General features: G+C 46.6%; 1 pseudogene across 1 annotated transcript; it reads right to left on the bottom strand.

The window, feature by feature from the left end:
- Nucleotides 1-5,578: 5,578 nt before the first annotated feature.
- Nucleotides 5,579-119,457, bottom strand: LOC147690225 (tumor necrosis factor alpha-induced protein 2-like; annotated as a pseudogene). Its single transcript, XR_015300139.1, has 12 exons — nt 119,151-119,457; nt 87,026-87,211; nt 79,374-80,025; nt 77,352-77,466; nt 73,832-73,954; nt 72,610-72,710; nt 70,759-70,857; nt 60,533-60,660; nt 51,493-51,615; nt 50,773-50,928; nt 31,749-31,870; nt 5,579-8,657 (listed from the first exon to the last, which is right to left on the bottom strand). The product of XR_015300139.1 is annotated as a tumor necrosis factor alpha-induced protein 2-like (transcript).
- Nucleotides 119,458-144,179: the final 24,722 nt, after the last annotated feature.

Below are 144,179 nucleotides of genomic sequence, written 5' to 3' on the forward strand. Positions count from 1 at the left end.
ATGCCGCAAAAATGCGAAACACGAATGCAAAAAAAGTTGTGATAAGCCCAATTGCGATACTAAAATCATCGAAAACCAGTGACAGGCCTGGAATTCACAAACCCCATGCTGGAAAAATCTCTGTAAAACAAGAATAAAACCAAACAACAGCGAAGCACAATGGATGTTGCCGGAGCAAGTACGGAGGACAACCAGAAATCCACAAGCCCCCCAGATGACCAGCCAGGGACCTCTGGGTCAGGGAAGGGCAAGGAGAAGAGGAGGAAGAAGCAGTTCAGTCCGCTGGAAAACAGGATCCTGATCATGGAGGTGGTTGAACACCATCAACAACTGTTTGTTACCTCCACTGTGTCATTGGCAACAACAAATGGACTAGGGCAGTCCATCGTGGACAAGGTGAATGCAGTCGGAGCGCTGAAGAGGACAATGGAAGAGGTCAAGAGGCGCTGGAATGATGTCAAGTGCAAAACCAAGATGAAACCCGCCAACAACCGGAACGCAGTAATGCAGACTGGAGGTGGGAGTACTGCGCCACAGGAGCTGGACAATATGGAGGAAATTGTGTCCACAGTCATCAGTGGGGAGACAGTGACAGGAGTTGGGGGACCGGACACTGCTCAACATGACCGGACACAACAGCACCAGGGTGAGTAACGACCAGGGTCTGGGGGGACAGGGGGAGATGGGCACAATGGCACACATGTACTATTAAGTAGAGCACATCTGCGAATAAATCATGCCCCAGCCCCCAACTCCCACAAAGAGACCAATGTACCCAAGTATGCAGCATCTCAGCACTGTATAAGCACAGAAGGCAAATGCACACCGCATGAAAGGGATAAGGGGCACCACAATATACACATAACATGCAGAGCAATTCAACATTGACAATAATGTGGTACAAACCGCAACACATCAACAACAGAGCACAGGACACAACTGGTGCCGCTTGTGTGTAGAAACTGGCCAATTACATTTGGCATTGCAGGGAAATGTGAGTTGATAATGTACAAGTACAAACACACACCTTTCATAATGCCAAAATGTCCACTGTCCCCCATCAAAGAGGCAGCTCCTCCCAAACAGCCACAATGTACACAGGCATGCGCTCTTCATGAAAATATGTACAATGCAATAACATACATGTGAACACATTGTTAAACTGCATCTCCCCTTTACATTGCAGAGGGAGAATTAACATCTCCTGCAGAGCAGCCCGATGCTCTCTTCTCTGATGAGAGGACCACCGCAGTTCTACTCCGACACACTTCAACAGCTCGTGGAGAGCCTCCACACTCCACCTCCAGGAGCAGGGCAGCCCAGCTGCCAGGAGGAGACCCCACCCCTGTACAGACCACACAGCAGGCAGCATACACCACCACAGCTGCCTCCCAGGACCCCCACTAGGAACACATGGTCTTCCAATGCCATGTGTTGGGATGCCAGGAGAATCTGGCTGAACAGGTGCGGGTGGGCTACAACAGCATGGCAGCCAAAGTAGATGACATACGTGGGTGTCCAAGTCCCATCAGGTATCACTCATGGTGCCTAATGGACACCTACAGTCCGCTCCATGCTCTCCAACGGACCATGGCTGACATCGCTGGAGCCCTGACTCAGAGAATAGAACAACTGTCCAGGCGGAGTGTCACTAGCGATGTTACACATGTGTTGGAACAAATGCGGAGTTAATGGAGACCATGGAGTGGATGCTGGCGGAAAGAGCGGCTGCCACTGCTGCACTCCAGCGAGAGCTAGCTGGGTTCCTCAATGACCCCAGGACCAGCCTTACGGCATTGCTGCCACAAGGCCTGGCGCTGATGCATGCTGCTGCTACCACTACATCCACCTCTCCATGCCCCGAAGTGTCAGTGCCACACAGTGCGGCAGACATTCCACTTCCAGCCACTGATGTGTTACTGCCTCACAGTGCTGGAGACAGAACACCACCACCCACATGTGAGGCACATGAAGCAGCAGAGGACGGAATTGCGGATGAAACCGCCTTACTGGTAAGAAGAAAACTGTAGCATCCATCTCCACCATAGGGCCTGTTTCTGCATCATTTTCCACTGCCCCCCGATGCACTCTGCAACACTCACCTTGGACCTCGACATGTACTGCCATATTCTGTTTGATCGCCAATGACACAGCAATCAGACTGCGGACTGTACTCTTCCTCGTCCTTTGGACTTGCCATTCCCTGAAAGACTCCGGCTGGCCCTCCACACGCCAACATTGTAATGTGGGGTTTGCATGGTCCTGTACTGCTCCAGATTCAACACTCCACTGAATGTGCATTAAACATTCATAATCACACAGATGTGTCATGTCTATGGTCTTTCAAGTTTGAAAGTATGAATGAATGTAGGGTCATCGATTCCTCCTTACGTCCATGTAGCTCAGGTTGTTGAACTTGGGTCACAGGGTGACATTTCTGAATGAGGTTCGGGTGGCACAGGCACTACAACAGGGACACACACATTAGTTACATCCTTGTCCAGCTCAGTACGTAACCATGCCCAGAGCTCCTGGTCATTGTTCAGACCCTTACACTGGACTGCCACATGTTAGGCCAGCCCACTCTTCTTACGTTCACAGGGGGGGTGGGGGGGAACAACAACGCTACATGTCCCAGGTCTTCCCTGTAGTGATCTGCTGGTCACAGGTCTAGTTGTCAGCATGCCACAGCCACTTCCTCATGGCCAGTGTACACCCACGCCACACCCGTCTCCCACACGCGTCACAGGACGTGACCCTGACAATAAAGAGGGCCGGGTGCACGTGCTCAATGCCATTTCCACTCTCCATCTGGGTGTATCCGTGTGTTCATGTAGGCATGAGGGCCTAGGGCCCTGCAACATTATATTCCCCTGGCCCGGAGGTGACATGCTGTCGTCCACACCACGATCATCATACAGGGTCCATGACATGCGGGCACAGACTTGGTGGCACCGAATACACTGCGGTCGGCACAGGCACACCGCCGTGACTTCCGGTGCACTGAGGTGGGGCACCGTAAGTGCTGAGCGGGTGTGCAGCCTAGGATGATGCCCCATCCTGGCAGTCTGGACTGCTCAGGATTTGTGTTGCCTGCTGGACCGCAGTGTAGGCCAGAGCCAGTGGGCAGCGCAGGCCTACTGCCATGTGGCGTCGCCTCCAAGATCACAGAGTTGGTGGCACCTAAAGGGCTGAGCGGGTGTGCAACCTGCGATGATGCCCTGTGCAGGGATATGGCCCCTGCCATAGCGAAATCAAGACCCAGAATCAAATATGAGACCTGGTGGCCCACAGAGCGGGGCGGCATGATGTGAAGGGTGCCATGTTCGCGGGCCACAGGCTTGGGGCTTGAACCGGCATGTGGTGGGCCTTCTTTGTGACATGCCGGTGGTGGAAGGTGAGCAGTGAGGCCTGGGGGTGCGCAGGGGCGGGCATGCACCATTGGGTGGTGGGAGGGGCTGGGGTGCAGCTGCCCGGGTGCGCAGGGATGGGCATGCACCGCTGGGTGGCAGGAGGGGCTGTGGTGCAGCTGCCTGGGTGCGCAGGGATGGGCATGCACCATTGGGTTGTAGGAGGGGCTGGGGTGCAGCTGCCTGGGTCCGCAGGTGCGGGCATGCACCACTGGGCGGCGTGAGTTGCTGGGGTGCAGCTACCTGGGTGGGCAGTGGCGAGCATGCACCTCTGGGTGGTGGGAGGGGCTGGGGTGTAGCTGCCTGGGTGCGCAGGGGCAGGCATGCACCGCTGGGTGGTAGGAGGGGCTGTGGTGCAGCTTCCTGGGTGCGCAGGGATGGGCATGCACCATTGGGTTGTAGGAGGGGCTGGGGTGCAGCTACCTGGGTGGGCAGTGGCGAGCATGCACCTCTGGGTAGTGGGAGGGGCTGGGGTGTAGTGGCCTGGGTGCACAGGAGCGGGCATGCACTGCTGGGTTGCAGGAGGGTCTGGGATGCAGCTGCCCGAGTGCGCAGGGGCGGACAAGCAATGAATGGCGTGTGCAATTGTATGTACTCTGCCATTCATGCATCTGGACTCTGTTTCAGATTAAAGACCTGCTGAATTGCAGTACATACCGGCACGTGGTTTGAGACATACTAGTGGCAGTAGGTGGGCAGTGCCAGCACTCTCGCTGTCCCTCTCTTTTCTCTGTCCCTCTCTTTTCTCTGTCTCTCTCTCTTTGTCTTCCTCTCGCTTTCCGTCTTCCTCTCTCTCTGCCTCAGTCTTCCTCTCTCCCTCCCTGTTTCTCTCTCTCTCTCTCCTTCACTCGCTCTCTGTGCTTTGATGGCCGCATGACACCTTCTCATCTGGATTTTTGTCTTTCAGGCTGTGACCTACCGATTCTCCCGAGGAGAGCCACCATGCGTCTTTATTGATGTTCTTCTGAGTTATTTTGAATACATTTTCTTATAGTAATTCGAAGATGAATGTGTGATGCTCATTTTTGTGACAACACTTGCATGTTAAATGCAATTGTGTGACATCAGGCGAATGTTTTTATACATGATTTCGTGAAGTTGATGTGACATGTCTTTGCCTGGATGAGGTGGTGCCCGGGGGGAGGATCCTGGGTCTGGTGGCAGTGGGTGTTGTGGCCCTGTTGGGACTCTGAGCTGCATGATCAGTGGCTCCATGGCATCTGTTTCCCTTCAGGTGTGGCCCTGGCCTGGGCTCCCTTTTGTGGTGCAGGATGTCATCCGACTTCACACCATGTAAGAGCAGGTGTTAATTTCCTGCTGCTAACGCACCTTATCGCATGTTTTGTGAGCTTATCACAGATCTGGCTGGTTGTTGAGAGTGTTGCAGAGTGGTGTTGTCGCTGCTTTTTGCATGGGATTGCCTACTCTGCATTTCATTAGAGATAGTTGTAGGGGTCATCTGTGGCGATGTGTTTTGTGGCTGCTATCACAGGTAAACTGGTGATATGGGCTGTTAGCACCAGCTTGTAAATGGGGCGCTAAATTTATCGCCGCTTTGGCTGCGATAAAGTGCCATTAACTCTGCTATAGTTCCTTGAGAATATGCCCCACTATCTTTCTCACCTACCGCACAACTGAAACCAAATTCAACTGACATTAGTCTAGTACAGACAAGTCCTAGGCTGGGATCACAATTAGGGCAAAGGAGAATAAGGTATTTTACTAGACCCGGTAAACCCCATTACTGCTGATAAATACTGCTGCAATGAACACAGGATTTGGAATTGATGGATATTGAATCAACCTCTGAAATGGGAATATCATGCAGAATTCAGTGCTTTCCGCAGCAAATTCCTCATGCTCTGGTAATTCACAGACACGATTTTCCCGGTACTTTTCAGCAAGTTTGATCTGCGGAAATTGAAGTGGGGAAAACTGCAGGCATGCAGAGTTTATCGTGCCCAGTACCGGGTGCAGTAAACTTTGTATTACTTGGAATTACGATCTCTATGCAAACTGGGGTTTGTGCAGGATCAGATCATTGTGAACCACTTTTGATAAGGCCCCTTCTATTAGATTATTTAATCATTTGATTATCTTGACTTTTTGTAATGGTCCCATGTTTCCATCAACTGTGAATGACACACAGAGAATAAAGATGCCTCGAGTTCAAGATGACAACACTTTAATACTGATCAACAGTGCAAAATAGGTAATAAGAAATAGTGGCATACAAATAAATACATCAATTCTTTGGAAATTATAATACATTTTAAATACATGTGTTACAAAAACAAATAAAATGTTCAGCTACCCCGAACCTTGAGTAGATAAAAGCCGTCCTTTCAATATTCTAGTAAACATATTCACACTTTCTATAAGAAAGGATTTTTTGGCACAAACTAATTAGTCTTAAAATTCTGAAATACTTGCACACTTCTCACCTATATAAATACATATGTGAAATGGTTTGACCTTTTCATAATGCTTTCTTGATGCCATGTTTTTATGTGTGCCTGTAGAGTTTAATAAGCTGCTTAATTGCCATTTGACTGGTCAACAGCATATAACCTCTCAGTGCACAACAGCATATAACCTTAAGTGCAGACTGGGCTCCATAGAGAACAGCAAATAATCCCATGTGCAGACTGGGCTCCATTGATAACTGCATTTAATCCTATGTGCGGACTAGGCTCCATGCACAACGGCATTTAATCTCACGTGGGCTCCATAGACAACATCATATAATCCTATGTGTGTACTAGGCTTCAAAGATAACATCATATAATCCTATGTGTGGGGTGGGCTCCATAGGCAACAGCATATAATCCTATGTGTGTACTAGGCTTCAAAGATAACATCATATAATCCTATGTGTGGGGTGGGCTCCATAGGCAACAGCATATAATCCTATGTGTGGGGTGGGCTCCATAGGCAACAGCATATAATCCTATGTGTGTATTAGGCTTCAAAGATAACATCATATAATCCTATGTGTGGGGTGGGCTCCATAGGCAACAGCATATAATCCTATGTGTGTACTAGGCTTCAAAGATAACATCATATAATCCTATGTGTGGGGTGGGCTCCATAGGCAACAGCATATAATCCTATGTGTGTACTAGGCTTCAAAGATAACATCATATAATCCTATGTGTGGGGTGGGCTCCATAGGCAACAGCATATAATCCTATGTGTGTACTAGGCTTCAAAGATAACATCATATAATCCTATGTGTGGGGTGGGCTCCATAGGCAACAGCATATAATCCTATGTGTGTACTAGGCTTCAAAGATAACAGAATATAATCCTATGTGTGGACGGGCCTTCATTGCACACAGATCTCTCCTCCGGCAGTCAAACTAAGTAAATTCCAACAGACAGAGAGCAATTGGCAGAAGGAAGATGTTCCTCGAAAGAAAGCAAAGGAATCTTAAGGTCCACCGTTCAGGTTCCGTGTGTATATTAATTCATCTTCTTTGTTTCTTTATTTATTTACAGCACTGAGACACTTCTAATCTAATGCAGGCAGCAAGTTACAACTCTAACAAAGGTGGGATGTTTTGATGTCAATTCCAAATGCCAGGCAGCTCTGAATTTCTCTAGTTTTAATTGTAAAGTATTCCAGAGTCTGGCTGCCAGATACAGGAATGACCAGCCTTCTATTGGTTCTCTTTTGTTTCCAGATATGCAGAACAGAAGAAAGAAGTGGAACGCAAAGAGTGGAATGACAACTAATGGCCTGATATAGAGTTGGGTGGAAAATGTGAAGACAGAAATATTAAATCTATACCTGCCTATGAATGCCTACATTGACAGTATGTTGGTAGTCAATATTCTGGAGTCAATGCGAGTGCAGGTTGATATTATGGACCTTGTCATTTTGATATACAATCATCAGGAGAAAGTCTGAAATTTGGAATATCATTCACTAGCAGAAATTCTTCCACAAGGCTATCCCTGTTACAGCCCATCTTTAAATCAGACTCTTAATGTAAAGCTTTTGGCAGACAGTGTAATCCTTTTTATTTATAAAGGGCAGCCAGTAATGATGGCTCCCTTCTGGTCCCCACAATGGAGGACACCATGCCTACAGAAAACCCCTCCATCAATGAGCACAGAGGAGAGTGAGTCTGTACTCTGCAGTGTAGGGAAGGTGCCATCTCACCGTGGAAACGAAGCCTGTCCTTGCGAAGCCCATAAGACTCATTCAATGATAACTAGGTTATTGGAACAAATTCGGGAACAAAAACATGATCCCAAAAATGAAAAAGGAAATATTCAGTTAGCACTTTCTTTACCTTCATCAACAATTAGAAAAAAAATGTTTGGGACTTTGGAAAAAAAGTCTCCAGAAAATAGTTTTAGGCCCTCACCTGGGTCAGATTCCCTGTTTCTATAGACGAGATTTTCGATTGGGAAAATCTGATTTTTAACATGTATTGCACACAATAGCATTTATGCTTTTACACTCCAAAAGGAAATTGTCTCTGCAGGTCATTTGATCAACAAGTACTGTCCCTAACAGACTCACTCATACGCTTGCTCTCAAAGCATCGTGACTGAACGTACCAGACATTGCCATCCGTTTGAGTAAGTGAATACCTAAAATCATGTTTGAGGCGCAAATGGTCACATTAGGCAGTTTAGCCATGTACCGAACAGCATCATCACCCAGAATTATCCAGTGTACCTGATTTGGTCTAAAGACATTGTAACGGGTGGCAACAATCTCCAGTATCCCCTCTGCTTGAGGAGCCTCATTACAGGGGTCTTGATACTTTATTTCTTGATGTTCAAGGGGTGTTGCTAGCCTTGGAGGCGTTGAAGGTGTATTCCAAGGCAGCAATCAAAGGGATCCTGGAGCGATAAGTCTATTCCTGCTTCTTCCTTGTAAAACCCCCTAAACACATTTCCCCCCAATTTCACGTAAAAGCGACTCTTACACAAATCCATGTTCAAGTTCCCCAGGCCTCCAATGTTGTGAAACACTGCGTGATAGGTTATGTGGAACAGCACCATGTTCAGAGGTCGCTGCAGAGTTCAACACAGCATTCCTCGTTTATTTATAACAAAATTCAATGTTCCTATCTGGTAAAACCTCGAGAAACTGCTATATGAGAAAACAACTTGGGCGAGTCCTCTTCCTTGCTTTCTCCAATGTCGGCCAGGATTTTCATGATATATTTCAATTCACTTTTTCTGAGATTCCCTTTGATGTACAATATCGCTCAGACTTGACGTTTGCTGTGAAAGGATGTAGAACAAAGTTAGGTTTGGTCACAGGTTACAAGCCTTTTCCATCAGATATGACTGTGATTGAGCCAGCACTTCACTACTTTTCATCAACAGACTTTGATCCAGAGGAAAAGAGAGAAAAACAGAAAGGAATGTAAGATGAAGTAGGAGAAAGGTAGGACAACAGTGACAAAGGAATAATCTAGGGATTAGAAAGAACATCGAAGAAATGACGTAGAGACTAGAAGTGTAGACTTTTGGAAGAAAGTGGCATGAGGTGGTAACAGGATTGGTATCAGTCTTGACAACTCCAGCATTTAGCAGCACACTGTGGGGACCTCTATTTATGTATTTCATTGATTTATTTACAAACTAAGCAATCGATCTGGCACATTTGTAGATTACTAGAATGCCCACAATGACAGAGGGAAAAAGTGGAATAGTTTCTTCCACGATCGATGATTCAACAGTGAATGACAGTTATGTACTCAAACCCAATGTCTTTGCCACTCTCTGTTGCATTATCATGTTTTTTAGATTTAGCATCTCTCAAATGGTAGTCTAGGTTTGTGGGTGGTTGAATGTTCTAACGAGGCATATGCATTTGTAACATGATTTTTAATGGTCTCCTCAAATTACCATGAAAACGTACGTTGCGTGTATCTGCATGTTGAAACTTTCATACAAATTACTGAGATGTATTTTTTAAAATACTCATAAAAATATGCAAACAAGATGAAATAAGACAATTTCACTCTCTTCTTTTACAGCTGCGTTTTCGTCCTGTGCAAGGTCAGGCATTGTATGTAAAGACAGTAACTTGAACTCAATTGAGGCATTTCAGATCGAGGCAGACAGCATAAGCTAGTGCAGAAGCATGCTCCTGCATGGTCCCACTGTAACTAATATGAAGAGATAGTATAAGCTGTCTCCCTGTAACTAACATGAAGAGATAGCATAACCTGACTCACTGTAACTAACATGAAAAGATAGCAAAAGCTGTCAAAAAAGGTCCCTACCTAGTCATACTGTGTTTCACATATAAGAGTCTTTCACTTTAAATTCGGCATTTCATATCAAGCGGGGGAGGGCAGTGGGGTGGTGGTTGTGGTTCACATCAACACAGTATTTCAAACGACTTTAATATTAACACGTTTGTGAATCTTATCAATCTGTTTTGCAGTTTTTCTTTCTGAAAATGACTTGTCCAAGGAAAGGAGTAATTTTATTTTCGGCCTTGGAATGGAAAAGTAACATCCACAAATTAAATGAGTAGAGATATATGGGTAAGAAAAAGTATGGGTAAGGGTAAAGAAAGAAGCAAATATAAAATGCGACAGAGCGTGAGAGGTAGAGAGTTTGTGTGTCAGCTGCTAGAACTTACAGGAAGCTGCAATGGGGAAGGTATGATCTAATATTTACCCATTACAAAATATCATGCCCCCATCAGAAAATGTGCACTGAATTAAAACACTGAGGGGCATATGTACAAGGAATGCTAGAGCATGGCGTTAAGCACAAAATGCTAACCCCTCGCTTCACCATGCTGAATACGCAAGGCACTGTATTCACATAGATGTGGCACATCCCTGCGATTTCCCTAGCACTGGAGCTAAAGTAAACTGCCTAGCGCCAATGCAGGCACCCTTGCATCATAGAGCATGGGTGCCTGCATTGCAGGAATTATTGACTATGTGCAGGAATGAGTCTCTTCCTGCACATAAACAGTCACAAAAGGTGATTGCTAACTTCTATGTGTGCTGCATTGTGCAGTACACATATAAACTGCAAATCGTCATTTTTGTAATGATTGTCTATGTGCAGGAAGGGACAAACAATCCTTCATAGTGTTTTGCTGTTTCTGCAGCACACATAGAAAGTTACACCATGTTAGGACCAGGTTTTTCCTGGTCTTAATTTAGGTGCTGCCTCCTACTTATGCCACCCTTGTAAATAGCTTCAAAATCAATGGGTGTTGAGGCAGAACGCCCAACCCAACACCCATAGCCACCCCTTTCACGCTAAGTATAGCGTGAAAAGGTGTTTTATTTACAAGGCAGAGCTAAGCCACATTAAGTGGCTTAACACTGCCTTGTAAATAAGGCGAATCCAGTTTCGCCACAGGTATGTTGTTAAAGAAAACAAGTTACTTACCTGTAACTTTGGTTCCCCAGTATTGGTAACTTTCATAGATTCCTATGCTTTGTATCATTCCCCATCGTCGGAATGGGAGCCTCTGTAAATAAAAAATATCCTAACCATAGAAACAAAAGAGAAAAATAGGCCTAGGCCTCATCTCAGTTTTGTATATTCTTGAATATTCGTCTGAAATGTTGTGTTTCTTTTTTTTTTTGGGTTTGTATCAATTTTATGTATATCTTTTATGGCAATTGCCGAAATAAAGAGGCGGTCAAGAATTAGCCTCGCAAAAAGTTTTTGCGAAACATCAATGAGGCTGATAGGCCTGTAGTTGGCTGGGAGCAGAGGAGAGCCCTTCTTGAAGATGGGTACAATCTCTGCTCCCAGCCAAGTACTGGGGACCGCCGTTCCCGCGAGGACTGCGTTGAACAATAGCAGCAAATAGGGAGCCCAAACTCCAGGTTGGTGCTTAAATAGGTCACCCGGGATTTTATCTAATCCCGGGGCTTTTCCTACTGGAAATTTGGAAATTGCCCTAGAAACCTCCTCCAAGGAGAAATGCAAAAGGTCAGCACCCTCATTGGGCAGAGATTGAGCTGTTAGCTCAACCCTGGGAGACGAATATTCAAGCGAAGAGCCGGCTCGGGGCTTCAACAAGCCCTGGTCAGCCTCTTCGTACAGGCAGCGAAAATTGTGTTCCCACACTGAGGCCGCTATGCTGACCTCAACAGCTTGAGTCGGCTCAGCAGATCCTGATCTCACAATCTGCCAAAATTTGCGAGCGTCTCTAACCTGTAATGAGGCCAGCATATTTTCCCAATTGGAGTGATCCCAATCCACCTTTGCATGATTAATGGCTTGCTTCAGCTCCGCCCTCCCAGTTTTAATTGCCTCTATATTTCTGGGGTGCTTCAGTGAGGCGAGCAGTTTGGCCTTTGCCCTCCTACAGACTGGGTTAAACCATGAAGGTCTTTGGGCTCTGCGGGACCCTTTCCTAACAACTGGGTTCACATTGTGGAACAGGAGCCCATATTAGTATCGATGCCCAGGCTGCTGGCGCAAGTCGCCTCTTAGTTCCCATTCTGAATAGTTACCAAATAAAGAGACGGGCGCTGGGAGCAGGAATCACAAGAACAGAGTTTATTTCTCATGAGGAGAGCCTGTCATTTCAGACACGAAGCAAGATGTCATCGGGAGGTGCTCTAACAAGTGAGCTGAGACTCCGTCTTTTATACTTTACAAAACACTTGGCATTACAATCACGATATTGTGAAACAAGGAAAAGACATCCCCATAATCCTCGTGTCAATCCTACCCCACATGTGCTCACAATAGGGACCCTTGACCTGCTAAGAGGGGAGGGCAATCACGCAGCTGAGTGTTCCGTCAACTGTTTAGGATGTGTGCGCCTGATCATAGCCCAGGGGGTGGGGTGGCCAGGATCAATAGTGGGTCCTTTGAAGAGGAGTGACTTCATACAATAAGGGCAGTAAATGGTATCTCCTGGCTCGGGCGATGGCCTCGGACATGTGTGGTCAGCCGGACTCGGGGGAAGGGGTCATCAAAGGAGTGGTATTCATGCCGCGTGGACAATTGAGCGCGGAGGGAAGGCTTGTCAACAGAGGGGCATTCATGGAAGGAAAGGAGGTGTTGGTCAGGCGCGGCCGTGGCTCCCAAGGACAGGGTCTTGCAGAAGAAGAAGGTTTATGACTTGCCCATGTGAGGAGAAGGGAGGGGGGAGCCAGGGTGGACACAGGGACAGAGTCACAGAGAGAGAGAGAGAGAGAGAGATCTTATGACCCGTACATGAGAGAGCGGGGGCAGTCAGGTGCAGCTGGGGAGGGCTATGTCAGCTAAGGCGAAGGATGCCTCTTCAAGAGGGAAGGGGGGGTTTGTGCGGGTCTAGCAGAAGGGTTGCCTTTCACGGCAGGGTCGCGCAGAGGGAGAGGGTTTCATGGTCTATGCATGAGATACGCGCAGGAGGGAAGCCGGGGATTCCAATGGGTAAAAGGCCATGGTGCCTAGAATGGCTGTACATATGCATATGGGTACGGGCTCTTACTGGCAGAGTGATACGGTCAATAATTTACGGTATTCATGGTGCTCACGGGGAGAGGAGTGGGAGAAGAAGGGAAATGAATGCTGTTTATGTACATCAATTTCTTCAATTTCCACAGTCGCCCCTTTTTACATTACAGCGTTCATTTTTGCAATTGATGGGGTTACAGATAGACAGGCATCGTTGAAGAATTAGCATTCGTTGATACTAACATTTGGCGTACAATCATAGACAGTTGAGGTGATGGGCAGAATGCAGCACATAGGAAATTGCATTTCGTTGAGTTCCTAACAATTAAGCGCACTACATAGCATAAATCTTTCTGACTTAAAAAATGTGACCAATGAACAGTTTTGACCAAGTAGTTGAGAGCGGAATTCAGTTCAATACACAAGATTTCTTCGTCACAGTGTCTTTTTATCAGTGAGCCATCACTGGTAGGCTCTAGTCCGTGTACTTTCGTTGGCGCTGTTGAGCACCGGCGGTGGAGCTATAGGTCCAGCTCGGTTCTATCCTCACGCGTTGCAGGGTGCGGTCAGTCCTCTGCTGTTAGACCACAGTCCTGTTCCCTAAACAATCCGTTTGGCGGCGCCTTATGCTCGGCACCTATATTTCCGTGGCAACACCCTATTCCCACTTGAATGCAGTTCTTCCCTTTGGCAAAAAGTCACGTGGAAAAGAGGGTGAGTGTGGTTCAAATAGTCGATAGGAGAGAGAGCGGAGTTGGGTCAGAGTTCCTGGGACACACAAAAGGGACCAAGGGAGCAAAGGATAACAAGCAGGCAGGCCCATCAATCGGGCCCAAAGAAAGGGGACAGAGACTCCAGGCACACGTGGGTTAGCAGACGAAGGGCTTCAAGGCGGCCCGTCATTTTTCATTTTCCACGTTGAAATTGCGGTCTCGTCCCGTATCTTGTTGCTCTGCAGCGCCACCTTTGGTCGAGGTCACAAGTGTCTCAAGATCCGCAGCCAGGCTGTACGTCATGTCCGACCCTTCTCCTTCGGTGAGCGTGAATCTTTGAATAGGTACAAAACAAGTTTTTAGAGAACTGGCAGAAGAAGACATCTACGCATGTGAATTCCTCCCTCAATCCTACGCATTTGGGAGATACGCTCATTGGTCACAGTCAGAGGTCTATTACCAGGCAGTGCAAATGTCGGTATTCCTGCTGAATTCATGCTAGGTTTATTCATTGTCCTATCTATAACTCAAGTGAGGATAAATGAGTTTCCCAACAACTGTGCATTTCATCATTATTCAACATTTCGGAGCATTTCCCTTCAAGGCTGGCTAACCTTTTCAAACAGGGCGGGGGTGCCATCATCGATAGTCAGGTAAAACAAGTTTCTCTCGAGGGACGACAGTTACCCATGGTCATCATGTTTATATCCGGGACAGCAACTGGGGTCTATCAAAATAGGGCGGGGATGCTTCGGGCGCTCGCGCTTGGGTGAAGAAGGGGGTGGGGCAATCTGGGCGTTTTGGGGGTCAATCTAGACGTTGGCGTTCGTCTCTTGAAGAACAGAAATGAGGTGCCATTGACATACAGTTCCCCTATAAATGGCCAGATCTGGGGGACCTTAGTCGTCTTACCTGTCCTTTCCTTCTCAGCCAATTCAAGTTCATTCATTTTGCAGAAAGGAGAGGTAGTAGTATGGCGAGATACAATCATTTTAGTTTCGGTCAATTTCGCTGAACACCTTCGCGTTCAATAAGTATCCAATCAAAACTGGTGCCGGTGGGGCACAATTTTACCACAAAGAGGGAGAGAAAATAGGGAGACTCTCATAGAGAGTGAGAGTCGTCCGCAACCTAAACGAGCCATTCGGTACACGTATGACATGTAGAGAGAGAGAGAGAGAGAGAGAGAGAGATAAGGGGGCGGTGAGAGAGAGAGAGAGAGTGAGAGAGGGACGTGTACGAAAATAGGTCATTTAGTGCGCTCACAATCACAGAACAGTAGAGGTCAGGTAACACGCAAATACAGACAGAGGGAAGACATAAATCCGTACATCACATACACACAAACTCAGACAAGGAAGACAGCACATGTATTTACATATATATAAGACATTCACGACAAAACAGAAAACAACAGGTGGCCAACAAAATCCATATTATATCCTACGTATCTTTACTATCCTATTTATCTACGTGCTTAGCTCTTTCTACCCTTCCCTCCTTTTCCTTCTCGCTTGTTATCTCTGCGAGCGTTCTCAATTGCCAATACTTACACCTCGGTTAGTCGATCAGAAATTAACCTGGTCGCGCTATTTACCCATGGTTGGATCTTAAACCATTCTTCAGTTCCTTCCCTTGGTGGGAAGTTCTCCAGGCTGAGGCAACGGCAAGTATTGATCGGGAGAACAGTCGGACAGCTTGGCTATATTTATAAGAGTGTGAGAAAAGGGGGCAGTGCATTGAACATCAGCAACATTTCTAACTTCCCAGACGGGTGGTGCCGTGGTAACCCTTACCCACACACTTTTCCTTGTCCTTTCCCTACCTAGTCAAACGTCTAGTTACATTGTCTAACGTGTTATTTCTAGTCAATTTTCGTCATACAGTACCCGTCAAGTTTCTATGTCAGTCCATCCTCCCAGTCGCTATGTTCGAAGGAGGAACAGTCATGTTTAAGTCTACGTCTTTTAAAAACTTATCGTCATAAGGACTATGCACATATTCCCTCCTTCCCTTTTCGTCGGTGGTTCGACCATCGCTCTCCCACACTTCAGCCGACGTTCTGACGTGACCTGCAGAAGGGAGGAGAAAGAAGGGGGGGGGGTGCAGCCTTCAAAACACATCAGCATGCAGTAATCCGAAAATGTTTTTACCTACCACATACTCGACCTATCTCCACGTAGTGCATTTCTTTACCATCTCGGCGTTTTAAACCCAGAGGGACCAATAATGTCAGATATATATATAACCATTAATGATCTGCGTATCTACAGGAGTTACTTGGTCGCAACCCCTTTTGTTCGGTGCAAGGGTAGCGGTCAGGTGGCATTTCTGTGGTGTCGATTTAAGTGCGTCTAAAGCATTTTTTCCAGCTGCCTGTGACACATAATGCGGTTGCTAAATATCTGGTCCTTTTTAACCTTCATCTTTCATCATACTTATTCTTCGCTCACAGTAGCAAAACATTCAGAACTCATTAATGCAACCGCTACAACCATGCTTTCTTTTTCAAAATACTTTTAATAAAAAGTGTTGATGTATAAATACAGGCCTACAACCCAGTGGACCGGCCACGGAGCAGGTCGAAAACTGTACATAAGAAGAACGAAGTTGGTGGCAGTTCATTGCATAAAGTGCAGCAGTGCAATAAAATCGTATTAAGCTTTCCTACAGAGCAAGCATGATGCGTGTCAAGAATTCAGTTTTAATTAATTCATAAATTCATTATCCAATGCTCATTCATTACCTAAATTACACCAATTCATTTTCCAAATCATAATCAGTACCCACCCTAAGTCAGTTCTTTGTCCGAGCACATACTCAATATCCTTCATATCTACTTTCATTATCCAAAAAACTGCATACATATCTTGGGACAGAAAGCTGTGCGGTCAGGATGCAACAAAGTTTATTCAAAAAGTCTCATTTTGTGTCGGCGCCATTTTGGGCGAGGTCAGGCTGGTTCCAGCATAGTCAGAATGTCTCCAATGACTCGTGGTTGGGCCAGAATCTTCCGTTGGTAGTTCAAAAAGTTTTTTTTTTTTTTTCGCACAATGTGGTAACAGTCTAACAATAGTCAAAGAGTGGGGAGGGCGGCAACAATGTTTCCTACCGGGTCATTCTGGTGTTCCACCGGAACTGAACAAGTCTGTGCCGTGGCTGCATTTTAGCCATTTCCAAACCAAGGCTGGCGTCGGCAGGAGTGCACCGATGTCACGGTTCCCAGTGAGGGGGGCGGGGGCACCCATGCGGAGGGATCGGGGTGCCCCCCGGCTCTCATACAATCTTCAAAGTTGAGGAGAGAAGGCATGGGGCGTGTGCCCGTCCTGGGCAAAAGACCGCTTTTCGATGTTGACCCTCTTTAAACAAGAGCATTGGGGTGTCGCTGGAAGCCTCCACCTGGAGGGAGGTGGGGGAGGCTCGTTCGCGCCGCCTCCCCCTTCCAGCGACCCCGCGCCGTTCTCCGGCTCCAGGGTTTCGGTAAGGCCGTGCCAGGCGATGAAGATGGGGGGGGGGTCGGTGGCTGAGGCAAGACATCTCCCCCCCCCTTTTTGACATGTGGCGGGACTATCTGTAATTGTCCAGGCGCTGACATGTGGCGGGACTACCTACAATTGTCCAGGCGTCGACATGTGGCGGGACTATCTGCAACTGTCAGGCGTTGGGTGTAGTTGCAGCCATTATAGCTCAAAGAACTGCCGCCATCCTCGCTTTGGCTTCGGCCTTCGACGAAAGCCGGATCAGGTGAGAGAGAGAGGGGTGGTCGGTGGCCGAGGCAAGACAGCCCCCTCTCTCCCCGTGGCCTGCAGGGCGGCAGAAGAGGGAAAGGGGAGACCTCCATGATTCCTCGGGCCGTCCGCCCAGCAGCCTCCCCTTCCGACTGCGGCCAGGCGAGCCCCGCATGCCTCGAGGCCTCGCCTTCCGGATGGGCGTAACCGCGGACCTGTTGCACTTCGGGAGCTTCTGGAATGGGGGTAGGTACCTATTGAATTGTTTCTATTTCATGTGACCGTTATTTGGGCGTGGTGGGCAATGAGGCAGACATGTTTGGAGCAGGAATAGGCAATGGAGCCTAGCTACCTCGTGGCTGCCTTGGTGTCAAGGTTGTCTTCCCTCGCCATTTTTATGTTTCTTATTGCGAGTTATTTCTAACATTTCTTATTTTATTTTTAGCGAAGTTGATAACTCATCAGTGGCCTACTGATTTCGCTCAACTCTTTTTCTTGTATTTTTATGCCATAACCTATTATAAGCTATAGCGACTAGTCCACACTTAATGAACATGTCCTTATTAGGTGTGCCCTCCAGTGGAGCTGGATGGTTCATCTCTAATAAGCGGTCCGGGCTAAACAGGCTACCAACCAGTGGGGAGAAGATAGGCATGACGGGTTACAACGGGGACAAAGGTCTGCACTACCTATCTTATCACGGCGGGCAAAGACTAGACAGAATATTTCTATTCTCCGTTGTTTGCAGGCGGTGAATACCTCAAAAGAACCAATACCGAACACTTAATGTACGGTCAATCAAACAATCAGTGGGGAGAATAAGTGGGTGCGAAAAGGTTTGCGTTACCCACTCTTTCTCTACCTGCAAAGAGAGACCTTGTTCTTCCCTGTTTGTAGACAAAGAATCTCCAGACAATAATCCACGAACGACAGTTCGGGAAACAGTGGGGGAGGAAGATAGGCACGACGGATTACAACGGGGACAAAAGTCTGCGTTACCTATCCTTCACTGCTTGCAAAGGGAGAGCCTGTTGTTTTCTCCGTTTGCAGACGGTGAATCTCCAGAGGTTTCAACAAAGCGTAATACTAGTATTATCCAAAACAATAATTTCACAATTTGTCGCATTTACGCGACCTTACCCGGACCGGACCGTGTGGGCAGTTCTTCGCCTTCCTCCTTCCAGCGCCCGATCGTTCTCTCACTCCATGATTTTACCGCAGCAGTCCCGTGGGATTCCAGTCAGGACAGTAGGTCACTCGAGAGAGGTCCGTTCAGAATCGGTGAAGTTCATTCAATCGGCAGCCGGGCGAGGGCCCTCTCAAGGCAGGTATACTCCGATCATTTAGATGTTCACCTCATCGTCTGGATCTCTCTTACTGGACCTTATGTCACTGATGGACCCCGCGTTGGGACGCCAATTGTGGAACAGGAGCCCATATTAGTATCGATGCCCAGGCTGCTGGTGCAAGTCGCCTCTTAGTTCCCATTCTGAATAGTTACCAAATAAAGAGACGGGCGCTGGGAGCAGGAATCACAAGAACAGAGTTTATTTCTCATGAGGAGAGCCTGTCATTTCAGACACGAAGCAAGATGTCATCGGGAGGTGCTCTAACAAGTGAGCTGAGACTCCGTCTTTTATACTTTACAAAACACTTGGCATTACAATCACGATATTGTGAAACAAGGAAAAGACATCCCCATAATCCTCGTGTCAATCCTACCCCACATGTGCTCACAATAGGGACCCTTGACCTGCTAAGAGGGGAGGGCAATCACGCAGCTGAGTGTTCCGTCAACTGTTTAGGATGTGTGCGCCTGATCATAGCCCAGGGGGTGGGGTGGCCAGGATCAATAGTGGGTCCTTTGAAGAGGAGTGACTTCATACAATAAGGGCAGTAAATGGTATCTCCTGGCTCGGGCGATGGCCTCGGACATGTGTGGTCAGCCGGACTCGGGGGAAGGGGTCATCAAAGGAGTGGTATTCATGCCGCGTGGACAATTGAGCGCGGAGGGAAGGCTTGTCAACAGAGGGGCATTCATGGAAGGAAAGGAGGTGTTGGTCAGGCGCGGCCGTGGCTCCCAAGGACAGGGTCTTGCAGAAGAAGAAGGTTTATGACTTGCCCATGTGAGGAGAAGGGAGGGGGGAGCCAGGGTGGACACAGGGACAGAGTCACAGAGAGAGAGAGAGAGAGAGAGAGAGATCTTATGACCCGTACATGAGAGAGCGGGGGCAGTCAGGTGCAGCTGGGGAGGGCTATGTCAGCTAAGGCGAAGGATGCCTCTTCAAGAGGGAAGGGGGGGTTTGTGCGGGTCTAGCAGAAGGGTTGCCTTTCACGGCAGGGTCGCGGAGAGGGTTTCATGGTCTATGCATGAGATACGCGCAGGAGGGAAGCCGGGGATTCCAATGGGTAAAAGGCCATGGTGCCTAGAATGGCTGTACATATGCATATGGGTACGGGCTCTTACTGGCAGAGTGATACGGTCAATAATTTACGGTATTCATGGTGCTCACGGGGAGAGGAGTGGGAGAAGAAGGGAAATGAATGCTGTTTATGTACATCAATTTCTTCAATTTCCACAACAAGTTCCACCAGAGTGACCACCAAGTCAATATGGAGATTGGCCAGCTTAGTAGAAGGATCTTCCAGGGCAGTTTGACCAATAATCACCCCTACGGATTCTAATATGGGGAGAATCCGGGCATAAAGTTTAGAGATTGAGGCAGGATTATCCAGGAGCTTGGTCCATCGGACTCTGCGCCTATCGTTGGTTAAAATTAAGTTATGATCTGGGGCAACCTCATCCAGCTGGTCATCATTGGAGCCACAAAGTGGAACCAGCGATAGAATCAGCGCATTATGATCGCTGTCGCTTCTATGAACTACCTCAAACTCCAGGACCTTAGTCCAGTCCACAGTCTGGACCAAGATGTAATCCAGGTGGGACTCCTGCCCTGGTTTGTTGAACGTAGATTTTGGGGGGATATCGCTCCCAAATCTACCATTACAGGCCCTCAGAGAATTGTTAAGGGTAAGAGCCAAGATTTGTGTTGCGAGGGGAGTCCATGGCTTGGGAGGAGGGCCAACTAGTTGCAGTATTCCCCACTGTTCATCCTCCTCCATCAGTGCTCCCTCCAGTGTCAGAGATAACGGCTCGAACTGACAATTAAAGTCCCCACCCAGCACGATCACAGCACCCTTGGGTATTTTAGGAAAAAATTTAGAAAGCTCCTTAATGGTGGGTGATGGCCTGGTTGTGCCCACTGGTCGCGAGTATACATTTATCAGGATGAGTTGTGAATGGTTAGGCCAGTCCAAACTTACGTTCTGGACATCCCATGAGTTGGTGTTAAGGGCCCTGGCCTTGCAACCCAAATGTGCTGCCACCCAAGTACAAAGGCCCCCCGAAGGCAGTCCTCTCCCCTCCCATTTGGCTGGAATTGAGAAGCTCGCATAGCCTGAGCGCCATTTATCCTCCCGTGCCCAAGTCTCCTGAAACATACAAACATCTTGAGTATCTATAAATGACCCCCAGTCAGGGCAGGCTAATTTGCTCTGGAGGCCGGCTAAGTTCCATGAGAGAATAGACAGCTAAGATGTGCGCTTGCTGTTGCGCATCACAATAGGATCAGCTGTCGGGGGCACAATGTTAGCTAATGTCTCAGAAAGGGGTTCAATGGCTTGAGCCTCCCTATAGGTCGAATTCACACCCATTTCAATTGTTTGACCATCCTTACTGTGGTCCAGCAGTAATCTTCAGTCGCAGTTATCCAGACCAGAGAAGACATCAAACCTATTTGCTGTCTCCAAGGGTGTGAAGGGCCTCAAATGTTCCATCCTCTTATTAGGATTTAAACTGGACCTAAAAGGTACCGTATTCCACCCAAAGGGTTCAGCAACGTGGTGGAAATGTGGAGGTTGTGGTGGATACCCAGTGTTGTAGGACAGTAAGGGAGCAATATGGTTTGGGATTTGACCACCGGTGTAAGTAGGAGGAAACACCAGAGATCTGGGGTAGAAGTAAGTCAGTGAGTGCAGGACTATAGAGTTACTGCCTCCACCCTGAGGCCAATTTAATATGTAAGTGACTGCTCGGGGGTCTCTGAAATTTATGACTACTAAATCCCCCTCAATGTCCTTGGGCCTACTACCCAACCAAGGGAGTCTTCTGACATGCACTATCTCGCCATTGATGTTATGTGCAAGAGGTCTAAATTGGGCGAGCCAATGCATGATTTTATTTTTAAGCTGAAAAATCCCCTCCCTCCTATTTACTGGCAAGGTAGGAACGCCCGAGAGAACAACCACATACGGGCGGCTTCAGGAGGCAATTCTGCCTGGGGACTTTTTTGAACGGGTGACCTAACATGTCTGGCAGGACCTTTTGAGGTGTGCTGTGAAATCCCAGCAGAGGGTTTTCCCGGCCCTATAGCGGCTACAGTAGATGGAATGGGGAGTATGTTGGTACGCTTTTTAGGGGGAGAACCCTTCTTTTGCTTGGGGATCGTTAAATTGGTAGATTGGGGGATACTTTTCAGAGTGGCCGGAGTGCTCGAAGCCACCGCAGCTGAAGGCGCTTCAAGTGAGACCCCACTCCCCACTGCCTTAGATGATCCCAGGTGGTTATTACCTGCAGCTTCGATCGCTTCAAGCTTTTTCTCCACCCTCCTCAGCCTCTCAATAATTGGTAGAATGAAGGACCTGATTATATGTTCCATATTATCCAATGAGGCCACAGTAGAACCCTCTATTTGAGGGTGGGCATCCAAAATTATACAGGAGTCATTAGTTTTCACGGTTTCTACAGCTGGAGCGGGAGGTATCAGGGTAGCCAGAGGTAACATGTTATCTTGAGCGGACACTAAGGCCTGAGCAGGCAGCTCTGGTAGTAGTTTAGTGATTTCCCAAAGTCCGAATGACTAATCTTTGGTTTATGAAGAGCCCCCCCCTTCCGTCTTCTTTTTGCAGGCGGTGGGCCGTGACTCATTGGCTGCACGGATTTTTTCAATTTATGGTGAGCAGGTTTGGCCTTTAGCAGGGTCCGGATAGATGGATCTGCGTCGGACGTAATCACACTGGAATGAGGGGCGTCATTGGGAGGCTGGACAGTGTTGCCCAGAGGTGTTGGAGTGCAATCACGCAAAAGAAGTGGAAAGCTTTCCAAAGATAAAGGATCTTCATAAGTGGAAGTAGGTCCGAGAGTAAGAGGAAGGGCATTGAGTGGGGGGGATCAGCAAGAGCCTTGTTCTTCAGGCTCTCGACAGAGCGACGACGGTCTGCCCAGCGCTCAGCCAAGGTTTTCTCCCTTTCTGGATCGATCAGGGCCTTCATAAAATAATTATCCAAGGGACCGTTGAAGCTACACCCAGCCTTCTCTGAAAGTGATTGGCCCGGACTTTGAGCCATCAGAGCCTAGTGGCTATATGCGTTAGAAGATGAAAGAGAGTAGGCCCAGCCCGGCCTCAATCGGTCTCTGAGGGCCTCAGAGGGCCCGCCCTTTAGCCGGGCTTCGCCCCGTGCCGCGTCCGCGCGAATGGGTAGGATTAAGTAAGGGGAGGTGGAGGGGCGGGAAGAGTCACAGGTGCGCTGTTGGCTCAAGCGCTGCTCCTGCTGGGACTCGCAGTCCCGCGCCCACGAACCGGACAAACCTCGGTCTCTCCCCGGTGATCCTGGCAAAGGTCAAGGCTCCACTAGATTTCCTGGAACAGCAAAGTCCAAAGTTACACACAGCGGCTACGAGCGGCACCCCCGAAGGGAGTGCCGCGAGCCGTTTTCAAGCAGCAGGGGGAGGAGAGGGGCGGGAAGAGTCATAGGTGCGCTGTTGGCTCAAGCGCTGCTCCTGCTGGGACTCGCAGTCCCGCACCCACAAACCTGACAAACCTCGGTCTCTCCCCGGTGATCCTGGCAAAGGTCAAGGCTCCACTAGATTTCCTGGAACAGCAAAGTCCAAAGTTACACACAGCGGCTACGAGCGGCACCCCCGAAGGGAGTGCCGCGAGCCGTTTTCAAGCAGCAGGGGGAGGAGAGGGGCGGGAAGAGTCATAGGTGCGCTGTTGGCTCAAGCGCAGCTCCTGCTGGGACTCGCAGTCCCGCACCCACAAACCTGACAAACCTCGGTCTCTCCCCGGTGATCCTGGCAAAGGTCAAGGCTCCACTAGATTTCCTGGAACAGCAAAGTCCAAAGTTACACACAGCGGCTACGAGCGGCACCCCCGAAGGGAGTGCCGCGAGCCGTTTTCAAGCAGCAGGGGGAGGAGAGGGGCGGGAAGAGTCATAGGTGCGCTGTTGGCTCAAGCGCTGCTCCTGCTGGGACTCGCAGTCCCGCACCCACAAACCGGACAACCTCGGTCTCTCCCCGGTGATCCTGGCAAGGGTCAAGGCTCCACTAGATTTCCTGGAACAGCAAAGTCCAAAGTTACACACAGCGGCTACGAGCGGCACCCACTGAGCGGGGGCCGCGAGCCGTTTTTAAGCAGCAGGGGGAGGAGAGGGGCGGGAAGAGTCACAGGTGCGCGGTTGGCTCAAGTGGTGCTCCTGCTGGGACTCGCAGTCCCGTGCCCACAAACCTGACAAACCTCGGTCTCTCCCCGGTGATCCTGGCAAGGGTCAAGGCTCCACTAGATTTCCAATTCAACTGTGAAAGCTCTCCTGAATGTTGAAAAGCGTTAAGCAGGATACAATGATTCCTTGTTGTACTCAGAGTCCCATGATGCAACTGACTTCGATAAACAAAATCTTTGAAAGGATCCAGGTGAAAAAACTTTTAGAATCAGAGAAAAACCCCTCCCAGAATGGGTACACGATATATTTAAACCCACTTTCTTCTGTTATAGTGGCCAGTATAGTAAAATCAGAAGAAGCCCAGGAAAAACGCGATAAAAACAAAGCTACTCGCGTTATGACCCGAACTCCACATAACGATGTGGAGCAGCTACAAAAATACAGGAAGAAGCACAGGACTCGTGTTTTACCAGCCGGTAAAACAGACTAAATACTGCAAACAACCGCTTCGAAACACAAGCGGTTCAAGAGGCAAGGTCCTGGGGCTCTATTTCATGCCATAAATGCCCTAACAGATGTCAGTAGAAAATATCACAAAACAAGATCCCGGAAAGGCGCTAATATCCCAAGGAGAGCAGAGCTCCCAACAGCAATCCAACCAGTGTAGCTTCCAACGTGGCTGCGCTGGCGTCTCAGCAGGATCTGAGTTAATCTCGGAACTAGTTGCAGGCGGATTGGACGATCCTGCGGAGTAGAAGAAGTTCTGTGTACCAGAACTGCCGGGGCCACACTGGTGCAATGAGAATCATCCTGCACGGCTCAGCTTTGAGTTTCCGGAGCACTCGTGGACTGAGAGGAATTGGTGGAAAAGCGTAAAAGAATGCGCCGAACCAAGCCATGGAAAGCGCATGCCCCAAGGATCCCTGATGGTGTTCCTTGCTTGCGTAGAACTGGCATTTGGCGTTCTCCGGAGACGCAAAGAGGTCTATGGACGGTCTTCCCCAGACTGAGAACACTGTCTCCAGAACTGACTGGTTCAATTCCCATTCGTGATTCGCTTGTTTCCGGCGACTTAGTGCATCTGCTGTAACATTGAGAGAGCCTGGCAGGTGTTCCGCTTGTAGAGTGACTTTGTGAAGAATAGCCCAATCCCAAAGTCCTTGGGCTTCCTTGGATAGAGTTTGCGATCTCGTCCCCCCTTGCTTGTTGAAATAGTACATGGCCGTCGTATTGTCCGTCCGGACCAGCACTGTGCGATTGCAAGCTTTCCTCCTAAAAGTTCGCAAAGACAACCGAACGGCTGTCAGTTCCAAAAGATTGATGTGGCACTGGCGCTGTTCTGGACTCCAGTGTCCACTGATTTGAAGTTCCTGGAGAACTGCTCCCCAGCCTGCTAATGAGACATCCGTTGTTAGGACCATAGGAGATGGTGGAATTCTGAATGTTGGTCCCTTGGCGATGTTCTCTTTCACCAACCACCACTCGCATGCTTTTTCCATCTGCGATGTAACCAAAACGTTGTCATTGAACGAGCCCTCTGCCTGGCACGATTGTTTGTCTAGTTCCTCTTGCAGAGGACGCATCCGCAGTCTGCAATGCGGTACTAATGGTATGCAAGATGAAATCGATCCGAGCAGGGACTTGTAGCACCGAACTGAAAGGGATTTCCTTCTCTGCACCTGGCGAGCTGAAAGCATCAGTTTTTGCTGACGTTGGTCTGAAGGACTGTAAATGTGCTTGATTTGTAAAGCGCACTGCTGCCCGTAAGCGTCCTGGCGCTGAAGACTGCTGGGGAACCCCTCCTGGCTTTTCCTGTGAAATTATCCCTTCTGGGTATCTCCAAGGTGGAACCAGGCATCCCCGGCGTCTGTGGGGGGCTGTTGTGGAGATGAGGCAAGCTTAATGCCCAGAGTTGCAGAGTGTGGTCCCTGGTTAGAGTAGGCACCGAGGCGAGAATTATCGAGTCCGTTGACCCTGGTCCACGACCCTGCCGGGTCGAGAATTGAACCCTGGTCCCAGGCCGTTCACTGCTTCCGGGTCTGCTGCCTCTAACCAGTGAGCCACACCACACCACTCCACAGAAGGCCGAGCCTTGCACTCTTCCGTGTCTAAAACAGCCCTTAGAAATCTTGCGGACCTGGAAGGTCAAAGAACTGACTTCTTCTTGTTGAACTGAAGGCCCAGGTGATTGAACAATTGGATGCAGGTTGAAATGGCCCTGGAAGCTTCTTGGAAGGATGGAGCCTTGACTAGCAAGTCGTTCAAGTAGGGGAAAACTTCTAGGGATTGCTTTCGGAGCAAAGCCGCCACTGGTGCCAGCACCTTTGTGAAAATTGGTGGTGCCGATCGAAGGCCAAACGGAAGAACTCTGAATTGGAAATGGCTCTTGCCTACTGTGAAGCACAAATATTGCCTGTGAGCTGGGTGGATCGGTACGTGGAAGTACGCATCCTCTAAACCCAGAGACGCCATAGTCTCCGGGGTTCAGAAGACGAAGAATATCCTGGAGAGTGACCATCCTGAAAGACAGTTTGATGAGATAAGTGTTGAGCTCTCGAAGATCTAAAATGGGGCGCCAAGTATCTGCCGTCTTTCGAACCAGGAAGAACCTGGAATAAAAACCTCTGCTCCTCAGAGAGAGGTACCGGCTCTATAGCCCCCTTGGTGAAAAGCTGGTGGGCTTCGAGGCGTAGCAGACCCAGATGTCTTGATTGATTGGCGCCCGGAGCTCTGGTTGGAGGAAGATCTTGGAATTCCAACGTATGGCCACTCTGAACAATATTCAGGACCCACTGGTCTGATGTTATTTTTCTCCAGTTGTCCAGACAAAAATATATCCTGCCCCCTACCGATGTCACTGTCAGGGGAGGAACAGTAGAAAGAGCCAGGAGGCCACTATTGCCTCTTGGCATTGTCACGACACTGGCGATTCCGACGCCTTCTGAGGTTGGCGAGAGTAAGACGCCAATTGGCCTTGGAGTGGATTTGAATATTGAGTCTTGAAAGACTGCAAAGTCTGTGTTGAATATCTTTGCTGGTTGCTGCCTCTATAAGCAGAGAAACCCCTGCCTCTCGCTCCTTTGAATGGGACCTTCCGAAAGTTCAACAATCCCAAGGACTTAGCCGTGTCCATGTCTTTTTTGATATTTTGAAGGGCATCATCAACATGCTTGCCGAACAGCATTTCACCATCAAATGGGAGGTTCAGGATCCTATTTTGGACCTCCTGACAAAACCAGGTAGCTCGCAGCCAGCCTTGACGACGCAATACCGCCAAACCGGATAAAGCTCGAAAGGCAGTGGAAGCGATGTCCATCGCACAATCAATCACTTCCGAAGATGATCTCTCTCCCTCCATCAGAACTCTCTTGGCCTCCTCCTTCGCTATGTCCGGCAGTTGTTCCACAATTGGCTCCAAGTCGCAACACATCTGGCGACCGTACCTGCCTAGAATGGCCAGAGCATTCGCTGCCTGGACAAGAAAGCTGGCCATGGAGGAAAATCTTTTACCCACGTTATCCAAACGCCTCCCTTCCTTGTCTGGAGGTGTTGATGGGCTTTTGGATTTGCTCTGTGCCGCCTGCGAGATCACAGAATTAGGCTTAGGCTGTCCAAGAAGACACGCTGGACTGCCCTCCGGGGCTTTATATTTCTTCTCCAGCCGGGGAAGAACAGGGATGACTGCGGCCGGATTCTGCATGATCTGGATTCCTTCATCCCACACATGCTCAATTATGGGAATGGACCTAACTGACTTCCTGTATTCCTCCTTAAAGTCGTAAAGGAAACAGTCAGACTGTTCCTTTGTAATTGGCAGTTCAAACCTCTTCGGTGCCCTTTCCATGAGGTTATGGAACCCCCCCAATATCAGTCGGTGGAGACACCGCCGTGTCCCGTCCCACAAATTCCGGATTTTGCAACCCACTTTCGTCAAGATCCAATTTTGGGTATTGCAAAGGATCAGTTAATGGATCACCCTGATCGTCATCATCATCATCGTCCCTGACATCCTCATGGATGTCTCTCCGAGGTTCAGGGCCTGTTGTCCGTGAGACCACCACTAGTATGACAGCTGGTGGCGTCAGAGGTACCACCGGAGTAGCAGGTCGTTCTGGCTGCACTGTAGACTGTGGTGGAAACCTGTTCCTGTAATCCTGCAGCATCAATTGTAGATCAGAAACAAGAGAAGCCGGCATGGCCACCATGTCTTGACCCATGCCCGAGGGATGCTGCAGTAGAGAAGCATAATGTTGTAACCCTGGGTCATCGTGATGTTCATAGTATTCTTCAGTGTCAGTCTCTTGACACTTGACAATTAAATCTGAAGGACTGTAGGCATCTCCATATTGACCCCCGTCCTCCTCTTCCTCCGACTAATCATCCAGCAGCTTTGTTGGAGGCAAGGATGAAACACGTCGAGGAGATGTCATCTCCGGTGTTAGGCGAAGTTTCTGTATTGGAAACTGCATTGACCGAGTCGTCGTCGGAGCAATTGTCGACGGAGTCTTCGTCGACGAAGGGACGACGGCCCACCGGACCTCGTTGGCGAAATTGTCCTGGTCTACGACGGAATGATTGTCGACGGCCTCGTCGACGAACTCGTCACCAGCGTGCTAGTCTTCGTCGACGTCGTCGTCGTAGTCGTAGTCTTAGTCGCCGAAGCAGCCGTCGACAGTATCTTCGATGACATCACTAACGACGACGAGGCAGAAACTATCGTCGACGAACATGAAGGTACCTTAAACGTCAACGAAGTCAAAGGCGTCGACGCCACCACTGTCGACGGCGCCAATGGAGCACTCTAAGCTTTAGAAGAAGTAATCGTCGTCGACGTACCAGTCATTTTAGTAGTCGACGGACGCTGTTTTTTCTCAGATTTCGTCTCTGGAGTGACTGCTGAGGGTTTTTTGCCATCTTTCTCCTTATGGGACTTCTGAGAAGTGACAGGAACTTCCTTGTTCTCCTTTTTGGCTGTGTTCATCTCAGCAGCCTGTCCCAGCCTCTCCTTTTCAGCTCAGTGAGGAGATTTAATGGGACTGACCATCTCAGACCTATCAGAGATCTTATGAGAGGTCTTAACAGGAGGCTCATTAGAAGTAGAGGGAGAAGACCTACCCCTCTTTTTAGATCTCCTAGAGGTCGAGACAGATGCAGAATCCTCCTCATCAGAAGAGAGAACTTCCTTCCAAGTCTTCATCTTCTGAAGCCAGGTCAACAGCTGGCCCTCTCTGTCTCGCAAAGTCTTTGTAGAAAAAGTTCTACATATTTTGCAATCTGTGGCCTTGGTCAGGATATAAGCAGTAAATACAGCTGTCATGCTTATCTTCCACAAAAAGTCTCTTTTTCCCACAGGATGCACAGGACCTGAATAAAGCTTTCTTCTCCATGTCAGACATTGTTAGTTGAAGTAATAAGCTGAATAGAATGAAAAACTGAGTAGAGCTCGGTGGAAACTCCCTAGCACAACGTGCAGTAGAAAAATCTGAGGCTCAGAGCTCCCTCAGGAAAGTTCTATGGGGTGAGGCTGTTCTGATTGGTCCGGAGGAAAGTTTGGTCTCTTTTACACAAAGAGGGTGATAGGATACAAAATGAGATGAGGCCTAGGCCTATTTTTCTCTTTTGTTTCTATGGTTAGGATATTTTTTATTTACTGAGGCTCCCATTCCGACGACGGGGAATGATACAAAAGCATGGGAATCTATGAAAGTTCCAATACTGGGGTAAAGTGACGTTCCTGTGGCAATAGGGATGTGTAACTATGCCCCCGATTATACAGAGCCATTAAAGGGTATATCAGTGAAACAAAGTGGTATGCTCAGCATTACACCCACCTTTGGACATGGGCAGGACTAGGCTTGCTTAACACACTGTCAAAGTATAATTGTTTTTATGAGTGTACTTTCAGAACTTCACGTGGAGCATAATGCTTTATACACACTTATTTTAAACTTGTGATGTGAAATGCAAATTTGGTGAAATTGTTTACAGGCTTCTTTAGGAGGAGTACTCCTACCCACTCCCCAAATCTTCATAGAATAAGTCAGGCTCGCTCACTTGCTGCAGCGGTTACTTAGCCCTGCAGATATGACCCCAGCTGCTGATGTTTCTACAGACATGACACAAGTGTACCATTAACCAAACTATAAGCAATCGCCTGCCTGGTGCTCTCCTAGAATTTCATATCTATGAAAAGGCACATGCATGCCTTGAAAAAGTGTCAAAAACAATGTCCTACAGTGAGGAGACTGAGCGCTGTCATCATTCATTGAGTGGACCTTGTCACAGACCTGTTACTATGCTCTGTCACTAATACCTGGAGAATGGTCTCATCTCATTCAGCTAGTCTTTAACCTTGAGCCAACTGTACTTTGCATAATAGGATTTTTCGTTGCATACTTACAATGTGAAGAAGAACTACAAACCCCAGTGCACAACACTGTTGGCTAAAATGAGGACAGGCTAAACATTTACACATGCAATAAGAACAATTGATGGACAGAATGCTGAACAATGTCTGGCATTCAACACAGGGAAAGAGATCTAGACTAAATCCATCGTATTTTTGCTCCTCATGCCATTGCAGTTTAGACACAGCCATATGAAAATCAGTCTTCACCCTGTTCCCCATGGGAACAGTCCAGCCCAAACTGCCAGGTCAGGTCCTTCCTAGACTGGAAACAAGGATCCTAGACCGGCACCTACGTGTATGGAGAATTCCGCTCAGCCTGTGGAGTGTGCATAGTTTTGCCTACTCCGCGTTCCTTGGAGAACGCGGAGTAGGCAAAACTCCACACACTCTGCAGCAGAATGGAGTTGGCCCGCCACCCACCTCCGATTAATATATACCTTAACACTAATAACTTAAAACAATAAAACAACACTTGCCTTTTAACCGCAGCATCCCCGGGGATACTGCAGTTAAAAGGTAAGTGCCTTAAAAGGCTAAGCTGCCCTCTTTCTCTTCTTCGCCATTAGAAATACTACTTTAAAAACTGCGCATGCACGCATGCCCGTTCATGCACATTTTTTACAAGAAATGGCGAAGAAGAGGAGGGCAGCCTGGGGATGCCACGGTTAAAAGGTAAGTGGTTTTTAATTGTTTTAAGTTAGTGTTAAGGTATATCTTAAGGGGGTGAAGGCGGGCGGCGTAGCGGAGATAGGTGGAGTTCCATAGAGTCTGTTGCCAACTCCGTGGCGCGGCGTGTAGCCCCGCTTTGCCCACTATGCCCAGGGTTAGTCTCACCCCTCATCAATCAAGCTAGCTTGACTCCAGTGTCATGGAGCACACAGGACCCACGTCTGGCCATACCCGTCCCACTCGGGGTGACAAATGCAAAAATAACAATTGATGGACAGAATTCTGAACAATGTCAGGCATTCATCCCAGTACAGAGATCCGAGCCTAAATCCATTGTTTTTTGCTCCGCAAGCCATTTCAATTTAGAACAAGCCATATGCAAATCAGTCTTGACCCTGTTCCCCATGGGAATAGTCCATTTACACAGGGCATGGGCAACCTTGTGTTACTCCGTTCCCAAATGAACAACAGCTAAAGGGGTGATAAGATCACTTCCCCAATGCAAAACAATTACCTCCTCCTTTGCAGTGTCAGCAACTGGTCAATGCAACTTTCAATTAATTCAAATGTGGAATGGATCGCCTTTTTGCTGAGTCGGCAATGGTTTTCTAAATCGCAAAATGGATTTCGGACTTTGAACCAAACACATGTAATCGCAATCCCTGGGACTTTCAAATTCCATGGTTTGTGAATGCAATAGTGTTTAATACATCGGATTTAATGTCTTTCAATTGAGAGCACTGAGCAACCACTCAAAATGTGCATATTTTACAAATAACTGAAACTGAAACCTTTAGGATTTGGGAAAATTGAAAGAAGTATATCATAGGAAGATAAACACCATTGGAATACATAGGCATTGCTTTGACATTGATAATTCGGTAGCTTTATTAGAAATTATCATAAATCTCACCGTATATCTGGGTACTGGCTTGCAAGTGAAGCAACCTCGGTCCTTATAGCATCTATGTCATGAAGTTTGATGATTTCAGCTATTTTTGGGATTGCATCATTCAACCATTCTGCCTTTGAACCCTGAAACACAACATTTCCTATTGTATTATATTTTCTTTACAGTTTATATTTTCAATTTCCTGTTGTAAATAGTAGTTGTACTGTATAGCCGAATAATAAAACAAATACATGAACGCTGTCTAGTATTGAAGAATAATCCGGTTAATCTCAGTTTCCCAAAGTTGACCCATCGCACTTATATGTCTGAAGCCTTAAGTTAATATCCAATAGCCAGTTCTTTTTTATTAGTAAATTTAAAGGAAAAAGATTTTTCAAAATGCTGTGAATTACAGGCCATTATGCAAAATTTCAGAAAAATCATGCAAAATGAAATGTCAATGCAAATTGGTGATTTAGCACTATATTTAAGTACAAAATGAGTCTCCGTGTCAACTTTTGATATGAGAATTCATTTCACAAAAAAATAGGTTTCAAAAGTCCGCCCAAAACTGCTTCTCATGTTCTGGTTGTTTGTGTTATTCTCGCGCTTCCGCTCCAGAATTTTGACATAAACGGTGGCGTAGATACAGAACATAGTGTAATGGTGTAATTTCACCTAACAAGCATAACACAAAATTCCCCAAATTATGTTTGAATGATTTAAACGCCTTCCTTCCTCAAAAAGCTCCGGAAAATTACACCTCAAATATTGCTCTTAATATTGTGTATAGTTAGCCAGGAATTCAGAATTCCCCACTGAACACCGGTGCCTTCATTTGTTTCTCATAGGAAGTTCTCCTTTAGTCCAAAATTTGAAAGAAGTGCTTTAAAGGAATTTGTCCTTTTCCTCTTGAGGACCCAGATATCAACTTTGTTAACTGCATAAGGTCTACCATAGTTTCAATATCAATATAAGCATTTTTTTATGTCTACTGCAAAAACCTTTTGGTTGTGAAGTAAGGTGGCAAACACAATGGATATGATCAGAAACTAGAAATAAAACTTTCCCACAGACAGTTCAATTTTTGATCAGCCTCAGATCATGTTATGTGAAGTCACATAAATTCAAAGTCAAGTAAACTCAGTCAACCTCCTAACAGCACGCCATTATCCAACAAGTAGTATATGCTTGGAAAGTAACAGGACAATGTGACTCTAAAGTGAAAAGTATAGGACAAGGTCCTCAATTTACCTATTTATTCATAAATGGTGAATAAAAAGAACATTTGTGATTAAATATAGATTGTCAAACTTTTAAAAAAAAAAATACCAGAGCACTGGCCATGTAACAGCCCTACTTGCCTGCAAATGGCACTGCTCATGAATCATGATGTGGTATACCCTGTCTTTGCTCAGAAACTGGGAGTGTTTGCTTGGGACACAGGGTTACCTTGTGCCAGGGATAATTCCCATTGAGAACAGATGTTATTAATATGCCAGAGTGCTGGCCCCACTCGTGGGCCAGGGTGGTGCCAATGTTTTGCAATCCCTGTGCATATGTTGCTGTGCTGAGCCTTGTGCCCTGAACTTTAATATCTGTTTTTGCAGAGGTTCCGCTGGTCATATGTAACATCTACCATGTACAGAGATGCAAGATGTATGAAGTTTTGTGAGTTTGTATGGTTTTTAATGGATATAGTATGTGTGTATTTATTGAAGTCAGTCCAGGGGTGTTCGGTTTTTCTATTGTACAGATTTGTTTAAAGAATATTGATCGTAATGATTGTGCTTGTTTTTGTATTTGTTAAAGGAAATATTTTTTTTAAACTTTTTCTACTTTTATTGAACAAAGAAAAAAATATATAAAATAAGAATATGGAAAAATTGAAGATATAACATTGTTATGCAAAAAATAAAGATAATGGAAAATCTTCCTGTCTAATGTCACTGATGTGAACAAATACATATGATTAATTGAGAAGAACCAGGTTTTGATGTAAAGCATTGATAGAGTATGAGGGAGGATATTTAGCTGTGCACATGTTGAAAACACTCCAGCCTGCGATCCACATTAGGCATTACAATGTGCATCTATTTCAAGTTTTTGGTGACTTGTTAATGGAAATCGTAAATGAATGAACACACCAATTTCACTTCCTTAAACTTAAAACACCCATGGCTTTAGTCAAAGAATGATTTGTGACGATAGATTCTTGTCAACTCGTTGATGCGGTTAGGAAGATCGTGAGGGCACTGTTGTGCAATAGTGCTGTTTTTTCCCATATTCTTTCTTAATTTAGTGTTTTTCCCAGTGGTATGGCAATTCAAAAGGGTGTTCGGATAAAATAGAGTCAAAAATGTCAAGTTGCACAAATACTGATTGTTTTAAATTGTGTCACAGAAATATCGTTGACAAAAATATAAATCTTTTAAGGTAAGAAATATTTTTTAAGTTTCCTTTTTGTCTTTAATAATATTTTAATTTTATGTTATTTGTGTAATTGTTGTTGATGTTTTTAATATAGTGTCATTTTAAGTAATTTAGATTTTTAATATAAATGTAAAATAGTAATTTATAGTTTTGTGGCGGGTTTTGAGCTTTGTAGAGGTACAGGCGGAGAAGTTAATTAAGTCAGTGCATCCAAGAAAGGTTTTGTTGCCCCTGCACCCATCACCATAATATGTTGCAGTCACAGAGGCAAAGTATTTTCCCTCATTAACACAGGGCTAGGCCTCATGCTAATGAGGCAATGGCCCTCATAACAGGGCTGGCTTTCTCCGTACACTAGCACTATCTGTATTACAGAAGCATCAGGTGTCCCTTGTGTAATACTGCAGTGCCCCAAGGGCTCAGAAAATGGGCACCCATGCTCTTTGCACCCCTAGGGGGCTGAATACCCATTCTATGGAAAAGTGGGCAGTGCTGACAGTCTGAAGAGGAACACGCTTTCTTGGACTTAGACTACACTTTTAGAAGTGCTCCCACTAGAGCATCTTTTTACTTATTTCATATTGGTAGGTGAAACCACTTTCTCAGGGTGTCTTTCTTTGACAAGTAGTGTGGTTTAGCGCAGGTCTCCTATGTTTCTTAATATTTTGTCAGAGGTATTTCTGTGATAATTGTACAGTTTAGACATATTTGAATTCGTCACAGTCTATCTAGGTCATTTAATAACATTCATGATGGGGTCCTAAAGTCAGTTCATGGGGACATGTCTTCTGAAGAATTGTTTAAATGGTCAGGACAAAGAACACTTCTCTCTTAGAGCAAATGGTGAATGGTGACTCTTAAGTCTCCAAGGCCATATAGGAACCAGGCATGCCCAAAGAGTTCAGAATCTTTTCCCCCAACAGCAGAGATGCATGTCAGTATGGCAGACCAGCAACTTTGCTGATCTAGCCTGAGTAGCAAATGCTAATTCCAGGAGAGTGTACAAGTGAGGGAGAACAGTTATTCTCTTCCACACAGCAGGGATCCCTATGTTGATGCTTCAATAGTCAATTCTACAATAGAGCACTACTCATCTTTCCCTCAGCTGATGTCCACCTACTTCTATAAATACAGACATCATCAAATCTTCATAGACTTGTTCTGCTGCTGCCCACTAATTGTACAGTTGAAGAAAATATAGATTGCCATTATCTGATGCAATGTTGGCGATTGAAGGATGCAGAAACGACACACAAAACTAAAACAAATGAGGAATCTGCAATGTGTTTTGAACCGGTTATGTTATGTCTATTTATAAAGCGTGCTAATCACCCAAGAGGGTATCCAGGAACTTGAGGAGGAGTGAAGGAGTATGGTACCCACAAGGTTAATTGAATAGCCATATCTTCAGCTACTTGCAGAACTCAAGAAGTGAGGAGGAGGGTCTGATGTGCTGTGGGACTTCGTTCATTGGTGTGATGTAGGAGAATTAACACCCGCCTTCTCTGTTTTCGTGAATGCAGGAGGTATGTGAGAGTGAGGGTGAGACTGAACATGGTTTATGGATTGCTGGTGAAAGTGAATTCCACAATTCAGTTAGGCTGATCCAGTGATGTGCAAGGCTTTGTATGCGAGCATGAGAAGTCTGCATTGGCTGTGTTTGTTGATGGGGAGCCAGTGGAGGGCTCTGAGGTGAGATGTTGGTATAGTGTTGTAGTTTGAGTATACATCTTGTGGCAGCATTCTGCATGGTCTGTAGTCTGTGTGTGAGCTGCTTGGAGATCCCGGGTAGAGTGTTGCTGTAGTGGAGTCTGCTTGTGATGAGTGCATGCTTGATGATTTGTCTGACATTCTATGGCAGCCATTTGAAGATCTTTCGTAGCTTGAGTAGGATGTGGAAACAGGCAGCACTCACTGCGTTGACTTGTGCGGTCATGTTCATCTGGTCGTTCAGGGTTATCCTAGGGTCGGTGGGTGTGGTGTTGGTCAAGGCTCAGTTGGCCACCAGGTGGCATCCGAAGGAGAGGTCTTATTTTTGAAGACCAGTACTTTCGTCTTGTCACAGTTGAGCTTCAAACAGTTGATTCTCATCCATTCTGCTACCATGGTCATGCAGTCGGTTAAGTTGTTTCTGGTGGTGTTAGTTTTGTCTGTCTTGGAGAGGATAAGTTGGGTGCTGTCAGCGTAGGAGATGATGTTAAGTGTGCGAGGTCATGTAGATATTGAACAGGGTAGGACTGAGGGACAATCCCTGGGGAACTCCACTGATCAAGTTCTTGGTCTCCGATAGGAAGAGTGGCAGTCGGACTCTTTGGGTTCTTCTTGTGATGAAGGAGAAGATCCATTTGAATGTGGGTCTCTGGCTGCCGATGTCATCAAATCTTCTGTTGGGGGAGACTATGTTGAATGCCGCAGAGAGGTTAAGCAAGATGAGGGCCACTGTCTCTTCAGTCCATGATGGTCTGTATGTAGTCGGTGGCTGCAATGAGAGCTTTTTCTGAGCTGTGACTTTTCTGAATCCTGATTGAGTATTGTCCAGTGTTGTAGTTTGAGGTTGATTGTCAGTTGCTTGTTCATGGCTTTCACCATCACTTTGGCTTGGTAGGGGAGCATAGATATCAGGCAGAAGTTGCTTAGTTGGTTCAAGTTAACCGACAGTTTCTTGAGAAGGCCATTATCCAAAATGGGGTGCCCCAAAAAGTCAAAGACCTGGGTGTTTTACACGATTGAAATACAATGGTCTTCAACCATTATTTTCACTTAAATTGAATTGATCAATACATATTCAATATTTTCACTTAGTTACGGGATATGTTTCACAGATCAATCCTGCACATTCAATGTATTACAACATTTACGAAAAAGACAAGGAAATGCAACAGCAATAATTACAAAATCAGGGGCAATTATTGCATTTGTGACTATCTCTATATAAAACACTTTTAGGTTGCCCAAAGAGAGCGTGCATGAGATAAGGAAATGTCAGGTGCTTAGTAGAAAAAAGGAGTAGATAAAGACAGAGGTATTTACAATGTTATATTCACAATAGATCGGTTGACACAGTTCACCGTTTTATAATAACCTGGCCTGTGATATGAATTCTATATACATTTTTCATTAAATGGAGACATTGCTTCCAAGAACCTATTGCATCAGAAAAATGCTTGATAATCCTGGAAGACCACAAGGAAGGACCGGATCCTGTCCTTCTGAACCTTGACAAAGCAGCCAAATGGACCTTAATTGATGAATGGGCTAGTCCCGACTTAGCCAAGGACAGCAGATAAGGTAGGATCTGATGAGGCTTGGAATTGAAAGGATCAATGCCTTCTTTCTTACACCAGCAACAAAATCTTTTTCACTTAAGGCGTAAGTCCTGTTCGTTGATGGGGCCCTTGCCTGGGACAGAACCTCCTTAATCTCGCTTGATAAGGGCAGGTTCATAAACTCTCGCTGCTCAGGAGCCATGCAGTCCGGATTAACGACTGTGGATCTGGGTGCCAAATTTGTCCGGCGGACACTGAGAAGATCCGGCAGAATCCTCAACGGAAGGGGAGGAGCTATCGACAACAGATGGAGCTCGGTGTACCAGAACTGCCTCGGCCAAGCTGGGGCTATCAGTATCATCCTGCACGACTCCACCTTGATTTTCCTGATAAGTCGTGGGATCAGAGGAATGGGAGGAAAAGCGTATACAAATGTCCTCGACCATGCTATCGAAAGCGCACTCCCCAGTGAACCTTCATGGTGAAGCCTGCTTGCGTAAGTCTGGCATTTCTTGTTGGTCGGAGTGGCAAAGAAATCGATCTCCGGTCTGCCCCACCGGCTGAAGATCTCTTCCAAAACGGTCTGATTCAATTCCCACTCGTGGCTGACTGATGATGACCTGCTTAGCCTGTCGCCATTTTAGTTTAGGATCCCTGGTAAGTGTTCTGCCTTCAGTGATATTCTCTGAAGGATCGCCCATTCCCAGATCTGTGGAGCTTCTTGCAACAAAGGTCGAGATCTGGTTCCTCCTTCCTAGTTCACATAATGCATGGCCGTTGTGTTGTCCGTCCTGATAAGCACTTGTGAACCTTCTAGGCGAGGAAGAAAAGCTTGCAGAGCCAGTCTTATCGCCCTTAGTTCTAAAAGGTTGATGTGGAGACCTTTCTCCTGGGGCGACCAATGCCCGCTGACATGTAGGTCTTGCATCACTGCTCCCCAACCCTCCAACGACGCGTCCGTTGTCACTAAACGTGGGGATGGGTCGCTTACGAAGGATAGACCTTGGGACAAGTTGTTTTGATCTGTCCACCACAAGGTTGCATCTTTCATCCTCGGAGTGACTGTCACCATGTCCTCGAATGAACCGTGGACCTGTTGCCACTGGTTGTCCAGTTCCTCCTGCAGAGGACGCATTCTGAGTCTGCAATGGGGAATCAGTGGAATACACGATGAAATCACCCCCAGTAGGGATTTGTATCGGCGTACAGAAAGACACCTTCTTGCCCGTACGTCCCGAGCCAAGGTCTGTAACTTTTCCCTCCTTTCCAGAGTAGGGAAGGCTCTTGAGAGGTTTGAATCCAAGAGGGCCCCCAGGAAGCAAGCCTTTTTGACGGGACCAGAGAGAACAGCCTCTAGCGCCGCCTCCCTGGACGGAGCTTTCAGCAACCAGTCGTCCAGGTAGGGGAAGACTTGGAAATGGTTTCTTCGCAGGAAAGCTGCAACTGGCGCCAGCACCTTTGTAAAAATTCTCGGGCTGAGCGGAGTCCAAAGGGTAAAACTCTGAATTGAAAATGGCTCTTGGCTACTGTGAATCGCAGAAACCTTCTGTGTGCTGGGTGGATCGGAACATGGAAATACGCATCCTCGAGATCGAGCGTGGCCATGAAATCTCCCGGATTGATGAGCTTCAAGATGTACTGGAGAGAGACCATCCGGAAAGATAGGGAGATGAGATCGGTGTTTAGCTCCCTGAGGTCTAAAATGGGGCGCCATTTTTCTAGCGTTTTCCTCACCAGGAAGAACCTGGAATAAAATCCTTGTCCCTTTTGATTTGAGGGAACCGGCTCTATCGCTCCCTTCCTGGAGCATCTGTTGGACCTCGAGCCACAGTAGACGCTGGTGTTTTGACGGAATGGCTGCCGCGGGCTTGGGTGGAGGGACTTGCGTGAATTCCAAAGTATGCCCTTTCCGAATGATGTTGAGCATCAAACGGTCCGATGTTATTTTGGACCAGTTTTGAAGGTATTTGGTGACCCTGCCTCCAACTGATGATTTCTTGAAGTAGGGTCCAGTAGGAAGAGCCAGAAGGCTGCTATTGGCGCTTTGACTAATCCCGTCCTCGTCCAGCCTGTTTTCCCTTATTGTAAGGCCTGGAGTAGTTTGTCGACTGGCCCTGGCGCTGTTGATAGGGCTGACGATATTGCTGGGAACCTGAGCCTGTGGAGGAGTAGCACTGTTGTTGGAAGGACCCTCTATAGGTACCACCTCTGCCTCTGGCTCCCTTAAAAGGAGACTTGCGGTATTGAAGGGTCCCCAAGGACCTGGCAGTCTCCGTAGCCTTCTTTATTTCTTGAAGGGTATCATCGATGAGTTTCCCAGAACAAGCCACACCATCAAAAGGAAGATAAAAGGACTTTGTTCTGAATCTCAGGCCGGAACCAAGTCGCTTTGAGCCATCCTTGGCGACGGAGGACTGCCGCCCCAGCCAGGGATCGAAACGCTGTGGTTGCAATGTCCATTGCACAGTCAATGATTTCCATTGAAGTCGCTTCCCCCTCCTGCAGGATCTTTTTTGCTTCAGATGTAGACTCTGGAGGCAGCTGGTCAATGTACGGGGCGATATCGCACCAAAGCTGGCGGTCATATCTCCCCAAGATCGCCAGGGCATTAGCGGCCCGTACTAGTAAACTTGTTGAAGAGAACCTCTTCCCGCATTGTCCAATCTCCGCCCTTCTTTGTCCGGTGGAGCTGTTAAGGGAGCAGAGGGGTTATGGAATTTTCTCTGCGCTGCCTGCAAGATAACTGATTCTGGTCTTGGATGACCCGTCAAGGCTGCGGGACCGTCATTGGGTGCCTTGTATTTCTTGTCCAGACGCGGTGGCACACCGTCGCCTGGTTCTTCATGGCCTTAAGGCCCTCCTTCCACAAATGATCCACAATAGGGATGGATCTTGTCGATTTCCTAAAAGGCTCCTTGAAATCGTATAGAAAACAATCAGTAGTAACCTTAGGCATGGCCAATTTGAATCTGCCCTCTGCTCTCTCTATCAACTGATGAAAACCCCCGATGTCCGCTGGCGGGGAATCCGCCGGATCTGGGACTGGTGAAGCGGGATCCGCAATGATATTCATCATATTCATTGGAGAAGTGTGGCTCAGGGGTTAGAGGCGGCAGACCCGGAAGCTGAGATCGGCCCTGGACCAGGGTTTAATTTCCCGCCTCAGCGGGTCTTGGGCTAAAAATTCCACGGACTCGATAATTCTCGCTCCGGTGCCTTCTCGACTCACGGGTTCACACTCTGCGACTCTGGGCAAAAGCTTGCTTAATCTCCACAACGGCCCCTCGCGGCGGGATGCCTGGCTTTCACCTTGTGGATACCCTGCCGGGGTTATCTCACAGGGGAATACCAGGACGGGTTCCCTAAGCAAGCGCCGGGAAACCCACTGCGGGTAGCTGTGCGCTATATAAGCTCAAATACATTTACATTTACATATTCAGTATTCGGAATAGAGTCATGATCCGACTGCTGGTCCCCATCCGAGGAATCATCATGGACCTCTTGCAGCCTGGAGGAATCTTGTTGGAAGGATGTCTGAGGCCGAGGGGAAAATTGAGCCTGTAAAGTTGGCGTCATTGGTGAAAGTACTGCAGGTGTAGCAGATGCTGCCGGGACATGAAGTGGCCTATTCGCCCTAGACTTTTAGTTCTGCAGCATATTATGCAGATCTTGGAGAAAAGAAGATGGCACCGTCACCATATCTTGGCCCGAATGATGTCGCGACTGGGCCGTTTGATGATGACCACTCTCCTCCTGGACGTATTCACCCTCAGAGTCCGTTTCCTGGCACTTGACCAGAAGTTGGGAGGGACTATTGGCATAGCTGTAAGCGTCCTGGTCCTCATCCTCTGACTCCCCTTCTTGAAACAGCATAGTTGGTGGTAGGGGGACACACTCCTCGGAGAAGTCATCTCCAGTGCGATTCTCGTCACAGAAATGGTAATCCTTTTCTCAGAGGATAATATCGTCGACGGTTCAGTCGTCGACGGCTGTACATGCGTCGACGAGATCGGGGTCGTCGAAGTCGTCGACGAGGAAACTGGGCACACCAGCCGTCGTCATCGTCCGAGTCGTCGATGCCCTCGTCGACGAGACAGTCGTCGTCAACATTACCGTCGACGTCGTCACCATAGTCTGTGACACTAACCTTAGTCGTCGGCGCCATCTTAGTCGTCGGCGCCATCTTCGTCGGCACAGACGTACCTGCCATCGACAGTACCTTAGTCGACAAAACTCCTGTCGACGATATCAACTTCGAAGCAGATTTTTCGTCGACGGAACCTCCGCCGTCGACGTCTTCGTCGTCGAGGACTTAGAGCTCCTCTCAGAAGATTGTGATGAAGGTTTTTTGAAGGCTGAGTCAGTCTTCTCACCTTTTGAAGGCGTAACAGGTCCTACTTTCTCCTTGTAACTTCTGTGAGATTTGCTGGGACCTAGGCTCTCAGACTCACCGGGGGTCTTTTTAGAGGCCTTAGAAGGTCTTTCCACAGAAGGGGAAGGCGAACCCCTACCCCTCTTCACTGACCTTCTTGAGGAAGACATCAACACTGCATCCTCACCGTCACTAGACACAGTATCCTTCCTGGACTTCAGCTTCTGGAGCCATGTCAAGAGTCTACCCTCACGGTCCCGGAGGGTCTTGGTTGAAAAGGTGCGACAGATCTTGCAGTCAGCAGCCTGGTGGTCAGGATAGAGGCAATAGATGCAGTCTTTCTGCTTATCCTCCACAAAAAGCCTTTTCTTGCCACAGGTGGAACAAGGCTTGAAAATGGCTTTTTTCTACTCCATTTCACTCATCCTGGAAGGCAGTCAGTAATCCTGAAGAGAATCTAAAAGATTCTGAAGAAAATATCCAAAATAATTCCTTAGAAAAGTAGAAGTTGAGCAGAGCTCACAGGAGACTCCCTAAGCACAACGTGCAGTAGAAAATCTGAGGCTCTGAGGTTCCTTCAGGAAGGTTCTAAGGGGTGAGGCACTTCAGATTGGCTGATGCCTAAGTTTGGTCTCTTTTACACAAAGAGGGTGATATGCTACAAAAGGGAATGAGGCCTAGGCCTTTTCCTTTGTCTTTTGTACCTACAGCTATGGCATTTTTGTTACAGAGGCTCCCATTCCGACGACGGGGAATGATACAAAGCATGGGAATCTATGAAAGTTCCAATACTGGGGTTAGCATAGTGACATTGAATTCAAGTTGTGCATAAGGAAACCCTTCATGCTCTTTCCTGGCGGCAGGAGGCCTCAGATCTACAGCAGGAATTGCAAATACTGAAGCGCTTACAATAGACACACGTTAAGTGTGCAAGGCACAATGGGCATATCAGACCCCAGACAGCCACGCATTACCTTTGAAAATAAGAGAATAAGCAAAAAACCGCCTGAGGTAAATGAGGAACGATTGGAGGGAAGGCCAGACACAGTGACGTCACCACCTGATCTGGATCTGCGCACTATTCTCACAGAGATGCGACAAGGGATTGCCACGATTGGAGAAAAGGTGGACACGCTCCAAACTCGCATGGATAATATAGAGCATACATTGGATGGACATGAGGGTAGATTGAAAGAGGCGGAACAACGAATTTCTGACACCGAGGATGTCACTGAACAACTAAAAAAGGCGGTCACCCAAATGGATGAACTGATGCGCATAATAGATGCGAAGAATGAGGACATGGAAGCTCGCAGCAGAAGAAATAACATTCGCATTCTGAATATTCCGGAAAGCACCAACACAGGCCGCTTAGAGACCTATGTTGAGAAGATTTTGACGGCGATTACTGCGGAGGGAGATCTGTCAGCGCAATTTATAGTTGAGAGAGCACACCAGACTCTGGGACCCCGACCAAAGCCTGGAATGACGCAGAGACCTATTGTGGCTAAACTGCTCAATTACCGGGACTGAGATGCCGTCGTTAAGATGGCGAGAAAGAAAAAACAGCTTAGCTATGATGGGCTATCCGTTCAGATCTTCTCGGACTTCACTGCCAAAGTACAGGAAGAACGTCGCAAATTTATCCAGGTGAAACAAAAGCTACGGACTGCACAGATAGATTATGCATTTTTATACCCAGCCAAGTTGCGAATAACATATCAAGGGAAACAATCGTTTCACACTACACCGCAGTCAGTAGACAAATTCTTACAGTATCTGAAAACCCAAAATAAGGACCAGAATGGAGAGAAGGATTTGGACGAAGGGGCAATGTCTGGTGTGGAATGACATGAGGATGTGGAGATGTGTAATTTCCTCTTGCTATTCAGGCCGATATATCCAGAGGTCTTCTTACAGGCGGAGGCATATCCAAGACGCACCAGGAATGTAATGTATACATGAACATTTGCTTAAAATGACAAGGAGGGATGTTAGTGGGTCTACATACTGAGTACCAGGTGATGGAGGGATGACGTGGTTACTTTGTTATTTTTATGTCGGACAACCCTGCTTTAGACTGTTATGGGACTTGGTTCATAGCAGGGTTAGAGTGAGCCATCTAGCAGAATACCCCTATGGGCATACCCCATTGAATTGTTGAGTTGATTAGGGGGGGGGAAAGGGAGGGATGGAGGGATTTTCTGCAGGCATGATTGGGATGCTACAGTGGGGGGGGGGGGAGGGAAGGGACAGTTGCATGGTTTTTGTTTAAAGAGATGGGAGGGTGGAGATGTGATCCAGATGGGTTGTTATGTTGCAATTTATGTGCACCACTTCGGGTGCAGGTGCCTACCACTGTGATGACTCAGATTCAAGGGAAAAGAGAGAAGCTCAGGGAGATATTGCTTGGGTGGCATGAAATTTTGAATTGTGATGACAGCTAATCAACGAAATTCGAAAATATCTGTTGACCTGGAATATAAGGGGCTTAAATGATGCCAGAAAAGGTAGGAATGTACTGGCATACTTGGAACAGCACCATATACAAATTGCGATATTGCAGGAGACACATTGAGCCCACGTCCCACTTATACATTTGCTAGTAAATGGGCAACAGTTATATGTTTTTCTTCATATTCCGCATACGCCAGGGGTGCTGCTATATGGATTAAAAAAATCGGTTCAGTTTGTGAAGCTTGGTGATATAGCAGACCCAGATGGACAATATGTCTTACTGTGGGGCAGACTTGGCATTGGAACAGTGACAATAGTGAATTGCTATGCTCCTAATATAGATACGCCTGAATTTTTCACAACTTTTTGGGATAAAATAATTGGCATAGGCTCCATGCATATTATATGGGGGGAGATTTCAATGTGGCAATGGTTCCGGGACTGGACAGATCTGATGGATGTCCCCAATATAACAGACATGCCAGGGATGCACTACAAGGCATAATTGAGGAAGGGAGATGGATAGATAGCTGGCGCTTTGTTCATGCTGAGCTTCGTGAAGGAACACATTTCACGGCACATGCTAACACTTGGGCTAGACTAGATTATTGCCTACTGTCTCGAGGGTTGAGTGTTGATTTGGGAATGGTTGCCCACTTACAGAGGTCTTATTCGGACCACTGTCCAGTGTCGGTGCAAATAAGATTACCAGGATACGACAGGGCAAAGTCCACATGGCGTATGCAACCAGCGGCACTACTAGATGACTTCTTCAAAACGGAGTTGGGTGAGGAAATTGTAGATTTGTTTCCTAGAAATAAGGGATCGGTAGACAGCGTAGAAACCATCTGGGAAACATTTTTATTTAATGGTAAGAGGATATTACATTTCCAAAAGCTTTGGACTACTTAGGGACATCAAAGGCACCATTAAAAAGCTGGAAGGAGAATTGAAAGAACTGGAGGCACGGATGGTACAGGGACCGACAGGGCACATACACAACAAATTTAGGGACAAGCTCACGCAATACGAAGTGGAAGCGGCCAGGGAGGCTAAATTCAGGGGCAAACACTGGCGGGCACGGCAATACTGTGAGGGAGAGAGGCCTGGAAAAGCACTGACAGATGACAAGACACCCGCGCCATAATACACACATACTGGAGATAAAAGCTCCGGAGGGAAGGACATGCCAGGATAAAACGGGAATTCTAGACTTGTTCCACACAGACTATAGTGGCTTATATTCTACACAACAGGAGGGTGAGGTACGGTTTGAAGAATTCTTGGACGATGTGGCGCTATGTTGGCTCACTGATACCGATAGGCAATTTCTTAGTGCCCCTTTCGAATTAGACTAAATGCGGGAGGCAATTATGTCCTTAGCTAACGGCAAAGTGACTGGGCTGGATGGCTTACCAGCTGAATTTTATGAATGTTATATTGACACAATGGCTCCTGTGTTGAAGGAGGTTTTCGAGGAATAGTTGGAGATCGGTATACTACCCGGTTCAATGAGGGAGGTGGTAATTACTTCTCTTTTAAAGCCAGGAAAGGTACCTACAGAATGCGATGCGTACAGACCATTTTCGCTCATAAATTGCGATGCAAAGATCTTGGCTAAAGTACTAGCGACCAGGCTATCATTGCTCATGACCAGGATAGTGCTTCCGGAACAGGCAGGATTTGTCCCTGGCAGGTCCACTAATTACAACCTACGCACCTTGTTTTCACCGATTCAAACAATAGCACCAGATTTTCATGTAGCTGCTGTGTTCCTTGATGCTACAAAAGCATTTGATTCAGTAGAGTGGAGCTACCTATTTGCAGTGTTAAACAGAATGGGTTTCCCTAAACTAGTTGTGGCATGGATCAAGTTGCTCTACACTGAGCCCACGGCGAGGGTACTTATTAATGGTGAGCTGTTGGCTCCAATCTCAATCACAAGAGGTACCAGACAGGGGTGCCCATTATCCCCGTTACTATTCGCAATTGCGATTGAGCCCCTGGCATGTCGTACACGGCAGCTGCACAAACGGAGCGCATTTAAATGCTTTCAGCGGCAGATTGATGGGTCGCTATATGCCGATTACTTGACGCTATATGTCACAGATCCTCAAGATAACCTTAATCCATTGTTGCGAGAATTCCTAGTATTTGTTCGACTGTCTGGCATACAAATAAATTGGAAGAAATCAGTTTTTCCCCTTGACTCCGGCCGTGCCCAAATTTCAGCTAGATTACCCACTGGAATGGTGTAGCTCTGATCTCCGATATTTGGGAATTCGGGTGTCTACTGTAAAGGAAGAGACGCTACGATTAATTGTGGCACTGCCATCACTAAATTGACTGATGACGTTACGCGCAAGATACCATTGCCCTTATCCATGGTGGAGAGGGCCTCGCTTATAAAAATGGTGATCCGGCCACGTTTCTTATACCCCTTTCAAAATGTCCCATACTACCCGGGTGCTTTTTTTTTCAAAACTTTACGCTCGGAATTGTTGACTGTTTTGGGGTGGCAAGCAGCCGCGACTAGCATGGTCTGTCATCACTCAACCATATTCCAATGGGGGGTTTGATGTCCCTGATTTTATGGTATATTACCGAAGCACTCAGGCACAGTATGCTTACCATTGGTTTGCACCCACGCCATTTATGCCACAGTTAGCGGTAGAGGATTGGATAGCGCATCCACTCCCACTGAAAGGTATCATTCATGGTCCAGCTAATGCTATAGATACACCGGCTACTACGGTGACGTGCACAGTAGATGCATGGAAACAAATCTTGCATATGCTACCCGTTGCCCGGTTATACGCACCTGATATGCCGCTTGTTTACCATCCCAGACTTTCGTTATTGCAGGAAGGAGGGTTTCGTACACGGTGTCGAAGATTGCACATAAACAATTGGGGAGACCTTTTTCTCAATGGACAGTTAAAAAATCGTGAACAGATGTTCCAAGGTACTCATCCTACACCTTTAGAACTATTATGTTAGACTACGATAGGGTCTAAGGAGTGTCTTACCGCAGTTTCTGGATGAGCGGGACAAAGTAATGCCATTGCATAGTATGCTTACATCTGCGGATGGGCGACATATGGTCTCCCACTTTCATCAAAGCATTCGGATGCAATGCGTGAGTAGGGAAAGTACAGCTCTCAAGAATTGGAGGGTTGATATCGGCATGGAGATCGCTGAATCACAATGGGCATATTGCTGTGGTATCACTGCCAATATCTCCTCTAGCTGTAGACTCAAAATTATTCACTATAAAGTTTCTGCAAAGGTTGTATTATACGCCGGCAAAAAAGAGGAGATTCCAATTAACAGACAATGACAGATGTAAGCGGTGTAATGCGAAAGGGGCGGGATTTCTACACTTAGTGTGGGGCTGCCCAGTGATATATGACTACTGGACCCAGATTCACACGGCTATTCAAGAGATGCTTAGCGACACAATTGATAGAAATCCACTCATTATGCTGTTGGGATAAACAAAGCAGACGCCTAAGTCCGCTAGAAAGTTTGTTGACATAGCATTCTTGCTGGTGAAACAAAGGGTTGCATGTCGATGGGGGAGGTGGGGAAGAGCCCCGAAATTCAAGGATTGGCTGAATGATCTTATTTATTGCCAAGACCAGAATACTGTATATGCAGAAACACAGCCGCTACGCAATAGGGCTCAGGACATATGGGATCCTTTGAGGGGGTATCTAACGGCTATCGTAGATCCATCAGATGACGAGAGTCGAGAGGATACGGAAACTAACATGAGAGAGAAGGTTGGGGGTCACTGATCCATTGCTCACGGATAACGAATTCTGGTGAGGTACAGTGTTACTCTTTACAGGGCATGGGAAAGTGTGGGATTACCGGCCTGTGGACCCTTGTAAATGATGATTGAACGGGGGACATCCTATGAGCAATGTGTAGAACTTTGATTGAGGTTTGATAAAATGAATAATAAAGGATGTTGCTGTAGAATGGATTACTATGACAATGTAAGATGACGTAGACATTGCCATTGTTAAATGCTATTGATTGATGGTGCATAAATTCCTTCATATTCTTTTACATTTTCAGTATATTGTGAAGCTGTCAAAATGTGTAGAGCTGTAATCTCAATGTCCTTGATACCTTGAACAAAGCATCTGAACTAAGGTTTGAAAATTTACAAATAAAGGTTTAAAAAAAAAAAGTAATGGTTGAAGACCATTGTATTTCAATAGAGTTTCTTGAGAAGGGCATGGACTGCTGCATGCTTCCAATCTTCAGAGAATGTGGCGGATGTGATGAAAGGCACAGATCTGTTAGGGCCCCAGGAAGATGGACTTCATGATCTTCGTTGAGTCTTCTCTGGTGAGAGTTTCCCATTTGTTAATGTGGTCATCTTGGTAGGTGATGGACAGGCTGGTGATAAGAACTCTAGGGCATGGCTGATGTACAAATTGCTGCTGTAGATGCTTGCAGTTTTATTGTGGAAAAAATGTGATAGGTCGTCGGAGTACTTGGGAGGGGGTGATGCTGTTAACAGAGGCAGGGGATGTGCTGAAGTCCTTAACTATCAAGAAGATCTCTATGCAGCTATTGGTGCTCCCTTTGATGCGTTCAGCTAACCCTCTTTTCTTGGTGTTGGTGTCTCTCGGTTGTTGGTGGTAGTACCTGAGGGCAGACTTGTAGATGGTTCTGTTGGAGGCTTTTGTGACTGGCTCTCCATTTTCTTTCTAGTTATTTGAAATGCTGTTTGGAATCTCAAAGGTCCTATGTGTACCAGCTGGCTTGATTGTTGGTTCTTCTTTGCTTGTTGTGCTTGATGGGTGTGAAGAGAATCTGCACAGTTCTTGGTCCACTTGTTGAAGTTGGTGATGTCTTTATTGAGGTTGGGTGTGGGGTTAGGTTGATCCGTGCCGAGGATGTGGAGCCAATCAGCTACTGCATTTTTGCCCCAGTTAAGGCAGGGTAGGCTGGCATTGGTGGGTGTGTTGAATTGTGCTGTGTTGATTTGGAAGTGGATGATGGAGTGGTCAGTCCATGTGAGCGATAACGTGGAGCTGTACTTGAGGCTGTTAGTGGTGAAGATGGGGTCTAGTGTGTGTCCAGCGATGTGTGTTGGTTCTCTGACGAGCTGGGCTAGTCCAATGAGGCTCAGGTTTTCAAGTAGTGCTGTGTAGCAATGGTCGGTTCTGTGTTATAAGTGGAAGTTAACGTCACTGAGGAGGATGGAGGCTCTGGAGTTGAGGTGAGGGGGCGATGAAATCAGTGATTGTTGAAAGTGGCTCGTGGTCCTGGTGGCTGGTAGACGAGGGTTCCATTTGGGGTGAGGTTTTCAGAGTTGCAGCTTGAAGTACAGGTGTTCCATTAAGGGGGTGGCGCCTACCGTGGACTTTGAGTGCTTAATGGAGATTTTGTAGATTTGAGTTCTCCTACTGGCTTGGGAGAGCGTTCCGGTTGTGCGATCTTGTAGCCCGCTGGAATCGCTGTGGCGATGGCAGATGCCAACGTGGAATTGAGCCAGGTTTCCATGAGGAAAAGGATGCCCAGTGGGTTACTGCTCCGCAGGTCCCAGATTTCAGTTGCATGTCTGAGAGATCATGTGTTGAGTAGATTGCATGCAAGTGAGTGATGGGGTGTAGGTTTGCTGAAGCGTGTAGTGTTGGGTGGGGTGTTGTTGGTGTCACTGGTGCTTGTGTGGGATGTGGGTGTAGACTGCCAAAGGGGAACTGGCAGTGGGTGCAGGTGAAGGCCCTTACTTTGGTGTGGGCCACAGCAGCAATGGTGGTAGAGGCATTCCATTTGAGAGACCGGTTGAGCGCTGCAGAGTATCGCTGGGAGGTGATCCAACCAGAGTTCCTGGCACTGCGTGCGGTACAGGCACATACAGATTGCAGATTGGCTTACGTTCGGCACGCCGGTGACATGCCCGCTGCGTGAAGCCACACAGCGGCCACCATTAAATAGGTCCTGGAAGAATGAGGACTGAAGGGACGCGGCTGCGGAGCCACAGATATAAGGAGTGAGAGAACATTACAGGAAGAGCGAGTAAGGAGCGGGGAAGGTGAGAGAAATGCATGGGGTTGGGGTGGCTGTGGGGAGCCCGACAGAGGGGGAAAAAGTTCAGAAACCATGTTAAAAGTCCTCAAATGACTGCACACAGCACAATGAACAAGGGTTGAAAAGAGAACCGGAGCAAAAGCACAAAGACAAATGAAAGCTCACTACAGAGGAATAAGAGAGCATAAAAATCAAAGGAAAGGGCATTAAAGAGTGAGAAAGCACAAAAACGAATGAAACAAACTTCCAGAGTACACCCATATCTACGCATAAAGTACGTCACTGCTTACTCTTCCCTGCATTAACAGACCCTTAGGTGGCTTCCCTTCTGGAGCTCGATAAAATCCCTCACATTTGCAACTCTACTACTCTGGGACAAAATTCCTGTCCCAATCAATTGCATATTACACTTCCTTGGTTTCAGTTGCGTCTAAAAGACTCCACATATCCATATTATACTTACATTTCTTATGCAACAGTCTTTTATAAGAGATGCACTTTCAATAATGTGATTTGCTATGATTTTCTGCTGCTCTGCACTCTTCTGGCTCACTTTCTTCTTCATTATTCGCCTGATGTATTCTTTAACCAAATAAAGGTGGATATTCTCCATAATTTCCTGGGCATAAGCAAAAAGCAATACAAGTTTTGAGTTCAATTTGTCATTAATGCATACTTATTTTTGTAGAATAATAGATTAGCAAAAATGATTTATGTGCAGATGGTCTATTGAATAAATATTTTAGATGTCTGAAATTATTTACTTGGCCTCCTCTGCAGTAAATATTCTAATAAGACATATTGACACATTTGTGGATGTAAGCCATCTCAGTGTATCCTATTAAGCATTTTTTCAGTAATGCCGATCTAAAAAGGTCTGGCTCTCCCTGCTGGCGGAACTGTCTGAGATAATTCCACTGAAATGAATAGGGTATTTAAATGTGTTTAAATCCTCTTTTCCCTTCTCAGCGTTCTTATTAATACATTTAAGCAATTGCACCTATAGTGTTTACTGTTGCATCTCAGCATGTATTCACTGAACAAGCAAAGCATGGTTTAAGGACGTTCAGTTTTATTGTTTCACATCTTTGCTACATTTTCACATTACTTTCAAAGCCAGTAATGTATAAAACCCATCCAATATGTGAATAGTTATCATACCACAAATTCATCATTCATTTACCTGGTGGTAGCAGACTTTAAGAGTCTTGAATTTAAGCATGTAGGTTTCTGATATCTCAATAATTTGGACCATAGTTCCATGGCTGCATAGCCCATTCTTCTGTGACAGCTTTCTGAAATTAGGCTGGGGATAAAAGACAAACTATAAACATCAAATTAAAATGTACAATAAATACAAACAAGACAATGAACTTTACACCTACTACGATGGAACGCATATCTTTTAAAGAAAACATGAGCCCTCTTTTTGTTCAGCACTCATAATGGTTGCCCTTTTAGACATCGATTTACTTTGATGCAGTAGCTATTACTTGTGCTCTCTCTCATAACTCTACAACCACCATGAAGTTTATTTGATATGTCCTAGACCACTGTAGTTAATTTGTTCAGTCTATGTCTGTTATCTCACCCTACATTGAGAACGTCAGGCAGATGGTGTCAATTTAGGATTTCAAAATGCGGACTGAAGATTAAATTCTTCTGCAAAAGTATTTATTGACTTGTTTTAGCACTAGATCCTTTTTGACTGGTGGATGGCCTAAGCCACAATCTTGGGCTCAATCTCCTTCCTTCATGTGTCTTCCCTTGTTTCTCTATTTCAAGCTGATCACTATAGGGACCGGTTTCTTACTCAATGTAAAATTAAGGTTCCTGTTAGGACCTCCTCTTTCTGGCCAGAGATAGTCTCTAGGGGAATCCTTATGCTTATTTCAGTTTTTTGGTTGTGCTCTTACGAACAAGACCTCACATACTTCTTCTGGGGACTGGCTTGCAGCTCAGGCCTACCTTCCAAAGCTGAGCCAAGGACCCCTTATTGACATCTGATTACCTCTGAGGACTGGAGTGCGCAACATTGCTGAAGACATCAATCCTTCACAGTGAGGAAGTGGGCGGGCTGATAAGCAAGGGGGTGTGTTCGCGAAAGATGATTTGAAGGAATTACTGAAATAGAAATTGAGTGGGTCAGAAAGAATAACAGTTATATTTGGCCTCGTGCCTTAATATGGCATCAGGGTGCTCTGCACCATAGCTAAATTCAAAAGAGGCTGCTGATGACAATTCTGGAGCTCAGAGAGTAGAAAACAACATGTCTAGAATGAGATCATTTTTAATACTGAGGTCTTCAATTTGTTATAGAAGGTTGGTAATCAACTTATTCACAAAATGATGGGTAAGAGATTGCTAGGATTGTGTCTTCATCATTGCAAAGGCGGTACTATCCGATGCCACCTTCCAGAAAGATGGAGTGTTTAGTAATAGCAGTATGAACCTAGTTTAATAACCACATTCACTCTGAAGACAAAGTGGTTGTAAAAAGCTTTGATTTTCTCAAAGTTGACAAATCCGATTCACTACAGAGTTGCTTAAATGAACATTTATATCCCGTGTTAACTTCATCTATATTTAATTATCAAAAATGCTTGTCTTAAGGAAATTTGACTCCTGTGATGTGAAGACTAAATAAAAAATGTAATTCAGGAACCTCGCTGACAATTTACTTGCCCAGCACTTATGGAGTCCCCAAAATAATTTTTGCTTCCTGCATTTGTATTTAAAAAAATGCACACGGGGGGCGTGGCTAGCAGCCAATGATGGCGGCAGCAACCTAGAGAGGCTCCCGTAGCAAGGCGGCTTCCCGCAACAATCCGCATGCCTATCCGTTCACTGATCGCTCCAGAAGGGGTGTCCTGGGTGCGGCGACCGAACGGCGCTCGCAGGAGAAAATTGGGAGCACTCAGACCTCGGAAACAGGACGAAACTTCATCTTAGTCCTTCACTGGCGAGGGGCCTAGTGACACGAGGGCAGCCGCGGTGTCGAGTGGAGCCCTTGGCCGAGCGGAAGTCAACCCTCCTCGGCACGATCGACCGGAAGTACCCGCTGAAGACAGCACTCGACACCAGCGAATCGCCGGACCAGCGGTCCCCCCCTACAAACACTTATTCCTCAACGTGGCCTACCCAGTGGCGCTGCAAAGTAGTGCCTCATCACGACACTCGGCCAAGACCCGTAACTTGCTACGCAACAACCGCCATCTTGCCCTGACTTGCCGAGGCTGCATCGGATCCACGGCTGCCGGCCGCACCTTAACATCGACAGCGACCACTGGCCTTCTCCCGAACTGAACCTCCTGAACAGACGCCTCGGCACGATCGGCTGCGGGCGATCGGCCCACTTCACCATAGATAGTTTCTCGCCGCAGAGCCAAAATGGCGGGGAGAGGGCCGCGACAGACCGCCGCTCAGGCGAAACTCGGCAAATTCGCCTACGATAACCAGACGCTCTCTCAGCCTGAGCAGCGCACATCCCTTGGCAAGGGCGCGGACAACGATGGGACGAAAAAGGCCACACTGGATGATGTCCTACGTGCTCTGGAACAGGTTCAGGGCACAGTGGGCTCGACTGCTACCGAGGTGACCCTCATAAGAGCCGACCTCCAGAAGATGGGCGAAAGGGTGAAACAGGTGGAAGTGGTGACTAAATCACTGATAGAGGATGTCTCCGACCTGCAGGTGGCTGTGGAAAGACTACAAGCAGACAAACTTTTAAAAAGCAAGTTGGATGACCATGAGGGACGCTCCAGACGCAACAACGTCCGCATTTTGGGGGTCCCGGAATCGGAAACGAAAGGGGCCATGGACTTGTACGTTGAGGAGCTCATAAAGACCCGCCTGGCCCCGAAGGGGCTCTCCAATTTCTTTACGGTGGAGCGTGCCCACCGGGTACCCGGCGGGACACCTACGCCGGGGGCTGCCCCACGTCCCATCCTGGCGAGACTTTTCAACTTTAGAGACCGCGACACTATTCTCCAAGCGGCCAGAGTGGCACCACCTATCCACATCCAAAACTCTCGGATATCCTTCTTCCCGGACTACACGGCGGAGGTCACCCGCAGAAGGAGAACTTTCCTGGAGGTAAAGAAAACGCTTCGCGAACAGGAATTGCCATACTCCATGCTGTTCCCGGCCCGTTTGAGAGTGGTGGCCGACAAGAAGGTCTGGTTCTTCGACTCGGCTGAGTCGGCAAGAGAATGGCTGGAGGGATGGCGCACGGTGGAACGCAATTCTAATCGTCGACGCAACAGACCAGACGACGACGGCCGACCGGGCTCACAATCTTCAGCCAGGGGAAGCGTGAGCGGATCGCCGTCACAGGAACACGCTGGGGCCACTGGGGGTGAATGAAACCCGCACGTGATGGACTGAATGGACTCTGATTTACTCCCATGAGGATTGCTTTTCACGTCGTTCTTGGACGCTGGCCTGGACATCCCGAGGGCGGCAGAGGGACCGCCTGCTTTGGGGGACACTCTCCCCTGACGTGCAAGTACTCTGTTTTTGGCATGGGATAAGCGCTCTGCTGAGTTGGGGTGGCGGGCAGTTCTAAGTCCGTTTGGCAGGGAGGCAGGGTGGGGCGGGTTGGGGGGGGGTTGGTTCTTCTCTATGGGAAATTCACAGAGTCGATCTCGAATTGTACAATGTACTTTGACTGCTATTGTAATGTTGCTGGTGCGATGGAGTCTATACTGGTTGTATTTGTTGCTAATCTCTACTGATGGCGGGTGAGCAGCTAAATACAGCGAGGGCGGATGAGACGCAAGTAAGCGGCTCCAATCTCCGACTTCACGCCTGGAATGTGCGAGGCCTGGGTGATAAGGTGAAACGCGGCCTCGTTCTGTCCGAGGTGAAACGCTACAAACCAGACCCGATACTCCTGCAAGAGACCCACTTGGTGGGTAGTGCTACCAAGGCCTTGGACAGAAGGGGATATAGAATGTTAGTCCACTCCGAATTTTCTACTGGTTCACGGGGCACGGGCATACTGATCAGAAAATCCTCCCACTTCATTACCCTTAGCACTAGAACCGACACACAGGGTTGCTTTGCAGCGGTGGCGGGACAGTGGGACGGACGCCCCTTAACAGTATTTTCAGTATACATCCCGCCTTCGTTACACTCGGTGATGCTACCGGCCCTGGGTGATTTCTTACTGTCCCTCCCGGAGGGGGACATGCTCATAGGTGGGGACTTCAACGCAGCTGCAGATCCGCAGCTCGACAAGTTCCCGGCGACCGCCATTCCGGGGGGTCCCTCCCGGTTTCGGCGATTTCTAGAGGCACTGGGGCTGGTGGATGTTTGGCGCCATGTTCACCCGATGGTTCGACAATACACGTTCCACTCCACCGTTCACAATAGTCTATCCCGCATTGACTACTTCCTGGCTTTAGGGGATGGACTACAGCGCGTAGATGAAGTGGTTATACACCCTCGGGCATCTCAGACCATTCGCCACTAACTCTCACTGTCACCTCACAGACACGATCTCGCCGCCGCATATACCCCATTCATGCCTCCTATCTCAAAGTCCCGAAGGTCAGAAAGGCCCTGCAGAAGGCCACGGAACACTATTTCACTGAAAATGAACCAACCGCGGCCTCGGCTGAGGTTCTCTGGGAGGCCTATAAAACGGTGTTGCGGGGGCAGGCGATAGGCTCTATACCGGCACATAGAAGGGAACAGACAGCTGAACACTCTGCCCTCGAGCTCCGACTACGCGCAGCCACTACTGCCCATGAAGCCGATCCCACGGAAGATACAGCACATACCCTCGCACTTGAACAGCGACTGTACGCAGACCACGCACGACTCATACCACAGGGACATATCACCGACACACAGAACCGGGTGTACGATGTGGGGGACAAGGCAGGGAAGATGTTGGCCTGGCTCGACAAAAGAGGGGGTAGCTCCAGAGGGATTCAGCAGGTGCGGGATGACGAGGGCAGGATTCTGACCGACCCCGATCGAGTGGTAGAGGCGTTGGCGTCCGACTTTGAAAAAGTATACACCCCTGAACGGGAAGTTACCACGATTGCGGCCCAATGCGCACTAAGCAGTATAGACATCCCAACGCTGCAGCCGGAGGCCATAGCTGATCTGGAGGCACCGTTTACCACAGATGAACTACGGGTGGCCATCGGAGCCCTCCGAACCGGCAAGGCACTGGGGCCAAATGGCATTCCAGTCGAGTGGTTCCAAGCACGTACTGACGCTCTTTGCCCGCACTTGCTTAAAATGTATATGGAATGTCGAGATAAGGGGATGCTCCCGTTGGACCAACGGACGGCCGCAATTGTGGCTATCCCTAAGCCCGGTAAACCCCCCGAGGAATGCTCATCCTACCGCCCTATCTCTCTGCTTAATGCGGAGAGTAAAATCCTAGCAAAACTCCTGGCTAACCGTCTAACGCCTCACCTGCCCGACCTTATCCACCCGGACCAGTCTGGATTCATGCCCCACAGAAACACCACGCTCAATCTCAGAAGGGTGCACGGGGTGCTGGCGAGGGCGGACTGCGTTGGCGAGACTGCGGCTATACTGGCGCTAGACGCGAAAATGGCCTTTGATCTGGTGGAGTTGGCCTACCTCTTTGAAGTCCTTTTGTGCATGGGTTTTGGCCCAAACTTCATCTCATGGATAAAATTACTTTACACAGCACCGGTGGCGCACGTAGTGGCGAACGGCCACATATCACGCACTTTCCCGCTTGGACGTGGCACCCGGCAGGGCTGCCCCCTTTCCCCCCTTCTCTTTGCACTCTCCCTAGAACCTCTGGCTATCCGCACCAGAACTACCCCCTGACTCAAGGGGATTAAATGGAGGGAGGGGTGGGAGGACCGCATATCTCTGTATGCAGACGACATGCTGGTGTACCTAACGGATCCCGAGCATGGCGTACCAGCTCTATTGCACCTCTGTAACGACCACGGCGAAGTTTCAGGCTACACCATCAACTGGAACAAGTCAGAGTTGTATGTCCTGACAGGGGACCACCCAACGCTTGGCCCGGACTGCCCTCTACGGCTGGCCGGTTCCTCATTCAAATACCTAGGCATCCACATTACGAGTGACCCTACCGAACACGAGAGGCTGAACCTCTTGCCACCACTGGATCGTCTCAAACAAGACGCAGGCTTCTGGGCAGGATTGCCGTTGTCGATGCTGGGGAGAGCTGCCTTGTTTAAAATGAAGTCCTTACCCCGTTTCCTATACATCCTAGACAACACTCCATTCCCAGTGTCAACGGGATACTTCAGGAAAATTGCAGCAGTAGTCTCCGGATTGTTGTGGGGCAACCGCCCTGCGCGTATAGCCCAAGCCAAACTCTGCAGGGGCTGGTACGAGGGCGGCATTGCACTCCCGAACTTGCATCTATATTATTGGGCTGCACAACTCAGGCCCATTAACCAGTGGCTGCATGCATCGCAATCTGACCCGGCGTTCCAAGCGGAGAGGGCTCAGTTAGGCGCTAGTAACATGCTGGCACCGCTTTATGATCGGAGGAAACTTAGACCACTGGTGGGCCCCACTAGGCTCACGGTGTCCACTTGGCATGCAGCCACCGCTGCGCTAGGGTGGAAAGACACGCTCACTAAACTCACTCCGCTCTGGGACACGCGTGCCTTGGGCAATCTTCGGGTCAGTAAGGGGTTCTCCCGATGGGATGACATCGGAATCTCCACGGTGGGGGATATGTGGGAGCGAGGGGATGTCATCACCTTCGCCCGTTTGAAAGAGATTTATGATCTGGGACCACACGAAACATACCGGTATGTACAAATCCGCCATGCACTACTATCGGCCATCCCGGCTGGTACGACTCTTCCTGAGTCCTCCCCGCTGGAGGATCGCCTCCTGATGGACTAAATGGTAGAGAAGGCGACCTCCCTCACATACCGGAAACTCCTTAACTCTCCGGATCCACTGATATCCCTTAAGGGGAAATGGGAGCAAGAGTTGGCGCGCTTGACTAACATGAGTGGAATGAGGCATTGGCTTCCCCCAAGGAAGCAGGCATATCGGCCAGGATGAGGCTAATCCAGCTCAAAGTCCTCCATAGAACATATTACACTAGAACACTACTACACCGCATACAACGGACCCCTGATCCCTTTTGCTTGCGAGGCTGCGGGGAGGAGGGCACCTTCTTCCATACGTTCTGGGATTGTCCACGCATACACAACTACTGGCGTCAGGTCCTACGCACCGTATCACAGGTGCTGGAAGTCTCGGTACTACCGGAGCCACGACGGTGCCTCCTCAATGTATGGGAACCAACAGATTTGTCCCGGCACGGCCGCCTTTGGGTGACACTGGGTATGATGGTAGCAAAGCGAGACATTGCGCAGCGTTGGGGGGTGGCGGACCTCCCGACAACATCACAGTGGTGCATTAACATGGACAGAACGATGGTTACAGAAAGGGCGGTATACTTAAACCGAGCTTGTCCCGGCAAGTGGAACAAAGTATGGTCCCCGTGGAACACTTACCGGGGTGACATCTGCGACCCACTGCCAGAAGATGACCCAATGGACTCGGATGAGGATGACGGGTTGGAGTGAGGGTGGTTAGCTGTGGGGTGGGGTCCTTCAGGAGGGATTGGGGGGGGCGATGCTTCCTTTACACCCTATGTTAACTCGTGGACGCAAATGACATAGTTTTAATCCAGGTGTACTCTCACATCTATCTAGCAATATACATAGTCAATGATCGCACTGTGATTTCCCGATGTTCGACTGTTCTTTTAGTTAGTTTCAGAAAATAGAAAATGAGAACCTCATTCACCCTGCATGGAACATTTGCTTTTGTCCTTCTCTACTTTCGCCGACGGCCTTTACTGATGTGATTTTTGCAACAACCTGCATTGTCGGTATTTATGACTGTCGTTCCAATGTGACACTCCAGATTAGCGGCCGGCCCCCTCTGGTTGTAGGCGACATGCTGTGTAAAGATGTGAAGGTATAATAAAGGTTTTCGAAAAAAAAAAAAAATGCAGACATGCAACCAAAACTATTCAGATTTCGTATGAGATTGGCGCAGTGAACATATGTTTTAATCTTTATCCATTTTCAAAATCATTTTGATCTTAATTGAGTGTTTTGCAGCCGATTGTAATGGTATTCCAGGTTCTGTTGAAGCTGAACGCTCCTATTGATCTAAATAAGAAAATAAATATAAATTAACTAAAGGTATTCCATATGTATTTGGAAGACATATGTGGATTTCAGCATGTATGTTTGTTCTCTCTTTCACACTCAGGAGTAGCCTTGCTGTGGGACTTTGTATCTATTGTAAGGTGTTCAAGGTAAGTCTTTGCAGGTTGAGGTAGATCTGTTCAATCTTTTCACGGTGAAGATGGACACCAAAGTAGCGCACTATCATTATCAAGGGGCAGGAACTTGAAGAAACAGAGGAGGAGCGGATGGAGAACCAATTGGTAACAGCACTATTAGACAGCAATCAGGTGCTGGGAGTCAAAGCCGCAAAACAGTAGTATAATGGGCAATAGGTAAGAAGAATAGCTGCAATTTGTTACCGGTGCTCATGGCAGGGACATACAAAGCCTTAATTTAGCTTTCTTAGTTTCGAATATCAGATCTAATCATTCAAAATATTTGCAAGAGAACTGTGCATACTGGATACCATTAAACAACCCAGTTCCATCAGCAACTTATCAATCACAATGCAAATCATCGTTCTGACAGCTCAGCAGAATTTTTTTTTTATCAATTCATATTTTTGTTATTCAAGTAAAGGCATGAGTGAAAGGTGCATATATGTGCATATTATGCACTATACTTAATGTCGTAAAGTTGTGCTACTTTGGTTCTATTTCTATTAGAGTAATCAGCACTATTTTGTGGTTAAAGTAAACAATGATGCCTGTTTTTCTGAGTGTGTGTGTGTGTGAAGTATGGTGTGTGAGATGGTGTGTGTGTGTGTGTGTATGTGTATGTGTGTGTCACGAGCATTGTTATACACTGTGGTTGTGAGGAAACTGGTCCAGAACACGTAGACAGAAGGTAGTCAGTGAAAAAGCTAAGCCTGGTGAATGTCATGTTTGTGACATGCTAACCGTGGAGTTCACACCTGTAACCAGCCATTCGTTTGCCAAACATATGTCCTAAATATACACATCATACAATAGCATAAACTGATGCAGTGGCGACTGTTGAGTAGGTTGCATCAAACATTATACGCACCTTCAACTCTTGAAACAAGTCTTCAAGCTGTGTCAAATCCAGTCGTCTCAATTTCGCGCAATGTATCATGCAATTTAGTTTTAACTTCGTCTTCAAAATGGTGGTTTTCAAGATTTCTGATATACTCTCTGGAACGTGATGCAAAAGGTAGTTTCATCATTACAGGTATAAACTACATATTGCTAAATCAACAGCAACAGGAAAACTGCATGAAAAAGAATTTATGTTTGGTAGCAATAAGGTAAATTATTGGTTCTAAAGACGTTAGTCTATGTAGGCAACATTATAAAAAAACACATGTACTTCACAATTATGGAGTTCACCCCGCAATTCATAATTTCATACAAATAATTGTAAATAAAAAATGAATTCAACCGCCTTAAGAATCTGACTTGACGCATTATTAAAAGATGTAACATTTTTTAAGTGAAAGTTGCAAGTGCAAAGAAAACGTTCTGTATCTGAAATGATTTAGTAAAGATGCGTGCTAACACATTTCTAACGTTAGTGCAAATGAGATTTTGAAGTGACACTTCATAAAAAGGTATTCTTGGAGAGCTGTCTGGACACGTCTCACAAATCCACAACCATCTGTGAGCATTGGACTTTGGTGCATATAGAACGAGCCTTTGGGCTTCGTCCATGCTACAACGATGCATCTCTCGACAGGTCACATTAATTTGTGCTACCTCTAGATTGGGGCAAGTAAATGAAAGTACACCGCTGACGAGCGATCCCTACACTACAAGTGCTGATTAACGTACTGCTTATGTTTACGAATGGGGATCTAATGCAGCTGTTTTCACCTCTTTCACAAGTGTGAAAATAGGTGTTAGTGACAGTCCAAAATGATAATTTCAACTGCAATACCTATTGTCTGTCTCCAGGGAGCCGTCGCCTCCCTTACCAAAGTAGAATGGAGCAGTCTACAAGAGCACAATTATACACATGCATTTTGGACACCTATGTTCAGCTTAGGAGTGTTAAGGGTATGATCTCCGAGTGCAAACTCACTTTCGCAACTCGCAAAATGTAAGTTTGCACATGTAAATTAATTTACTGATATGCAATATTACACCACTAAGTACATCTGCTCTGGGTGGCAGGGAGAGTGTCTTCCGTAGTGGGAATGCCATTGAACTTTGGGCAACACTCTCACATCTGTTACTTTGAAGGGTATTCGCGTTTCCAAAAGCACATGCTCACCCCGAATACACTTGGGCATTTATCCTCGACAAGGACCCCAACAGGGGTGTAGCTATAAGTAGTGCAGTAGGTGCATTGGCACCAGAGCCCAGATGTTTGAAGGCCCAGTTATGTCTGTCTCTTACTTTGTAACTGCAAAGGAGCGGCTTTTAGCTTTCTCGTTTTAAAGTTCATAGCACCCTTGCAATGCCTCTGAAGTAACTCCAAGTCCAGGGTGAGAGTGGTAAGGGCGTAACCACAAAATTGGTCAGGGTATTGGGAAACAGAGTTCGCCCAAAGGGAAAAATATTTTTCTTGTGGAGTAAAAAAGTTAGCTTGGCCGAATGTGCCATGGTTAAGTATCTACACATGCGTAATTGTATATCTTGCGCAGTTTGTTGTGTAAACACTAACCCACCTGGAATTATTTCAAAATTTCCAAAATATGTAAATGTGTAAAAATGAGTCAATCTACTTCACACATAGGTGTCAGGCTCAAACTGTGTCTAGACAGGATAGGGTTGGCGCGCACTGACGCAGCACAAGGCTTCTTCAGAATGGACTTCTCTTCTCAATGAATCAGGTACTTAGGAATTATGTCCATCTCTGAAGAACTACATAGAGAGTGGAGATTATGCTCCTATGCCTTCACTCTGCTTTTGTTCCTCTGTGGGTTATTACTAAAGTAACTTCTGTTAGGATATGAAACTTCACCGGATCAAACCGGAAAGGAATTTGGTAGAGAAAACACTGAATATCACTGTTATTTTAAAGAATGGCTGAAGGTCCGTCTAGATGTCATACTGAGTTAATGGTGGATGGCCTGGGGGACATTCCAGTTGACCAGCAACAAATGGTTTGGGCTTGATCCTGTTGCTGGAATATGAGTTATTGCACATCTGCTGGATAGAGGAAATGTCAGTTGATTCAGTTTCCATTTTGGAAATGCCTATTGGTATTTATTTGTGCCACTAGGTTTTAGTTCACTGCTCATATACCCATGAGGGCATCTGCAGAAACCATTTGCACCTTCTCATATTAGGGTCACCACCTCAATGCAGGTCAACAAGCACAGAGTGTCCAGTCAGGAACTTTAAAATAATTGTTCTCAGATGTGTGTGCATTTCCATGGAAGCAACACAAGGCTGCAACATCCTGAATGAATTTAGTTATCAAATGAAAATTCAGGAATGAAAGCAGTATATGTAATGACCTGGAGATAGGTGGTCTCCCTTACGCAAATGGAATTTCAGACAACCATACAGCCCTAAGGGTAGATGTAAAGAAATTGTTGGTAATATTTTCATTTATTTGCAGACATTTTTCTAGCTTTGGTACATACGAATTTTTGGCTGGAAAGCACACTTACAACATCAAATAACCATTACATGATTTTCTGCACCTAATGAATTCAACAGAGCTTGCTTTTCACATGCAAATGGAGATACTCTAAAAATTACAGAAAGCAACGTTTGCGGTGATATTTTTCCTTCTATGCAGGCATTCCGCGCTCTCACATTCGATCCTGTGCTATGCGTAATATGCTTTTGAATGTCAATTTAACAATCTGGTACAGCTATTAAGAACGCTAATCTCTCACGAATATGTGTAGATTGCTGCTTGCTATTTGAACAATAACCTGCCAGTTAACCGTGGTATGGACAGATTTTTGATCTCTTATCTTACAATTTAGGTATGAAGAAGATATAAAGAAAACAGGCAAGTGAAAGTAAGTGATTGTGGAAAAGTACTATTTTGGGGTACAGCGAAAGAAATGCGTTACTTACCTGTAACTGCAGTTATCCAGTATTGGTGTCTTTCATAGATTCACATGCCTGAATCATTCCCTGTCGCCGAGACCGGAGTCTCCGGTACATAGAAAAGCAATGTCCTATAGACATATATAGAGAAAAATAGGTCTAAGGGCCTCGCCTTAGTAGCCCATCTATGTCCTTTTGTAAAAAGGACCAAACTCCAGAAGGTAGCCAATCAGCTACCACCTCCCTCTAGAACCTTCCTGTCAGGAGCCTCAGTCTCAGATTTTCGTACGCACCAAGCTAGGTAGGCGTAATACTGTTAGAGAAATAAGTGAGTCCTACCAGGGGAGGCGAGAGGGTTGCATGTGAATCTATGAAAGACACCAATACTGGAAAACTGCAGTTACAGGTAAGTAACGCATTTCTTATCCAGTATTATGGGTGTCTTTCATAGATTCACAGGCCTTAATCAGAGTAGACAGCAATACATTATGCACATTTCTGATGGAAAAGCACATACCAGTCAGTAGATAATACATATCATGCGACTATGAGCCATCAATAAATAACAAGAAATAAGTAAATAAATGTGCATACCAGCAAAGGATGGCGGGAAGGAGGAAGGCTCACCTCATTGGAATAGATGGCGAAGCACAGCCTGGCCCACTGCTGCATCCTGCATCAGTTCCGTATCCAGGCAGTAGTGCCTGGCGAAGGTATGCGACGACTTTCATGTCGCTGCTCTGCAAATGTCCAGTATTGGCACCCAAGCGAACAGTGCAGCCAATGTGGACACAGCTCTTGTAGAATGAGCTCTTACTGTGGAGTGCAATGGCTGTCCGGCTTCATCGTGGCAAAAGGCAATTGCCGAAGATATTCATCTTGAAATACTTTGTTTGGAAAGCGGCATGCCTTTCCTACTCTACTAAAAGGGATTAATAGCGGATTTGTTTTCCTGAACCGTTTTGTCTTGTCAAGGTAAAATTTAAGACACCTTTTCAGGTCCAAAGAGTGCAGAGTTCTTTCAGCTGCAGTGCTGGGATTTGGGAAGAATGATCGGAGGACTACAGGCTCATTTAAATGGAAGTCCGACGGGACTTTAGGAATAAACCGAGGATTAGTTCTTAAAACCACTCTGTCTTCCTTAAACTGCATGAAGGGATTTTGTATGGAAAGAGACTGTAGTTCACTGACCCTTCTTGCTGAGGTCAGTGCCAGTAGGAGGGCTGTTTTCCAGGAGATGTATTTGACATCTGCCCTGTGAATGGGTTCGAAAGGGTGTTTCATCAATTGGTTGAGGACCACATTGAGATGCCATGTTGGTGGAACCCTCCGTGGCCGAGGATAGGATCTGTAGAGTCCTTTAAGGAACTGTTTTATTAACCTGTGTGACCAGAGAGAGAGGGCCCTTTTGAAGTTCTTGTATAACGTGAAATCGCCGCCAAATGAACTCTGATGGAGGCGTGCGCAAGGCCCGACTGTGCTAGGTGTAGCAGGTATGGTAGTAGCTGCTCCGGAGTAGCCTGAAAGGGATGTAGGCCTTTGTCCTTACACCAGATGCAAAAGCGTTTCCACTTTAAGGAATAGGTTTTGTTTGTGCTCTCCGCTCTTGCCTTCGCGAGGACCTCTTTGCACTCCTGCGGGATGTCTAGCCGGCAGAACTCTCAGTACTCAGGAGCCAAGCCGATAACCTGAGTGATTTCAGATTCGGGTGCTGTACTTGGCTGTTGGACATCGTGAGCAGGGATGGATGTTGAACGACGGATTGGCGGGTAAAGTGAGAGGCGATGGAGGTCCGTGAACCAATGTTGCCTCGGCCAGAACGGGGCAATCAGAGTGTAGTGCTCTGTCTTCATCTTTCTGAGGACTATTGGTATCAGAGGGAATGGCGGAAAGGTGTACGCAAACACGTTGCGCCAGGCGATGGAAAATGCATTTCCGAGGGACCCTAACTGGGGATGCCAACTTGCGAAGACGGCTGAAGATGGCTGGAATGCCAGAAACCGGTCCTCTGAAGCTTGTTTCCGGTCCAGGGAAGGCATGGCTTGGCAGTTCGGGCTGGACTGTTCCCATGAGGCACAGGGTCAGAATGATTTGCATATGGCCATGTCTGAACTGGGGTGGTGTGGAGTACAAAAAAACGATGGATTTGGGCCCAGATCTCTGTACTGGGGTGAATGTATGACATTGTTCTGCATTCCGTCGATCAACTGTGGTTTTTGCATTTGTCACCCTGAGTGGGATGGGTATGCTCAGACGTGAGTCCCATGCTCTCCACACCACTGGATTCAAGCAAGCCGGGCTGAAGAAGGCTGGAATGCCAGAAACCAGTCCTCAGAAGCTTGTTTCCAGTCCAGGGAAGGCATGGCTTGGCAGTTCGGGCTGGACTGTTCCCATGAGGCACAGGGCCAGAATGATTTGCATATGGCCATGTCTGAACTGGGGTGGTGTGGAGTGAAAAAAAAAACTATGGATTTGGGCCCAGATCTCTGTACTGGGGTGAATGTATGACATTGTTCTGCATTCTGTCCATCAACTGGGGTTTTTGAACTTGCGATGTTGCGGCATTTGGCGTTCTCCCTGGTGGAAAAAAGGTCGATCTGTGGTGTCCCCCATTCCGAAAAGATGTGATCTAGCACCTCTTGGTCGAGCTCCCATTTGTGGGACATAGATCTCTGTCTGCTTAGAGCATCTGCTATGACGTTGTCCTTGCCTGGGACATACTCCGCTTTTAACGTGATACTGGGGAGCACAAGCCAGTTCCAGATTATCTGCGATTCGCGAGATAGTGTGAGTGAACGCGTTCCTTCCTGCTTGTTCAAGTAGTGCATCGTCGTAGAGTTGTCGGTCCCGACGAGCACTGGGGAGTTCTTGATGCACGGGAGGAAAGCCTGCAGAGCTAGAAAAACTGCCCTCCGCTCTAGGAGGTTGATATGGAGCTGCGGTTCCTGGACCGTCCACTTGCTGCTGATCTGTAATTCCTGGAGGACAGCTCCCCATTGCTCTAGAGAGGCGTCCGTTGTTACCACATGTGGGGCTGCAGGAAGCAGGAATGGTAGCCCTTGTGAGAGGTTCTTGAGCGACCTCCACCAGAGTAAGGCCTTGGTCATTTGTTGAGTTATCAAAATGCGATCCTCGAAAGAACCAGTGCTTTGAGTCCATTGCCTGGTCAAGGCCTCCTGCAGTGGGCGCATTCTGAGCAGACAGTGGGGAATAAGCAGGATACACGAGGACATCATTCCCAAGAGGGACTTGAAAGTTCGGACCAGTAAAGTTTTCTTCGAGGCTACTGCGGTGGCCAGAGTGATAAGCTTGTGCTTTCTCTCTTGAGATGGGAATGCTTTTGAACATTCCGTATCCAATGTCGCTCCGAGAGAGGTAAAAACTCAGGAGGACTGTAGAGTAGACTTCTCGTGATTGAGCGTAAGGCCCAGGTGCTGGAAAATATTGAGACAGGCGCTGGAGGACTTGGCTGTGCCTTTCATAGATGGTGCTTTCACCAGCCAGTCGTCCAGATATGGGAAGACCTGGTGTCCATGCGGTCGTAGTAAAGCCGCCACTTGAGAGAGGCACTTGGTGAATATCCAAGGTGCTGACTTAATGCCAATTGGGAGGACACAGAATTGATAGTGTTGACCCGCCACTGCGAATCTGAGGAATTTCCTGTGACCTTTGTGAATAGGGATGTGGTAATATGCGTCTTGCAGGTCTAAAGACATCATAAAGTTCCCTTCCTCCAGTAACCCCAAAATCTCCTGGATCGTAACCATGCGGAACGATTGACTCTTCAAGAATGTGTTGAGTGCCCTGAAATCTAAGATGGGCCTCCATTTCTTCCCTTTCTTTTGTATCAGAAAGAAGCAGGAATAAAATCCCTTTTCTCTGTGAGCTGATGGTACTCGCTCTATTGCTCCTTTCTTCAACATGGAAGAGACCTCTTTAAGGAGGAATCGTCTGTAGCTCCGCCAGATACGGAGCAATATCCTCCCACAATTGCCTGTTGTAGCAGCCCAGTAGCTCAATGGAATTAGCTACTTTCACAGTCATGGCCGACGTGGTGGAAAAGCGTTTGCCAATATTGTCTAGTATCCTGCTCTCCTTGTCCGGTGGAGCTGACAATGGAGATGACTGATTCCTAGAATTTTTCTGTGCCGCCTGGGTAACCACAGAATCTGGCTTGGGATGACCAGTATGGCAGGCCGGCGCTGTTGTTGCTGCCTTATACTTTTTGTCCAGCCATGGTACCACTGCTGAGACTGAAGCTGGTGTCTGCATCAGCTGTTTTCCCTGCTCCCATATGTGGTCAATGATAGGAACTAATCTGGTTGTTTTCTTAACCGGGTCTTTAAAATCATACAGGAAACAGTCTGTTTCATGAGATTCCATCGTCATATGGAATCTTTTGGCCGCTCTCTCCACTAAGTTGTGAAATCCGCCAATGTCCACTGGCGGTGAGTCTGAGGTAGTGGGCTCAGGTGTGGCAGGAGGAGCGATGTAGTCCTCATCGTCTCTATGGTCAGACTGGTCATCTAGGACCTCTCCATCCTCTGGTTCTTCAACTTCCTCGTCAGAAGACGGGATATCCTGCCCTGGCTCTCTTCCCTGACGGATCACTAATGGTGATGGTCTAGGCCATGAAGATGGTGTTGGTCGAGATGTAGCTGGATTTGTCCCCGTTGATGGAGCAGAGCTCTATCAGGAAATCGCTGCTTGTAGTCTTGAATCAAGAACTGCAAGTCGAAACTATAGACACTGGAAGGCATACCATTGGCGTGACTTGCGTCTGGACTTGTGAATGCTCAGTCTCTTCTGTAAATTCCACTTGATCCCTCTCATCATCAGTGCTTTGGCACTTCACTATTAGGTGTGAAGGACTGGTGGTCTGTCCGTACAGATCTTCGTCTGAGTCCTCGTCCTGCAGTAGGCAAGTTGGGGGCAACCTTTGCACCCTACTGGGAGACGTTAAGTCTGGTGTTATTGTTTTTTTGTGCCCTTTTTTCCTGCTGGTGTTAATGGCCCAGTCTTTGATGGTGGGATTGTAGACGGCTGAATAGCAGCTGACGACGGAGAAATCAGCTCCGATTGCTTCCATAGTATCGACGATGACGTCGTTGACTGTCGTCGTCCACAGAATATCAATAGTCGTCGTTGGCGCCTTAGTCGAGGATACCTTAGTCGACGGAACCTTCGTCGACAGCACCTTCGTCGACTGTGCCCTCATCGATGGTGTCTTCATCGTCGTCGATGTCTTAGTCGACGGCACGCTCGTCGACGAGAGTGTCCTAGTCGACGGCGTAGACGGTTTTGGCTTAGTCGTCGACACTGATGTCGTCGTTGACGAAATCTTTATCGTCGTTGATAGCTTTTTAATGAGAATAATAGACGACACAGGCTTTCCCGCCGTCAACGATGGAGTAGCCGTCGTCATCGATGAGAAGGCTGACGACGCCGATGTCGAAACAGACTGGAGACACAGTCTTCTTCTGCGCTGAGGAAAGCGTCGACGAAGTAGTCGTCGACGACGGCGCAGGCTTCCTGAAGGCAGGAACCTCCTTGTCAGACGTTGTGGATTTTGCCTCTGAAGACTTTTTGACAGTCTTTTTAGGAGGAACGTCTGTAGGGCTAGGGGAAGCAACCCTTGGCCTCTTCAAGGGCAATTTAGAGGAAACAGAAGCTATCTCACCGTCCTCTGAAGACTCCAGGTTGTCTCTGGTTTTCAGCGTGTTCAACCAGAGTAATAGTCGTCCTTCTCTGTCTTTAAGAGTTTTTGTAGAGAATGTTCTACAAATTCTACATTCCTTTGGTGTATGGTCCGGATAAAGACAGTATAAGCAGGTTTCATGCTTATCAATATGGAGCCTCTTCTTACCACAAGAAGAGCAAGCTCTGAAGAGACCCTTCTTCTGTTGATCAGCCATGGAAAACTATGAAGAAAAAATCCAATTTCTGTGAAAAGAGTTTAAACAAGGAAACCTGAGGAGAACTCAGGTGGCGACTCCCTAGCACAACGTGCAGAAGAAAATCTGAGAGACTGAGGCTCCTGACAGGAAGGTTCTAGAGGGAGGTGGTAGCTGATTGGCTACCTTCTGGAGTTTGGTCCTTTTTACAAAAGGACATAGATAGGCTACTAAGGAGAGGTCCTTAGGCCTATTTTTCTCTATGTCTATAGGACATTACTTTTCTATGTACCGGAGACTCCCGTCTCGACGACTGGGAATGATTCAGGCATGTGAATCTATGAAAGACACCCATAATACTGGATAAAAAAATGTTATGGGCCAGTTTTGAAATACTGGATTCTTTGTTGAGAAAAAAAAGGCAACACTTTGAACTAATCCTAGGAAGACGGTTCGAAGGTCTATGCCCAAATTCGTTTTTTAAATAATGAAAAGATCTAAAAATATAAATGTAAAAGATACGTTTATGGTCGAAATACTTTGGCTGTCATATCTCTCCTGCGACCATTAACCAAAGTAAAAAAGTGCAATTTCACAACAGGAGGAAAGGCAGCGGGTATAAGAAAAAAAGGTAAGAAAAAAGGTAGGATGGATTGGCAAAGAGAGGGGAAATGGAAGCAAGGTAAGGGGTAATAAGGTACAATGAGCTGATTATTTTTTAAAATACCCGAGTTGTGAACAGCATTTGAGATGAGAGTTGTGATGGGAGGGGTATGAGAACATGGATTTTATAGTGGTGACAGACATGGGCAGTGGGGCACAGACGGTGGCGAATACAAAGATGGAAAAGGTAGAGATTTTTCCAAAATTCCCGCTAAACAAGGCAATACCAGAGGGGGAATAAAGCGGGATTCTGTCCAGGAAAGATTTAAAACTAAGGAAGCACCTTCCTACAAGGGATATCACAGCGGGGGGAAATGAAAAAAAGACAAGGAAGCATGGAAGACTCCCAGTAGATTTATGGTACATATGGAGAGTTGTTTCACTCATTCTTCAACCCTGCTAAGCCCTATCTGTCACAATTTTTAGGTCACCTAAAATATATATATATATATATATATATATATATATATATATATATATAATGATTATTTTTTCAGTGACAATTTAGTTCACCCCAAGTTTTAGTTATCGGGTAATTGGATGAAAAATAAGAATGCAGACACCGACCTGAACATCAGCAGTCAAAGGTCCTGGCTAGTAAAGCGAGTGAATAGTTTAGCATTTAGCCGTGTACTACCCATAAACTCGTATACAAAAGTGTTCCTTTTCAGCTTAGTCTCCCTATACCATGCAATCAAAAATGGATTTATGCAGTGAAACTTACCTATAGTTGTCACAGCTATTGATATTGGCAATCACAATTGGCAGAAAATATGTGTGCTTCTTGTTCGCCTCTATAAATTCTTCAAACTTTGCCTTATATCTGGTAAAGGAATTGAACATATGTATTAACATTTGGTCCATTAAATTAAGATTTACTGTTCTTAAGGAGTATTTCGCAAAATCACACATTGCATGATTAATTCTGGTGTATGAGGACATTTACTTTCAGAAGGAAAACAGCTTAGATGTGGTGAAATGTTGAAATATAGACAGCAACGGGGATGTAGAATTTATCCTGTATTATTTATATAGATGGACATAGGCCTTCAGGATATACAAGACAAAGAGCGAGTGAATGAGTGAGTGAGTATTGTCCAAAACTAAAGGTCGAGTAATCAATATCAAGTTGATGTGAAATGCTTTCCTCAACATTCAAATCGGTTTTATTTTAGGACTCAATAGGGGCCTGATGTATCAAAGGTTTTACCTTTCTGTGTCTATGTGGAAATGTGTTTATACATAAAGGCATAGCTGAGATTTTTCTGCAACTCAAAGCAATAGAACACAGTAGTTTTTTTTATTGTGGCCAAACACTAGTAGATGATTGGACATTTTCTTAGAAAGGCAGACAACAGCAGGATAATAGGAGTAGTAGTGTACTCCCAGGGCTTGTCTCCTCAAAAGAAAGGTAGCCAATGTCTTCGTTGCTAGGAAAGAGGAATGAGAGGTCAGCACTTTTAGCATTTACATTTATCAACTAACTCCCTTTCAGAAAACATTCATGTGAAGAAAAATACGGTACATTCTAAAAATTAGTGTCTACCAGGAGCTCATTGTGATTTTTCTAAATGATCACCGGGCACCAACCATGATCCCTTTTCTGGTCTACAAGCATGTTTATAATAGAAACTCACTGTGGAGGAAAAGAAACTCTGGCGAGTGCTACTTGGTGAGACAAAGTAGACAACTGCACCCCTAGGGCCAGAGTTTCAGAAGGTTCATATACAACTCTCTTAAAGAGAAACCTAAAAGAGAAAACACAAACAATTTGTATCAGTTTTATCACCAGAGGATTTCTGGAGGTGCAGAATCTGTTGTGCTGTGTGAGCCTTGTGACCATCCAGAATAAAACTTTTTGGCTACAGTAGAGAGACCAGAAGGAAGCATCTGTGAAGTAGACATTGTGGTAGGCCTAGCGTCTGTCATTCCAGACATGATGATGGGCTGTGAGGTGGCAGGAATGTTGGTACCTGTTCTGAAAGTGCATCTTTTGGCCATTTTGCTTCTGTGATAGGCTTTATGGAAGTTGGATCTGAAAGTGTTCCTTGAAAAACCTGCTTTGATATTGGGCATTCTAAAAACTGTCTTGCCCAGAGACACGGATCCTATTGCTATCCCTAAGAAAAGTCTGCTCCTCTGGCAACCTGCAGAAATATGTTTGTCATTTCCAACACATATGTAGTGAGAGCATTGAGTGTAGAATTTAGGATAGAGGGACACAAAGGTGAAAACTAGCACGACCTGCTACCATTCCAGGAACAACACTTGGGTTGTGAGATGACGACATATATTTGGAATGTTTCATGGTGTTCTATGCCTCTCCAGAATCTTCAATGGGAGTATCCTGTGAAGCTTTCCCTAGTTTGTTTTGTGCTATTGGGTATCCTAAAAATGTGACCTGCCTACAGGTATGGCCCAACTGCTGTGTGATGAAAAACCTACCTTCCGATTACTTTCTATTTACAGGACATTTTCACTCCTCCTTAACATCCAGGACCTGTAGGCATGGGTGTGCAAAGTCCTACCTCAATAAAGGGAACAAATTACATTTGTCTACATTAAGTGGTCATACCTTTCTAGAAATGTGGCAAGTTGTTGTATCAGTAGAGGCAAGAGCTGTTTAGCAAGCTGAAGAGACACTTTATTAGCTCCTTCCATTTGTCCATAGAGCATCTACAAGAAAATGGAATCACATTCACATTTAACTGTTAAGATGTTGGCTCAGATGAAATCCATAAGCATTTCTTAAAATACTGTGTAACAAGCGATCAGCAGCACAATGGACCGGTTGAGGCATTGTGGTAAATTCAATTCGACCAGGAGGTGCTTGACCAAAGGGAAAAGCTAATACAACTTTGTCCAAGTTCCGGCGCATCACAAGAGAATGCTGAAAGTTGTCTTATTGCAATACACGTTATAGAAAACAGCCCTCCTAAAAATCAAACTTGCTGATTGTTCACTATGCAAATGCCAATTAACAATCAAATATTTAAATATATTATGTTCACTATGCAAATGCCAATTAACAATAAAACATTTAAATATATTAGAAATCAATAAAAAAAAAACTGAACAGCTTTCCCTACACATTTGATTACAGTCCAACATTTAGAAACAGACTATATGTTTATATAAGAATTTATCATTTAACTATCTTTAGCGACTATTAGGAATATTTGGTTACGGCTCTCCTCTGTGTGGTTCTCGTGAGCTAGCCATGTTTTGATTGATGTGCCTCACTTGGACAATATTAGAGGCAACAGGGAGGCCAAACGTGAGCTCCACATCACTACTCCTTGCAAATAAAGAAATCCAAACAATTGTACTCATACATGGCTGAAATTCTAAAAATCACCTTCGAAGGTCGGAGAACTTCACACTGTTCACTTGATCCCATTTACATTTTGTGGGAGAATGTTTCTCAATAAATGATAGCGTTGGTGAGAGAACTTAATCCTAATAGACATTTTACAAAGTTTTGCTTCCACCAATCTCATTTTAATTGATGTCTTCTCACAATTTGTTTTCTCAAAAGCTTTGCCAACTTTGTGAAGTTCAGAAGGATTCCAAACTTTAACAAAAATCTAATTTGTGGAGGAAAATATTTTCGCCACCGCACACTCCATCAAGGGTCACAGGATCATAATCATTAAGCTTAATTTTATTGCAGTTAATTCACATACCCCAGACTACAAAAAGTTAAATTCACAGCGTTTTTAGCAAAAAAGTTGTTTCAGTTACGGTTAAATATTTTTTCAAGTAATTAATTTCACATTGGGAACTTCTAATATTACCTGAATTATATTGAAGGGCAGTTCACTGTGATACACAATATTCAATATTGTTGGTAGTTTCTCTTCTGTCCAAAATTTAGCTTCAATGTCTAAGCTTTTTTTCATTAGATCTTCGACTAATGACTTTATGGATGTAAACAAAATAAAATTTCAGGTTAGCATGTGTTAGCACAATAAAAGACACAACCGGTCATATAGAAACTCTCACTGTAATCTTTCTTACAATGGTAAGACACTTATCATGACTTACCAAACACACTTCACACTAGTCTTGAAAAAAATTACACTAAAATACACATATAGTCACTAGTTTGTTATTGTGTCATGCAGGTTAATAGTAGCACAAGCTCCCGAATTTGACTTTTGGCAAATAATGAACATGAGATGGCGGAGTTGATCAAGTGCCTGCTGCAGAAATCTTAATGTTCAAATCTCCATTTTATGATCCAATTGTTAATAAAGGAACGGCCTTTGAGTGGGTCATGGTAAGATCTATTATTAAGAGCGTGGACACAATCCATTCAATACTTTATTTTATATACCAAGTCCGTGATGAGTCAGGCAGGGCGGAATTACGATATGGAAACCTGCTGTGCCTGATCATGAGTAAGTCAGTCTTCCCGCACCTAGTTTTCCTGGGTGTTGGAACACGAACCGATTTTACTGGGTGGTAATTCCCCTAGTAAAATGACGTGAAGCTTTGACACCAGCAACAGCCAACATTCTGTATCCTGATTTCACCCTTTATATTGACTACATTACCTCTATTCAAATTTAAACATGAACTCTTATTCGCAAATCATAATTTGGCCTATTTTCCAGTCAATAATTGAATGCAAAATTAGTCCTTAACAGACTCTTGTATTCAACTTCCTCATTTATTTCATGTATAAAGGGATAAGAATAATAATCAAGGCCAAGTACTATTTTCAATCCTGCACTTCATATTTTAGTTCTCATAAGTAGAACTGTAATAGCACTGTGTCAACCTAATTATTAAATTACATGTCAGACAGAAGTGAGTTCAGTTTCCAAATTGTAAGGCTGTGTCTTTCTTCTAGTCCTTTCATCCACAAACATATGGTGGAATCCATTGAGGGAAGTCCTGGAGGAAGGGGTGGGATGTCATTTGACCCTGGAACAACATGGCATCTGACAGACAGCGACTTTTCGATATAAATGTATTAACAGTGTTATGTATATTGGCAACCATGATCCCTTGTGGCCAGGCTTCTTTATAAAACTTGGACACATACAGTGTATACCTGTGACAGTGGAAAGCAAAAGAAAAGACCGAGGAAGATTCCATTGATGATTTGGTTGACGCATGGTCAGTCCAAGATGGGATAATATGTTGTTGGATGATGGCTTGGCATTGTGGAAAGGGCCAGCAAGTAACATGCTGTTATATGACAGACGATTGGATCTAGCCAAGGCATAAGGGAGTCCACACATTCTTTAGGTTTACATGGCATGGATTTTAAGGGCCTTCTTATGTCTACACACTGGGGCCTTCTTAGATCTACACACTGGAGGTAATAGGAACTGCAGAGGGGCCAGGGTTAATGCAGATTATAGGTGGAATCCTGAGGTTTTCCTGTGAAATGAGCAATTTCCAAACTACATTAGTAACATCTGGTCCGCTTATCTGGGTAACTCTTAATTTTGTCCCAGACTTTAATCTGGAGTTTTTGGCCTCTACTGTCTGCATGGATTAAAAGCAGCCAGTCATAATGGCAGCCAAAGTGTTTCTCTCACTTAGTCCTTTACACAGCCTGGATATAATGGGGTAACAATAGTGTTCAATTTTGGGGAATATGACTTTTGTTGAAAAATTGTATGGTAAATGTCAGTGCACCAGCAATATCTGGTATCTAATTATATTACTAATTCAAAAAATGATGCTTGCATACCCAGGACAGCAGTACATCATTGTTAGAGCAAATGAATTGTGTTTCCGAATTCTGGAAGTAATAGTGACAAACTCAAAATAAGTGATTACTCTGAGCTGAATCTGAGTGCCTGTTTTTAACGCAAAACCCAGTGGTCTACATTCTTAAGGCACAGAACGGTATGCCTAATCAGTAATTTGGCATCTAGGTCAGCAGTTCTTAACCTGTGGTCCAGGGGCGGCTCTAGGCTCATGGCGGCCCTGGGCAGGGAGCGTAGGTAGGGGGCCCCGGAAGAGGGGGTCCGGGCGGGGTGGATCGCGGAGGCCAGTGAATAGGGGGGGGGGGGGGGGCGGGGTTCAGGGTGTTTGAAAGTGGAACAGAGCCGGAGGCCACCAAATTCCTGCCAGGGGCCACCACGCAAATATGTATCCATCCTCAGAGGATTATTATATTAAGGATATATATTGGCGTGGTGGCCCCTGGGGTTTGGTGGCCCTGTGCAGGTGCACAGCTTGCACATGCCTAAGGCCGGCCCTGTGTGGTCAAATGGCCTCTAGGAGTCTGTGTGGCCTACTCTGGGGATCCCGAACTGTGTTAAAAAACTAAATAATATTACAATTAATTCATTTATATAAAGAACCTAAATTGAAAATGTGAAAACATTTTCTATATTTCATTGTGGATTAAACCAAATATTTCAAGATTTTAACATGTGTTTGATAGGCTTGTTTTTGTATTTAAGTTCAAATCATAGAAATTGCTTAGTTCAGGGGTCCCCAGTTTCCAATGAGAACACAATGGGGGCCCTCAGATTCCAGTAATGATTCAGTGAGGGCCACAAAAGTCAAAAGGTTCAGAACCACTGCTCCTATTACAAAGATGCCTGAAAGCATCAACAGTAATATTTATAAGCAGGTCAATTGTTCTCAATTCCATCTTGCTGAAGCCTTCCTATTGATGTAGGGAGTTTGATGCTTTTTCAGAATGCAGTCTGGCTCAGATACTGAGGACATGCTGCTCATGTCCTGCACCCCAGTGGCCTCACCAGCAGCGGCCGGTAGTGGGAGTATCGGCCGGGCGGTGACGTGGGGAGGGGGAGGGGCAGGGTGGGGGGGTAGTAATGTATGGATTACGGCCCGTAACACGTAAGTAAACATAAATAAAGAAAACTAATTTCGTTGTGCGCACTGCATTACCAAATGCGATGCAGTGCGCACAACGAAATTCATTTTATTTATTTATATGTTTACTTACCTGTTAAGGTCCGTAATCCATACATTACCACCCCCCACCCTGCCCCTCCCCCTCCCCACATCATCGCCCGTCCGGTACTCCCACTACCGGCCACGGCTGGCCTCCACTCATTCATCTGGCTCTCCTGCTCTTTTTGACGGCACACTATCTTTTGCATATAAGAATGCTTGGTATTTTACTATAAACCCCATAAGAATGATATTTAATTAATGTCACATATTCATCTCAGGAGTCACTAGACACAAGGCTCCCTGGTTTCATGAGCATTGTGAACAAATCACGTTTCATAAACAATATTCCAAAAAAGAACAAAAAAATAACACCAGTGTGTCATGTAAACATTCACTGCATAAGTATAAAATGAATAGACTCACCACAACATTTAAAGTATACTGTATTTCAAGATCTAAAATCTTTTCTAGTGGTAGAAGGGGTCCTATTTTCTCCCAGCATACATTGTGAACTAAATCAGGGTGCTTCATTATTTCACTGGAAAGGAAACAATCATAGTTGCATATTTAATTAAGTGAAATACATAGCATATGAAGCAGTATGCATTAGAACAGAGTATGCCACTCACTAGAGTATGTCTGCAATGCGAACGGCCTATATTTCTTTCAAATTCAAACAATTAAAGTATAGATTTTGAGTGTAAGCTCTTCTGTATAGAAGGATACATGTTAGCTCAATGTAAAAATTCCAAAGTGTTTAACTTATGCCAACAAAGTAGATCTATTCCAAGACTTCCCAAAATGGCACTGTAGCTATAAATCTGTTGTTCCTGGCACTAGTCTCACTCCTGATATTATTTAGTGTCAGCGCTTGACAAAAAACACATTTATTGTTGCCCTGCTACCTGGCATACTGATCATTAAGTCTTCTGATTGACAGGCAATTTAAGTGATCCTAGTCAATTACTATATGAAAGCCTCTTGGTTCTTCATACAACCCATCTGGTGGAGATGATTGGCATTCTTTAGGGGCTCAGCATTCTTTAGGGGCTCAGCACCCAGAACTTTAGAATTCCATGAACTCGACCAACTTGGAGAAGGTCAGATGACATTTGACAAAGGAACGGCTCATTGCGTGGAGCTATGTGTTAATCGGGAGCCTAAAGTGGAACATGATAGTGGAGGTGGGCAGATGGTCTGAAAAATTCTTGGTGTTTTTGGGGTGCTATTGATTTTCACAAGTTTGTCCTTGGAGATGGGGGGACTTTGACATCCCTAACTTCAGATTGGGATAGAAAATATAAGGCTGGTTGTCCAATGGATTAGTTTTAGATATGATCAGCGAGGTGTTTTTCATTTGAGAAGTAAAAAAATGTTGTTTTGTTTCGGAGGTTGCTTCAGCAGTATGATTGGTAATGTGATTGGTGAACTGATGCCGTCTTCATCAGCTTTAAATAAGATCCTGAATTTGGGCAATGCCAATGGTGTACATTTGCATTGCCAAATATATCTGGAATATGGGCTGATTGTTTAGGACTTGCGTTCGATTTTTTTCTTAGGCTTCTCCTTGCTTTTTTGATCTATCAACCATATATTAGTTGAGCTCACTTGCACTGAATATGATGAACAGGCAGAAATAACAAGTTTTCAGTGAAGGTTTGAAGTCTAAAAGGCTTTGTTTTTGCAATTTTCCAAGTAGCCTTTGATGTGGTCAAGAAATATAATATTGAGAAATGGTGTTAAACTTTCAGCAAAATATAATTTAGGGTAGCTGGTGAAATCCATTTTCCTTTCATAGATCATGGAAGACATAGATGTAAGATATAATAGATTCAGTTGTTTTCGGGGCTGTTTGGGGATTTTGAAAGTGGAGAAAGCTGTAGATGTGTTTTGTTTTTTGCATAAAATATTTTTGTAAATGATAGGTAGGCCTCCTGTTGATTTTTGCCTAGCCATGCTTTCTTTTTGTCAGCCCATGCTGGTGTGAAGGGAGTAGTAATTTAACAAAGAATCTTTGAATCACATGAGGTCAAGATCACTGTGGTGGGCATCAGCTGATCTGCTGTTGTGACTCATGTATTCGGGGCTGGACTTGTGACTTATTTATTCTCAGGTTGTGTGTCTTGATAGGAGCTATTCTTCTAACATTTGTGCTTGGGAGGAGTTCTTTTGGGAGAGGTTCTTGAAATCGTTAGAAGCGGCTTCTTTCTCTGATTCACTATTAGTATTATAGGTTTCGGCTACTTGCAGGCAGGGAGTGTCTTATTATTTATTACTGGATTAAAAGGAACAGAGGAGAGCAGGAGCTACCAGTAACACATAAAGGTGTTACAAGAGAAAGTAGGGATTGCAGATGGTTGACATGACATTTTGAAAAGACACCTAAACCCCACAGACCCTCAACAGTGTATTTATCCCCAATTAAACCAAACTGTAAAATCTTACTTAGGATAGATGTAGTGCACCCAAACCAGCAGGTGAGTGGTATCCGGTTCATCCAATCCGCATTCTGTGATGGTGTTAAGTTGCGAAGAGAAATGCTGGATATAGAATTTTGCATAGATGGTACACACATCAAAGTTCTCTGGGTAAAGCGGTTTAATTTGTTTTGCCACAATATATAAATCTGATTTTATTGCCTTGCCCATGTGTTTTAACTCATCGGAAACCGATGACGTGGTTTTGTCACTCGTGGTCTGTGGTAATTGACACATTCTTTCTTTAACTGACTGCTTTACTACTTCTTCCCATTTTGCCATCCATTCCCTGGACTCTGGAGTAAGTTCTGCTGTCTCAGAATCACTTTTCTTTTCTTCATTGACTTGCTCTACAAGTGCATTCACCGCCTCTTTGAGCTCCGCAGTCGCTACAGGTTCATCTATATTCTGGCTGGACAGTGCACTCACAGATTTGTGGAATATCTTTGACATTTGTTCCCACAGATGAGTATAAAGTCGTGTTACTTTTTCCTGTTGGTTCTGTAATTCCTCTTGGCTGTTACTGATTGTATGTCTTAATGCTTTGTGCTGCAGATCAATTAGTTCTTGGATAGCACTGTGGAATCTTCCCGAATTAATGGATTCCTCAACGTGTTCAACTGCAAAAATGAAAAGGCAAATATTTGAATCTGTAATGTAGTTCCTTTACATTAGATTGAGAATAAAAATACCAGAATTAAGTTGTCCTATTTAACATAAGTAATGATGATTACTTTTTAGAATTTCAGCCTCATTATATAACATCAGTGAAATCACCAGACAGAACACCATATCCCAGTGAATTTACGGAAGAGACTCTGAAATCCCATTTTAATATCAAACTGCAACCCCAGCAGGGCAAAATATATATAAAGGTTCATTTAGTCTGAGGCTACAGTGTGTGTGTGCGCATTTGAAGTATTTACTTGGCCCACATGATGACGTATTTACTGTTTATGACTCTTTTGCTAAGGAAGAATGCCCTTTTTTGTCTTTATGACAGGCTGAGTATTCACTAATCACCATTACACGTTTATTTGTATTATTTTGTTGTCATAATAACATTATTGGATGTATAGCTTCATTTGATGCACAGAAAAATAGCCCATTGTCAGAAATATATACCATCAATATTTTTTCCTTGTATGTCTTTCACCATCACCATTTAGAATGCAAGCTGTAGCCCCAACTCCATTTTATAGCACCTATCTTTAGTGCAGTGTTTTCAACTAAAAGCCATACTCCCAGCTTCCATATTGTAGACCAAGATGTTGCTTCAATAATGTATTTTCTTTTTAGCAACAGCTGGTAACACACACAGAGTCACCCAACAATTATCAACCATTTCTCTAACAAAAAGCTGGACTTTTAACTTTGGCAATGCTTTTTGTTATTGGTGGGAGAGAATGTACCAGCCAAATTTCACATGCACAGCCAGACTTCACTGCAGGGCAACTGCACTAGTTTGGGAGATACCCTGCCACCTGGACCTCATGCAACATATCAATGTCTGAGGTGAAATGGGGACACATGTGCCTAGCTTTAGGGTGTGCAAAGCTGAAGACTTTGCTGCCATAAACTTTGACAAATCTACTTACAAATGATACAAAGTTTGCAAAATAAAAGTGTGATGTTCTTTCCTTCCCCTGTTATCCCTTCCTTCCCCTTTAAGTTGTGTCATCCTCCTTTGCATTCTAAGTTCTCAGAATGTACCTGTTTACTTGATTCTCTGCTTGTCAGTTACCTGTGGCTGTTTATGGATGAGGTTTTATTAAACCCACTCTGCTTTACTGAATCGACTTCATATTCATTTTATTACATAATTGCACCATATTATACTGGCGACGATCGGAAACGAAACAACCTCAACATAACACATCAAGGTTCCTGACCTGCCTTCTCCTCCAGCGGCTGATTTTCAAGATTAAAAGAGAAGCGAAGACTTCCCAGCGGCAGCTTTGAAAGTGTCATAATGGTGAGGAGAGCGGGAGGTTTCGTTTACAATATATGGGACTTGAGGATTTAAGACTAAAAGACTTTGCGCGTAATATAAAAAAAAAAAACGTTTGGTGCTCGCGCTTCGCTCTTCAATTTTGTGACGTTGGCTTGCGTTTCAAACGCATGCGTTCCAGACGCGCTGACGATCTAAAAAAGAAAAAAGCCAATGCACACGCTGCGCTTCAGGAGAGCCGCGCTGCGTTTCAATAGAACGCGCTGACGATCTGACAACGTTTAAGGAGAGCTGCGTTAAAATAGAATGAACATTGTTCCACATGCTGCGCTTAAGGAGAAATGCGTTCCAATAGAACGTACATTGTTTGTGTCTAACGCTGCGCCTCAAGAGGACTACGCTGCATTCCTGTAGATTGTCCTTTGTTGTAACACGTTCTATTCCTTTAAACAAGCATTGGAAAGTGGAACATTCAATCTTACTACCTTCTTTCTCCTGTTGTCCTGCAAAAAGCACAATACTTTGAACAATTGACACTTGATTTCTTATTTATTTTACTAAAATATTTTGGCACAAAGGAAGTAGTTCTATAAATAAGTAAATTACTCATAATTAAGGAAAATTAACCTTAATAACAGGATATAAACTTATTTAAAAACATTTTTTAACAGATATATAAAAAAAAAAGAAAAATGCAAAATGTAACAAAACCTGCATTCTTCCTTACAAGTCCAGGGGAGCCTAATGTAAAATGGAAAAAATGGAAAAAAATATTCACAAATTATGCTAGGGTCTGCGGAACCAACTTGAGTGCTGAAAGAAAACACTCACTTCTTCTTCATTGTCTAGGAGGTGAAGGACAGGATGTTCTTGAACATTTACCAGACTTATCAGCTGCAGAACAAAGAAACTTAAATGAATACGAAATAGCCATTCTACAACTTGATAGGCATTATCTACCTAGACTTAGCACCATCATGGAAAGGTACCATTTTGGTTTACGTGAACAAAAAAAAGATGAAACTGTAGAAGAATACGTATCTTCTTTGAGAAAACTTGCTTCTTCTTGCAACTTTGGTCAGACACTTGATGAACGCATACGTGATCAGTTTGTTTTGAGATGCGCACATGACGACATAAGAAAAGAACTGTGGCTGAAGGATGAGCCTCCTTTAGAAGAAGTTTTGACTATTGCTAAACAAGTAGAACATATGACAAGATGTGTCGGAGAACTAAAAAAAGAAAAAGAAAAGCCATCCACTTCTGAGTCTAAAGACGAAGTAAAAATTGATGAGACTGTCTATCAAGTAAAGAAAGTAGAAAATGTCACAAATGATGAGAAGCATGTTAGGTCAACTAATCCTTCTTTTTCTTTGTCCGGTAACAGATTTTCTTGTTTTAGGTGTGGTCAAATTGGTCATTTGGCTAATTCACCTATGTGTCCAGCGTTAAAGGTGACATGTAATTTATGTAATAAGAAGGGTCATTTTGCAAAATTGTGCAGGAGCAAAACAAATTATAGTGACAACTCACGGAAAAGATGGTCTCAACCTCATGTAAGATCGATTTGTTTTGAGGTTAAAGATGACAAATCTGATCATCCCTCTCATTTGGTTAGTGTGGAAGGCTCTATGATTAATTTAAAATTTGATTCCTGCTCAAAAATAACTATAATTGATGAAAAGTTGTATAATGAACTATTTAAAGGCAAAGTAAAACTGTTCAAATGTGACATTTTTCCCTTAGGGTATAGCGAGAAACCTATTGGGATGGTGGGTTACTTCATGGCTGAGATAGAACTTGGTTCAAGGATCACTGTTGGTAAAGTTTACGTGTCAAAGAAAGGTGATGCACTATTAGGTTGGTTGCACCAACGCTATTTAGGTGTGACACTTGATCCTAATGCCTCTCCTCAAGCCCAAATTCACGAAGTATCTAATCCAATACGTGACAACATGAGTGATGAAAGCCTGTCTTTGTCTTTAGCAAAACAATTTCCTGATGTTTTTAAAGAAGAATTAGGGTGTTTGCGTGGTTACAAACACCATATCAAATTAAAAGTCAATGCTCTTCCTGTTGTGGCAAAAGTAAGGAGGATTCCTCTTGTAGAACAAGCGAAAGTTCAAGAAGAACTTGACAAACTTGTGAGAAATGATATTATTGAACCCGTGGAGGCAACTGAGTGGCTTGCTCCTGTGGTTATCGCAAAGAAGCCTACTGGTGAAATTCGTCTTTGCATTGACTTAAGGGCACTAAATAAGGAGGTGGTTGTTGACAGGTTTCCCCTTCCTAATATAGATGAGATAGTCAGCACTTTAGAAGGTGCAAAGTATTTTACCATTCTCGATTTAGCTTCCGCATACCATCAGGTAGAGCTTGACTCTTATTCACAAGACTTGACTGCCTTTATTACACCAATGGGTACGTTTAAATTTAAGAGGATGCCTTTTGGCCTCGTCTCTGCCGCCTCTGTCTTCCAACGTATCATGTCAAAGATCTTAAGAGGCTTGTCAGGTGTTAAGTGCTATCAGGATGATTTGTTAATTTATGGAGGTAGTGTTCTTGAGCATGATTGTCGTGTGTCTGAGGTATTAAAAAGATTGGATGGTGCAGGTATGACCTTAAAAAGATCCAAATGCAAGTTTAGGGTTCAAGAAGTTAACTACTTAGGTCATTGTATTACTGGTGATGGGGTCTTTCCAAAGAAAGAACTTGTCGATTCTATAGACAAAGTTAAGGATCCAACTTGTAAAGAAGAACTTCTCTCATTTCTAGGCATGGTGGAATTTTATGGAAAATTCATTCCCAATTTCGCTGATAAAACCCATAATTTGAGAAAACTAACTTCAAAAAATCTTGTGTTTGATTGGTCTAGTGAATGTAAGGCTGAATTTGAGTGTATCAAGAAAGAGTTGAATAAGGCCCCTTCTCTTCATGCGTTTGTTCCTGGACTACCCACTATCTTGTTTACTGACGCTAGTGATAAAGGGCTGGGTGCCGTTTTAGTCCAGAAGAGAAATGGTAAGGATTTTCTTATTTGTTGTTCCTCTCGTTGCCTTAGAGGTTCAGAGTTTAATTACTCTGTAATAGAGAAGGAATCCCTCGCAATTTTCTGGGCCTTGAGAAAGTTTAGGAATCTTGTTTGGGGAACGAAAGTGTGTGTATTATCTGATCATAAGCCTTTGAGAGAGGTCTTTTCAAAGAAGGGTCTTGATGCCATTTCCTCAAGAATCAGGAAGTGGATTGTTTCTCTGCAGGAATTTGAGTTTGATGTAGAATATATTCCTGGGATTGCTAACCGGTCGGCTGATTGTTTATCTAGATTAGTTGACAGTGAGAATGCTGATCAAGATGATTTTTGTGAACCTGATGAGTGTACCAATGTGTGTGAAATTACTGATGGTGCAATTGATGAAACTGAATGGAGGTTGGAGTTGGGAAAAGATGAAGAAATTTCTCAGGTTATACTGTCTTTAATGAGTAAATCTCGTCTGTCTAAACCTTGGTCTTTAGTTTCAGATGAACTCTCTGTAAATAATGGTCTGTTGACTCGAGGTACTAAACTTGTTCCTCCCTCTTCTCTTAGAAGAAAATTGTTAGCTCATGCCCATTGTGGTCATTTGGGGATTGTGAAAACCAAAGAGTTTCTACGTATGCAATTTTGGTGGCCAGGTATGGATCTTGAAATCGAAAGAATGGTTAGAGAATGTCCTGAGTGTTGTTCTAGCGATAAGATCCTGAAGACTAAACAAATGCCAATGGTTAAGAGGGCCTTACCCGGTCATCCTTGGGATGAGGTGGCTATTGACATTGTGGGTCCTTTATCTGGTATTTCCGATACTCCCTATCTCATCGTTTTAATTGATCTTTACTCGAGGTGGATTGAAGTTTCTGCTGTCAGAGAAATTACCTCTGATTCCATCATTAAGTTCTTGGAACCTCTGTTTTGTAAAGAAGGTTTTCCAAATAGTCTTCTGTCTGACAATGGCCCTCAATTCTGTTCCTCAGTTTTTGTTGACTTTCTAAAAAAATGTGGGGTTGCCCATAAGAAATGTTCACTATATCACCCAGAGACTAACGGTGCTGTAGAGAGGGTCAATAAAACACTGAAGGAGTCAATTCAACTTGCTCGTGCCTCTGGTTTAAATTGGAAATCCACTCTCCAAGACAGGATAAATACCTCTCGCTTTGTCCCTCATTCTTCTACTGGGAGGTCTCCATTTGAACTGTTTAAAGGGAGGATTCCTAATACTTTGTTGTGTCCTGGGTGGATGTGTTTAAACAAAGGTCTAGTGGATAATGATATAGGCGAATGGAGGGCAAGAACTGTTTAAGCAGGATGCACGTAAGTCTTATTTTGACAAAAAGAAAAGTGTAAATTTTCAAGAGATCAAGGTTGGTGATCTTGTAAAAATAAAGACTCCGGTTGGACGCAAACCGTGGTCCAAATATACCGATGTTAGAGCGGTTATCAAGGTTTTCAGGAATGCTGTAAAGACTGAAGATGGAAGAATCTGGAACAAGAGTCGTGTTGTGGTTGTTAATCCTAATTTATTTGTTGACTCTTCTCGTTGTGATACTGGTTTGTGCAATAATTTCCTTCTTCCTTCCAATTCTCCATTAGACAGGTTATCCTCTCCTTCTACAAGAAGTCAAAGGATTCGTAGTGCACCGTACCACTTGAAAGATTATGTTTAGCTTGCATTTCTTTTTGCTTATACTGCCTAACTTGGTTTACTTCTCTTATTTGTAAAGAAGGGAGATGTGTGATGTTCTTTCCTTCCCTTGTTATCCCTTCCTTCCCCTTTAAGTTGTGTCATCCTCCTTTGCATTCTAAGTTCTCAGAATGTACCTGTTTACTTGATTCTCTACTTGTCAGTTACCTGTGGCTGTTTATGGATGAGGTTTTATTAAACCCACTCTGCTTTACTGAATCGACTTCATATTCATTTTATTACATAATTGCACCATATTATAAAAAGCTCTGCAAATGAAGGGTTTACGACTATAACGGTGAAGACAAAAACAGCAAATCCTGTTGTGGATAGCAAATATTGGTGGCAACAACTAGCGATGTGGGAAAATAAATTTTCTATGCATTATGCCACAAATTTTGCCTTCAACTCCACTTTCAATTACATTCCTATGCAAATATAATTTTGCGCAGGAAGAAAATTGTGCAATAAGAGTAATTGAACAAAAAACATGAACACTTTGTAACACTTCAGGAATCGAGAATTGTGTACAATTGTGCATGCTGGATACATTATGCCAAGAGTTAAACCTCATAGAAAATTGGCCTTCCACGCATGTTGCTTTTGCAACTTTGTCAAGTCTTCAACAGCCTGCCTTGCAACTGCGCCAAAATGTTCTTAAATATTAACTAGCGAACAGCACAGTCGATTTAGTAGGCCACCACGTCAGGCCTCCATGCACTGGATGAAGAACACTTCAAGGTGCTGACAAACAGAGCAGACCCCACGGCCACGTGGGACCGACTGCCGCCCAGACAAGTGGGTGACTGAGATAATAACTCACAAACACTTGAGGTAACCAGTCACTGACACATACAAAGGGATGTAGCATGTGCACATCTAATGGCTGCTGCCATCTTAAACCTCTCTAAAGCATCCCAGCAATGTGCATCCCTCTTTTCAAACAATATGTACCTGTGGAAGGTCTCCTTATCTCCATAACATCAATGTTGTCGGGTATTTTCTCTATGTTCCCACTCGAGATGATTTTCAATAAGTGTTTTTTGGCCGCTTTCATTTTGTTCATTGGTTTTTCCATTAGTTTGCCGTCTTTTGATTTGGCTTTTATTTCTGTCGCATTGGTGGCAGCACTGTGAGATCCTGCTTGAAAAAGAACCACATGTTTGTGTTACAAGTATAGCCCAAAACTAGAAGAACCGTGAAATGAAAGCCTAGATAGGCCCAACCCTGCATATGACAACACCTGGTAACAAAACAGAAAAGAATAACCTTCATTAAATTTCAGCATCAATAGGTAACATGAGCTCAACACATATTTTAAGGGCATGCTTTAAAAAAATTGTATATGGAATATGATTTGCCAAAAACAGGCATGATAAGAAGTGGTGATGTGTGTCTTCATTGCCGAACTTGTGTGTGTGTGCTATTTCAATTTCTAAGAATGAATTGGACAGCTAGAATTGCCTCTGGCCCTGCACTTGCAAGAAATAGAAGCAGTGCTAGAAGCACGTCAATTCATTAATAGCTTAGCTCGTTCTAACGATGGCACGGAGATGTGAAAAAAGTCGAAAATATTGTTTACCAATTTTAATGTCTGGTTTCTCCATTAAGTAACACAGCGAGTAACTGGTAGGTACCCTGATTAAAATGTTAACTAAGTATGCCTGCAGAGCCCTCTTTAGTTCTTGCTGGGAGTGATCCATACTCTGGTCACTATATCTTTGAGCTTAGCCACACCATCTCTTCACAAATAACAGAATAAAATTGTCCAAACAGCTCTTTAGTCAACTGACTAGCTCCTCATGTCTTCATTGTGTTCCTCATTTTTTTTTTGAAAACAGATTTTATTGGTTACATGGTGGACACATATCAAGTAATGCTCTGACAGACAATCACTAGAAGCAAATTATCAAGTACAGTGACATGAAAGTATTTTCATATGCAATCAAACAGTTGAGGCAAAGGTTCCCGAGCGCTTAGAGGCCTGTAGGTGATTGAGCGCGCTACAAATCAAAAATAACAATAACAATAACAATAACAACAAAAGAAATGCAAAAGTTGCACAACCCCCCCACCCACCCACCCTCAACCCCCCCCCCCCCCCGCGTGCCTACTCCGCCCGTGTTGTGCTTGGAACATGTTACACTTGCCAAAAGTGCCACAGTGTCCGCCTGTATCACAGGCTGTCAAGTGAACTGAAAGACATCTTCCTCTGGAGGCGGGTCTAAGTCCAGGCCCCGATAGTCCGCCCACCGCTTCCATATTCTGTAATGCTTGAGCGGGCAGCCCCTTGCTACATATATTGGCTGTTACAGGCCCATACAAAAGTCCATCCCGTTCTGCCAAGCTATGAGTGACGGGGCTCGGGGCGCCTTCCAAGATCTCGCAATGTCCCTTTTGGCCAGGGTTAGCCCCAACAGTAGTAAATGACACTTATACCGATTGCCCCCCACTCCAGCCAGCACGTGAAGAAGGGCCAACTTGGGATCTTTCTGAAGCTCCCAGGCCAGGGCCTCATTCAAACAACTGAATACCCTATTCCAGAACCTCCCTAGAACCCTGCAGTCCCATACTGTATGCAGCAGCGTACCCACTTCTGATCCGCACCCAAGGCAAATTGGGGATGCTATCAATCCCGCCCTCCACAAGCGCTGTCTAGTGTAATACATACGATGAAGGTAACTGAATTGTATCAGTCGCAAGCACGTGGAAATGGCCGCTCCCCTGGGTCCCTCCAGTGCCTCCACCCAATCCTCCTCGTCTAGCTCCCCAACATCCTGCTCCAGAGTTGTGCAAGGTCTGTGGAGCAGTGGCGCACTAAGGTTTGATAGATGCGGGACATCTTTTTGTCCGGTAGTTCTCCCATAAAGACCTTGGCCTCAATGGGACTGAATTCCGGTATGTCTTCCACCCCCTGAAGATACGGAGTAAGAGCATGCCGGAATTGGAGGTATTTATAAAATTGGGTACGTGGCATCCTCCCGCAGAGTATCAAATGACTTGAGCACACCCCAAGACATGACATCACCTAGTGTAGAGATGCCTATCGCATCCCAACTCCGGAAGCTCACTAGGGCCGCGAGCTGAGGCAATCTACCATTCTGCCACAATGGGGTTTCTAATGTTAGGACATTCCACCAGCCCATCCTACGCAGGGCCTGCCGCCAAACCTGAAATACCACCTGCGTGATGGATGGTAGGGATCCCCGTAGAGATGCAGAGTATAGTAGCGTATGTAAGGAGGCAGAGCCCATCAGGGCTCGTTCCACTGCATATGCGGGGTCTCCCCTGTCCGCATACCACCATTCGTTCAGAACCAGGAGGTGGGATGCCTGATAGTATGACAGGACGTCCGATGTGGCCAGCCCTCCTGTATAAGTGGAGCGAAAGCAAGTCCGCAAAGCAACCCGCACTGCGCCCCCCTCCCACAGAAAGCCACTCAACGCCGCGTTAAGGCGCCGAAACCAATCTTGTGGGACTAACGCCAGATGATTCTGCATAGGATAGAGGAGGCGCGGGAGCGCCACCATCTTGAAAATGGAAGACCTACCCTGAATGGAGAGCAGCATTCTGGCCCATGCCTTGAGATCTTCCCGTGTGCACTCCCACACCGGGGCAATATTACGCTCCAGGGCCACGAACGCATCCTCCGTAAGGAACACCCCCAAGTATTTCACTCCATCTGCGGCCACTTGAATCCCATTGGCCCACTCTCCAATTGGCAGCGGGCCCCCCAGAGTCCAGAGGGTAGACTTCCCGGGGTTCATATAGAGACCCGAAGTTTCACCAAATATTTGTAGGATTCGCAGAATGAGAGGCCCCGAGCGCTCCAGGTCGGTGAGAAAAAACAGCACATCGTCTGCGTATAGGGCTATCCTATCCGCCACATCGGTCGACCACTGGAAACCCTTTAGTTGAGCGTCGATCCGCACCCACGCCGCAAGGGGTTCCATTGCGAGTGCGAATCGGTATGGGGAGAGGGGGCAACCCTGTCTCGTCCCCCGCTGGATACTAAAAGAGCGGGATATTCCGCCGCCCACTCGCACCGCTGCCGTGAGGTCCGTGTATAGGAGCCGTACATATGCCAGGAATCGGGGCCCTAGATTCAGACACCCCAATAGGGCAAATAAATACGTCCAGCTCAGGGAGTCGAACGCCCTATCCTTGTCTGCCAACAGCAGCGCAGCCCGTTCTCCCAATCCCCGCCAGGCTGAAATCGCAACCTGAGCTCGCCTGATATGCCTAATGGCACGTTGTGGCATAAAGCCGGCTTGGTCCGGATTAACCAAATCTGTGATGTGGGGCTTGAGCCTATTGGCGAGGGCCTTTGCCAGTATCTTGGCCTCGGTATTGAGCAACGAGATCGGGCGGTAGGACTCATGCCTCTCTGGGGGCCGCCACGGCTTCAAGAAAACAACTACCTCCGCATGTCTCCAATCCGGGAGCAGCGTACCACTCTCACGCGCCTCCTCAATGACCGGCCGGAAGTGGGGTGTCAACTGCGATTGTGTTCCTCATTTTACAAGTGGACCTGTAATATCTTCTGCCTATTGCATTTATCTTAAAGGGAAAGGGAAGAAATATATATATATATATATATAGCTGCACAGTTGGTACAGACACAGGGCATGTAAAATGCTGGCATCGTTATATTGACGATTTGTTTATCGTCTGGGATGGAGGGATGGATTCAGCAGAAGAATTTATCAGAATTCTCAACATCAATGACCTCAATGTGCATTTTTCAGGCTCAGTTAGTCCGGTGGCAGCGGAGTACCTAGACCTGAAGGTGTATATTGAGAGTAACCAACTGCATACCACCCTGTACAGAAAAGATACTGCTGGCAATTCGACACTCTTTGCCAGCAGTAGCCACCCCACCCAGCTAAAAAACAGCATTCCCTACGGAGAACTACTAAGAATCCGTAGGAACTGCTCAAAAGACTCCGATTTCGAGGCGGCCGCTTCGGAATGCTTAGCAAGATTCTCCACGAGGGGCTATGGTAATTCCTTACTGAAAAACACCTTGAAGAAGGTAAGGAAGATACAGAGAACTAAACTCTTGGCCACAGATAATCCTACTGTGGGAAGAAATAGAAAATCCAACAAGGAAAATGGGAAGTTCAGACTTATTACTCCGTATTCTACGGGAGCTAAGTATCTGAAAGCTATGCTAAATAAAAACTGGCATATACTAAAAACGGATAGTGTACTATCGGATGACCTACCTGCTCATCCTTTGATCACGTTCAGCAGGGCTAGGTCACTAAGTGACATGCTGGTCTCGAGTCATCTAGATAAACTAACACCTAAAACTAATTCCTTGAAGCGTATGGCGGGCTTCTTTCCTTGCGGCCACTGCAAGGCTTGCAGTGGTAGCAGACGAGTGCTATCATATGACATACCAGACACCGGTAATAAAGTGCCGATCAAGCACTTTATTACATGCAGCTCCCAGTTCGTAGTTTATTGTTTGGTCTGCCCGTGTGGCTCACGCTACATAGGGAGCACCATCAAGGAACTCAAACTGAGGATCCTGGAGCACCAACGGGCAATCGAGAAGGTAGACATCTCATATCCGGTTGCCCGGCACTTTGCAGAGGAACACAACAAGGACCGCACAAAACTCTGATTCTTTTGATTGGACATTGTTCCACCAAATATAAGAGGAGGTGATAGGTTAAGAAGACTCCGCAGACTCGAGTCCAGATATATTGCAGACCTTTCCACTAAATACCCGGGAGGATTAAACAGCGGCGAGGAATTAGCATGTCATCTGGGTAAATAAGACTACAGGAATAATGGAAAGGGGCGACCACTCGGTCCCCCCGCACGTATGGCAGAGTACCACGATCCCCCCGGGAAGCCATCTTGGGCGGGAGGCGTGTCTCGGCTGGTATGCCCGAAGCGGCGTAGCCGGGGCGCGCTTTTTCCCGCCCTAGAGTGGGCTGGCCTAGACACTGACGCAGCTGGCCACGCCCTCGGGGCAGGCAGGGGCGGGTTTACGCCCGCCCTGAAGACGGATAAAAGGGGACGCAAGACCAGAAGGCATCCTCTTGTTCCTGTGCTCCGAAGCTGCACCTCCTCGCTGCACGTGAGCTCGAGACGGAACGAAGAGCCAATTTTGAGCGTTGTAATCCTTCTTTTTGTCTTACAGATACTCTGTCGGAGAAATGCCCAAGAAAGGCGGAAAGAGAATGACGACTGAACAGATGCTTCGGGTCCTCATGAAGGAGATGACCGAGCTGAAGAAGCGGGTGGCGGAGAGAGAGGGGGAAGGGGGGCCGGAACGTCCTTCGGCTGGAGCAGCCCCAGGAGGGAGAGCCAAGAGGCCAAGGAGGGGACCAGCTGGGGGAGACGTCCCGGTTCCCCGTACCCCGCTTGAAGCGCCAACCCCAGTACCCGTGGAGGGGAATCCGATTCCCGTGGTGGTCACCCCGGTGTCCAATGAAGATATGCCGCCCGAGCTGGCAGCACAACTTGCAGCGTGGTTGGGCGAAGGTAGTGAGGGCGCCACGGCTGTCGATGCGCAGGCGCTGATGAAGCAACTGCGTGAGAAACGGGAGGCAGCCACGGTGTCCGCGCCGGCTGCAGTAGTTGACAAACCACAAGGGACGATTACGACCGCAGAGGCAGCGTCCGGTGCAGGTAAGCGGCCATTGCCGATTGCGAGGGATGAGTCGGCACCCTCTCGTAGAGAAAGGTTGGGTCAACATGTGCCTTTGGCAATTAAAGAGAAGATTTGGGCGGGGGAATATGTGAACATCTTCTCGTTGCTTGTTGATCATTATGAGGTGGAGCATGTTAAGGGCCAGAAAGACCTCATGCATCCGAGTGTTTGGCGCGCAAAAATGGCCGCCTTTAAAGTGAATGAGAATATTGGCAATTGGGGCAAAGCATGGGGGATTTCTACGTCGATCTTAGGGGAACGTAGGCCCGAGTTACTTTCCGAGTTGCCGACCTATCAGTCGCGAATCATGGGGTACTCGACGTCACACCAGGGTAACCATTGGTTCTGCTACGATAATCTTTTTAGAAAGGCTAAAGAGCATAATAAAAGCTTAACCTGGGATTGTTACGATTCTTTGACATGGGATAAAATGAAGGAGACAGGTATGTTGAAAATGCCATTGGTAGGGGGTAATGTTGGCGAATCCTCCCGCCAATATGCGGGGACGCCCTTTCGATCAGGTACGGGTACCGACGATCACTCGAGACCTGCCAGCAATACAGGGAAAAGGGGGTTCTGCTGGAATTTCAACAGAGGTAAATGTACTAGGCCCCAGGGATCGTGTAAATTTAGACATGAATGTAGTGGGTGCGGGTCGTCCCATCCTGAGTCCACGTGCAGAGCCAAAACGGGTGATAACGGGGGTAGAGGAGGCGCCAAACAGGTCTAACATAGTCCGAGGGGCGCCTTTACCTACCCCGATTGATACCTTGGCGATGATTCCCTGGCTCAGTGAATACCCGGATCGTACTTCTGCTGGGGTGCTGCGGAACGGGTTTTCGTATGGTTTCCGCATCCCAGTAGGGGACTTTCAGGGTGTGGAGAAGTGTAAAAATCAACTTTCGGTCCTACAGCATACGACCGTGGTACAGGAGAAGATCCGGAAAGAGGTTACTCGAGGTCGGGTTGCCGGCCCGTTTAGTGTACCCCCGGTGCAGAGTTTTGTTTGTTCTCCTTTAGGGGTGGTCCCCAAGAAGGACCCGGGTGAGTTCCGACTGATTCATAATTTATCAGCTCCACGTGGTCTTTCTGTAAACGATGCAATAGACCCAGAAGTGTGTTCGGTGCGGTACGCATCTTTCGATGAGGCCGTAGCCATTTTGAATCGCCTGGGGCCCGGGGCGCTGATGGCGAAGTCGGATATCGAGTCAGCGTTCCGGTTGCTCCCGGTACACCCAGACGACCAGCGTCTCCTAGGTTTCATGTTTCAGGGTCATTATTACATGGACAGGTGTATGCCGATGGGGTGCTCTATATCTTGTGCCTATTTCGAGAAATTCAGTAGTTTTCTACAATGGGTCTTCACAAAGAGGACGGGTTTCCAACATGTAATGCATTACCTTGATGACTTTCTGTTCCTTGGGGCAGCCGGGGATCTCGAATGTGGCCAGGCCTTGGCCGAATTTTGTGTATTAATGAAGCAGTTTGGTGTGCCATTGGCACCGGGTAAGACGGTGGGTCCTGCGACTTGCCTCGAGTTTCTGGGGATCGAGTTAGACTCCAGTGAGGGTTGTTTTCGTTTACCAGCTGACAAAGTGGGGAAGTTCAGGGCAGCCCTGCAAATGTGTATAAATGGATCTAAAGTTACGCTGCATCAGTTACAGCAGTTGGTGGGACAGTTGAATTTTGCCCTGAGGGTTATACCGATGGCCCGCCCCTTTTCCCGTTCAATTGCCCAAGCTATGGTCGGCCTAAAGGAGGGTCATCATCGCACGAGACTATCGGCTGAGGTCCGCCAGGACATGCGCATTTGGTTAGCATTCCTGGCGGATTTTAATGGTCGAGTCGTCTGGAACAAACCGGCCGTGTCCTCTGAAGAGCTGGGGCTATGGACAGATTCGGCAGGTAGCATAGGTTTTGGTGCCATCTTCGGCACAAAATGGTCGGCACAAAGATGGCCGGCATGGTGGCATGACAATGGACTGACAAGTAATATTGCTTTCTTGGAACTTTTCCCCATTTTGGTGGCCCTAAGAACCTGGCCCGAAGGGTTCAAAGATCACTCTGTGGTATTTTGGTCTGACAATATGACCGTGGTCGAGTGCATCAATAGCCAGGCAGCACGATGTAAACTGATTTTAAGACTGCTCAAAGAAATTGTTTTACTGTGTATGCAACTGAATGTGCTATTCAGAGCTAAACATGTCCCGGGGGTACTGAATCAGGCAGCTGATGCACTGTCTCGTTTTCATATGCAGGCTTTCTCGGGTTTCCTTCCCACAGCGGACCCAGAGCCGGCACCCTTTCCCGAAGCTCTCTGGTCTCTCGGTGCCCCGAACTTCGTCACCTCGTGGGAGAGAGCCTAGCACCAAGGACAAGGAAGGCGTATGAAGGGGCGTTTCGGTCCTATTTAGCCTTTTTGGGGACTGATGGAGAGGGGCTTTGGGGCCACGAGGAATGGGTAGTGAATTTTCTGATGTCCTTACGTAGGGCTGGGAAATCGGTGGCTACGGCCCAGAGGCATCGTGCTGCCATTTCCTTTGTTGCCAGGGCTCATGGTATCCAGGACCCGACAGCGTCTTTCGTTGTACAGAAAGCGCTGCGTGGGTGGCAACGCCTTGAGGGTCGCAGAGTAGATGAGAGGCGCCCGATAGGTTTGGATAGGTTGGCCCAGTTGTTGGCCACACTCCCTGCCACATGTTCATCTCAGTTTGAGACGGTGTTGTTCCGAGCCGCTTTTACGCTGGCATTTCATGGAGCGATGCGGGTAAGCGAACTGGTGGCGAGGAACAAACGGGATGTGACAGGGGGTTTGTGCCAGGAACACGTTCAGGTCAGAGGAGAGACAATGACTGTCTCCTTTGTCAGGTCCAAGACCGATCAAGATGGGATGGGTGACTGCATAATCATACCCAGGATTCCCGGGTCCTCCATGTGTCCAGTAAAGTGTTTAGAAAACTACCTAGCACGAAGGGTGGCATCATGGGGGGGGACCTTGTTGAGACACGCGGACGCCACCCCACTGACGAAATTTCAGTTTCAGCGGGTGCTTGCGATGTCAATTGCCGCTGCGGGCTTGAACCCGGGCGAGTTTGGGACCCACTCCTTTCGGATAGGGGCTGCTACGGAAGCTACAGCTAGGGGTCTTAATGTTGAACAAGTGAAACGAGTGGGGCGTTGGTCCTCCAAGTGTTATAAGAGGTATGTGCGGTTGCACATGTTGTGAAGCTGTAATGATGTACTCACGCTTCTTGTCTTTGTTTGGTTTTCAGTTGCGCAAGCCTACGAGGCGGGGCGGACTATGCAGTCGACCCAACACCGGGCCAGCGGTCAGACATCACCGGCTGTGAAGAAGGAGGTGTGGGTCGTGGGCCACTCATACGTGAGGCGTGCCGCGGACGTATTCAAAGCAGGTGACATGATTCACGTAGCTGGGGAATACGGGTACAGGGTGTCCTTCTACGGAAGAGGCGGGCTCTGTATTGACCAGTTTCAAGCATTTTTCGAGGGTTTGTTAGGGCGGACGAGGTCACCGCCGTCTATAATCATAGTGCATCTAGGGGGCAACGATTTGGTCACCACCGGTAGACGACTTCTCCTGGAGGCAATGCTTTCCACTGTAAGTTGGTTGGCGAGGAGAGTTCCGGGGTGCACAATTGCGTGGTCCCATATGATCCCACGAAAGGTGTGGCGAGGGGCTATTTCTGTTCCTGCTTTGAATCACTCTGTGAGAAAGCTTAATAACAAAGTGAGTAGGTTGTTCCGTTCCAGGACATTGCATTCTATTTCGCATGGCTGTATTAATGATGACAGTATGTATTTGGGGGATGGTGTGCATTTGTCTCGGGTGGGGAATGAGTTACTCATAGGAGACTTCTTAGCATGGTTAAAAACGTTAAAACATGACCTTTAGGTAGGAGCTTTGTGGGGGGTCCGGATAGCCGGTCAACTATCCGGCCTGTGGCGGTAAGGTCATGATCGGTGAGCACTAATTGGAAGATCCCTATGAGTGGGCGTCACCCAACACGGATGGGAGCGCTCGGGAGAGGTGGCCATTGGCCCCTCAACGGGGAGGCGGTCCCTTCTAAGGATGGGTCGCCGAAAGAAAAGGAAAGGCGGTCAAGGCCCCTTCCTGTGTAGGAGGGGTTACAGCCCCCTCCTGGGGAATTTCCCGGGGCCAGTGACGTCTGCGACGGCAGATGTGGTAAGTTGTGCGGGGTTTGGGGGGGGGGTCTACGCTACCTTCTAGATACCTCACACGAGTCCTCGAACGACCTTTAAGTGGCGTCGAGTTTTATTGGTGCCCCCGTCAAGTCAAAGGGAAATTGGTAGTTGCACTTGAGGTACGCCTCAGTGCTGTCGCCCCTCACAAGTGGGGGGGGTATTTCTGGTTAGGGATCTTGACACCGGTTACGACCTTGCCGTTGGCCCTTAAACGTTAGGATGTACAATTTCATAATTTCAAGTAAATGTGTGTAGGATGTTAGTTCGGCTAGGAGAACCTCTGTATTAGAGAATCTGTTAAGGTTAGCCAAACATCGCAATGTGGTAATGAAATTGTACATAATATAAAATGTTGATTTAATGTTTTAATTTTGTTTTAATAAATACGGCCGGGAGGGTTACTCCCTCCCTCTTCCAAAAACTTCAAGAACTGTTTCCTGTTTCCCTCCTTTGGGGATTGTGTTGAGAGGGGGTGGCGGGTATCTCAGCCATATGGAAAGGGGCGACCACTCGGTCCCCCCGCACGTATGGCAGAGTACCACGATCCCCCCGGGAAGCCATCTTGGGCGGGAGGCGTGTCTCGGCTGGTATGCCCGAAGCGGCGTAGCCGGGGCGCGCTTTTTCCCGCCCTAGAGTGGGCTGGCCTAGACACTGACGCAGCTGGCCACGCCCTCGGGGCAGGCAGGGGCGGGTTTACGCCCGCCCTGAAGACGGATAAAAGGGGACGCAAGACCAGAAGGCATCCTCTTGTTCCTGTGCTCCGAAGCTGCACCTCCTCGCTGCACGTGAGCTCGAGACGGAACGAAGAGCCAATTTTGACCCACCCACCAGCCCCTGAAGACAGCCAGTTGTTTTGAATAAAAGTTGATGGATAACTCTAATTTCGTTTACAGGTTGTTGTATTATCGTGTTGATTTTGAGTGTGTAATAAAGAATGGTCTATGTCATTTATGTTTTATGATTAAAGAATTCGGCTTTAGTGTTCATTTATAAGCATGCTTTTATTACGGTCGTAGTAGCCAATGTATTTTTTAGTTTAATAGGTTAGTTAGCATTGTCGTATTTATTTTTGGTCGGGCGGTAAGGTCATGATCGGTGAGCACTAATTGGAAGATCCCTATGAGTGGGCGTCACCCAACACGGATGGGAGCGCTCGGGAGAGGTGGCCATTGGCCCCTCAACGGGGAGGCGGTCCCTTCTAAGGATGGGTCGCCGAAAGAAAAGGAAAGGCGGTCAAGGCCCCTTCCTGTGTAGGAGGGGTTACAGCCCCCTCCTGGGGAATTTCCCGGGGCCAGTGACGTCTGCGACGGCAGATGTGGTAAGTTGTGCGGGGTTTGGGGGGGGGTCTACGCTACCTTCTAGATACCTCACACGAGTCCTCGAACGACCTTTAAGTGGCGTCGAGTTTTATTGGTGCCCCCGTCAAGTCAAAGGGAAATTGGTAGTTGCACTTGAGGTACGCCTCAGTGCTGTCGCCCCTCACAAGTGGGGGGGGTATTTCTGGTTAGGGATCTTGACACCGGTTACGACCTTGCCGTTGGCCCTTAAACGTTAGGATGTACAATTTCATAATTTCAAGTAAATGTGTGTAGGATGTTAGTTCGGCTAGGAGAACCTCTGTATTAGAGAATCTGTTAAGGTTAGCCAAACATCGCAATGTGGTAATGAAATTGTACATAATATAAAATGTTGATTTAATGTTTTAATTTTGTTTTAATAAATACGGCCGTGAGGGTTACTCCCTCCCTCTTCCAAAAACTTCAAGAACTGTTTCCTGTTTCCCTCCTTTGGGGATTGTGTTGAGAGGGGGTGGCGGGTATCTCAGCCATAGGAACTCTCTCTTAGAAGGCCCTGTACAATACCTGCCAGTCCAGCTATAATACGTACATTTTGTCTATAGTACCTAAACCGTATTCTTGTAACACTGAATCTCCCAAGTCCTGACTTTGATTTTGACTTTGATTTTGACTTTGACTTAGGTCTTGATGTTGAAATGAACCATACAATGTAACTTCGTTGATGAATCCCCTTTGCCTATCCTGACAGGCTACCGGAGGAATGTATATATGTGGATATGTATATAACAATATGGGTACATACAGTAACAGAATTGGCCAACATAGAAGTATGACCTGATACGAACGGTCTTCTGGTATTTGAATTCCCTATGATGGGTTTTGAATATCAGAATGCAAGGTTTCTCCTTAGCAGTGGAATTATGATTTATGATATATTCACTAGCTTTGAGGACTAACTAAAGTTGAATGTCTTTTGAGTTCCCTTTGGCCAGTCTAGTTATACCGTCAATGCATGTCATACCCCGGATGATGCCTTTTCTTCCTTTGAATGCTTATTGTTTTGATATAGTCTTCCATTAGAAACTTGAAGGAAACGAATCTTCTTGCTATATTTTGATGACTTTCCATGATGAATTTTGGATTTATTTCACAAGAAGTATGATATCACTCTTTCTCTGTGTCTAGAGGTTTGCCTTATGAATTGCACTGTTTGTTTATTTGTAAATATGACATTGTACATGGTATCATAGGACATTAGCCGATCCACGGCTTTATTTCAACGTAAGAATTTACGTATGAATTAGATAAGACCCCGGTATGGATAGAACACCTTTCCAATATGGCGCCCACAGAGGCAAAAGGGGTAAAGTCTTATGTTTATGTCAATGTTCATTAACTTTTATACAGAATGGGACGTCTGAAATTGACGAGTGAGACACTGACGAAGGCTCACGCTGAAACGCATCTGTGCTTTTTTGTTCCCTGTAAATAAATCGCTGGCTAACTTCTGGATTACGAGTGCTGCCTCTTTCTTGTGAGACTGGGAAGAGTCTTGAGCGAATATATATATATATATATCAGCTTCAAAGACTCCCCCAAACAAGAAGGAAGTGGCCGCACTCTCGTGGTAAGTTTCAGCAATTTTTAGCAGTTTATTTGCACACAAACAGGACGCGTTTCGGCATACGTGACTTATTCCACTGTGTCAACATAAACAAAAGCTCCCGCCATTTTATACATTCAAATCTCATGTTTTTTTACTCTGAAGCCTACGATTCATAAACCTAAAAAGTGGACAGAACATTTATCGTCCCTGTGTGGGCCATTTTGGAGTTTGTATAGTTACATTATATACATCAATACATGTGTGTACGATATGATTAAATCAAATAACTAAGTTCATTCTTTGATACTCTCAAAACAATAACGCAAACTCTAGGTCCTACGTACATTAGCATGATTATATGCAAAAGACTTATTTTTATGTACATAGTAGTGACAGTTCATACCACTTTACTTATTATGCAAATGGCATAATTGAGCCCTGGATGGGCAGCCTCCAAAGTTAAAGACATTAAGAGTGGACTTCTTCATATCATTGTTGTGTAGTGTAGTTCCTATTTTCCCTATAGGCCCTGCGCATTGGAATAACAAACAGCAGTGCAAACGTAGGACTGTGGTCTTCTAGGTCTCTACTGACTATGTTAGACTTAATTTAGGTTTGCGCCAGCTAGCTCAGAGGTCACTGGAAACTTTCTTGACTGAATAGGAAGTGATCAGCTTCCCTGGCTCAGACAAGAAGGGATTCAGCTTCCGACAACCGCATAAACATGAAAACGTTGCTCCCCAGAATAAGAGTCAATCTCTAGAGTCGTGTGAAACAATAGACAATTATTTCACTCAGTCAGACGTGCGTTCTTAGTTTCACCAGAGTGCAGAGAATAGAGAGACAGGCGTTTTCAATAAAAGATATTTATTGAGCAGTCTTCCTTCTCATGCAAGAGAAATGAATTGCCACAATTGCAAGACTTGTTATAACGTAAAGTGCGTACAGTAAAAGGAGTATTATGAAATACTGTAAAAGCATTGATATGGTTTCTTTTCCATAAAACACTTTAAAATGGATAAAATATATATATATACATAAGCCAGCGTGCTCAACTGGTGCTTCTAAAATACGCCTACCCCGGTGTACCTGACCTAAGCCTAATACGTGGGAAGGAGTAAGTAGCAGTTTAAGTTAAGTAGGTTTGTTGCCAAGGATCTGTTTAAGAATTCTCTCTAAGGGTTTAGTCAGCACTGTACCTTGGGAATAGAATGTAGGAGGTCTGGTATCTCCCTCTCAGGACCCGATATCCCAGTCACCCGCAAGGGTAGGCTGGAAACGCTGGAGCTGGATTTTCTCGGCAGGAGAAAAGACAGAGTCTTTCTCAGCGCGTAAAAGAGGGGCAGCGTCCGTGGGCTTCTTGCGTCTGCTCGGCTCTCTGCAAGGGGACAGCTGTTCTGCTCCAGAATTCACCACTGTGTATTTGCTTTAGGCAAAGTTGGCATATTTATACCTGAAAGGTGCCGGGTTTGACGTAAGGTTTGGACATAAGATGTCAATAAAGATGTCACTAAGAACTGGTCGTTCTTACAGTCCTCGAAGGAGTTCTATTACAAATCAAAACAAAGCAAGCGGGGCTTTCCCAGGTTGCTGGGTTTAGTGTGTTGAAAGAACTCTGTGTGCTCTCTAGGAATCTAAGGAAGTAGCTTCTGCTGTGTCATGGACTGCAGAGGCGATTTACTGATATCTTAACCAACTCAAATTCATCCATTTGATCATGATTAAAGCAATTACATCCACTCTGGGTCCTACAACAATTAAATACAAAACTTAATTTTATAATGATTAAGCCCTGAATGGGTATATACTCAAATGACTTTTGCAGATCAATCAGTTCATTAGGAAATCGGGGGTGTCTCACGAATAAGATTCAAAATCTTCATTAGCAGTTTCATATTAAATCCCAAAAATAAGCCCATATATTGCCATAATACAAAAACATCTAACATATATACAAGGACATCACTGTATTCCATCTTTAGTTACATCATAGCCCACTTATCCCAGATGTATCGATAATTCTTCTTCAGAATTAAGGTCAAAGGGAATGATGGTATGCAAATCGATTATGTATCTCGATTTGAGTCTACGTAATCTTTGTTCCCCATTGCCACCTCGTTCGCTAACAGGAACGAGGTCAATGCAAAAGAATTTGAGAAGTGTGCGATCACTATTGTGAACTTCAGAAAAGTGCCTTGCCACTGGGTATGAGGGATCCTTGTTTTCATTGCACGAGCACGCTCTAAGATTCTCCTCTTCACAGGATGTATAGTGCTGCCTACATAGGTTTTCATGCATGGGCATACCAGGCAAAAAACACAATAGGTTGTAGTGCATGTTAGGAATTTATTGATCTTCATATCTTTCCTGCCTGGAACTTGATAGGCTAAAACTTTAGAACTGCGCTCAGGGATGTGGAATTCCTATAGCCCGACGCCCAGGACATATTGTTTGGGGTCAAGGGCAACAAGTTTTAATGTGCATTTTGTCCTTGGGACAAGTAGGCCCAACCCCCTGCAGCACAAACCCTTTGGTTGCCAGTTTGCAGTAGCACATTAAGGGCCAGGGAAGGGCACAGCCTGAAGTCAAGTTATTATTTGTGTGCCTATGTTAATGCTGTTCAAACTTGTATTTATGGTTCATTAATTGAAAGCCTTTATTATTAGGGTGAGCGCTTTAAGTAAATGTAAGTTCTGACTGCACTACTGACATTGGTTATAGTATAAAAATGTGTAGTCACGGTTTCAAAGTTTAGCAATATGAGGCTATGCATAATGCTCCCAGAATGCTCTCGGATTAGATGCAAATATTTGCAGAAGCTTGAGAGCAAGATTAAGGACTCTTTGCTTTCAATATAAAATGTTACTAAAAAAATGAAAGTAGGAAAAAAATACATTTTGCTAAACTACTGTGAAATTTCAGGTACAGTTTCTTTGCAGCATCATTTAGTAAAATGTGTTTATTCATGCTAGTATTTCGCAAAAATATTCATATTGGAAAATCAGTGTAACGAGTTTCAATAAGATTATGAGAAACATAAAAATAAACAAGCATTGGCAAAAAGCCAGTAGGTCTGAAATTAGTGTCAGCTTTGTAATTTTGCCAATACGTGACTTGTTTTAGCATGGTTTTTGTAAAACCTTGATGTGAGAGCTGCTGTGCCCGCACCATTATAACAAACCTTGACAAAAGCAAAAAAAATGGTCTAAAAAAAGCACACACTGCCACATTAGTTACTGCCACTGAACAAAACTACTTTGTGTGCCAATATACTCTGAGTGAAAGAGCTTAATGCTGTCACTCACAGTGAAGCCACCCGATACAGAGAGAGGGAGAGAGAATTTGAATAAACACAAAAGGTTGTGGTTAATGCCAGACCAAATTAGGGGCCCTATATTAAAGAAAGCCTCAAAGTGCACCCTTGGTATATGTCCTTTCATTAAGTCCAACTATATGGCTTTCGTGAATTTACAAGAATTTATAGAAGTAGGGCAAGAAATGTACACCTGGACAATATTTGTGAACTGCAGTTTATCATGAGGAAATATGCATGTGTAGATTTGCTCACGCGAAAACCCGAGTGTTTGCAAGGTCATTTTCCCATCAACCACTTTACTCCTAACAATGGCAGACGTAAACCTTCTTCCAGAGTTGGAAATAAATTTCCAACATTTCTCAGTATTGGAAAAGATTAGAGAAGAGTTGTTGAAAACCCATAAGAAACATGCAAGTTAGTAGATTTGCACAGACTTAAAGGGCATTCCAACCCTGGAACCATTGCTTACGACTACCTTCAGTCCCAGTATGTAATCTGTAGAAACATGGCAACATAAAGGGATTGCCAGCATTCAAGAACCACTATGCTATGAGCATTGGCATAATCAGAGAGGCTATATAAGCTCTTATATAATGAGATTGCTGCCATAATTTGTCGCCGAACCACATGGCACCAAAGGGACAAGTGGATTTTGTTAAAGGACAAGTAGATTTATGAAGCAACTTGCCCCATGGACAAGTAGATATTTTAATAAATTCCACACCCCTGTGCTCTTGCAAGCCTTACATTTATAGCATAGGAAGAATCCGGTCATTGCGCTCAATTTTGGGACAAAGGGGACTGGCTCATAATGGCTCTTTATCAGGTGATCTTTAAGTCATCTACTGCGTCTAAAAGTAACCTGGGGGTATTCTGGTAATTCTTTACCAACTATCAAAACTACCTTTAAGATATGCCAGTTACGATATAATATTGGTCTCAGTACCCCAGCTTCACCAGAAAATGTAGTAATGAATCTACAGGTATCAGTCTCACGCTTAGTGGATTGTTGTTTTTCTTTCAATAAGCTACTTAGTCAAATTTTTTTCACTTTCTCAAATGTCTTAGTTAACAATTCATTCTTGTATCCTCTAGCCTGAAACCTATTGATGGCATCTTTTGCTGCGTGTTCAAAATCATCAATGTATGAACAGTTTCTCTTTAGGCGTAACAGTTCTCCATATGGTATGCTATTCTTTAAGCTCTTTTGGTGACTGCTATTAGCCTCAAGAGTCGTGCTACCAGCTGTCGATTTTCTAAACAGCTTTGTGCAGATCTTGCCATCTTGAATAAACACTTGTAGGTCTAGAAAGGATACCTCCTTTTGGCTCATCTGTCCACTGAAGTGGAGGTTCAGTGAGTTCCTATTTAGTTCTTCAATATATGCCTCTGCCTGTGATTTAGGACCTTTCCATAGGATAAACAGGTCATCTATATACCTATGCCAGGATATGGTGCAGTCCACCCATCCACTGTACTCATCCTCCCAGGCCACCTGCTTCTCCCACCAGCCCACAAATAAATTTGCGTTGCTGGGGGCGAAGCAGGTGCCCATTGCGGTCACCCTTATTTGGAAGATATTGTTATTGAGAACAAATTCTGCAAACTCCAATAGCATCTCGTTATGCTCTGATAGTTCAAGTGACCTTCCTTTTAAGAAGTACCGTACTGCCTGTAATCCCTTTTGGTGTTCTATCACTGTATATAGACTGGTTATATAAAGTACAATCATCCACATATCCTGCTCCCATGTTATGTCCATAATGCGCTTGATAAAATTTGTAGAGTTGAGAGAGCGCAAACTGACCAAAATGTAGAAGTGCGTCACACTTACACGTAGTAAGCACAAGTCATGAAGAGAAATGCCATGAGTGCTGATAGTACCTACATCTATATTCTGAAATGTGTAGTTAATGTAGAGATTTAAGTAGAAGTGGAACGAATACAGAAATGTGTGAAACCAATGATATAATTAAACGTGATTATTCCTGAAGCCATGTTGTGTAGCTGCTAAAATATAAGATGGCATACGGAAACGCTGAACGTGGTAGGCCTCAGGGCCAGAGCTAGAAGGGAGGGGGAAGGTGGTTCAATTTCACAACGTGGCTTGCACTAATGTTTTAGTAATAACAAATAGACCATGATTTATAGATGTGTTTACTGAATAGCAGAATAAGAGTACTAACATGCCATAATTAAAGAAAAAGTCGAAAGTTATAATCATTATGAGAAATGTTGTAGGCCTGAAAAGTTTAACGTTGATTTACACATATTAGTCTGGGCCGGGGAATGTTGCAACGATGTTGGAAGTCTATGAGAATTGGGATTTGGCTGCAACTATCTGTCTGTAAGAGAAAAGGGGGTATTCAATTAGAAATAAAATGAATAGAAGTCTGTTCAAGAAGCGGACCAGACATGGAGGAGGGTTCCGGAATGTTTAAGGGGTATCAGCGGGCCGGAGACGAGTCTGAGAAGCAAGGTCGACTCTAACCACAAGGCCTCATCATGGAAAAAGCCAGAAGCTACACCACGTGAGGGGCGTCTCACGAGGGGCGTCCTAAATGTTGTTGTATTTTTGTATTAGGGACAGCACCCCTGGGGGGAGTTAGAGCAGAAGCCTGAGGACCCTTAAGAGAGCGGATGGGTAGGCAGAGAGGGGTCATGATTGGAGAACTATAGGTTTTCACCAAGAGACTGAGAGTGGGTGACTTCCCTTGGGGGTCATTCACTGCTGACACCTTTGTTAGGTAGGGACCTGATTAAGTAGGGATACCATCTAGATCAGGGTAGGGACAGCCTAACCTGTCTTTTCCCTCCGGCTGTAAATGACTGAGAGATCTCAGTATGTGTCTATGCTAATAGCCCTATTATTTTTAGAACTGGTTTTGGTAGTTTCCGTTGCTCGTCTGAGGGCTTTCAGAGAGCACATGTATGTAGTTGGGCCCGTGTATCTTGTGAATCTCATCTTGAGATGCTTGTACCTGCAACTTATCTTGACTTTATAATAAATCCTTGAAAGCTAGAAGTTGTTTGTGATCCTTTGAAGCGGAGTCCTTTATTGGGTGAACTAACTTGGTAAGAGATGCACTTTCTTCCCTCAATGACAGGCAATAAAGATTCAGTCGACCAGATCGAGGTTTAGATCAATAGTGATAAGATATCGATCAAAATCTCGCCCTTCCAGTTGGTAGCTATAGAGAATGGTTGCCTTCTTGAGGAAGGTGATCTAGGCCAGGTTAGATTACCCCAAGGCCCCTAGAGATCGATGATCGGAAGAACCGCCCGCCGAAGAAGGACCGGATGACGTGAGACAGAAAAGCAGCAGTATCGGTCGAGAGTGAGTATAAAGGGTCATGCGTGTTAAGATTGCGGTGTTTTGTATTGTATCTATGTTGTACATGTCTGGCGGAGTTGAATGCTTGTAGAGTGACTGTGGAACAGGTTGTGAGCGCGCACAACCGGTGGAAATCTTAAGTTCAAGGAGAGCTTAAGTGGTTCGGGTGTATCGGACACCCAGAGTAATTGTTAACTAGAGTGAAGGGGGTCACGAGGTACCACTGATCACCCGAAGGACCGAGATAGGGGGAACGTAAGAGTGAGTGCGTGAGTAACGGACGCTGGTCGGAAGTTACTGTGTGTGTAAAGAACCTATCAGAGAGACGATAGACATCTCGTCAGTTGTGTTGACAATTACAGATAGACTGTGGACGTACAGTCGAGGGAAGTGACCGCTTGGTCGGAAGTAGTCATTTTTCGGAGTATGAATGGGACGCATGCATGACCGCGAAGAGAGCTGAGAAAGGAGGGGTGCTGCTGCGAAGCGGAGACTAGTGACATCAGAAAGTGCCGCGCTGGGATTGGCCGGCCGGTGAAAGACCGCGCTGCGATAGGCCAGCTAGCAAAGCCGCGCTAGGATTGGTGGATTGTCATCAGGAAGTAAACAGAGTATTCAAGCTGGAAATTTTGCGCATAATTATGAAGTGTTTTAAATGGTTAAGAGCGCTGTTTAAAAGAGAGCGCAGGGGATCGTATGAAGGGGAAGAAGCCCCGCCGGAGGGTACACCAGCCCGTTATATGGGGACAAATCTTGGGCTGCATACGATTCTATGGATCACAGAGTGGAGTAAGATGACAGATGGAAATGAGGAACTCACGTTCCCGAAGTACGGGACGTTCAGATTAGAGGTGCTACACAGATTAAAAGCAATTATGACCTCAACGAGACCCTTGCCTAGACCAACCCAGTTTGAAGCCCTTAATGCATGGATTAGGGCAGCGCATGAAAAGAACATGAACAGACGGCAAGAAAGAGTGAAACGCTCGGTAAGGGCAGTACAGGATGCCAAGTGGGATGCGGATGCTAAAAGATGGAGGGTGCATAACCTGGAAGTAAATAAATTATATCCAGTGTTAGAGATGCCCGGGAACAAAAGCCCCCTAGAGGAGGATGACGAGAGCGAGACAGAGGACAGCCTGATAAACAGATTATTGACAGACAGGCCACCTCCGTATAACAGAGCAGGGGGAGATGTTGAGAATAGTGAGAAAGGGGGGGGCAATGCAGGAGAGCATGGGCCGCTTCCCAGCCCCGATTGGGATCCCGCTGCAAGGAAAGAACTGTCCCAGGCTAGCCAGGTGCAACAGGTAGTTGGGAGGTTTGTGGTGCAAAGGCCGCCAGAGACAGAGTGTGCCACATCCTACTCATTACCTGATGCACTACAGGTACCTGTTACCATAGGTCCTATAGTATCGATATATGACCCAGAGAGAGCTAGAGGGGAGGAACGGGTACGGAGGGACCGAGAAAGAGCAGAGATGGCAAGGAGGAATGATACGATCAACTCCCCAAGCCAGTTGCCGATACCAAGAGAGTGGAGCACCCCAGTACCCACGGCAGGGGATCTGGGGGACATTAGATGGCCAGAGGATATGAGGGGATCAGGACGGAAATCCTTTCAGGAGTTAAATGAGTACATGAAGAAGTGGGATGAGGCAGTAGAGGCTCACAAGAACATCATAACTGCGGAAGCTGAAAGGGAAAGGCAGGACAGCAGAGCCCGGACTCACTGCGGGGCTGAAGAGAGCAGTCCGGAGTGGGACGGGAGGGAGAAAGACAGTAGGAGAGGCACCCATTGGGCCCGGAGAGGAGGTAGATCAGACCTGGAAAACGGGGGGGTGTCTCGCCCAATACGTAGTGATGAAGACAGAAGGGCTCGGGAGTACAGAGACAGCTTTAAGTGTATCCACTGCGTGCCAGACAATAGAGAACAGAGTGGGAGTTGCGAAAGGCCGCACCATAGTCCCTGTGAAGACGGACATGAGCGCAGCCCAGGGAATATGGGAAACCAGGAAGGATCGTATCAGATACTGAGTGATACGAGGCCAAGAGAGAATGGGGATCGAAGGGAGAATAGCAGAGAGGCTTACTGTGAAAAGAGAGGAGAGAATGGACAAAGTAAGGTAGGGGGTAACAGGCCCGTGTTCCATCACCTTCCCAGATCGGATGGCCGAGCATGGGACCTGGAGAGATGGGAACAAGAGAGAGCACTCCCCAACTCTCCCGAACCCAAACGTAGGGCCCGAAGTTGGGATGGGAGAGAAACCTGTGAACCCCCCTCGAAGGAGGTATTGCGAGCAGAAATAAAAGCCAAAAGACTCGATGTCTCCAGCTTAAAGTCGGATCTGGATGACATGGTAGACGGTACCCTGCCCTTAGAAAGAATGGACATGTATGAGCAGGATGAAATTCTGTTCATGGCAAAGGACGTAACTCGAAAGGCGAGGGCAACCCATGAGAAATTGGTAGAACTAGCAGGCAAATATATGGTGGACCTGTCAAGAACCAAAGCATTACAGGGCAACCACAGACTACATTACACAGACCGAGATCTAGATGAGAGGAGAACCATCGGATTGAAAACACACATAAGGGAGCTGATCACTGGAATAAGGACGTGGAGGGCCCTAGATAAGTGGGAAGAGAGGTGGTCCAAGAGAGGGACCGTCAGGAGAAGCACACTTGGTATGACACCGGGAGGACAGCAGGGAGTAGAGACATACCCTTTGAGGGAAGTCGCAAATGGGACCTATGTCCACGTCCCTTGGAGTAGGGGGGATTTAGCTGCTTTTACCACCTCTTTCCCCAAACTGCGGGAAAACCCAGTGGAGTGGTATAAGCAAGTTGAGAGATTCGTAAAAATCTCAAAGGTCCTATGGATAGATTTGAACACGCTGTTTGACATAGTAGTGCCAGGAGATTTGTGGACCGCATGCAAGGTTAGCGCTGAGTGGCCCACCATAGAGCCCGAGAGAGATGCTAAGACTAATGGGCCGTCCGAGAGTGTGATGGCAAAGTTCGAGAGAGTAATGACTTGGCTGAAAGATAAAGTGCCAATGCAAGACATAGATTGGGTAAAAATTGACCGAACAAGACAGGAACCCAAAGAGACAGTTCACGAATACTATGAGAGATTGCTGAAGGCGTTCAAACAGTATAGCGGTCTGGATGTAATGGATCCAAAGGACATAGGGCAATTTGTGTCCAAGTTCGTCTTGGGCCTGAGACCGGATATTAGTTTAATGATACAGCAACACTTGATCTGTTGGCAAAATAAACACCTAGACGAAATACTGAGGTATGCCAGGTACTGCTGTGATGAGATAGACTCCAAGGCTAAGAAACTAAAGGAGAAACTGATGGTGGTACAGATGCAGGCAGCTGGGAAGGGGGGACAGCAGCAACAGCAACCAGGAACCGGTACTGGAGGAAAGAAACAGTACAGTCAGAACAAGGGCAATGAGGAGAACTCCACCTTTAGACCCAGGATAGATATAGCTGCCTTAAAGAAAACAACTAGGTGCCACCAGTGTAACGAGGTGGGACATTGGAAACGCGAGTGTCCCTATAATGTTGAGATAGGAGACCAAGAGGTAGAAGAGGAAGTGACCCAGAGTGCGCCTGCAAGAGGGGTAACGCAATACCAGGGAAAGGTGCTCAAAGGGGGGGGCCCACCTCCCCGAGCTCAGTTCCCGCAGCCACCCAGAGTAGGGACTATGGGTAAGACCTATAGACAGATGCCACTGTTTGTCGGGGGAGAGGAATGCTATTATGTGGACCCACTAACTGGACAGAGGGTAGAAAGGGATGACTGCACTCTCGGGGCAGCTCTGGAGGTAGATCAGAGGGGACCCTATGTTGAGGCCGAAGTGGCAGGGTTCCCCACGACATTTCTAGTGGACACAGGAGCCACCCGATCCACGATCAGGTCAGCCGCAGTGCCAGGCCTGCCCATGTCTGGAGAGACCATACAAGTGGTGGGGGTCGCTAACAGGAGAATGACCAGTCCTCTGACTGAACCCGTGCAGGTGAAAATAGGGAAGTACAGAGATGAGCATCAGTTTGTGGTTTGCGATTCTAGTCCTGTATGTCTGCTAGGAAGAGACCTTTTGTGCAAGTTAAATTGCACCATATATTGCACACCACAGGGCGTGGAGGTATTGACTAATGACGATGATGCAGATTTTAAAGTCGCAAATTCCAGAATATGTGTGGAATTGTATCCCACTCTGACAGTAGATGAGCTCCCCTGGGATCTGAGAGAGACGGTTGCTCCAGAAGTGTGGGATTTCACGGGGGTAGAGATTGGGTTGGTGAAAGGGGTGGACCCAGTGAAAATTGTAGTGAAACCGCATGCTGAGTTTCCAAGAACACCTCAATATAAATTGACTCCAGAAACGATTGCAGGCATCAAACCTGTGATCGAATCCATGATTAAGCAGGGAATACTGAAGGAAATCATGGGTAGTCCATGTAACTCCCCGATTATGGGTTTGCAGAAACCAAATGGGAAATTCCGGATAGTGCAGGACCTCAGAAAGATTAATAACATAGTCGTTTCGTGTTGTCCAGTGGTACCGAATCCATCCGTGATACTGTTTCAGATACCGTTCCAAGCAGAATGGTTCACTGTAATTGATCTTTGTCAGGCTTTCTTCTCGATCCCTCTGGACGAAGAAAGCCATTTTCTTTTCGCATTTAAGCTGGAAGGTCGCGTCCTAACATGGTGTCGTATTCCTCAGGGGTATACAGAGAGCCCATCGATCTTCAACCAGCTTTTAAAGAAAAATCTTGAAAGTCTAGTGCTGCCCCAGAGGTCAGTTCTGGTCCAGTACATAGACGACCTCCTTGTGGCGTCAGAAACAGAGGAAGCTTGCAGGGAAGACTCTATTGCTTTGTTAAATCACCTAGCTGAGAATGGGCATAAGGTGTCCCCGGGAAAATTGCAGTACTGCCTGACAGAGGTGCAGTACTTGGGACACAGAATTGAGAAAGGTAAACGAAAAGTGTCACCAGACAGGATAGAGGCCATCATGAAGATGAATGCGCCTAAAACACAGAGAGAAGTCAGGATGTTCCTAGGAATGGTGGGATATTGCCGACAGTGGATTGCAAACTTTTCACTGAAAGCAAAGCCCTTGCAAAAACTGACGCACAAGGAGGTGAGCGATCCGGTACCATGGGACAAAGACTGTTTGATGGCATTCCTGCAGCTGAGAGAGGACTTGTGTCGTGCTCCGGCTCTGGGAATGCCGGATTACGATAAACCATTCTTGCTCTACTGTTGTGAGAGAGAGGGTTGCGCGCTGTCTGTGTTAGTCCAAATTCATGGGAATGCCCGTAGACCAGTCGCTTATTTCTCGGCTACTTTAGACCCAGTAGCCGCAGCGTTGCCCGGATGTCTCAAATCCGTTGCCGCAACAGGTGTCAGCATCGAGAGGTGTGAGAATATTGTCATGGGGCACCCGTTAGAGGTGCACGTGCCCCATTCTGTTGAATTGTTGATGACCAGGACTAAAACACAGCATCTGACGAACAGCAGGCTCACGCGCTATGAGCAAGTCATTCTTGCTGCAGAGAACGTGACCCTCAGGAGATGCTCTGTTTTAAATCCTGCTACCTTGATGCCACTTCCAAACGATATTGAGGATGATGAAGATTGTACAGACCATGACTGCCTCGATGTGACTGAACTATGCACCAAACCAAGACCCGACATCGTAGATGAGCCACTGACTGACCCAGATGAAATTTTCTTTGTCGATGGCTCATGTGTAAGAGACGAAGTTGGGCAGTTGAGAGCAGCTTACGCTGTTTGCACAATTACTGGAGTAGTGGAAGCTGGATGCCTGGAAGGAGTACACTCCGCTCAGGTAGCCGAGATTATTGCCCTGACACGTGCCTGCCTGGCAAGCAATCAAATCCGAGTCACCATATACACTGACAGTCAATATGGTTACGGGGTAGTTCATGATTACGGGCAGTTGTGGTCTCAAAGAGGTTTCATGACCTCTTCAGGCTCTCCCATTCGCAATGGAGAATTTGTGCGCCTGTTGTTAGAGGCATTGCAATGTCCAGCAGGTATCGCAGTTGTGAAATGCACCGCACATACCAGAAATATGGACTTCGTGTCACAAGGCAATAGATATGCCGACGAAGTCGCACGGTATTGCGCGGAAACAGGGTACTCTTTCACAGAGGTGGAAGTGGGTGGAATAAATGTAAGGACTGAATTAGCCATGATATTAGAAACTGTCGATACATGGGACGAACTAAAGGAAATGCAAGAAAATGCTCCTGATTGTGAAAAAGAAACATGGCAAAAGGCAGGATGTGTGATGGGTGAGGCCCATTTCTGGGTCTCAGCAGATGGCAGAGCAGTGTTGCCCAATGAGATGGTGAGCCCAATGGCCAGACACATACATGGTCCTGTCCACTTAGGAAGAGATGCTATGCTGAGAGTGTTTAGACAGACCTGGTACAACCCTAAGTTCAGAGTAGCAGCCGAAGCAGTGTGCCAGCGTTGTGTGACGTGTCAGCAGTTGAATGTAGGGAAAAAGACACCAGTTGCACTGAGCCACATTGGGAGGTCAGGAGGTCCATTCAATCGAATGCAGATAGATTTCATTGAAATGCCAAGGTGCAGCCGCCTCCGTTATATCCTGGTGGTTGTTTGCGTTTTCTCCAGATGGGTTGAGGCATATCCTACACGTAGGTGCGACACCCTCACAGTAGCCAAGTTACTGCTTAGGGAGCTTATCCCGCGCTTCGGGGTGCCGGCCTCTTTGGAATCAGATAGGGGAACGCATTTCAACAGCTCGCTTGTGAAAATGATTTGTGCAGCTTTGAACATAGATCAGAAACTACATTGCAGTTATCGACCAGAGGCTTCAGGAATTGTGGAGCAAATAAATGGCACCATCAAGGCCAGAATTGCAAAGGTGTGTTCATCAACATCCTTGAGTTGGCCTGATGCGTTGCCACTGGTCCTTATGAGCCTCCGTAGTACCCCGGATAGGAGAACTGGTTTGTCTCCTCATGAGGTATTGATGGGAAGAGCAATGAGGTTACCTTCTGTCCCAACTGCTGCACTGATTAGCATCACAGATGATATGATCCTGGACTATTGTAAGGGGCTGTCTGACGCCATTCATTCTGTGTCCCTTCAGGTGCAGGCTGCCGAGGTACCATCGTGCCAGGACCCGTGTCATGACTTGCTTCCTGGGGACTGGGTCCTGGTGAAAAAGCACGTGAGAAGAAGCTGCTTGGATGTTCGTTGGCGTGGGCCCTTTCAGATCATCCTGATCACGAACACGGCAGTGAAAGTGGGAGGCCTGCCCAACTGGATCCACGCGTCGCACACGCGGAGAGTACCAGCACCTCTGGAAGACACAGCTCCTCTCTCGGATAGACGTCCAGCTGCGGACCGAGAAGCCATAGAGGGGGCTAGCCAAGCTGTAGAGGTGCCAGCGGAAGAAAGGAACGAGTCTGACCAAGCTGAGGACGGTCAGTACAGCAGCGAAACAGACGACGCTACTGAAGGAGAAAGTAGCTGGGAGTACGAGTCAGACACTGACAGGTCTGACAGAGAGCGTGAACAGACAAGGAGGAGAAGGAGTAGAAGGGTACGTGGAGAAGCGGATTGGCCGCAGAGAAGAAGCTCTAGTCTGAGGTCAACTCCAGAGAGAACCCTTCCTCCGATATCAGAAGATTCAGACCCGGAAGAAGGTGCTCAGGGCGCTGAAGCACCGGTCTTGAGGAGGTCAAGAAGAGTGCGTGTACCTAGCAGGAGATACTCCACCCCTGAGTGGACATATCTGGCGACAGATGGCTTCGAAACCAGTGACAGGGAGGATCCGAGCGGTGGTGGTGTCCAGTTCTGAGCCCATCATAACAGTAGAGATACGACTGTTAGTGCCCGGTGTCGAACAAGAAGGGTCACTGACATTTATGGTTCCCCGACCTCCCCGCCTCAGCAAGTTAAAGCACATGTTTCTCACAGAATTGCAATTCCCCGATTTTGGTACAAAGATATCAGCCCAAGAAGAGCACAATCTTCGTATGGAGATATTGAACTTTGCTGTCGAAGCTGCAGGCGATCGCCTGATAGTGGATGCTTAAAAGACTTTGTAAATAAGCGAGAAGAAAAGAAGATTACCTAGCGCCCAGGAAGCAGAGAATCTTAGGGACCTTCCCTTGAGTTACTGGAGAAGGGCTAGGGTTGTCTGTATTGGACTGTAAAGAACTTTTGCGAAGAAGGTTGTCAGCTTCCAGTTGTGTGGTTCTAAGGACAAAAGGAGTAAGAGAGACTGTAAAGGAACGAAAGGAAAAAAAAAAAAACTTTGTGCCAAGATAAGAAAGAGCCATACAGTCTGACGAAATGGAGGCCGGCACCCAGAACCGCAGAGCGAAATGTATAATAGGTACACTAATAGTAGGAGTGATAATATTAATAGCTTTAGTAGTAACAGTCTCTTATGTAAAGGGACGTGAGGAAGAGGTAAAGGTAACTGATGGGAAATCTGTAGAGGCGCTTACACCCACCGTTGCTGGTGAGAAAGGGGAAAACACTCAAGAAAAAGCGTTATTAGCTGCAGAAGCCCGCAGGTTACACGTAGATGAGTCCCAAGGAGACTTTAGGTCTAATGCTTATGCTAAACTTCTGTATGAATACGTGGATGCCATGGAGGATAAGGACTGTTACGTCTGCATGCAGTTGCCGGCGTCTGTAGATGAAGGCATTCGATATCATCACCTCCCGCTGACGTATGGCATTACATGTAGCTTATTGCTTAGTATATTTTATGGGAGAGATAGTTTTGAATACTATTTCTCCAATTACGATGCAGTGTTACCAGAAGTCCCTAATTATAAACAAATGAATAAATGGGACTACTGGAAGAGTGAAGACAGGTTGGCAAAGTTTTTCATTCCTTGGATTACCTTAGATACTTCACATGCCCGCAGAAATAACCTGACATGCAAGGTGTCAGAAGTCGAGAAAAAGTTCATAGGGCAGGTGGATGATCGAAATAGGAGACAAAAGATTTTGAAAAAATCAGGACAATGGAAAACAGATTGGACCGAGGAAGAGAAGGCACACAAGAGAAAAGGTAGTAGTGGTCCAATAGCTTTAGATAGAACGCAGAGAGGAAAGTTATGTCTTCATAGAGCCAAAACGTATTATGAAAATGTATACGTGGGAGAAGTTAGCTGTGAACATGCTTTCAATTTAGAGTACTATACTAAAGACTTCCTGAAGGGAATGCAAGCGATTCCAAATGTATATTTTGTATGTGGGAGAAATGCCTACGTAAGACTACCTGACAACTGGTATGGATCATGTTACTTGGCAATTATCTTCCCTAAAATATATCATGCCCAAGACTTAGAGATCATCGAGGGCAAGACATCATCGAGGGGAAGGAGAGATGTAGGAGGTGTAGAAATGGTTGGAGATGTCTTTGGAGCTGTGTTCCCTCTTTTGGGATTAATCCTTAATGATGTCAAAATTAGACGACTGGCAACAGTCGTAGACAGGTTGTCTGCCAGCACTGCTCAGTCCTTAATGTTGGTAGAAGGAGAGATGCAATCGATAAGGGCTATGGTTCTTCAGAACCGTCTTGCCTTAGACGTCCTATTAGCAAAAGAGGGCGGAGTCTGTAAGGCTTTGAAGGTCCAGGAATGTTGCACTTACATTCCAGACAATTCGAAGCCCCTTGAGAAAGTTATTAGGAACATAACTGATATTCACAAGGAGATCGAAGACCTGAGCAGAGAAAATGTCTGGGAAAAGGTGGGCCATGGAATAAGTGAGGCTGGAGGTTGGCTCACCACCTTAGGCAAAAGCTTTGTGTGGAAAATACTAAAACCTATCATCATAATATTGATCTGTGGGATCGTGTTGTGGGGATTGGTGAGGGTATTCAAATGGTACAGATCAAGAAGGTCAGAGAGGGCTCGGAGAAAACAGCTGCAGAGATTGGCTGCCATACAAGATAGTCAGTACCGGAGTCTGAGGGCTTTGGAAACACAGAAACGAGTTATGCTAGCAATCACTGCAGTTTGAATGTTAATGATGACCCCGAGAGGTCATCAAAGGGGGGAACTGAGAGAGCGCAAACTGACCAAAATGTAGAAGTGCGTCACACTTACACGTAGTAAGCACAAGTCATGAAGAGAAATGCCATGAGTGCTGATAGTACCTACATCTATATTCTGAAATGTGTAGTTAATGTAGAGATTTAAGTAGAAGTGGAACGAATACAGAAATGTGTGAAACCAATGATATAATTAAACGTGATTATTCCTGAAGCCATGTTGTGTAGCTGCTAAAATATAAGATGGCATACGGAAACGCTGAACGTGGTAGGCCTCAGGGCCAGAGCTAGAAGGGAGGGGGAAGGTGGTTCAATTTCACAACGTGGCTTGCACTAATGTTTTAGTAATAACAAATAGACCATGATTTATAGATGTGTTTACTGAATAGCAGAATAAGAGTACTAACATGCCATAATTAAAGAAAAAGTCGAAAGTTATAATCATTATGAGAAATGTTGTAGGTCTGAAAAGTTTAACGTTGATTTACACATATTAGTCTGGGCCGGGGAATGTTGCAACGATGTTGGAAGTCTATGAGAATTGGGATTTGGCTGCAACTATCTGTCTGTAAGAGAAAAGGGGGTATTCAATTAGAAATAAAATGAGTAGAAGTCTGTTCAAGAAGCGGACCAGACATGGAGGAGGGTTCCGGAATGTTTAAGGGGTATCAGCGGGCCGGAGACGAGTCTGAGAAGCAAGGTCGACTCTAACCACAAGGCCTCATCATGGAAAAAGCCAGAAGCTACACCACGTGAGGGGCGTCTCACGAGGGGCGTCCTAAATGTTGTTGTATTTTTGTATTAGGGACAGCACCCCTGGGGGGAGTTAGAGCAGAAGCCTGAGGACCCTTAAGAGAGCAGATGGGTAGGCAGAGAGGGGTCATGATTGGAGAACTATAGGTTTTCACCAAGAGACTGAGAGTGGGTGACTTCCCTTGGGGGTCATTCACTGCTGACACCTTTGTTAGGTAGGGACCTGATTAAGTAGGGATACCATCTAGATCAGGGTAGGGACAGCCTAACCTGTCTTTTCCCTCCGGCTGTAAATGACAGAGATCTCAGTATGTGTCTATGCTAATAGCCCTATTATTTTTAGAACTGGTTTTGGTAGTTTCCGTTGCTCGTCTGAGGGCTTTCAGAGAGCACATGTATGTAGTTGGGCCCGTGTATCTTGTGAATCTCATCTTGAGATGCTTGTACCTGCAACTTATCTTGACTTTATAATAAATCCTTGAAAGCTAGAAGTTGTTTGTGATCCTTTGAAGCGGAGTCCTTTATTGGGTGAACTAACTTGGTAAGAGATGCACTTTCTTCCCTCAATGACAGGCAATAAAGATTCAGTCGACCAGATCGAGGTTTAGATCAATAGTGATAAGATATCGATCAAAATCTCGCCCTTCCAGAGTCTTGTATATATGAGGGCAGTGTTCTGACAAAGTCTGAAAGAAAATGATGTATTGGGACATGGATTCTGTCAAACAACCAATTGAGGAGACGATGGGTCTGCCAGGTGGCCTCTTCGTGTCTTTGTGAATTTTGGGTAGGTGGTAAAAGGTTGAGGTTAAGGGGTGAGGGCATGAAAGAAATGTATATTAGTGGTCGTTAATCATGCTCTTATTTGCCCATTTCATAATCAGTTGATGATATTGTTGAATGTTGAAAATATATACTCCTTTAATAATTTTTGGTAACAGTTCTCGTTTGATAACGGTCGCATTGCTTCCTGAATATAAAATTCTCTTGTCCTCAACACAATATTCCCACCTTTATCTGAGGGCTTATATATTTTCTCCTGGTTGTCTTGTAATTGTTTCAGAGCCTTCTATTCTCCTCTCGTCAAATTGTGTTCAAAGTGAGGCACTGAAGAGGTTCTCATTTTCAGTAGATCTTGATTGACTGCCCCTTCAAACACATCAATAGCATCATAAGACGATAAGGTATATATGTAGATTTCGGTTTGAATTTTGTGGGTGCTGATCTTGGTATGATGCCATAACTCATTACTTCCAATAGATTCAAATCAGGATCTTGAGAGCCAGTTGGTTCTTGGCTTGATATCACTTGTAGAGTTCTGAGATCTGAGCCGGTCAGTGTGGAAGTTTCTGTGCTTGTGCCAAGTTCTACAGGGGCGGGCATTTGGTTTTGCCCCCTTAATTTGAAAAATGTACGTAGCTTCAATTTGCGAGTGAACAAGTATAGATCAATGCGTGTTTGGGTGTATTCTAATTTCTTCGAGGGGCAGAAGGTCAGTCCTTTGTTTAAGACACTTTCTTGATCTTTGGATAGCTGATGTCAAAATAATAATGGTGAGATCAGTAGTAAGCTCAACTTCTTTAGGCTTTTCTTGCTCTGGGTTTGGCTGGCCATTCCTAGTTGTCGCCCTGAATCGGCAGCCCCTTCGTGTCTTTTTATGGCTCTGCTTTTTTCTTCCTGTAGTCTGCCCCCCCCCCCCCGTTGATGGGAGTTGCGCATTAATTGAAACTCCTCTAAAAAACGTCCTCTTCCACTCAGGGTATATTCAGCTGTACCTGCAAATTCTTCCCCAGATTGCTCTGTGTCGGTACTCACAGCTGACTCTGATGTTTCTTTAGTTTGAAAACATTTTTGGCCCGCTCCTCTCAGTACTCTTCTAGGTGCGTCAAATTTCCACGCAAAGGTAAGAATTCTTGCTTGCTCATAGTCTTTGGCATCACAGTTGAATTTTGTATGTTTTCTTTGTTTAATTTTGTCTTGATATGCGATCAACCGTGCTTTCATTTTTTCACATAGGTCGTCTTCATCTGCTACTTCTGTGTTAGCATCGATCAGTGCCTCAACTTCTGCTATTTCTTTCATGCATTTCTCTCAGTCACTCCAGGCAAACTAAATCAGGATCCTTAGCATACCTGCACTCGCTTCCAATGTAAATTCGGACCATTCCTCTAGTAGTGCAGGGTCAGGGTTCTCGTAGGACGGAATAGTATAAATCCGCAAGGGACGCGTTTAACCTCTAAGTAGTGCTGCAGTGAAGTCTCTTCCCACCACTTGCGGATTTCACTTTATATCAAACGTTCCAATTTATTAGGTAATGCCTTTAATGAGTTTGGAGTGCCATTCGTATTGACTTTGTCTGGACGCTGCATGAGGCTACATCTAAACGTATCCGCCGCTTCCTCGTGGCATCCGAGAACATTATAATTCAAATGGGCGGGGCTTCAGTTAGTGTCGACAGCGTGTGAGATTCAAATCGAATCAAATTACTTGTAAAACCACTCACTCCGGCTGCAATTAGTGAAGGGTGCAAAATATGTTACGATCAAGTCATATATATGGAGAGATGTGTATGTAGTGTATATATACATACACATACATATATATAGATATACATACACACATATACATACACATATATACACACTAGCAAAAGTTGTAGGTTTCGTATAAAATGTTTAAAGATCCATATAACAATCGTCACCTAACTGGAGCCTGATGGCATCTTTGTTCCTCAATGTTGCCAGCATTTACCACGCGACACATTTTAAAACAACTTTTTCTTCAATACTGTGATTACCATGAAAAAACGTTAATAGAAAACAAGCATTTACAATGCAATGGTCTCGGCATCATTAAAGGTAGAGCTATTGGCATTGCTCATGACATTTCTTTTTTTTTTCTTTAAATCATAAATAAATGAAAAGAACTTAGGGCAAGAGAGATTCCCTACTCAATGCTCTTTCCAGCCAAGCTAAGAATAGTGGCCGACAATAAAACATGGTTTTTCGACAATCCGGAGGCGGCACAGGATTGGCTGGAGGGTTGGAGACCAGCGCGCCAACCTCGCCGTTCTAACAGGCCGAACAAGCACCGCACTAACGGATCCCGTCCGGGCTCCCAGTTGTCCGGAGGAGAAGCAGAACTACACTCACCTCTGAACGACATACCAGAAACGGAAGATAACGAAGAACAATGACTTCCTGATGTTGCCTTCTAGGCCAAATGTAATGCTGACCGGGCGTGCCGCCATGGACACTGGGCGGAGGTCCTCCGTGGCCAAGGAGGGGTGCCGCAGACTCCGGAGAGTCCTTCACCCCAGCGAGCAAGTACTGTGTTTTGGGTTGGGATCAGGCACTCTGCTGAGTTGGGGGGGCGGGCAGTTCTAAGTCCGTTTAGCAGGGGGGCAGGGAGGGGGGGGTGTTGGGGGTTGGGAGGTTTTGCATTTTATAGACTTTCACTGGTCAAGAATGGAACTACATGGCACACACGCGTAGTATAGCCGCAACCTGGCAACTCAATCGAACACAATCAATACAACACACTGGTACTTGCAACCGCAGACGCTATGGCACGCACCACACAAGCTGACGCAGAGAGGGGGAATCTATAATAGGGCAGGTGACACCGTTGAGCCTCATGACATGGAATGTGAGGGGCCTGGGGGACAAGGTCAAACGAGGATTAATATTGCAGAGTATAAGAAGATTGAGTCCAGCCCTGGTCGTACTACAAGAAACGCACTTAACAGGCACAGCAACACAGGCCCTAGACAGGAAGGGCTACCGTATGATCGTCCACTCAGAATTCACTAGGGGGTCCCGTGGTACAGGGATTCTAATGCACCACTCATCAAGATTCATAGTCCAGTCCACAAAAATAGACACGCAGGGACGCTTTGCAGCGACACATGGACAGTGGGAAGGGAGGCCGCTAAATGTGGTCTTGGTTTATATTCCGCCAGCACTACACGCAGTCGCTCTCCCAGAATTAGGGAAATTTCTATGGAACTACCGGAAGGGGATCTCATCTTAGGAGGTGACTTTAACGCGGTGGCACACAACACACATGACAGATTCCCGGTGCGAACTCAGTCTCCCGGGCCCTCCCGGCTGCATGACTTCTTGGAAGCACAGGGCTTGGTAGACCTCTGGAGGCAGTTCCACCCGGACGACCGGCAATACACATCACTCGGCGGTCCATGATAGCCTATCACGGATCGACTATTTCCTAACACTAGGACACGGACTCCTCACTATCGACGACGTACAAATTAAGCCAAGGGGTATTTCGGATCACTCCCCGTTGACACTGGTTCTTTCCAACCCTGAACAGACCCGAAAACGCATTTACCCGATCTACCCGGGGTACCTTAAAGTGCCACTAATAGCCAAAACACTGAAAAAAGGTACGAGGTCGTACCTCGCTGAAAACGAAGGGTCAGTAGCGTCTCCCACTATCCTATGGAAGGCCTACAAAACAGTTCTTCGAGGGCAGGCTATCTCCACTATCACAAGATACAAGCGCACACAGAAACAGGAACTACTAGACCTAAAAGACAAACTTGCCAAGGCCAACAAAGACCATGAGATTGGCCCGACGAGGGCCACGCTGCACACGCTCCGGCTGTGTCAGCAGCGTCATACAGACCACGTACGCCGCAGGGTAGGAGACAACATAGCGACAACAGCACACAGGATATACCATGTAGGTGACAAAGCTGGTAGACTCCTTGCCTGGTTAGAGAAAAAACGGGGGGGACAGAGGGCCATACTACAATTGAAAGATCCTGCAGGTGTGCTACAGACCAGTCCATCACTGATAGTTGAACTCCTGGCAGACCATTTTCAAACAGTATACTCCCCTGAATTTGATGTTACACGGGAGATGGCAGAAGCGTCTCTCACGGGAGTACCCACTCGCACCTTGTCACAAGACAAAAGAGACGAGCTGGAAACAGACCTGACCGCTGAGGAGATACAGATAGCTATCGCAGCACTACACTCAGAAAAAGCGCTAGGCCCCAATGGGATACCGATTGAGTGGTTCAAAACCATGTCGGAAACGCTTTTCACACCCCTACTTAACATGTTTAAGGACTGTCTGGAACAGGGACAATTACCGCCCGACCAACGTGCAGCGACTATAATAACGATACCAAAACCCGGCAAGCCACCTGAAGAATGCGGGTCATACCGCCCAATATCCCTCCTTAATGCTGAGAGTAAAATTTTGGCGAAACGACTGGCCAACAGACTGTTGCCTCATCTGGTGCAGCTAATACATCCTGATCAGTCGGGATTTATGCCGCCCAGGAGTATGGCGATGAATCTCAGACGATTACATGGGGTGATGGTACGAGCCCCGTTATTGTCGGAACCAGCAGCAATCCTTTCGCTTGACGCCAAAATGGCGTTTGACCTGGTAGAATGGCGCTACCTTTTTCCGGTTCTGGAACATATGGGTTTCGGCCCGAAATTCATAACATGAATTAGGCTTTTGTACAAAAACCCTGTAGCACGAGTGACGGCAAATGGCCACATCTCGAGAGAAATACCATTAGCAAGGGGTACGAGACAAGGGTGCCCACTCTCACCGCTACTGTTCGCCTTAGTGCTGGAACCTTTAGCCACTATCATTAGGACCACCCGGTTATTGCGGGGCATACAGTGGGGAGATGACTGGGAAGACAGGGTGTCACTGTATGCCGACATGTTAATTTACCTAACGGACTTAACAACCGGTATTCCGGTACTGCTGGCGTTGTGTGAGAGGCATGGGACAACCTCAGGGTACAAAATCAACTGGACAAAATCGGTGCTTTACATGCTACCCGGCACACCGCCGACCCTAAGTGCTGACTGCCCATTAATATTGGAGACCGTCTCCTTCAGATACTTAGGGATCCAAATTACACGGGAGCACGCAACCTTTCAGGACCTGAACCTTAGGCCGCTGCTCGAAAGGTTGAAAACGGACGTGCGTCACTGGAAAACCCTCCCATTAACATTACTAGGCAGAGCGGCACTTTTCAAGATGATGGCGCTGCCCCGTTTCCTATATGTCCTGGAAAATACGCCAGCGATGGTCCCATCGTCGTTCTTCCGGCAGATATCGACTCAACTGTCTGGCCTACTATGGGGAAATAGACCGGCTAGGGTTGCACATTTGAAACTGATTAGAGACTGGTACAGTGGGGGGATAGCACTCCCAAATCTGGAACTATACTATTGGGCAGCTCACCTTAAGGTGATCAACCAATGGATACATGGACCACAAGATGACCCGGCGTACTTAGCAGACAGACGTCAGCTAGGCCCGAACACCCTTCTGGCCCCACTCTACAATAAGGGGCTGACGGCAAAACTGAGCGGCCCAACTAAACACACTGTAACGCTATGGCATAAAGCCCAAACACGACTAAAATGGGAGGGAGTGATTACACGACTCAACCCTTGTGGGACGCCAAGATCCTGGGTAATCGGAGGCACAGTAAAGGTTTTGATCAGTGGGACAACATCGGGATTTCCACGGTGGGTGATATGTGGACGAAGGATGGGGTGGTTTCATTCGAGACCCTGAGGGAACATTACGAATTGGGCATTAATGAAACATACCGATACATACAGATTCGACACGCGCTAATGTCAGCGATAGAGCCAGGTACGAATGTCCCGGAGTCGGCTCCGTTGGAGGACCGACTACTTACAGACTACATGGAAGCCAGTGCTACTTCCCTCACTTACCGTAAACTGATAAACAACCTACCCGACCCATTGCAGAAACTGAAAGAGACGTGGGAGGACGAGATAGGGGAGTTAGATGAGACAAATTGGAATGCAGCTCTGGCGTCACCCAAAGAAGACTGTATCTCGGCGAGATTTAGGCTAGTTCAATTTAAAATACTACACCGAGTATACTATACTCGCACTACTCTACATAAAATCCAAAGAGCAGATTGTAGGAGAGTAGGGTCTGCAATCCTATGATCACCCCAGATTTTTGCTTTTTGCTTCACTGGTTTACGACTTCTCTGGCTGTGGGCCTGCTAATCAGACCCACAGCCTTGCTGTTCTCTCACTAAATTGACACGTGTACCTTAGGTGCATTTACCAATTGGTACTGGGCCACCTTATCAGACCCTGTAACTCAGGGCTTAGGTGTACCCAGGGCCTACCAGGGGCTGCAGCATGTATTATGCCACCCCTGGCTGGCCATCTAAATCTGACACAACTGGCTGCACGACAGCTGGGGCGAGGTGGTGTAATCACCCTTTGCTTTAGATATAGTATACCTATATCTAACCCTAAAATGGACACACAGATTCCTATCAGTCACTCCTATGGCAGGCCTTGACTATCCTGAAGGCAGAGTGCTTGGAATCGTGTGAGATGGTGCTCTGGCATGAGTTGAGCCCATTTGCAGCTTGCGGAACCAAGTCCTAATAGCTGTTCCATGAGAACGCATACCATATACTCTTAAGTGCATTATAATCCTCGCGGTTATATGCTATCTTTGGTATCGCTTTATCAAAACATGTCGAGTAAGGTGTCATACGAATTGGAATACTAACCCCTCGCCAATTCTGGCGACGGGGTTAGCATTCCACTCTTCTAGAGGGACACGACATGTATGTAACTGTGAACCCCGGTTAAAGTTAACTCAAGCCTCAGCATCACAAAATGGATGCGGCCACCACAGACACAAGTCTGACCCCCTGCAGCTGGGAGTCCTTCCAGCGAGGGGAGCTTGGACAAAGGGTTTCCTGTCAGGGGCGGTGCTAGCACCATCCCAGACAGGGTTTTGTGTATCCTGGGTAGGCAGGGCTTTAGAGGAAGGTGACTGCAAGTGGCACCCCGGTGCTCACTATGCATCTGCCGGCTAGAACCAGTTCCAGGGGCACACCAGCCCCTGAGCTGGGGAAAGTCCGGCATGGGAGAGGGGTGTAACCACCCCCCTTCCTGGTCCCACCCATGGGCAGGACCTAGTCGCGTGCCAGCCCCTTTTCCTAGTATAAAGATAGGAGCGGGCCCCCTTCCAAATTAGATCATCTTTAAATCCTGAAACTACTTTCTACGAAAGGAACTCTCGACTTCTTCTCAAGATTTCTCCCTTGTGACTAAGGAGTAGTCACCCTGCACCCGCAGGCACCATCCAAGAACACTGCGGTTTGCTGCACGTCCTTCCTCCGGAATCCGACTGACCAGCACGACGAGACCTGGCTTCCCTGGCACCTCTGACCTCTACCCACATCGTCAGCTCAGCTGAGATCCGTGGGTGCGACGAGACCTCGAGGGACCAGCCATCTTCAAGACTGCACGACGCTTGCCCAGCACGACCGCCGAGGGATCCTCGAGTGAGTGCTTTGGGGTCTGAGAAGCCCCAACCCTGAGCAGCTCCAGCACCGAAGTTCAGCCCTCCAGCATCCACCAGATCTGCGTAGGGCCCTTCTGCTCTTTGCTGCTCACCGCGTTGTCTGGCTACTAGCCCAATGGCTTGTGGCCTTCCCCACGACGACCGACGACAAACACTGCTGGTGTGGTTGCTCCAGACTGGCTCTTGCTCCCCTCCAAAAGAGGAGCACCCCGGACCCCCCTGGTCCACTCCAGACGCCATTTTGAGTCCACTGCGTGGACTTGCATTTGCCAAGACTTGTTGCCCCAATCCTGGGTCCAGCGACGTCGACAGCAGATACCATTGTGGGACAGCTCGCACCTCCATCCTGGTTGCCGACAACGCCTCCTGGTCCGTGAGACTGCAGAGCCCAGCGTCGCCCACTCACCTGGTCAAGGTGACTCCAACCGGTTCCATCCTGGTGCCCATCTAATCCCTGACTAGTGATTCAGAACTTGGTCCCCTCTGCTTACAGGTGTCTTCCATCTCCGATCCAGGCTTGGATCCATCCGAATCTCTTCACTGGTCGCCTGCCAGCAACTTCTTCTTTCAGGCTCCATAGACTGCAACGAGGATTCCCGACGTCTTTCCAGACCTATTCAGCCGCAGGCCCTGGGCTAGGTAACTTCGGCATTTCGGTGCCCCAGCATAGCCTCACTATCCAAGGGTCCAGATCCTTTTTCGTTTCAGCTCTACCTAGTCGGATTCGTCCGATATCACTAACTTTGTAATTCCTAGCATCCATAGACTTTGTCCCGCATCCCGCGTGAGAGTGCACACTCTGCACCCGAGTCCCCTAGGCCTCCTGCTAGTAATCTGAAGGTTCAGTAGTCCAGTCCTAGCGATTCCAAACCCTATGAGATTAGTACTTACCTGCTAGTAATTTCGCATTCCACTTTTAGAGTATATGGTTTTTCGTGCCCCTCGGGCATTTGTGTAAATTGTGCAACTTAAAGTATTTTCGTAAGAGTTTTGTTGTGTGCTTAGTACCCTGTCCTCAAAGAGTACAGGGCTGTTGTGATCTAAATAAATACACTGTTTATTTTCATAACACTTGTGTGGTTTTCTTTCACTTGGTGTTCAAGGGGTATATGTGATGGTATAACAGCTGGCTTAACACGCCCTTTAGAGTTTAGCCCGAAGACTGCTCGTATCCATGCTACTAGGATAGCTAGTCTATAAGGTTGACTTACAACCAATCATCAATAAGGGTTGTTTGGACTGATACAAAGTGCTCACTAGAAAAGTGGACATTATATATCAGGCCAACTTCTCACACAGATCACCCATACTGCCTGAGACACTGTGGGGAAGAAGGCACATTGTTCCATACCCTATGGTCTTGCCCCAGCGTGGTGGATTACTGGCGGCGAGTGACACGCACGGTCGCCCAGACTTTACAAATCACACCTGACCCCAGGGTTTGTTTGTTGAATGTGTGGGGCCCAAACAACTTGACACCATATGGAAGACAATGGGTGGTCATCGGAATGATGTTGGCAAAGCGAGACATAGCGCAAAAATGGGGGGCATCCGAAACACCGACCCTAGCTCAGTGGTGCAGGAACATGGACATGCTTATGATGGTGGAGAGGGCGGTTTATCAACAAAGAGCCAACCCACGTAAATGGAACAAAATATGGTCACCTTGGAACACATAGGGGGGATCTGTGCGAGCCACTGCCAGAGGAGGAGGACGTAGACAGTTCAGGGGTAGACTACGATATGGAGTAGGGGTGGGATGGGAGGTGGAAAAGAGCAGCGACAGGGGAGGCCCCAAGGATTCCCGTGCTCTCATGGCTGAGATAATAGGTATGCGAACTGTGGTATAGAAAGCTTTTACCGCTATACTGTTTCAACTTACCATTTATTTATTTATTTATTTATTTTTTGCATTTGTAATGCGCACAGATACCCACAAAGGGTTTCCCCTGTTCTGATTGACCTGTGCCAAATATCCAATCAATGACCTTTACAGTTGAGAGTTATATAAATAAAAATGAAAAGTTGCGCTAACGGTTGGCTGTAGCTGAATGTTGACGCTGCACCGAATATATACTACTGTGATTATGACTGTATGGAAGCAACAAAAACAAATAAAAAAAAAAATCATAAATAAATGGCATTGTCATTTACAATGTGCAACTGCAAGACTTAGTAATGTAAGCCATGCTTTCGCAGTACTGTTGAATTTCATTATCCTCACCTTGGGCTATTTTTCAGCAGTATATAGCGTGAGTTTTGTGGAATTAAGCATAGTGTAACCTACCTTTGTGTTTTGGAACCTTGTGTAACAAGACATGTGTTCAGCAGTTCTTTGTTTTAGCTCCTGTGTGTCAGTGCACCGTGTAAGCGCAGAAGCATACCCTGCTCTCTCTGGAACAGTCACTCTGCTCTCGGCCCTCAACAGCACACACAGCCAACAGCCCTCAACAGCACTCTGCCCTCAACAGCACTCTGCCCTCAACAGCACTCTGCCCTCAACAGCACATGGCACAGTGGATGAGGAAGCTTCTTTACGGCCCTCCCAAAGAAAACATGCTAGAGCCGGGCCTAGTACATGGTCAGTCTGGATGAGGAGCTGGTACACGGACAGGCTGGGTGAGGAGCTGGGGTAGACTGACAGGCTGGAGGTGGAGCAGGGGTACACAGACAGGCTGGAGGTGGAGCTGGGGTATAAGGACAGGCTGGGTGTGGAGCTGGGGTACACGGACAGGCTGGGTGTGGAGCTGGAGTACACGGACAGGCTGGGTGTGGAGCTGGAGTACACGGACAGGCTGGGTGTGGAGCTGGAGTACACGGACAGGCTGGGTGTGGAGCTGGAGTACACGGACAGGCTGGGTGTGGAGCTGGAGTACACGGACAGGCTGGGTGTGGAGCTGGAGTACACGGACAGGCTGGGTGTGGAGCTGGAGTACACGGACAGGCTGGGTGTGGAGCTGGAGTACACGGACAGGCTGGGTGTGGAGCTGGAGTACACGGACAGGCTGGGTGTGGAGCTGGAGTACACGGACAGGCTGGGTGTGGAGCTGGAGTACACGGACAGGCTGGGTGTGGAGCTGGAGTACACGGACAGGCTGGGTGTGGAGCTGGAGTACACGGACAGGCTGGGTGTGGAGCTGGAGTACACGGACAGGCTGGGTGTGGAGCTGGAGTACACGGACAGGCTGGGTGTGGAGCTGGAGTACACGGACAGGCTGGGTGTGGAGCTGGAGTACACGGACAGGCTGGGTGTGGAGCTGGGGTACACGGACAGGCTGGGTGTGGAGCTGGAGTACACGGACAGGCTGGGTGTGGAGCTGGAGTACACGGACAGGCTGGGTGTGGAGCTGGAGTACACGGACAGGCTGGGTGTGGAGCTGGAGTACACGGACAGGCTGGGTGTGGAGCTGGAGTACACGGACAGGCTGGGTGTGGAGCTGGAGTACACGGACAGGCTGGGTGTGGAGCTGGAGTACACGGACAGGCTGGGTGTGGAGCTGGAGTACACGGACAGGCTGGGTGTGGAGCTGGAGTACACGGACAAGCTGGGTGTGGAGCTGGAGTACACGGACAGGCTGGGTGTGGAGCTGGAGTACACGGACAGGCTGGGTGTGGAGCTGGAGTACACGGACAGGCTGGGTGTGGAGCTGGAGTACACGGACAGGCTGGGTGTGGAGCTGGAGTACACGGACAGGCTGGGTGTGGAGCTGGGGTACACGGACAGGCTGGGTGTGGAGCTGGGGTACACGGACTGGCTGGATGAGGAGCTGGGGTACACGGACTGGCTGGATGAGGAGCTGGGGTACATGGACATGCTGGATTAGAAGCGACAGCACGTGGACAGGTTGGATGAAGACGCACACAGACAGGCTGGGTGAGGAGGTGGGCACACGGGCAGGCTTGGTGAGGAAATAGGCACACGGGCAGGCGGGGTATGGAAATAGGCACACGGGCAGGCGGGCGAGGAACTGTGACACGTGGCCATGCTGGGTGAGAAAGTGGGGCACATGGACAGGCTAGGTGAGGAGCTGTGACACGTGGACACTTACATGTCGGGGCAGAGAAGGGGCTCCGAGGTTGGAAGGGGAGCTGAGGCACGCAGGCAGACCGGTGAAGGAGCTGGGCAGCCAGACTAGAGGAACAGCTGTGCACCCAGACTGGGTGAAGTGCTGTGGTGCATGCCCAGACTGGAGGAGGCGCTTGATGCGCGAGGGCAGAGGCACGGACTAGATGAGGAGCTATGAGAGTCGGGCAGACTGAGGGAGGGGCCGTGACTTATGGGCAGATGGGGCGAGGAGCGAGGGCACAAAGGCACACTGGGTGAGGACTGGAGTTAGGCCGCATGGACGAGCCTGCACCAGACAGAAGACGTTCTGTTTCTGCACCCTGAGCCTGCCTCTTTGACAGCAGTAGCACCTTGAAAAGTGTCGCCTATCAGTGTCACTTAACACACAGAGAACCGTTAAATTGAATACGCATATACAAAATAATGGCTAATGCAACAAAAGATAACACTATGTTTAATTGTGAGTGGCATCCAAAATGTTTCCTGGCCCTTCGATTTCTGTCACACGGTGAGACACACAAGGAATCAAAAAGATTCACATTATCGGGGACCTCAACTAAATACACAATGACTGGAAAACGTTGCTGTAAGCTCGACCAACATTTTGTCACAAAAAGTGTTTATGCAGGAGCTCAAATTAATGACAATCAAGTGCTTGGTGTAGTTAGTAATAGCAGATAGATGTTCATTTAAAAGAAAAGTCAGACAGTTTCGAATAACACTGAAAACGCAATCACACTTTAAAAACATGCAAGTTTTAAAAAATGCAAAAGTACTTCTTGTAAGGGCAGCTCATTTTCCCGCGCCTCATACTGGGTATGCTGAATAATCATCTGGTGACAACAGGAAAAAATGCACACGCTCCAGGAATGCCAAATACAGTTCCGAGGCTTCCGAGAGCAGCCAGCAAAGAATGGTGCACGCGCTCCCCGCATCTGTCTTCAATTACCGCGAGCCATGACAGCTGGTAATTGAAGAAATACGGCCTTCTGCGGCGCGTGTCCGGACGGAATATGCAGGAAGCAGAGCAACTCTACAGCCTATGGCCTATTGCATGCTGTCTTCTAAAAAGAGAGGCATGCGAGGCCCAATTGTTATGCAGCTGCCATAAATAACAAGCAAAAATGACGAGCTTCTCTGGAATTCGTAGGTTAGATTTTTGAACCGCTCAGAAAAGGACTCTTAAGCCACGCCCACTTTGTGGGACGTAGGCGGAGCACTAAAAAGTATCATGTAATATTGGGAGCTGGCATGATGGCATACACTTTCCATGAGCAATGTTTCAAGCTTAGTGGGAAGCATTATAAATACTTTATTGTGTCAGCCCGAAATCGAATCATTCGTTATTTTATAAAAATGTAATGTGCGGTAAAGACATGAGAGGCAGGAAACACGGTAGCTTGCGACTTCCACTTCTCGAGCTGAAAGTCGCGTGCCAACAGCTCGTTCGACCACTCCCAGAGGAAAGCTAGGGCAGTGATCCGAAACTGGAAAGGCGAAGTCAACTGCGTGCAAATGTGAGGTGTTAACTAAGATGACATCGAGAATGTTAATTTCTGTGACAGGTGACAGAAAACAAGCTGTTGCTAAAGCATTGAGTACAATGAAGATTAATTACTGAAGAGGGGAAAAAAATATCATTCTGTAGGAAAATATGTTTCTATATTTTTTTTAAATCATGTTTTCGATAGGGGCGTGGCTAGCAGCCGATGATGGCGGCAGCATAAGGGACAGGCTCCACGGTTAAGGCGGCCTCTCCGACTATCCGGCTCGTAATCCGTCACATTTTTCAAGCCCTGCAGGAGGGAACCAGAGCCCAGGACCGGGCGGTGCAAGTGGCGGAAAGCGGCGTTCAAATTCGACGCCTGGAGACCGAGCTCCGTCAGAGCTGCGGACTGGCCTACTCCGATCATCTAAGCCGGGACCCTCCCTGATCGAGTAGCCTGACCGGAAGTGAGGCCGCTCCGGGGGACCTGCGCCGGAAGTGCACGCACGTTGTGAATGGCGGCCCGAATCCAGTAACCACGCCGACCGATTGGGCACTGCCTACAGTCAAAGGTGGAGTGGCGGCATCTGCACACCTCGGCCGCCACCTCCGGATCCGTATAATGCATGACTGGCGGCCACACGTGGGGGGGAGCTCAGGATTGTAAAGGACAGCCGCCATTTTTTGAACGGTGAAGGACAGTGCGCACTAACAGACCGCTAGCGTAACTCGCCCTGCGGAGCGACCCACCCGTGCCCGGTTGGCGGGCAAGAACACACCCTACAGACTGCACCCGGTTCATAGGAACGGTACGGACCTCCGGGGCCTCGTGGGGATCGGCTCATTGGCGCCTGTGGACAGCAAGGAAGCTCCCTAATTGCACCCACACGTGGGCAAGGGCGCCAACACTCCACGACCATTGCGGGTGGGGTGATCCGAACAAGCTGGAGTGGAAAGGCCCGAAAGCTATGAAGACCAAAGGCATGGCGGGGAAAGGACCGAAGAGCGGCACCACGCGGACCCGTATTGAACGCTATGCCTACGACAAGCCAGCTACCTCCCCCACAACGGGAAAAGAGATGGGGGGGCAAATCTACAGATGCCCCGGGAGGAAAGAAGGCAACATTGGACGTGATGCAGGCACTGGCTCAGCTACAGACGACAGTGGGCTCGATCTCAACGGATGTAACATTGCTCAGGGCGGACCTCCACAAAATGTCCGAGAAAGTCAACGCCATGGAAGTGGTCACAAATTCCCTCGTGGAGGATGTATCGGAACTCCAGCAGGCAATGGAGAAGTTGGCAACGGACAACAAGGTACTGCGTGAGAAGCTCGATGAGCAAGAAGGGCGCTCTAGACGGAACAACATCAGCATTATTGGGGTGCCGGAGTCGGAAGGCACGAGAGCCATGGACTTATATGTGGAGAGCCTGATTACGAATGAACTTAAGCCAAAAGGACTGTCCACTTTCTTCTCCGTGGAGAGGGCTCACCGTGTACCGGGTGGTCAACCGAAACCAGAGGCGTCCCCGCGGCCTATAGTTGCCCGGCTATTCAATTTCCGAGACCGGGATGCCATTTTGCAGGCAGCTAGGACGTCCCCCCCCCCATCAGACTTCAGAACTCCACTGTGGCTTTCTTCCCCAATTATACAGCGGATGCCGCACGCAGGCGAAGAACCTTCTTCGAGGTAAAGAAAGAACTCAGGACACAAGAGATCCCGTATTCCATGCTCTTCCCGGCTAGGCTCAGGGTGGTAGCAGAAAATAAGACATGGTTCTTTGACACCCCTGATTCCGTGCAAGACTGGCTGGAGGGATGGAGGCCGGGCCCTCACCCTCGGCGAACCAACCGACATCCAAAGGGCCGCAATGTAGGGCGACATCCGGAATCCCAGGCATCGGGAGGGGGCCCGGAGAGCAGCTCGCCCCTAAGAGACGAAGGTGGACACTAGGACAATGAAGATCATTGATCTCTAGGTTTTCACAATTTATTAGACTTATTGTGCTGCACACATGCCACCCGCCATTGGACACTGGGTGATGGACTTCCGGGGGTGAGACTGAGAGAACGCTGACTGCGGAGAGTCCCTCACCCCGACGCGCAAGTACAATGTTTTGGGGTTGGGACATGCACTCTGCTCAGTTGGGGAGGCGGGCAGTTTTGAGTCCGTATAGCAGGGGGGCAGGGAGGGGGGTGAGTAGGGGTAAGGGGATGGTTAACGTTCGGGACCACTTGGTCCTACAAGTTATGGTTTTGACACACGCACATGCTATTTGGTATGACACTGCCTTTGGACAGCACCACATGTCACTGGGGAGGTCGAATGGAAATGGGTACGGTAATGTCGCACCCGCTTTGTACATACCCGCACACAACACCTCACTCACGGCGAGAAGGCCTCGCTGCTTGTCGAGATCCCTCCGCGGGACAAGGGGGAGATTGCATCCTATGGTCTCTTACGGGCCCCGCCACCAGCGATTCTTATGGCCAGGGTAAATAGTCACACCCCACCAGCCCCACTGCAAATTAGGTCCTGGAACGTTAGGGGCCTGGGCGATAGGATCAAAAGGGGCCTGGTGCTACAAGGAATTAAGAGACAGAGACCCGCCCTGGTTCTTTTGCAAGAAGCACACTTGGTGGGGGCGGCCACACAGGCTCTGGATATGCGAGGATACCGCATGATAGTGCACGCAGAATTCACCTCAGGGTCACGTGGCACAGGCATATTGCTGTGTAAATCCTCCCAATACATAGTGAAATCCTCGAAGATAGACGACCAGGGCCGCTTCGCAGCGGTACATGGTCAGTGGGAGGGCAGGCTACTAAACGTGGTCTCAGTTTACATTCCGCCGGCGCTACAAGCCGTGGCGCTGCCAGACCTTGGCAAGTTCCTATTAGAACTCCCTGAAGGAGAACTACTCATAGGCGGAGACTTTAACACAACGCTCACAAATACCCTTGATCGGTTCCCCGCACGAACACACACAGATGGCCCTAGCAAACTCCAGAACTTTCTAGAAGCACAGGGATTGGTGGATGTGTGGCGTCTGCTACACCCAGAACAGCAGCAGTACACTTACTACTCGGCGACACACAATAGCCTCTCAAGGATAGACTACTTTCTCACATTAGGAAACAGCCTCCTTAACATTGACGAAGCACAGATACAGCCGAGGGGTATTTCGGATCATTCGCCGATCACTCTGACCAGGTCTAGTACAGGCACCAAACGTACGAGGGTCTATCCGATTTTTCCAGGGTATCTTAAAATCCCTAAAATTAGCAAAGACCTGAAGAAAGCAACCCGACTATATTTTGTAGAGAATCAGTCCTCGGTAGCCTCCCCCTCAATACTATGGGAAGCATACAAAACAGTGTTTAGGGGACAGGCTATTGCGGCGATAACAAACCACAAGAGAGTACAAAGTAGGGAAGCTTTGGAGCTGGAGTTGGGCCTCAAGAGGGCCAACACCGCCCATATCAGAAGACACACTACACGCCTTGCAGATACACCAACGCCGCCTCAACGACCATCTGAGGTGAGTGACCATGGCGGACATAGCCGCGACTAAACACAGAGTCTACGATATTGGGGATAAAGCCAGTAAACTCCTAGCGTGGCTGGACAGGAAACAGTGGGGAGGCAGGAACATACTGCAAATCACTGACGCATATGGCATAACACACACCCAGCCGGAGGAAATTGTAGATGCATTGGCCGACCACTTTAGTGAAGTATACACCCCGACAGTAGCAGTGACGGAGGATGAAGCCCGAGCCGCCCTCGACTGTGTGCCTTTGCCGGCGCTGACAGAGGAGGCGGCGAAGGACCTCGACGCCCCTTAACGACTGAGGAAATTCAGTAGGCAATTAACTCCCTCCACTCGGGTAAGGCTCTGGCCCCTAACGGGGTGCCCATTGAATGGTTTAAAACTATGTCGGAATCCCTGAGTGAACCCCTACTTCAGATGTATGAGGAGAGTAGAGAAAAGGGTACGCTGCCCGCAGACCAGCAGATGGCAACCATAGTCGCCATCCCAAAACCGGGTAAACCGCCTAGCGACTGTAAGTCCTATAGACCTATCTCGCTCCTGAACCTGGAGGCCAAAATAATAGCAAAAGTGCTAGCGAACAGGCTTATGCCGTGCTTAGGTCAACTGATCCACCCGGACCAGTCCGGCTTTATGCCACATAGAAGCGCAGCTTTGAATCTTCGTAGGGTGCACGGAGTTTTGGCGAGAATCCCACTGTTGAAGGAACCAGCAGCGATATTGTCCTTGGACGCCAAAATGGCGTTTGACATGGTAGAATGGAGCTATCTCTTCGCTGTGCTCAATCGTATGGGGTTCGGGCCCATCTTTATTTCATGGATCAGGTTACTATACAAGGACCCAGTGGCCAGGGTAGTGGCGAATGGACACACGTCGCGTGAAATACTTTTGGGACGAGGAACTCGACAGGGATGCCCACTCTCGCCCCTCCTCTTCGCACTGGTCCTAGAACCGCTGGCAGTCACTATTCGGAGTACACAGCTTCTAAGGGGGATTAAATGGGATCAACACTGGGAAGACAGAGTGTCCTTATATGCAGACGATATGTTGATATACCTCACAGACTTAGAGAATAGCCTTCCGAACCTCCTAGCAATATGCAACTCACTCGGGCGAGTGTCCGGCTACACTATCAACTGGTCTAAATCGATACTCTTTGAGCTCAGAGGGCCGCTCCCGCCCCTGCTGGAATCCTGCCCACTGGAGGTGGCTCATTCTTCCTTTAAATACCTAGGAATACATGTCACTCGAGACGCCACTGAGTTTTCCACACTCAATCGCAACCCCCTCTAATTCGACTACGTAATGACGTGCAGCACTGGAAGGAACTTCCATTAACATTGCTGGGCAGAGCAGCAATATTTAAAATGATGGCGCTACCGCGCTTTCTATATGTACTTGAAAACGCCCCAACATTAGTGCCCGCCAGTTTCCTCCAGAGGTTAACTGCACTGATATCGAGTCTGCTCTGGGGAAACCGACCAGCCCGAATATCTCACACGAAACTTAACAGAAGCTGGTACGATGGCGGAATTGCACTGCCTAATGTGCAGTTGTATTACTGGGCGGCCCAAGTCAAGATCCTCAACCAGTGGGTACACGCCCCACAGGACGACCCAGCATTCAAGTCAGACAGGGCACAACTAGGTACCAACAGTTTACTAGCACCTCTGTATCACCGGGGCACAGCGGCGAAACTCATAGGACCCACCAAACATACCGTACAGCTATGGTACAAGGCGCAAGCGAAGCTACACTGGGAAGGGACCATCACGAAACTCACACCACTGTGGGACACTAAGGCATTGGGACACCTACGGCGCAATAAGGGCTTCACCCAGTGGAATAACATTGGGATATCGACAGTGGGGGACATGTGGACTAGAGAGGGCGTGATCCCGTTTGCGTCCCTTCAGGACCAGTATGAACTGGGAGATAATGAGCTGTATAGGTATATACAAATCAGACATGCCCTTCAGGCGGCGATCCCACCGAATGGCCGGTGAACAAGCCTATGACAGCCCTGCTTTCATCCCCGACCAGGATGTAAGACTCCACGCCTGCCGAGCGCTGTGTAAACTCACTACAGCGAGAGCCGAGAGAGAAGCAACACGCTCCAGAAAGGAGACGACGGGAATGTGATGCACCCGTGCTCCTCCACCTCGCGGAGAATCTGCCCCGCAACGACGACGCCGTGGCGCTACTAAAGAATCCTCCAGACTACCTCAGGTAAGAGACACCCTGGCTCACCACAGATCCAGCAGGGCAAAACCATAACCCTGCAATTAACAACAGAGTGCATACGACTCACGCTAGCTCCCCAACATATGAGACTGGCAACGCCGCTTTCTCATATGCATCATGAAATCATAACCCTGTAATTAACAACAGAGTGCATACGTCTCACGCTAACTTTACAACATATGAGACTGGCGACTCCACCTTCTTGTATGCATCATGACACAGGCGCTAAACTCATAATTAAGAGAAGCTCACAGGACCAATTTGACCAACGTGAAGGTCTGAATCCATTCTCCCTGCTTTCCTCCACAGTAATAAAAGACTGAGGACACACAGCTTCACCACACCGGCGTGTGAGAAATCACCACCTCGCCTCCTGTAACCCAACTGTATACATCGAATGCAGTACTGACTTTCCCACACTTGGGTACGTGATCTTTTATTGAAATAACCAACTTTTGTAAATAGTACTTATAAGCACTGTACTTGGTCCTATAATTCATACCCAACCACTAAAACATGCTCCTTAAAACTTTCCCGTAGGTGTAACATGATGTTCCTCATCACCTACTGCGAGCCCTGATGAAGACCTTTCCAAACTTTTTCACCCTGTCAAAGATTTTTACCAAGGTCGAAACGCGTAGGCTCAACTCCAGCGCCAGGAGAAACATATGCCATATGATCTAACTAAATAATTGGGACATATAGTGAGAGACGCATCTCACCACTAGGCATCAAATATACCTTTTGAAATACATGACTTTCCCTGGCTAGATACAGGACAACTAACTTTTTCCTTTTGAGGGACAAATTGATAACATTCCCCTGGGATACCAATACAATCTCCCTTAGATTCATAGTAGGACCCTGAAATATCAATTGTAAATAAGATTTTGTTGATACACAAACTCACTTTTCTTTTCATTGTGGATTGTCGATATTTGAACCCATATATATTTTTCTCACTGTAATTTTGTCACTGTGTTTTCCTCACGTTGATTTACCTAATAGCTAGTAAATAATTCGTTGTAAATATTGAATGTACTTTATGATATAAGGAGATAATCAAAACTGAGCTGTTCACACCCTATGTGTACCTATTTGAATCCTTAAATAATGTGCTAAAAAATATGAGCGTTCATTGTCAATAAATAGGACTTGAACATAAAATAACTTGTGTGATCCATGGTGTCAGAGGCTTTGTATACTTAACAATACCCACCGAATGGGACACCACCAGCGTCCTCCCCGCTGGAAGACCGTCTACTCACAGACTTCATGCAGGAAGGCGCAACCTCCTTAACATATCGTAAATTGATTAATAACTTACCTGACCCACTGGAGAAGTTGAAGGACAAATGGGCGGACGAAGTCGGAGACTTTGATGACTCCGACTGGAACGCTGCCATTGCATCCCCGCGTGAGGCTGGCATATCGTCTAAGTTCCGCCTGGTACAACAAAAAATCCTACATAGGGTATACTATACGAGAACGACATTACACAAATTGCAGAGGGCAGACCATCCCTATTGTCTCAGGGGCTGCGGGGAAGAGGGCACATTCATACACATACTCTGGAGTTGCACACGTATTGTTGGCTTCTGGCAGCGGGTACTCCGCACTATCGCTCAAACACTTAACACCTCACTAACACTGGACCCACGTATATGCCTATTGAATGTATGGGGACCTACAGATCTCACATTTTATGAGAGGATATGGACCACGATAGGCCTCATGACAGCCAAACGGGACATTGCACAAAAATGGGGGGTAGCGGAACTCCCCACCTTGGCACAATGGAGCAGAAACATGGATATGCTCATGTTGATGGAAAGGGCAGTATACAAACTAAGATAATCCGCGTAAATGGAATGGGGTTTGGCAACCATGAAACACATACAGAGGGGATATTTGTGAGCCATAGCCGGAGGAGGATCTTGATAGCTCTGGGGATGAAGAGGACACTGAATAGGGGTCAAGGACAACGGAGGGCAGCACACGTGAGGGGTACGGGATTGGTTTCAATGCAACAAGGTTAAGTGACGGGGGTGCGCAGGCAGGATGTAAATAAGTGAGACTTGCAGAACTGATCTCTTGAAGGGCAGTGTTGATACCAGATAGCAAACCATGTATAAATCGTTGACATACTGACTTATGTGTGAAGTTTATTAGTTATATATAAAACACAAAATGCAAATTGTATTTCGGTATATATTGTATCCGTTCCGTTCCTTATGAATAGGTATCCTGAATGACCATTACTGCCTCAACCGTTGGGGAAGGCTAGAAATCTGTAACTGGATCATCCGCACAACATAATGCATGCCGGCCTCAGGGTTGTATGCGCAATTATGTACTGCGATTGAAAATATCTATATGACTTTGCAATAAAAAAATATTAAAAAAAAAAAATCATGTTTTCAATGGGAAAAAAACACTTGATGTTTTTCCTCATGCAAAAACAAATGAAATTCATTAAGAAGTCATGAGGCGTTTCTCTTAATCAATAAACCCCATTGACCCAGCCCTTTATTGCGAAGCCTTTGTGGTCTAGCATATAAACTAGTCAGAGAGGAACCCGAAGATGAACATAAGTTACTTACCTGTAAACCGTGGTTCTCCAGTATTGGTGTCTTTCATAGATTCACATGCTTGAATATTCCCCGTCGAAGTGGGAGTCCCACGGTACATAAAATAGCAGTAATATATGCATATATAGATGAAAAAATTACATAATCATACATATACATAGAGTAATAAGATAAAGATATCATAAAGTTAAGAAAGTACCATAGAACAGAATAGGCCCATAGCAGCCTAAGGGAGAATTCACTTTAGTAACATTAGAGTCATTATAATGGTCCACATTCCAGCCAATCAGGCTACAGCACCCTCTAGAACCTTCTCCCCAGAAGCCCAAGTCCTCAGATTTCTGTAGCATAAAGTGATCAATAGAGCATGAGGAGAAGAGAGCCTCTGAGGGGAGGAAGGGTGGGTCGCATGTGAATCTATGAAAGGTCCCAATACTGGAGAACCACAGTTTACAGGTAAGTAACTTCTGTTCTTCTCCAGTATTAGGGGTGTCTTTCATAGATTCACATGCTTGAATAAGAATAGAAAGCAGTAAAGCACAACATGCGTCATAAAGGTAGAATAAGCAAAGTACATTACACAACTGTGCATAATATAATTCAAGAGAAAAACCTTTATGACTGGAGGCGGGAAGCAACAGAGGCTCACCTTATAGGAAAAGATTTCGTAGCACTGCTTGTCCCACAGCCGCGTCTGCGGCGTCTGCTGATCCAAGACAGTAGTGCTTCGTAAACGTGGGTCTGCTCGACCACGTTGCAGCCCTGCAGATGTGGCGTAGAGGCACTCCCGCGAAGAGGGCTGTGGAAGTTGACACTGCCCTTGTGGAGTGAGCTCGTACAGGAGTTGAGGGGTTCTCCAGTCTGCTGGTGGCAAAAAGCAATGGCAGGGAAATCCACCTAGTGATGGACTGTTTGGTAACTGGCTGTCCTTTGCAGAATGGGCCATAGGCCACGAAGAGCTGATCTGATTTTCGAAAAGGCGCAGTGCGCTGAATGTAGAATTTCAAACAAATGTTTAAGTCCAATGAATGCAGGGAACGTTCGGCAGGAGACGATTAGGGAAAAATGTCTCAAGGATGACAGGTTCATTGAGGTGGAAATCGCTTGGAACCTGTTGGATAATTCAAGAGGAATATAATGACGTGGAACCATCATGACGGAAGCGGGAGAGTGCCGCCAAGAAAATCTTAAGGGTGGAATGAGAGAGCCCTGATTTTGCAAGGGACAGGTAAAAAGGCAGAATTTGTTCAGGCTTGGCGATCATTGGATCCAAGGCTTTAGAGTGACACCAGACACAGGATCGCTTCCACTTTAGTTGATAGGTTTTATTGGTGGATGGAGCACGAGCATGAGCATGGGCCAGCACTTCGACAATCTGCGTCGATGTTTAGACGTGCAAACTCATTGTGTTCAGGTTCCAGGAATGTAGCTGGAGATACGCCGGATCTGGATGGCAAATTTGCCCTTGCTTCATTGTCAGGAGGTGAGGCAGAGGATGAAGCGGAATTGGATCGCTCTGAGAAAACAGGAGGAGATCCGTGAACCATGGGCGCCGTGGCCACCTGGGTGCCATTAGGATGACATGACAGGATTGAAGCCTCATTCTGTGTAACAGGCGCGGAAGTAGAGGGAGCAGAGGGAAACCGTAGATGAATTCGTTGTTCAGGACTTTGAACTGGAAGTGCAGATGTAAGACTATGAAACGAAGATATTTTCTGCGTAGAAGAATTCTCCGGGATTGAGGTAATTTAAAATTTGGAGTAGTGTTAACATTTGAAATGTTTTTGCTGTGATGAATTTGTTCAGGGCCCGCAAGTCCAAAATAGGGCGCCACTCTCCCGACTTTTTCTTGATTAAAAAGAATCGGGAGTAAAAGCCCTTGCCCTGCGGTACCACTTCGACATCCCCTTTTTTGATAATCAATTTGACTTGAGCCAATAGTTCTTGGTAATGAGGTGGGGCAGACCAGTAGGTGGGCGGGTGGGAGGAAATTTTACAAATTCTAGAGTATGTCCTTTTGAGATAACATCCAGGACCCAAAGATCGGAGGTGATGTTTGACCAATTTAAGATGGACTTGGAGATCCGACCTCCAATTTTCACAGACGGTGTGTACTTTACGCTGGAGTGGTCACTGTTTCTTAGTGTTGGAACCACCTCTGTACGTGGTTTTCCTCTGGTATGGTCTTGAATTGGTCTGGCGACTTTGAGACTGGTAGCTATTTCGTTGGCTATAGGAGTGATATTGGCTGGAGCCACAAAAAGTGGAAGAGCTGCCACCACTACCACGTGCTCCTCGAAACGGCTGTTTCTTATATTGGAGGGTTGCCAAAGCCTTGGCCATATCCGTATCCTTTTTAATCGTTTCGAGAGCGTCATCGACATGTTTGCCGAAGAGCGAATCGCCATCGTAGGGTAAATCAAGTACTCGTGCTTGAACCTCTGGACGAAAAGCAGTTGACTTTAGCCATCCTTGGCGTCGCAACACAGCAGCCCCCGCCAATTGCCTGAATCCTGTAGATGAGATGTCAACAGCACAGTCGATGATCTCTGAAGAGATCTTCTCGCCCTCTTGCACAATGGCTTGCGCTTCCGTGCGGATAGCCTCCGGAAATTGTGGAATTAACACTGCAATTTCGGACCACATCTGGCGGTCATACCGTCCAAGAATTGCTAGAGAATTAGCCGCCCTAACTGTTGTGGCCGCCATAGTGGTAAACTTTTTCCCGATGGAATCTAATTTGCGGCCCTCTTGATCGGTGGAGATGTGAGTGGCGTTGCAGGATTGCGAGACCTTTTCTGAGCCGCCTGCGTTATGACGGAATCCGCCTTTGGCTGAGAAACTATGCCTGCTGGAGAGTTCGCAGGCGCCTTATATTTTTTATCAAGTCTAGGTAAAACGGCCTGGATCGAATTAGGCCGCTCCATTAATTTGAGACCTTCCTTCCAAATGTGATCGATGATCGGGATGGTGTGGGCTTGCCTCTGAGGAAGGTCCTTGAAATCATATAAAAAACAGTCCGTCTGTTGGACTTCTAAATCGAGGTGAAACCTTTTGGCAGCATGGATCATCAAGTTGTGAAAGCTGCCAATGTCCACTGGAGGCGAAGCTCTTGGCGATGTCGGCGGAGTAGAAGGTGTTTGAGCCCTGTAGTCATCCCAATGAGTGAGGGCGTTGTAGTCGTCATCTTGATCCGTGTTCTGATGGTCCTGGTCCTCATTATCAGTATCCTGCTGAAGGCGTACTGGTGATTTGGGTGTTACTGTAGGTACAGAAACTTGTGATTGTGGAGGAGGATGCGGAGCTGGAGAAGCAGGTCTGGATGGTGGAAACCTGCGATTATAATCATCCAGCATGTGCTGCAAATTAGACACTAAAGACAGTGGTATTTGTGTCATCTCTTCCGTTATGGGTGTTTCAGAGTGCTGTATGGGGAAAAGATGTGCCCCATCTCCGGTTTCCTCCTCCTCCTCGTCATAGTCCTGGCACTTAATGTTAAGTTCAGAGGGGCTAGACGCTAGAGCCGTCATTAGAGTCCTCCTCCGTGGAATGAAACAATTGTTCAGGAAGAGCAGAACCACTCTTTACAGGACTTAAATGTAGAAGAGGCACCCTTTTTTTAACCATGGAAGTGGTGGCTGTGGCCAGTGGATGGTGTAAAGTTGACGAGCTCGATAACGAAACAGCAGAAGATTCTGAAGGAGGCTGAATTGTCAGCGCTGTGTGTGATGAAGAATCCGTAGCCGGATGTGACTTCCCTTTATTCTTAGTCGACAATGGTTTTTTCACCATCGGCGACGACGCCGTCGCGAAGAGGGTAGCGTCGACGCAGATGTCACCGTCGACGAGGATGCAGTCGTCGGAATTTTACTCGTCGACGATGCAACCGTCGACTGAGTTGTCACCGTCGGCGACGAGGTTCCCGTTGACGGGTTGGGTCCCGTCGACGATGGTGTAGTTTTAGTCGGCGAGGATGTGCGGGTCGACGAAGATGTGCGCGCCGACGGAGGCTTTTTCGTCGACAAGGTGGTCCTGGCAGTCGTCGACGAGATCTTAATGATGGAAGCAATGGGTCTCACCTCATGTGCCGTCGTCGACGAGGTGGACGTCGTCGACATAGTTCCTGAAGACATTTAACATGTCGTCGTCGACGTAGAGACTGCATCTACAGATTTGGTCGCCGCCGATGTAGTCGACAGACGCGTCGACGAGCCAGTACCCGCTTTTACTGATGATGGCACGGCTTTGGACTGGGACACCAGAGAACCAGGTCCCGTAGGCGTTGGCGGCAAGTCCTGTGGGGAGACATTCTTAGAGACTTCAGCAAGTCTTCTTTTCTTGAGGAATCGAGAGGGCATATCCATCTCAGACCCACGCTTCTGAGAGGCCTTGGAATGAAATGAAGAGACACTCTCAACGTCCGAGACCACAGAGTCAGATGTCTTCAACCTCGATAGCCACAGAAGGAGACGGGCCTCTCTGTCTCTTA

This window comes from Lissotriton vulgaris, chromosome 9, assembly GCF_964263255.1.
Source record: "Lissotriton vulgaris chromosome 9, aLisVul1.2, whole genome shotgun sequence".
NCBI classification, from domain to species: domain Eukaryota; kingdom Metazoa; phylum Chordata; class Amphibia; order Caudata; family Salamandridae; genus Lissotriton; species Lissotriton vulgaris.